Source organism: Manis pentadactyla, chromosome 8, assembly GCF_030020395.1.
Source record: "Manis pentadactyla isolate mManPen7 chromosome 8, mManPen7.hap1, whole genome shotgun sequence".
In the NCBI taxonomy this organism is placed as follows: domain Eukaryota; kingdom Metazoa; phylum Chordata; class Mammalia; order Pholidota; family Manidae; genus Manis; species Manis pentadactyla.
Window position 1 is genome coordinate 41865652 of NC_080026.1, and position 144179 is coordinate 42009830.

At 42.6% G+C, this 144179-nt stretch overlaps 1 protein-coding gene across 2 annotated transcripts; it reads right to left on the reverse strand.

Annotated features, from left to right (window-relative positions):
* Positions 1-2880: 2880 nt before the first annotated feature.
* On the reverse strand, positions 2881-120051 carry CCDC93 (coiled-coil domain containing 93). Of its 2 annotated transcripts, XM_057505678.1 has the most exons (25): positions 119849-120051; positions 115698-115811; positions 114193-114287; positions 108818-108929; positions 105575-105673; positions 105009-105065; positions 87195-87295; positions 86553-86570; positions 57404-57440; positions 54246-54338; positions 53921-53968; positions 52972-53058; positions 34546-34662; positions 29285-29347; positions 26399-26472; positions 25140-25221; positions 24174-24245; positions 22775-22828; positions 21745-21807; positions 18871-18979; positions 15711-15793; positions 13623-13660; positions 12107-12191; positions 7758-7871; positions 2881-3238 (listed from the first exon to the last, which is right to left on the reverse strand). In XM_057505678.1, exons 1-25 carry the CDS (start codon positions 119888-119890, stop codon positions 3185-3187), a joined length of 1911 nt encoding a protein of 636 aa, XP_057361661.1. In that variant the 5' UTR covers positions 119891-120051; the 3' UTR covers positions 2881-3184. The 2 variants fall into 2 exon arrangements, with proteins under 2 accessions (XP_057361661.1, XP_036742490.2); XM_036886595.2 differs by lacking the exon at positions 86553-86570.
* Between the last annotated feature and the right edge of the window lie 24128 nt (positions 120052-144179).

Genomic DNA, 144179 nt, shown 5'->3' on the forward strand with positions numbered 1-144179 from the left:
CTTCCAGGCAGGTCTGCTTCAGTCACTAGGACTGATGCACTCATTGTTGGGGTGGTGGGGCCATTGCTGGTATAGTCAAGGGCCATAGGATGGCACTTTGGGAGGGAGAAGGCGGCTGCCAGAGGCCTTGCCCATTCTGGCTCCTGGTCTCAGGAGGTGCCAAGAACTGCAGTGTCTGCCAGGGAGCGCTCCTTCAGCCTGGGAAAGCCTTCTGTGTGCACCAGCCCCTCAGCCTGCTGGCTCCACCACCAGACATAGTAGACGGGGCAGGACCTGGCTATCCACAGATCCGCAATGAGCCAGAAGCCAGTTAGAAACACAGCTTGAGACCCTAACCAGAGCCTGGGCCCAACAAACATGGGCTTTGCGCTTTCTGTTAAGGAAGGAAGTGGCCTTTGCCGTGTCCTTTGGCAGCTGTGTGCTAACCTGTGGCACCTCCTGCCAGCGCAGTCAGCTGACCCAGGGATGCATGAGACTGAAGCTATGCCAAGGACAACAGGAAGCATGTTCCCCATGTCTCCCCAGACGCCTCGCGATCATCTGGTCCATGCTGCTCACTGCACCTCTGATTTTGGTTTAGACCAAAGCAGCCCCATGTACTCCCTGAGATGGAGGGCAGGGAGGGCAGCCCCGACCCCGAGGCCAGCGATGGGTAGTCCACGCCCCAGGAAAGCTCCCAGATCTGACTGAGCAGGGACAACTGAACACCCCCGGAGGACCTCTTGCCTCCTGAAGCACACATTTCAAAAAGTAACTTAAGGATGTTTCTCCCATTCTTTGTTAACTCTGGAAAGCCTGTGGGCTTAGCAGAACACACGGCTTTACTGTGGGCACACAGAAGGACACAGTCCTGGGAGGAACCCCTCACCCCTGCCACCTGACCATCTCCCCAGTGGCTTCTGAAATGATGCCTGACTAAGGCCTGACTATAAAGCACAGTTATTACCCTAATTACTCACAAAGGCACCATCTGCTTTGTGGGATATCTGTGACAAACACGTACTTCTCAAGACTGGCTTCTGTGGTCTAATTCAGGAATGGAAACTAAGTTATTATCTGTATTAGGCCTTGTGGATTAAAGAAAGGCAAAGATATCTACTGATACCTCCTTATACCAAAACCAAACTAAATGAAACTCTTTAGAAATGTAGCCAAATAAATGGCCCCACGTTTAAAAAGAGTTACTGGTTGCCTTCGCCTAGTCAAGCCATACTTTCCCAGATACATAGGGAAGCAAGCTACTGTGACCTTAGAACATGATCCACTTTCCTCTCTAACACCTTTGGACAAATATACAAATAATCTAACTGCTCAACAAGCTGCTGGATAGGGAGTGGGTCTCTGAGATTCAATAAGGTAACACAGATGTTTCCCTGAGCTGAAATAATTTACAAACTGCTGTCTCCTTCCCTTGTCCTCAGAGTGCGACCAGCTCTCCGGCAACCACTTGCTTCAACTTCCTTGAGCCATTTCAAGATCCACAAATGACCATGGCCTAGAGGCCAGCCTAAGTGGAAATATACACAGCCCAAGAAAAGCACACTCAGCACATGGGAGGGCCATTTCAAATACTGCCACTCCCACTCCACCCCAGGAGCAGCTATCCTTACCAGGCAGAACTCACCACTGTGGCTCAAAATGCAGCGGCTATTAATCCAGCATGAGACTGTTCAAGCCTGTACACACCAGGCCTGCTTAATGCATGCATTAGGCAACTAAAAATGCATGTGATACTCCTTTGACTGCACTGAATGACCTATTTGCCTGACATGTCAAGCTTTTAAGTTTTATGGCCCAAACCTGCTGATTGGTATTTGTGCAAAGTGTATGCCGAGCAAAGCACGAACCTCACACTGGGGTTGGCTGAACATGACTGAGCTGCCAGATGGCTGAGGGCAAAGGTGGAGGGGCCCTGTGTTTGGCTTGGACTGCTCATTTTCAGAGGGTAAAGGTAACTCCTGTGCCTTCCCTCAAGGCCCTCCAGAGGCTGGCTGCAGCCGTTTTCCTGGACTGGTCTCAGAAGCCTCCTGCAGAGCCCGGTCCATCCAGTCCTCTCTGCACAAGCATGCCTTGTATTCTCCCTGCAACCTCTGGAGTTTTTCTTCACAGATGTATTATATCCCAATGGCCTTTGCACTTATCTCTATTATAATGTGATTCCCCCTTCAGATCTCGCCCAAATCCTGCTTCCTCCATGAAGTCTGCTGGGTCTCTGCACACCTCGCTGCTCGTCCTCCTCTTGTGCCCACTGGTTCCTGCTCATGGCCCTGGGATTCATCACACACTGCCCTGGACCACAGTGAATGGTGTGCGTCTCCTCTCCATCCTTGACCATGACCTGTCGAGAGTTTACAGCACATGGAATGTGCTCTTGATGAGGGGATGTACATGAGCAGCCCCATGCTGGCTGTCACTCAAATGGGAAGTAGGGCATAAGGTGTCATTCTTACTCAAGTGTCCTCAATATGAGCCCTGTTTTTAATTTTTGGTGGAATGAACTTGAGTAGTGTGTAAGGATTAAACCAACAGTAGACACTGAGTTATTGATCTAGTGGCTACACCGTGAAGCCTGTGCTGGCTGGCACCTGGAGGGGTGAGGGGCAAAAGGCACCATGACAAGCGAAGGGCCAAGTAACCAGCACTCATGTGGGTGGCTCATTCAGCTAAAATCCCTTCCATACTAAAAAAAAAAAATCCCAGGTGGCCATATCCTGGGGTTGAGTGGGTTAATATCTGCTCCCCAGGCCACTTTCTGGGTACGAGGTGCAGGGCCTGTGTTTAATACTGCTCTGTCTCCCTCAGTGCCGGCCCAGTGGATGTGCAATTAACATTTGCTGGACAAATGAATTCCTCTTTAATCAGAGTCCATACAAATATAGGTACACTCATATGTTTAATTCTACTGGAGAAATAAAAGTTGAATTGACACAGAGGATAAAAACCGTCCACTGTCCACATTTCTTCGTAGGATGGTGGGTGTTATCCAGGCCACCATGTCTGCACTGCCTGAGTCTGTCAACAACCTCCAACACAGAGATGAAATGGAAGTGCACAGGAGAAAGAAAATATCCAGGGTGTTGGGATCATTACTGCCTCTTTCTACTAGAGTGTCCAGAACCATTTCATGGTCTTGTATTGATTTATATGATTAAAAAAAAACCAATGACGTCCCATGATGGAATGTTCAGGAGGCTTCGGCTTTCACCTTGGACAGCAGCAACTCGTTCTTGCGGCCCTCCTGGAGGAGAGAGAGAGTGTGCAGACATGAGACTACAGCAGCGCCCTCCCCGTCCTTCCCCGAGTCCCACAGGGACACCTACTGGGGTCCTAGCATGCTGTGCCGACATGGTGACTTCCTGCTGACAGACTGACCTTCAGTGCCAAAGTAGCTACAATGACAGTTGGTGTCTGGAATGTCAGACTGAGAACAGGACCAGAGGATTAGGCACTGTCATCCCGAAAGACTTTATGAAGCATCTAAAATCCTCAAGGGCACAGAAGCAGAAAGCATACTTCTGTGCCAACCCTGGACCACTACAGTGAAGAAGCGGGGAAAGGCCTCGGAGATGGCAGCCTAAGGAGTGACAGCAGCAGCCCCAGTCCACATGGCAAGCAGAGCACCTAAAAGAGTTCTTACTCTGACAGCAGTGAAGGTTCAGAACATCTTTAGCTTTAAGGAAGAAAGAAACTCACAGAAGATGGGGTGAGAGACAAGCATCATGAGAGACAAACACCTCCCCCTGAAACACCAGTGATATGAAATCCGTTCCTGTGTGTGCCGAGGGACATCCCTGGGGGAAGGCCCGGTCCCAGCCCCCACACAGGAGCCCCATGTCCAGTGGTGCAAGGTCACCCCTGCGTCACTTGGTGCTCCCTCCCTCAGAAGTCTGACGGAGCTCTCACTGTGCATGCTCCTTCTCCCATTGCCCCTGGCCTGGGCAGCGCAGGATACCTCCACCCGCTAGCAGTCTCCACTCCTTTCCTGGGCCGGGGCCCAGGAACCCCGTCGATGCTGGGAGGTGAATGTGGTAGTGCGAAGGGCCTGGAAAGGTCAAACTTCTGGCAGTATGGTCAGGCCTCTGGGGAGATCCACTTAGTGTGGAAGAAAAACCTTCTGTCACTCTTGAACCCTCTGTTCAAGACCCCTGAAGTCCAGGTTTCCATCCCCCTGGAACAGCAGGGTGCCCCTCTCTTTAGAGGCCCTGTGCTCTTTCTGGCTGCAGTGGCCCTGGTTTTACTAAGACAAGTGCTGGTTTGCCCTGTAGGGTTTATACTTATCTGCCACTCGGAGCTAAGGAATAGCCAGGCTCTGGGCCAGGGGTAAGACTGAATTATTCTGTTAGAAGCAAAGTGCTCTGACACTTTTTAAGCATGTGTTTTTGGAGGAGTCAGTTAACTTTTCCTGGCGGTGGGAAGAGAAAGGTGAACTTGAGCAACATCCAGTGCGGGGGCGGGTAAAGAGAATGAGAACACACAGATAATCAAACTATTGTATTGTTATACTATTTTTTCTGCTTCTGTATATTTTTTAATTGTATAATGAGATAAAACAGTACAATGAATAAACAGCTTTGATTTTATCTATCTCACCCTATAACTGAGGCAAAAACAACTCAAAAGCATCAAAACACCCCTATGGTAACGAGTCCCCACTAGGGGTAATTCTGTATATCCAGCTGTACTGAGACGATGCTTGAATCTTTCAGTAATGATATCTTAGACTGTCACCTGTCACCTGGTGTGTGTGAGCACTGATTAAATTCCATGCAGGCTACTAGAAGCCTTTTGGGAGACACAGAATGATACTGTCTGTCTGTTCAAGGCAAATACAGGAAGGGTCCTTTGGCATTTCTTTCTAGAGGAAAAGGAAAAATGTCTCCTTGCCTGTTTCTTTCCTGCTAAAGACCATATGGGGACCGCTGTGAGAAAGACATAGCGCTTCTGATCACTTGAGATTATGTACCCAAGTCAGCTTCATAAAAAGTACGGTTTGCATTCAACAGTGCTATGCTAGAATTTAAATCTTGGTTCAGTGACCTTGAGAAAGGCTGTGGTTTAGAGATACAATTAATTAATGTAATACTGCTATTAAAGTGATTTCAGAGTATGTGTTATTTCTTGAAAGACTTATTATTAACAAACTTTCCCAGGGTGAGCAAGCCACTGGAATTTTACAGATAATCCAATGTCTCCAATCAAAAAGGTCTCAATACCAGAGAGGCTGGGAGTCAGGATGAGGGAATGAGGCGCCTGCATGGATCCCATGGGGCATGACTGCTCAATGTTGAGTGAACCACACCCATAAAGGGAACTATGAGGGGGCCAAAGAGCATGTTCTGGACAATGATGACGTGCTCTGCGTGAAGGATAATTACTGCCCAACACAGGTGCTAGGGACCTGGATGTGGTGAGAATTCAGAACTCAGGGGTAGGAGACCAAGCAGGTTGGGGAGAGGCAGGTAAAGGCAGAACAGAGGGCATGGAGGCACTCGGGGTGGTGGACGGTGAGGCAGCCAGGGATGACGCAGGGCTGAGGCAGTCATCCCTGTGGAAAGAACAATTTTAAAAAAAGAACACAGAAAAAAAGAGGGCAGAGAGAGGGTTCTGGGAGAAGACTTCCAGATGCCTCTGGGCTGAAAGCCTGCCTTTTCAAACTATTTTGCCACCACAAATGAGATCTTCCCTAGAACCGCAATATGTAAAATAGCAGAATTACTCTGGCTGAAGCAATGGGGTGAAGACAGGGCAGTGGCATGCAGTCCCCACGGCCACCTCAACTCCCGAAAGGTGCCAGGTTACCTTGGAGGAGCTTGTGGAAAAATGCTTAAGGTTTAGAAATGCTGACATGGTTGCCAATTTAAAATTTTTGCCGAGTAAAATGTTAAATAAAAGGAATACATACTATCAAATTCAACATCAAAAATAAAGTTGTTTTTAAAAAAGTGAGTCCTCTAAATGAAGTATATTTAGCTGTCAAAAACGCACTTTAACTCCCCCTCCCTCTTTCTCGACTTTGGACTGGACAAAACTCAGGCTCAGGGAAGCACCCACTGGGGTCTCAGCTGGCTCCGAAGGACCCATGCTCGCTTGGGCTCTGATGTGAGGAACTAGGCCTGAGGAGGCAGGAACACAGGAATCTTGGTGCTTAACAAATCCAAAGGGACTGCTACCTTTGGAAGTTATCCTAAGCTTTCAGCCCTGAGAGTCTGTAGTGCAAAATGAACCTTTCCATTTTGCTTCTATTTGCTTTGATTTGGACAAGCTTCCTTGTTCTTTTTTTCTGTAGTCAAAAGAGCAGTGCTGGCACATCCAAGCAACATTTGAAATGTAATTCTTCTCCCCTAGGCCTTTTCTCTTTGTAAATTACTTGGATTAAAGGGAAAAAAGAGCTCTGGTGGGGAGCAGGTCTCTACTTGTTCTCTTTCAGCTCACTACCCGCCCTTCCCAAACTTCAGCTCCAGCCCCTGCCGCCTATGAGGGGCTCGGACGCCTGAGCGCCTGGCCCAGTCACTACCCATGTGGCCCAGGCCTAGGCCTCCCGGGGCTGCTGGGCTGCTCCAGGGGTCAAGTCCTGCTCTGCCATGGCCAAGTCCTTTCACCTGAGGAAGCCCTTCCCTGACTTCACTATCTACATGCCCCTCATGGCAAAGACTGAAACTATTTCTTTTCTTTTATTACTTGTTTACTAGGGTTCTGTTCCCTAGCTTGTTATCTGTCTCACCACCACAGTGTAAGCTCCTTGACCCAGGGACCAGGCCTGTTTTCAGCCCCAGGGGCATGAGAGGAGCTGCAAGAACATCTAACTGGAAGATGAGAGATGGTAAAATGCCCATGGGCTGTGGTTCCCAAAAGTTAAATTACAAAAGGGGGAAGGAAATGTAGAGAAAGAAAAGATAGACAAGGAAGGGTGGGATGAAGGGAGGGAGAAGTCTTAAAAAATATAAAAGAACAACATTATTGGAATGGAAAGATTTTATTTTTTACTCCATAGATCAAACACCAGGATGCAGCCTACCTTTAGCTCCTCTGTATATTCAGCGATCTCTAAACTAAAACCACATAGACTTATTAGAAAAGGGGAAGGAATTTCTAAAAATGAAACTGCTGAGATCCTAGCAAGTGACAAAATGAAGTCTCCTTTTTGGAAACATCTCTTAAGGGTAAATACTATTCTTTCTGGAACAGTGGAGTATAACCCTGCCCAAATGCAAGGAGAAAAGACAGGAACAAACAAAATCCAGTTGAGTGTTGGGTGTTATAGGTGCCAACACAGTGGTGGGCCCTTTCATCCCTCACTGATCCAAGAGCCCACCACTGAGGAAGGAACCGGGAGGAATCAGGGGCACAGCTGGCGGGCGGGGAAGGCGAGGCTGAACCCCAGCCTGATGCGCTCAGAGGTTCACTCCCTCCCGTGTGGCTTCTCTAGTTCCTTCCCTATATTACATCTGTATCTTTAACAAATGCTGTTTCCAGGGAGAAAAGTCCCTGATGTGGGCTGATGGTACCATTTTACTTGTGAGTTTAAAGGAATTACAAAGCACCAGAAAAAGGAAAACAAAGATGTCTCTTAGAACATTTAGTTACAGCCTCAAGATGGGCCAATGCAATCTTGAACTACCCAGATGCCACACTGTCCTGTCAGATCCACTTCTACTGCAGACCAGTGGAAAATCAAACCGCTCTGGTTTTTAAAGAATCATCTTGATGTTGGTAAATCTCACGTCAGCCTTACCTGTCCAGCCCAGCCCTCGTCTTACCTCCTTGAACTCTTTCACAGTCTTGAAGTATAGCCTCTGTTTTTCCAATAATTCCAAGTACTGGTCGTTCAACTGGTCTCTTCGCATCTTGTTCTCTTGCTTCTTTTTTTCCATCTGTGAAACATTTTGGGAAGTGGTGATGAAAAAGCATATTCTGACCATGGGCTGCTGGCAACTAAGATATTCATGGATTTCCTTCCAGTGTTTTCCTTCTAGATGTCATTTTTGAGGTTGGTTTATTTAGTTGCATGATGTTGCACAGAGGCTCTATAATTTATTCAGCAATTCTATCACTGGGTACTATTTAGGTTTTTTTTTTTCTGACTACAAATTCATAATAAACATGGTGATGGTTCTCAAGCAGGAGTTATTTTTCTGGAGACAGGTTAGATTGGCACAGCTGTGAGGAGGGTGCTACTGGTATCTAGTGGTAGAAACCAGGGACGCTGCTAAACACCCTCCCATGCAGCCGCCCACCCTCCCGCCACACACACACAAGGAATTATCTGGCCCCATATGGACTGTGTTTGGGATAAAAAAACTCTTATTTAAATAATAGAGATATTATAAAATTACGTACCCTCTTTTCATTTAACATAAACTATCTACAATCATAACCTAAAAAACTATACAATATCCCTGATCATCATTGCTAACTTACCCATTTTTCTAGTGGTGGACAATTTAGGTTGTTTCCCAGTATTTTGACCTAACAAAGGCTAGACTTTGATTACAGAAACTTTCCTAAGGTGCCTAAAAGCTTACTCATTCAACAGATGTTGAGTGGGCACCTTGAGGGCACATAAGAGGGACGGTGGCACCTTCTAGAGGGACTGACTCTAACCATCCAACCCCCACACAGAGCTATACATCCAAATTCCCAGCAGTGAAGTGATCTGTATGTGAAGAAATGAACTGCATTAGGTGACAGAGGAGGGGGTGACGGCCTCTCCAGATTGGGTGGTCAGGGAGGGCCCTGTGAGGAGGTGACATTCAGGCAGAGGTGGCAGTGGATGCTCTTTATTTTGAGAAGATAACCCGGAGCATTGCCCAGCCAGGACATGAGGGCAGAAAGAGGTAAGGCGCCGAGTTGGTGGCTGGCCCAGGGTAGGTGGCTCAAGGTCATGCTGAATGAAAGCACGAGTTGTGTTTTGCCCTGGCTTCTCTGGTCCTTTGATGCCTGAATGTTAGTTTTCAGTTATGCTTTGGAAGGAGTTCTACAATTAAAGTGGAAGCTGAATGGGCTGTTCTTTATTCAGCAGCTGTCTCCCCTCTCTCCACACCATGGGCCTCTCATGATCATATAGAGTTCCTGCAACGTGGTGCCCCCAAGTCCTATACCAGCCTTGTTCAGTGAAGGATTGAGCCTACATAGGCACTTACTTGCCTGGTCCTGTCCTGATCACGTATCCAGGTCCTCTGGTGACTAATTCTGAGACTCAGTGCTTTCCTCTTTCCACACGTCTATACAAGGACCCCTGCTGCATACTTGTGCCTAGACCTCGAGTTTGGTGGCCTGCTTTGTGCCCAGGTCTTCCCCAGAGTGGGTGGCCCCCTCTGAGAACTCTGGCCAGAGTGCTCCTACACTCAGAGCGGTGGCTCAGTAGTCAACCGTGCTCCTTCCGGCTGACCTCCTCATGGTGCCCAGATGAATCTGTCATGGTTCCTGCCACAACTCCCACTGCTGTTACTTCTTGGACTCACTTACCAAAGTTGCCAGACACTTTTTCTGCTGGGCCCAGGCAGTGAGTGGGGAAAGCTCACAGCTAGGTGATGGAATACAGGCCTTTTCTGTTCTGCTTTGTACTCTAGCAGAAGGTTTGGCCATGACTGATTATGTTCTAGTGATGTAAAAAATATATTTTAATCAATTTAATTTGAATGTATCCAGGACCCACTATGGGCATTAGTATGGCAACCCTGACAGGGTCTGAGCTTGGGGCCAGAAAGGCCTGGGTTCAAGTCCAATCCTAGCTTTGCCATTCACTGTGTATCCTTGGACAGGTTCCTTGACATTTTTGAATGACAGCTCATTTAGCTATAAAATAAGGGTAATACTACCTAGATCACAGGTTTTGTTATGAGGAATACATGGTATTAAATGTTAAGTGAATGATGCATCATTTGGTTCAAAGTGGCTACTCAGGAAGACAGCACTTCATTCTAACAAACATCCTAGAACGTGTGTGGTAAGGGCCCCCACTCTCAGAATCAGGAGCTGACTCTTAGGTTTTAGGTTCATTTTCACACTGTTCTCAGCCTGCCCCAATGCAGGCACCATTCTTATTTCTTGCTGATCATCCCTTCACACTCTAGGTCAGGAACTCCAGGTTCTCTGGCTGAGCGCTTGCTCTGTATTCTGAAGACACAGAGACCTGACCTCCTCAGGATGAGGTCAAGTGTTTAGTAGGATGTGGATTCTTTCTACCCAAGAACACTTCCATGGACCATGACACCTCTTCTATTGCTTGCACTCACTGCTGGTCTATTCTGCATACACCCTACACCTGCCAGTTCTGGGGCATCTGTGCTTTTGGGGGATGCAGACACCATTGCCACAGCTACTCTGAGCAGGACCCATTGTAGCACCTACACAAGAAGGTTATAGGTTTTTTTTTTTTTTAATAAACACAATAAAAGACATCAATCCAAGTGAGTGCTGTCCTGAAAAGCAGACAGACTCATTCCACTCAGGGTGCCACTTAATAGCCAACACTATTTGAACCCTCTTTGAGAACTGCTTTTGGAGTCAACTAAATGAATTCACTTCTTCAGGGAATATTTTGAGTGCCCACCATGAGCCAGGTGATGCATAGCCACTGGCAATGCAGACATGAGAAAGAGAGCCTTCTCTGCCCAGGGTCCTGACCACCCACCTAGTGCCCCACCATCTAGCAGGGGAGACAGACACAGACGGAGCCTCCTTCACTAGCCACAGTAAGAGGCCAGCAGCATGAAGCCTTGGGGGGCATGGAGAGAATGCAGGGGTCAGGCCCACCTCCTTCCCCAGGACTGTACCCCTGGTGAACAGGAAGGGGAAACCAAAGAGAAAAACCCCCAATAAATTCCTGTGGTTCTTTACTATTAGCAAGGGCGCCCTCAGAGGAGGAGCACGGCAGGTGGGGGAAAGGCTTGCTACCTCGTTATAGGCTTGTGGTTAGCCAGATTCTCTGCCCTCCACTTCCTCACACCCTAGATCATCAAGAAGTGACTCCACGTGCTTTCTGCTGTGGGCAGGGGGATGTGCACAGGCAAGGGCTGCCCTAGCATTTGCTCCCATTTTTGTGTCGTGGTAGTTTTTATTTTTTCTCCTTTGACATAATGTTATTGAAGTCATAAAATGGGGAGAGTCATATTTTTCTACAGCAAAAGGCATTTGAAAGCTTCTGCCCTTAGTTCACCTCTTGTGAGGCGAGATGACAGGCAGTTTTAGTCTTTTTGCAATGTGTCTTTTGTGAGTGGGTTTTCATGACAGCAGGGCCTAAAGGGAATCTTTCCACGTCTTCACCTTCTGGCATCACTCACTGGACCACTTTGCCCCAAGACCGAGAGAGGAGATACCCTAAGTCCTCAGAAGGTTTTAATGCCAGAGGACCCTTCTGCTGTGAGACATCTTTCAAACAGGACTGGAGGAAAGAGTCATGTGTAAGTATTAACGAGGGTTCATCTGGTTCTGGTACTAGGACACTGGAGCTGGGTCTGGCTTCCAGGCAGCCATCGCGTCTACTTTACTGCTGACAAAGTGCCCACGTGCTGAGCCACAAAGTGAGGAAACCCTCATGCTTTCCCGGACTGGATGATTCTCTCTGGGATCCTCTACTCCTTTCTGGTTCTTCTCTTTCCTGACTTCTGGGGATGAATATCCTCTCACCTTAGCAGAATTCAGTTCAGCAATTTGCAGTTTTTACAGGGGGCTTCTGAAAACTAAAATGCTCTTGAGATGCTAAGGAATGAATTTTTAATGGCAGAATGTCAGGAACTAATGATCCAGGGAAGTGATTCTGGGTAGGAGAGGAAGCCTGCTGGTGAGTCAGTTTCCTCATCTGTGAAACAGGGGTCACGCTATTCACTTGAGGGCTTTTAGGAAGATTAGGACAGTGTTTGCACACAGAAGGAGTTCAATCCATTGGCGCTATTGCTAAGAGCTGCCTTTGAACCAGCAGCCCCTGGAGCTGGCCCTGCCCACCGCAAGGCCACAGGCACAGGGGACCCTCTGCAGAGACACTGAGTATGTGTCTGCAGGGCTGAGAGCACATTCCCAGAACAACCAAAAGAAGCCTGCTCTTTCCAAGGCCTTCTCCACCACCAGTATGAGACCTGGGCTGCGAACAGAAAAGAAGCCATCTGACCTTCATTCTACTTTGCTTAATTCCTTCTACGATCTGTTCCATCTGACGTAAAAATTGGTCCCGGGAAGCAGGGGAGGCCATGGCTCTGAAAGAAAGACCAGCAGAGGTATGACCAACACACAGGACTCTGAAGAAGAGGGAGGTGCCAAGGAGTCAGCCCCAAACCCAGATAATGCCTCAAGAGCCAATAAGGCCTTTACAACGCATGATGGAACCATGGGTGCCTGAAGCCAAGCAATTAAGGCTTTCCAACTCTGAGGAAGGCATGAAAATTAGCCTGGTCTTGTAACTAAATTTTTTCTCCCACTCTTTCTACAATTCTCTTAATAATATATATTTTCTTAGAATAAAATGTGACTAAAATTAACAAAAATATTTTTTGCTTTGAATGATGGAAGGCACTGATTAAGAAATGTATTCCATTTAGTTTTTAAAAATCTGAGGATTTGGAGGCACTACTCAATATTGGTAGACATATTTTGAGATTTTTCTCAAACCAGGACTGGGAAACCTGGTCTTCATTCAGAAACAGCAGCCAATCACGTGGATTTCCTGATGTCCTAAAACATTCCCCTTCACCTCCAGTTCTGCTGAGGGGATGACACAAGAAGGATCAGAGCACACAGATAAAAGGACTGAGAATTCTTCCAGCGGACAGACTGAACAGGAGCAGAAATTATCACATAAACACACAGAGTGCATCTTCTCTCAATTGTCAGGAAATGAGATGAAGTTACCATTTTTAGAAATGTCACAAGGCTCTAAGTCCCTAATTGAATCTGAATCTTATCAGGGAGCTGTGGGAATTTTGTTTTTAATTAGAAATTAAGTTTAAAATCTAGAGCTGGCAATCCATTAAGATCTTAATCATTGGTTCCCTGCCAGGGGATAGTAGAGACTGGTGCTGGAAGGAAAGGGAGCCCGGTGCATGGAAAGCAAGGCCTGGGGCTGCCCATGTGCTGGGTGGGCCAGTGGGCATGCTTGAGGGCTGGTACTATTTGGGTACCAATCGGCCTTGCCAGCCAATTTTGGAAGAAAAAAATTCACATATGAATAAAGTAGTTTAGAAGATGCACATCAACTTAAAAACAAAATCTACCACAAGATTTTAAAAATCTTCAAAAAAATCTTATGGATTGTTTCATTACCTAAATTGTAAAGTATCTCTGTGCACTCAAAAATAAGGATATTAATCTAATCTCAGCAAGACAAAAGTAATATACAAAAAAAGAGCTTATAGTTGTTAGGTATAGTCAAATTTTTTGAAAGTTAACTTTTTCCCTAAGATATTCCTTGGTGTTTTTAAATCACTCTAATATCATCATGTTTTTGCAAGAACTCAAGGACTGTGTAAACCAAGACACATACAACAAGGCACTTAGCAGTAGGGGCCCAGGTGTAGGAATCACACGCCTAGCACGGAGTCTTGCTCAGTCACACACTGCAATGCAAAGGAGCCAACACACAGCACAGGGCACACGGAGGCGCTGACAGGGAGGAGGGACACAGTACTCACTGTGAGAAGTTCTCGTGAATGGAGTTCAGCAGGCTAATCTGGGTAACAAAGAAAAAAGGATAAGCAAAAGGCTGTAAGATCCCTGGGCTCCCACACCACGGAGGGCTTGTCTTGTCTCTGGATGCTGCCTCTCAAAGAAGCACATCCTGTTCATGCAGACAAAAGGAACATGAAAAAAAAGAGCCACATGTTCTTAGCCCCATAGTTCTCCCCAGAGCATCTACCTTCTGACAACCCATGACCACAGGAATGTAGGAAGGGAGCTCCCTAAAGAGACCAAATCCCAGCTGAGAAGACACTAAGCTAAGCTTAGGGCTTTCTGGGCAAACTGCCACCACAGCCCTTTCTATTCTGGAGTTAACACTCAGGGCTGTCAGCTTAGCAGAGGGGCAGTAGGGGTAGAGAGCAAGAACACTGTACCCAACCTATTCCTTCCCACAGAATTTTCTGCCAGTGGGGCTAGCGGCTGGGCGGCTCTGAGCGCCTCCATGGGAATGCACAATCTGAGGGCCCCATTCCCAAGGCTGTTTACTGCCTTAGTCCACACAGTATGACCATCTCTCTGCCCCAATGATACTGTCCAGGGCAGGGATCTGAGTCCACAGCCCAGAAGTCTAGGTCCTCTTCCTGGCTATGTTACTAACTCAACTTGTGAGCTCAGGACTAACCATTCACTATACTTAGACCTCAGGTTCACAGTCACTAGCATGGAAATGATATTCTTGAAACTCTGCAGGGATGTTTGGAAGCTTAAGCATCACAGGCATAAATGGACTTGGAATAATACACATAATTTTTTCAAATGCAAAGTTCTGTGTTAATATGGCTTAGAATTCAAAAGCTCCCACCCTGCTCTATACTCTTAGTTTTTAAAAAGAATGCAACAAGTTTAAACACTGCTGGTGAAAGGTCATTGGGGTTCAAGGTTTTCTTGGAAGGGGCTGGCCTGTCCCTAAGTAGGGCTGGCAAGTCTTCCCTAGCCAGGTAAGACCTCAAGGCCAGGGGGTGCAGCAGAGCCATTCCCAGGTCTGATGTGAAGCCCACCAAATGCACTCATCTGTTCAAGCATTTATCAAATGCCTGCTATGTGCCCCCACTGTGTAAGACCCTGGATTCAGAAAGACAGAACTCCTCAAGGAGTACCCTCTAGGAGGAGAGATATTTATTTGGTCTCATTGATAATAGGCAAAAATGGTGACAATTACAGATGCCTCCATTTATGTTCAGGTAAAAGACACAACTGCAGTATTTTTCTTATTAAAGTGGTAATTAGTGCAGGGTGCAAGGTGATGATAAAATGAAAATGAATTCTGCTAACGTCGAGGTGAGGGGTAGGCAGGAATGTCTTGAGAACTACCCTGTGCAGGGAACTTCAGTTATTTTCTAATTCCATCTCCATCATAAGCTTATGAAGCAGGCATTATCCCCATTTTACAGGTGAAGAAAATAGGGCCAGACTAAAACTCAGAACTGTTTGTCTGACTCCAAAGCTCACGCTTTCTCTGCTACACTGTGTGGCTACCGTGAAGTCCAGTTTTGTTCTTTTACGAAAGCACGGTCACACCCCCTGTCCCTACAGCCCCGAATCATGAACAGATTTGCCCTGAGTGAGTCCAAGTGATTTGGAGAGAAACCCTTTTCATTTCTGCCTTGAATTTTACTGTTCTTTCAGTTCATGCCTGTGTCTGCCTCTGATGATTAAATAGCACATTTCCTGTGAACCAATATGGCCCACCACACCCAATGCATTTAGCTGGTTCCTTCCTTCCTTCCCTCCTTCAAAACTTAAAGTTGCACCAACTCCAGGACCCCTCCACAGGCACTTCTTGAGCTTGCACTGTGTTTCTTTTCCCGATGGCATTTCTCACATGGTCCTACACAACAGCTGTCGGCCAGTCCCGCTTCAGCCCTACAATGTGGCTCCTAAGGAACCTTGCACTTTCTGACCTGGTCACCCAGCACTGGGCTATAACAGGCACTCCACTTTTCCCACTTAAATGAAACCATCCCAGACATCAAGTTCATTTGAGCTTCCTCAGGTGAATACCTCAGCAGATTGAACTATTTTCTTTTTATAAAGGCTCTTACCTCTTTTTCCAAATACACCTTTTTATCATCCAGGGTATTATATAAAGTGAAGAACTGCTTGGTTTCTTTGTGTACTGCTGAAACTGTAAAAGCAAAGAAATCAGCACATGAATAAGAAAATGTGTCAAAATGGCCCTCAGCAGCCTCCACCCCAGAGGCACACCCGCGGGCCAGGGCCCTCTCAGGGCTGGTACCGGCTCAGTACCGGAGTCCCACAGGGCAGAGTCCCTGCACAGCTGCTGCAGGCAGGCGGCTCATGACCCGTGGTGACTGGCCCAGCCAACACAAGGGGCTCAAACCTCCCTGTCAGGGTGTGGGACAGGTGGGCTTCTCAGAAGTCCTTCAGGTGAGGTATCCTGGGTGGACGGTGGCAGGGACAATGAAGCTGCCATGCCACCTCTTCCTGTTCGTGTGGTTTCCTCCCTTCCCACACTCCTCTGGAGCAGGAGCTACAACCGTTTACTTTTCTAACCCCTATGCTTAGCACAGGCCTATGAGGCAGGCCCTTCACAGTATCTACTGGATGAATGACATGCCTATCCCAGGGCAGAATAATGCCTAATAAATGTGAATTCTCTTCCCATCCCTGTACATACAACTAAGGCCAGGATCACAACATCTTTCCCTATAAAATTACTCTGCATCTCTGTCTACCTCCTCTTCTTCACTCTTCCCTACAGAAGAGTGACTTATGAGCAAGGGCCAAATTCCAAACCATGAGTGGGCCTTGCTTACTGGAGAGCTTGGTCACTGGGATGAAGGGTTCCTATCCCAACACATCCCTTCTGCTTTGTGGCTAGATAGCTAGGCAGCTACCATGTGGCTCTGAACCTATGTGACTTCTTCCCTGCTCTGAATTCCTATAATATGCAACTACCCAGAGGGAGATAAAATCCCAGGACCAGGGTTCACAATCAGGCATTGAACCTAAGCCAAGTGCTCCAGTTTAGCTGCTGTGAAGATCCTGGGGCCTAACGGTTATCAGCCACTGGCTAAGACTACAGCAGTCCTGGTTGCCTGGCAGCCCTTCTTTCTGAACACAGGTTCCCTCTGGAGCATCACAAGTTGGGGAGGAGAGAGAAGCAGAGCCGGCCATGGCCATACCTGGTTTCCTTGGGAAATTGACATTAACATTTAAACCTGATTTTTTAAAGCACTCAGTCAACTTTTAACTTCATTACCCATTAATAGCTGTGTCTCCCTCCAGCTGTGCAGCTTAAAGATGGGTTGGGACTCGGAATATTGTACATATGTGGTAGCAGAAGTTAATAATCTGCTACAAGTATTTTGATGCCACGGTTAAAAATGTTCCCAACATTGAAATGTCTAGTTTGTATGAAAATCACCTCATGATCTACTCATTAGTATTGCTAAGAGCTTTAGAACAGCAGTACTCAATCGCAGCTAAGAAACAGAATCAACTAGGGAATTTTTAGTCTCATGACCAATTAAATGAGATTTTCAGGAGGTAGAACCTGGGTGATTACAATGTGTAGCCAAGGCTGAAAATCACTGCCATAAAAATAACCCATCAGCTTTTATCTTTATAGCCCAGGAATGTGTCTGTGACCCTTAGCCATGCAGCTCAAGGACTGGGTGGGGGTTACAGATATTTGCGGATGATAATAATTTAGAAAAATAATAAACATATATTGGTGCAACTGCTTGAAAATGTCTTTGTTGTAAAAATGTCCTACCAAAATGAAATTAATGTGTGAAATTACTATGAAATATATATATCAAGGCATTACTTATTATTTAAATGCTTTAAAGTGGGAAGGGGTAGAAACTCAAGACAGCAACTATTTTCTGCTGAGAAACTGCCATTGTTTGATATCTGCCCCTGACCATCTGAATCAAACACAAGCACTATAGGAAAGCTCAGGATGGCGGGGAGACATGTGAAAGGTAATATGAGTAAGGACAGTCCTTACCAGGAAGATACCTAGAGGCTAAGATCTCAAGGCAAAATATGAGGTGGGTTTTAGAAGCAGAGTGAGAGCTGGCCCAGTGGGAATTTCAGGGCAGTACATTGTGTGCTTGGGGACCAGCTCACAGGCCAAGATGCAGATGCTTTCACGAGGGGGTGAGGCACCAAGGGATGGCGGGGGAGGCTGGACAGTGAAGCTGGTCTAGACAATGCAGGACTCTGATCAGTGTATTTATATTCTGAAGATTCTGTAAGTTATGGAGAGCTATTAAATATTAAAGCTGTTAAAGCAAGAGTATAAAATGATCAAATTTATGTTTGAGAAAGATCTCTCAGGCAAGGGTGCAGAGAAGGGGTAGACTCTGGGCAGTGATGAGAAGGTGGCGATAGCAGCCGCCCAGGAGAAATGGACTGGATCATAACTCACAAACAGAACTGGCAGTACAGCAGGGGTCAAAGAAGGCCAAGGTGGGTTCAGCATTGCTAGACACTGATCCCAGTGACCAAGAGGCAAACTGGGATAGGGAGGCTGGATTCAGTTTTTACCTGTTGAGTTTGAGGTGTCCAGGGGATGTGTAAGAGTGGGGAGCCTACAAGTGGTGACAGTCCAGACCTATGTACAGGGGTATCTGAGGGGGGTCTTGAAGGATTCTGACTGATAGAGGCAAAGGGATCTGAGGCACAGGTAGCAGAAGGAGTCAAGCCTCAGATGTCAAAGTGTGTTCAGAGGCAGTGTGTTGGCTGGCCAGGCCAGAGTGTGGCTTACACTGCAGCAGAAAGGCCACTCAGACCAGGTGAATAAGGAGGCTCTTTTCAGTAGACCCTGGAGAGCTCCTGAAGATGTGTTAGCAGAGAGAACAGTGACACTCACATGTATGAGAGATTTGGAGAAGGGGCTGCAGATCAGCTATGGCAGTAATAGTGGGAACAGAAAGGCAGTAAAGGCTCTGAGGGCAACTCTGGGCCTGACAAGATGTGGTCTCTGATTCAGCCTAAGGGAGATCCAGTCCTGGAATATTGGGTGAATGTATTGCTGTCAAAGTCAAGGACCACATTAGCAAGAAAGTTTGTGGAGGAAGAACACTAACTGAGTGAGGATTGAAATAAAGATGCTGGGGTCCTGGTGTCCGTGTGAAGTTGGAAAGGGGACACTATCCTGGGACAGAGACCCTTGTCTCCTGTCCCTCCCAGGATCAGCCTCTAGAGCTTGTCTGTGGTTGGTGCACCTACTCTGGCGGTAGAGTTCAATAAATCTCTTCTGATACTGTATTAGCTCGGCTCGGCTGGGCACTTCATCAATCTTGCGATGTAAAATTGCTATTTCTCGATTTCGTCGAGCCTAAATGCAAACAGGGCGGGGGGAAACAACACTGTTTGGTAAAAGGCCTTACATGTTCTCTGGGGAGCCAAAATATTCCCCCCTACTCCCCACCTGAGCACAACCATATGCCCTGGAATGCAGGCACAAAATTCTGCTGTTGGCTTGCAGTCCCACATCAGATTCTGACTGACTCTTCTCTGATTTTACAGCACATGGAGAAGCTGTGGCTGTGAACTGGAACCACAGGAGGCATCCAGTTAATGGACTGGGAAGGAAGATTCTGAATGGGGAGGGCTTTTGTGGAGTGCCCGGCCAGCCCACCAGGCCCCACGAATGTCAGATGGGAACAGGCAATGGAAGGCATGCCTCCCAGGAACTGATGCCACCTTGCTGCCTCTGTATGGATTCCAAAATCCTTAGCCTGGTTGAAAAGCTCCTACAATTCACTCCTAAAATGCCCTTGCAGCATTTTCTCCCTACAGAGCTGGGTGTGGATTAGCCAAACTGCCCCAGTGTGGTGTGGCTCAGAGAGCGTGCAGGCTCTGGGCGACCAGCAGGATAGCGGCTGGGAGGAGCCACTCAGCTCCCACCTGCTCCCACTACACGCTTTGGTCCAGAGCTGAGAGGGCTCTGAGTGCTGCCTTTCTTCTGTGCTTCCCTGCTACCCCCACTTTGCCCACCTGCTTAACTCAGAACAGCAGATGTGGATCGCTAATTCCCAGGGGAGACACAAGACTTCAGGTGAGAAACCCACCCACCGTCAGCAACCAAACCCAAAATAGGGTCTCTGCAACTCTGGCTAGAGGGAAAGACGTATTTCTCCTTTTGGCTGAGGCTACTCTGCCCATGGGTGCTCAGGCTCTGACTCCTATACTTTTTTTTTTTTTTATGGAAAACTTAAAACAATCATTCACTCTTCTTACTGTATCTTTAATCTTTCCCTGGCTAGAAAAGGTTAATGCTGGCTCCTTCTCACCAGCATTTAACTGCTCTATTCCCCCACTCCTTAAAAAAGACCTTCCTTAAACCTAATCACCTCCCAGATACCAGCCTCTGTCTCCTCCTTTAACAGCCAAACTTCCTAAAAGCCTTGTACCCTCCGTGCCTCTAACTCTCCTTCCCATCATCCTTCAACCCACTGTGGTTGGTATCTCCCAACACCCACTGCACTGATCCTGCCAAGGTCACTGCAGACCTTCTCTGGGTCACAGCTTACAGACAACTCTCAGCTTCTAGCTTTTTAGCTTTTTGATTTCTAGCAACATCTACCATTCTCTCTACTGAACCCTCTGCTCAGCTTCCAGGAGACTTCAGGCTCCCATTCTCCCCATGCCTCAGCTGCCTGTTCAGGCTCACCCTCACTGGTGGGTTCCTCCTTTGCCTCTGCCGGTCCTTGTACAGGGCTTAGTCCCGGGGTCCATTCTCAACCTCCATCTTCACAACTTCAGTTAGCCCCTACCCACTGCTGATACCCCCTAATCTCCACCTAAACTATTCTGAGCATCAGACCTGACACCCAACCACTTCTTGGGCATTTCTACTTAGCTGGGTACCCCAATTTTTAAAAGCCCAGAACAGATATCATTAATAATCCTATTCTCAGTCCTACCCCCTTTAGTTCTGTTCTTTCTACTTCATACTTTTTGTTAATGAATAACACAGGTATCCATCCTACTGCCCAAGTCAAATATTTGAGCATCATCTTTAACTCTTCCTTTTCTCTCAGCCAACTGATGCTAAGTTCTATCAGACACAGCTTCTCAGTGTCTCCTGTGCCAGCTCATTTCCCCCTATCCCCACTGCCCCTGGCCTGGCTCTGGTCCTCAGCATACTTATGGTTTTACTGCAGGTGCCCTTTAGTCAGTCTGAAGCTGCCTGTGGTATGTACTTTGCATATAGGTTCCCTTGTACTCTGATGTATATGGACATATCTTGATTCTCAAACAGCCAGTCAGCAATGCAATGCTGAATATACAGTAAGCACACAGTCAAAAAGTTTCCAGGTATGCAGCTGTGCTGCCCTGATTTTATTTAATTCTGTCTCTTTAAAGATTAGTACAGTGTCCTTTTATCAAGTACAACTCTGAAATACCCAAATCTAACCAAACAGCTCAGCAGAGTAAGCAAGAACCAGAGATAAAAGAAGTAGAGTCCACGAGCCCCTGCAGCCCTTCAGCCATTCCCACCAGAGCCTGGCCTTCCCGCCGAGAAGAGGAAGAAGGCGCAAGGCAAAGTGCGACACCACATCACTCCCGCTCTGGGCTCCCCTGAGCCACAGCCTACACCAAAAGGGGCTTTACAGTGTGATTTTGACTCTGTAAATTTAGTTTTACAGCCAACTCTAAAACCTTCCTCCCCTGTATCCAATGGCCTTCTCACAAAACCCCAAGATCAGCAAATAAGACAGCAAACAGCCTAGTTTTGGAGGAAAAGGCAAGAACAACAATACTTGAATCCTGTCTCTGGCACATAGCAGCTGCTTGACTTAGGATGAGTACTAATTGATTTGAGCCAATTTGGTCATATAGAAAATGAGGCTAATACCTACTCTACCCCCGGGGTGAAGATCAAATCAAAGGAGATGATCATGAAAGGAATATTATTATCTGTGTCTTAAGTCACTGAGTTGCAGTCCAGATAGGAAACTGGCAAAGAGTAGTCTCAGTGCCAAGCCTCTAGTTCTAAGATAATGAGATGAATATTCTTAGGTACTAGTTTTGCTAAAGGATATTCATTCTTGCTTAGATGTATTTATGTATTTTTTTGTTTTTGCTTTTACTCACCTGTAATAAACGGATCTTGTAAAGTTTCTCTTTCTCCATATTATACCGTCTGTCTAGGTCTTCCTAAAAATTAGAAAAAGACACTTATCTGGGAATAGGGAATGTTTATTCTTTCATGAAGTTTTTTGAAGTGAAATATTTTTATCTTATATCTGCAATCCTGACACTCCAAATTGCTTTTCTCAAATGGTTCTTCAATGAAGTATGCCCCAAATCTACATGCCCTTTCTCCCTCCCACCAAAAAACAGTGAGGAGGAGGAGGAAATCGTCACTTAAAAATGCGTTCCTCTAGGCCTCTGCGTTCACAGGTGACAGGTCTGCTTTCTGCTCAGGCTGTGCTGTCTACCATGGCAGGGAAGAGGGGCCCTTAGAGGAGAAAAATGCTCAGGGGTCTCCTGCTTCGTTCTTCCTCCTCTTCTTTCCCCTAGAGGTTTGCTGCAGTGCTGCAGGGCTCGGCACACTGGGTTAACTTAAGACAGGGGTCAGCAAACTACAGCCCATGAGCTAAATCCTACAGCCCTTGGCCTAAATTTACCTTTTTGCCTGTTTTTATAAATAGTTTTCCTGGGACATCATCATATCCTTTGATTTACATATTAAGTAAGGCACCTACAGCAGAGTTGGCCCACAAAGCTGAAAATCTTTACTCTCTGGCCCTTTACCATTGGCCTTGGAATGTAGTACAACAGAGGGAGGAGTTGTTTCCCTCTGCGCTGCCCTGCGCTTCAGAGCCTATCGGATGTGACCAGCATGTGCAATCAATGCTGGCCTCTCCCCTTCTCAGCGGACATGCCTGAGTGAAGACAGGAGACTTGTTTGGGGAAAACCCACTGGAATGGTGGGCTTTAGTGCTGGCCCTGATTAGATCCTGCCCCCATCCGGGGGTCGTGTATAAAATGGGCAGTACCCCTGAAGGCCCGCAGATGAGGAGGTGGCCAAAGAAAAAATAAAAGTAGGCATGAGAAACAGCCACAGGAAAGTACAAAGCTGGATGCCAACCCTGAGGAGGACAGTAGGCCAGGCACTTACATTATGCATCATCACAGAAGTTAGGGCACCATGCGGCTTCCCACTGGAAAGGGTCTGAAATGAGGAAAAGTATTAACACCTTTTCTGAGTAAGGAGGATGGGACAGAAGCTAAGGGTCTAGATGCAGGAAGTGTGGGATAGGGGACAGTTCACCAAACATGTCTGAAAAGGGAACAGCCCATAATGAGCCCCAAATTTTAAACTGTTCTTAAAAGTCTGTCAGTTACATACTATTAGATAAACTGTTAACTGTCTGTGAATGTGAGTAGTAATGTCTCTAACAAGATGTGACTGCTAAGAAGAGAAATGTGAGCCTGGGAATCTGTGATTTGTGCACACTCGGAGGCTGACTAAGCTTGACAATTTGAGCCTCAAAGGTTCAAAGTTTGAGAAACAACTGGAAAGGCAGGCTATGTGCTGAGGGACACCACTGCACTGCAGAGCCCGCCTGTGCTACTCCCCTGTGCCCCTCATAGGTGGGAAGAAAGTTGCGGGGTCCATCACACCAAGGAAAGGGCAGCTCTAAGACCTGTACCCTTGCCAGGTATGGCAGTGCCCATACAGCCAAGGGCACAGTACTTGAGCAGCAGGCACATGGATTTGGGCTGGTTACCTGGGAACAGCCTCATCCCCTTCCTGAGCCTCAAGTTCCCTGTTTCTGTAAGGGAGAGGGTGCAGTCAATGTGTTCTGAGGCCACGTCCCGCTCTCACATCCTAAGCACAGGGGCTCTCAGGAAACAAGACTTGAATGAAATATGAGAAGGGAAAACAAGAACATTGTGATCCTTACAGTCTTATTTGGTGAGAGAAACAGACTCTTTTCAGTCCTTATGTTTTAAGTTAATGCTTAAAAGAAATCCACCCTAGCTCCTAGGAAGACCAAGTTCTTTGTCCTGACAGCCAGCTGGTTGGACGTGTCCCTTAAGTCCAGAATGCTCCTGCACTGGTGGGGCCCTAACAGTAAATTCCACTCTGCTCTCCTGTTTCTTTCTGGTTACTGCCTTTTAGGGATGTGCATGACCTCAGGCAGGAGTGGAAGGTAAAATGAGTAAAGTGGTATAAAATTTAGAGAATGTGGCAAACAGAACTCGGAAGGTTCCTGGAAACACCTCTTCACTAAATGGGGATTGAAATCTGGTCATTCCTGCCTGGGGCTGCTGCCATCCATACTGGCTGCTGCTTTTTACCCATCAGAGGAAAAGAAAGAGGGATGGAGATCTAAGCAAATTACTTGATGAAAACAGTTGAGAAACGTCAGTGCAGAGGACTAGGTTAAGGAGACTGGCCAGTTCTTTTTGGCATCAGACTCTGCTGGTTAATCCTCTAGAAATCCTTTCACCATGTAAACTGTAGGAGCACCTAACTCTAACGGGCTTGAGGACTCCTTCAGGGTCTTTACCTTTCCATCATCACATGGTGCTCTCTCGGCTTTCAGGGTTTCAATTTCCTGCTGCAGCCGTGCCATCTCCTCCTTTAAAAATGATAGGAATATTTACAACCCTTGGACAAGCCAGTACCTGGATGCAATTATTTAAATATTTGGTGCAGAGTCTTATTTTCACAGTTTGTTAATTCATGCTAGAACAAGGTTTTGCCTGGGAAAGTTTTTTTTTTTCAGGAGGATATAGGCAGCTGTACTTCAGTCAAAAAGTCACTTCTTTCTGAAGGGCAGGTGAGGCACACAGTAATCATGGGACATAAAACCAGTGAGTGGTTATAGTCTAGTTCCACTGGCCTTTTTGCTCCCTCTTCTTAACAGACCTTTCCACCCTTCCTGGGAGCCTCCTACCTGGAGCTCACCAAGCCCCTCCTCCACCTGCCATCCTCACCTAACCCTTAAGTAAGACCCAGGTTCCAGATGGCTCCTGTGTCGCAGCAGCCTTCCGCACCTGCCCTGAGCTCACATAGGCCTCATTCCTGCCCCCCACTGAGGTCACCTGTGCACACTCCATCCCCACTAGGCCATGAGTTCCTGGATGGCAGGGACTAGGGCTTACACACATGACACACAGACAGCCCAGGTTTTCAGGACAGCCCTGGCTTCATATGGAGGCATTCTTCTCACACTTTGTAAGACTCTTCTTTTAAACACATTTGTTACTTAGAAAACATCGTTAGACTGTGCTCTCAGTTTTGGGGTTCAGCACACACAGTTCTAAGTCACTTTTGGTATCCTCAGAGGGTACCTACTATACCATATAGAGAACATAGTGCTATGTTCTCTTACACAAATGACACATAACTTCCCCGTGAATTTATTTTTCTTGAATGTACCTGGGGAAGAGACCACAACAGGACAAGGGGAGGTAACAAGAGATTTACAGGAGTCCGGGATTAATGCCTACCCGTACCAAGCAACACTTACACGACAATGTGCTTTAAACTCCTGTTCCTGACTTTTAAGATTTTCATTCATGGCTACAAGTGCTCTCAAGTTCTGCAGGATACTGAAGAGAAAAGACCAAAAAATGACACAGAGCAAGCCATTACAATTTTACAAATCACAACTCAAACCAAGTCCCCAGCTAAAGGGGACTCCTTTTTTAATTTCCTGTCTCTCCCAAGAGTGTCTAATGGGTTCTCCACAAATGATAATGACCACCATTTAATTGACATTATTATTCATTTAAGATGCCCAAGTCCATCAGGCCATATCCAAACAAACATAACATAATCCAGAATTAAAATGTCAACTGCGAAACATCAATGAGTTTCAAGAGTACTGGATATAGTTAATGATACCAATTACTCAATAGTATTCAGAGCCTAGACAGTATTACAAATCATTTTTAATTTCCATTTTCAAAAGGAAACAAGTTGCTTAAGGTCATTAAAAGCATTAATTTGAAAATTAAAATGTCAAGTACCTGACAGTCTATTGCTCTATATCATGAAAGAAGGCTTTCTAATTATAAAGCCAAGTAATCTATGGGTACTTTTTTGCTAAAAATGTCCATCAAACCCAGAACCATCCAATCTGTGCCTGAAGCTCTTTATGATTTCATAGCATCATTCAAATGAGTGACATACAGGAGACTTTGCCACTGGGCTGGTTTGGTGTTAAAAAGATCAAATGTTAAGTGCTTCTTATATTTAATTTAAATTATCTTAAAAACAATTAATTTAAATGGAAAAGCAAAAACCAAAACCAAAACCAAACCCCACAGCTGTTTCTTGGCAAAAAAGATGGAACTTTTACTCAAAGATATGGGGCTAAAATGTGTGCTGTTAAAGTGCAGGAAATGATGGTTGACTCCAAGGGGAGAGAACTGGGCAGCTGGGGGATGGAGATGGGAGGCAGCCTTTACACCACGTGCCTTTTGGGACTGTGAATATATTACTTAGTTTTTAAAAACAGAAAAACCAAACAAAAACTGAAAACAGGCTGTTCTGCTCCCCAGAGAACTCAGGAGAAAGAGGAGACTAGCTCAGTGCAGCCCAAGCACACATGGCAGGTGCTGAGCTCTGAGAGAGTAACCTCGTGGTGGCTCACCATGTGACATGAGCTGACGGCGGGGCTGCGAGCAAGGACCCTGGGTCCTTAGTCCTGAACAAAGTAAGTCTTCAGGTACTGGCAGAGTTACTTTCTTCAAAGAGAAGAAAAAACATGCTGAAACTTCTTACCTTGGATCAGCTTTGGATTCTATCTGCTCCAGGGCTGCTTGATCTTTGTCCAGTTTTTCACCATAACTCCTTAACTGCAAGACAGAATGGAGGCATCATTGCTGAAGACATGCTGGTGCACAACTGTGAGTGCTGTCACTCTCCTGCCCCTGGCTCACACCTGTACCCCACTCCTGGGAGGCGGCCAGGCCAATAGACTCAGTTGCACATTGAGAAAACAGGAGCAAAAGAGGAATAGGATGATTTTGTTGCAACACTGGAGTGGGTACCTTGGTGACAAGAAAGGGGCTAGAGAGAGAAGAGAACTGAGAAGGACTTCTGTGTGGAGTGAGCAGACATAGGAAGGAATGATCTGTAGGGCTGGGATCTGAATTAGGAACAGCCTGCTGAGCTAAGCAGTGAAGCCTAGCTCCCTTCACCCAAGAGCTGGTGCTAGAGTCCTAGGGGCAGGGTAGGCTTCCGGATAGTTGGCAATATCCAAGCAGAAAGGGGGAGCGCCCTGACACCAAATAGTTATATATAGTTGTTCCTGGCTGATCCCATCAAACAGTAGGACCCACACCTCCAGAATAATCACATGGAGCAGGCTGCATAAAATGGATGCAGAATCCACACAGTTGGTAACAGGAAACTTCAGAATCAAAGATAAGCATACCACCAAGAATTATCAAACATTTGAAGAAAGATAAAACCATGAAAAAGATATATCAAGTCAACAAATGAATCTTGATCTGAAGAAATAGTTTATAGTTCAAGAAGAACTTAAGACATAATTAATACCCTCAAAGAGACAGGATAGGATACTGCATATATTAAAAGGAATCAACCTCACACACAGAAAATGAAAATTGTGATTGCTGAAATTATGAAGTGGATAGGCTAGAATTCCGGTGGCCCCACCAATGCAGGGTGTGCGGCCTCCCCACAGGTGTCATGTGCGACCATCTGTTTTCTACCTTCCATGCCCTACTTCACTCTTTCTAAATGTACTGGAAAGACAGAACTTGCCTGTTTTTTTATGCCACTGTGTTATGCTGGAAGGGCAGGTTTTGTTGAATAGTTTAAAAAGCTGGGCACACTGGTGTGGAGGGGTTCAGAGTGCTCATTTTGCCCAATAGTTGCCTTGAATACATAAGGAGACTGAGGCCCAAAGATGATATTCATTACTTATTCAGGGGCCTGGTCTTCAGTATTCCATCCACATCAGGCTTCTTCATAAGTGATTCAGCACTAGGTTTTATATAGCTTCCCACTTTCTGGATGGGAATTAGTTTGACTGCCCTATTAGACAGTAAGCTCTCTGAGAGGCTTTGGTGGCAGATTGCCAGCAGTTTAATTCGGGCACCCTTCTGCAAGGCTTCTCTGCCTTCGTTTCCCCAGCTGCAGAGCACAGTGGTAACAATGGGTCGCTAAGGTTGCTATAAAGATTCAGTGGACTAATACAAATGATGTGCCCAGAGCACACAAGCACATAGTAATCTGGGCTGCTATTATTATTTGAGGATAAGAAGGCCACCCTCTTATTATTAACTTAAATCACACCTTCAACCTTTCTAGCCCATGCAAGGGGATCAGCAAAAATTTGATTAAGTGTTTAGTACAAAAACAACTTTACAGCCATTTAGAATTTCTATCATAAGGAACATAAATATCTTAGGAAATTGATACCAAGATGTGTTGCCTTTAATATCTTCTAGACCATTACCTAAAGACTGATCCATGATTTGATGCCTCCATAGCATTAAAAGTAAGAGAGCATCAGGGATCCCACCCCAGGAGTTTGACATCTAATTCATAAAAGATGTGGTCACAGAATAGTGTTAGGAAAGCTATCTGAAATGCAACACAGGCATCTTTAGAAAAAATGAAAAATACCTGTCATTCTTGGGCCTTCCTTTTCAAATATTCTGACAATAACTGAAGAGATTAGCCCAAGTCAGCACTGAAAAGCTGTGTCAGGAGCAGGGCAAGGCAGTGAGCCCAAGCGCCACATATTGCTACAGAAATCAGAACTTCAAGTGGGCAAACTTCATGTGAAATTTAAAAGCACAGGGCATGTCTTGGTTTCAGAGCTGTCTTTGAAGATCAGTTGTGCTTCCACATGGTCCAGAAAGGACGGGTGGGGCCCCTGCAGTGAGACCCTTGTAGAGAGCAGCTGGAGCGCAAGTACCAAGTCACAATGAAGAGAGCTTTTCAGATGTGGATGTGGAAATGCAAGCGACAGAAATAGCTCAACTCCCCTAAAGACAGAGCTGGCATCCCAAGTGTTTGTTTTGCTCGCCTGGTTTCCTAGGCAATCAGAATGGGAAGAAAGCAACACTACCATGCTGATATGAGATGGTGCATTCACAACCTGGATTAGAAAATCAATCATAGGGTTCAAAATATACACAACTCCCTCCTCGTCCTGAGACCTGCTCCCCCATTCCACCCAGGAGATAAGCAGCAATTTTGAACAAATTATGCCACTCAGTACTTCTCTGATTTAAAAAAAAGAGGCCTTCTCACACTGAAGGGATTCATTGTTCTGGAGCTCTTCTACAGCCTTCTTGAGCTTCATTTAACGTGAGCAACTCTTCATGCTGTTCTGTGTGACCTGCCTCCTGCCTATATGGCCCACCTTCCTCAGGAAGCCTCTCCTGACCCTGCAGCTCACAGTGCCTCCCCCACTAAGATCACTGATGGTTTAGGACATGGCAGTGTGGAAAAACTCAGGCCATGGGTCACAACCACCATGTGACTGTCCTGTGTGCCCAGATGGCCCTGAGTCCTCAGAAGGGCATTGTGACTCCTCCCCACAGACTGAAGACACAAGGCATTCCATTAGTAGAGCAGGTAAAAGATGATTATTAACAAAGGCCCCTGGAAGAAGGAAATTCTGCTCACCTCTGTCAGTGTTTTCTTTGTTTCATCATATCTGGTTTGTAAGTTGGTGTGACTTGCCTGCAGCTGTAAAAAGATAAAAGACATCTGCTCTTATTTAATTCTTACAACAACACAGATGGGGTGATATCCCCATTTCATGGATGCTAAAAATGGAGCTCAGAAGGTTTTAAACTGAGTAATGTGGGAATTTTAGAAGGGTTGCAAATGAAAAATCAAGAAAAAAACACACATAATTAGCACCAACTACATGTTAGGTGATACATAAGGTGTTCTGCATAAATCCTATCACTGAATCCTCACTTTCAATAAAGACAACATTATTATTATTTTATAGATGAGGAAATAAGGACTCAGAGGGGCTAAATTACTTGACTAAAGTTCTGTAGCTGATAACATAAGGTCAGCATTCAAATTCCAGTCTGCCTTTTCTGTGTAGCTACAATCTGTTCTGTTAACCAACTTGGCTCATTCACGGAATACAAATTACATTTCAGCACTCAGGTATATAGCATAAATTATGACTGGTTGGCAAAAAAATGCCAGATAGAAGAAATAATTCAGGATCTCAATACTAAGAGAAAGAAAATGAATTACTTTACTGTTCAAAGTTCATAATTATAAACTTGCATCTAGAAAATGTCATTTCTCTTTACCTTACTAAAAAGGTTTATCCTTGTGCTATGAAATTTTAGAAATCTGAAAACATTCCATTGAAAGGTCAAAGGGTTGTACATTTTTATTTTTGAAAAGGGGAAGTGGCAGAAAACCACATCAGACTCTTTGGTCGTTACCTGCATACAATAAACAATGAGAATTTTTATCCTTTATTTCAAAGACTATTTCAAAATAACTGGCCCCATCCTTGAACCTGTAAGCACAATTTAAGAAGTATGTCACCTTCAGAAATCATGACTCCTAAATTGTTCTCCTAGTTTCCAGTCTCCATGACTGACAAATGGTTACATTTCCACAGGACTTATCAGGAAGCCAACTAAGCAGAGAGCAAAGGTAATAAAGGAGGGAGGGAGGTGGGTGCTGGATTCTCCCTTTTCAAAGAGAGCCGTGTATGTGATGAGAACTTCCATTAACCTGTTTGTACACTTGGTAGAGAAGAGCATCTCTGGAGAAAGTTTGTTTTTCTCCTGAAATCCTAGTCCAACTCTTGAAGCTCTTTCAGGGCTCTAGGAAGAGATCTGGCATTTCCCCACCTGTTTCATGCACCTTTTTGCCTACCTCTCATCCTGCACTCAACCCACCCACCCACCTTCTCTTTGATTAGTTAAGCTAATAAGAGCACTTTTCGTCTTCTTACCTGACCATGTTTTCTCAAACATGGAATGTTCCAGTAGCTGAGCTTAGTTTTCACCTTGCTGAAACTCTCCGTGATTCTCCTACCTCCATTTCCTTCTTCATCATTAAGCCCTAGACTTATCCCAAATTTCAGCCACAGGTTAACACTTCCTTCCTGGATTCCTTTCTTTCCTCAAGCCCAGCTCTCCCCCAGCGATCTATTAGCTGCATTCCAGTTCCACGCCTCCAGCATATTCCCCTGCTGGACCATGCGATGTTCCTGTTCCTTCTCTTGCTTTTACCCCTCCTCCCATTTCTCTGTTAGGAAAGACTCTCTCCAGGGTTCTTATCACTAAGGCCATGTGTACATCTTGGTTGCTTTTTCTCTGCATGGGAAACCTCCCTGTGGGAGAGGTTCTTGGATTTTAAGAATTTGGATTCTCTCATATGCCACTGGTAGAAGTGTAAATTGGTAAAAGAATTGGTGAATAGTTTGATAGTTCTTAGCAAAACTGGAAATACATATATTTTTGATCCATCAATTTCACTTCCTAAAATCTGTCTTTTTATACTTACACATTTGCACAAATATGACTGTACAAAGATGTTCATGGTAGCAGAAATTTGCAATTGAGGAAAAAAACCTGCAAAAAACTACATACCCATGAATAGGGGACTGTTAAATAAATTATGTACATACAAACTATGTTGTGTTATGCAGTCATTAGAAAGAATGAGGTAGACCTACATATTCAAATACTGTTAATAAGATGTGTGACCACAAGTAAAACCATGTAGCTTCTTTGTGTCTCCATACTTATTTGTAAAATGAGGATAATAATAGTACATCCTTCATAAGGATGTTGCATGAACAGAATGAGTTAATTTTGGAAAGGACTCTGCAAATTACTCAGTAAAAAAGGTCCATATAAGCTATCATTATTACTGACAAAGAGACACCTAAGATTGAGTAAGTGAAAAATGAACTCAGTTTTGCAACCAAACAACCCACTATGAATGGGTAGTGGACATGTATAAGTGTTTGCAAAGGCCTTGAAAACAGTGGTTTGCTCTGAGGAGAGGGACTGTGTCAGGGTCAAAAGGGACTTTCATTTTTATATTTACATAGTTCCATTCTATTTAGATAATTTACAGTGAAGCCTGTACTATACCTATAATTTTCTTAAAAAAGTGGTTGAAGCATTTAAAAACTGAGACAAAAAAATGTGTTTAGCACACATACACAGAGCACACACTCTCTCGTTAAGACTTGCTACTCTGAGTCCATGAAGATGGGAGTGTGAGGTGGATGCCTAAGGCCAGGACAGGTCTAGGGAGTCAGTCCAGGAGTGTGGAAGGAGATGGGACTGAAGTTCCAGACACCTGGATTCTCACCCAGTAGGCTGGTTTTGCTGCCCCTGTGACTTCTGGCAGATAGAATCAGAGACTACTAGAAAATGAAGGAATTTTGTATGCCAGTTAGAGTAGAGGTGAGCAACCTTTTATAGAAGAGAAGATTTAGGGACAGTAACAAAGTTTAGTGGCTGAAGAGCTAAAAAAAAAAAAAAATCTGAATTAAAATGGGTTTATTGAGTTATCAGAAAACAAATGAATATCTACAGCTCAAATAACTTTTTCAGAAGAACTGTTTATGAAAATACTGATGTTGGTTTTTAATCTTTACTAAACATTCATATCTAGGCTTGAGATGCTTTTTAATCTTTTATTCCTTAGATTTGCATAAAGCTTTGGTTCTAAAAGTGTATTACTGTTTATATTTTCATTTCATCCCGAAGCTCTCTCTCGGCACATTTTTGTCACCATCTGAGACCCCTAACTTGTATGTGGTATGACCCTGAGCAAATATCTCCCTCCCTACCTCATTTTCCTCATCCAGTCGGTCCGGCCACATGGCCAGGGATTACTGCACATGCTGGTCATCCTGAACAACAATAACTACAGCAATAATGATTGCTGTCCTTTACTGACAGCCTGCTATATATTAGGCTTGTAAAATAATAGGCCCTTGGTAAACACAGGTTCTGAACCAATGCAAAATAGACCCAAGAGTTAGAAAGAATTGCCCTTTCAGCTGGACTAAGAATGTTCCTGGATTGCCACTGGAAAAAGGTTTAACATTCCTTCTCCCTTAGTTTAGAGGGGAGATAAAAACAAACATCTACTTATGCTGAGATACTCTGACTCGTGGGGTCTGCAATATTCCTAAAACTACCCTCCCTCAGAGGATAAAGACATCATGATGAAGAAGCCTCATCCTTGATTCCTACTCATCTTGATTCTGTAATCAGTTCTTTTGGAACCAATCACTTTCAGGTTCTTATCACTGGCAAGGGTCAGGAGCAGAGATGATACTCTCTGAGCTAAGAATTAAAGTATCTAAACAAATTATCAAACAGAAACCAAATCACAGTCAATCTTTACATCCCTGTTCACTTATGATCCAGAGCATTTTGGTAAAACCAGCCTACTGTTTATTCAGCTATGGTGTAATAAATCCTAATAGAACAAATTCAAACAAATAAATGTTGAACAAGAGCATATGATATATTAATATCTTTTGAATATGTGGGACTTGAAATGATAAAAAATGTACAAGTTCAAAGTGCCAACTAGCACCTATTTATGGAAATAATCGTTCTTATATCAATTGTTATAGGAACTACTGGTGAACTGTTCTTTAGAAAGTGATATTCATTCCCATAATCTTCTGCTGCATGCATTTTTCTAATTCATGAAATCTCATTACCAATGCAAATGGAGCACATAACAACTTTTATTTTCTAATGACTATTCCTGAGTCAAACTCCACAGCTTCTTACATCTACTTTTTGGAGTGAATATATTAAAGCTTTTTCCAAAATATTTCCATCCATTACCAAGTATCACAGAATGCTGTCTCCTAAAGCTCTTTTAAAAATGATCTGGTTTCCTTCATTTCCCTGACCATCACTAGTCAAAGCCATCAATAGCTCCTGTCTGGACTAGTAGTTCCTGTCAGCCTCCTATTGGTTCTCCCTGAATCCTTTCTTACCTAAGTCCAATTAATTCATGCTACCATTTGCACACAGAACAGTCTTTGAAGCATGTGCATCCGATCATGCCACTCCCCTTATATAAACCCTCCAATGGCTTCCAATGTCCTACCATGACCTGGGAGGTCCTATCTGATTAGATGCTACCAACCAACTGCCTCATTCATGACTCTCTAGCCACATAAGAGAAACTGGCCAAGCACCTTCCTCTTCTAGGTCTTCATTCATGATGCTCCGTAAGTTCCCACTCAAGTCCCACACTCCCCATGCAGAATTCCTGCCCAGCAACGCTACTCATCTTTCTAGTTGCAGTCCTCCATGACCCCAGGCTAGGTCAGGGGTCACCATCAGTCACTCTCTCAACTCCCCAGACATCTTCAAGCACTTACACAGCTGTAATTACATGATGACGTGTGTGATCTATTTGTTTAGTGTGCATCTCCCCATTACTACCTAAAAGCAGGGATCACAATTTGCTCTTCATACATCCTCACAGCCTACTTTAACACCTAACACATGGCAATGTTCAGTAATTACTTAGGAATTAAATGCTGCTCTTGCCCTGTAATCATCTTACAGAACAGAGGTTAGACAAACATTTTCTGTAAAGGGCTAAACAGTAAATATTATAGGCTTTGTAGGACATATAGTCTCTGCTGCAATTACTCAACTCTGCCACAGGGGCTTGAAGGAAAACACAGAAAATATGTAGGCAATAAGTATGCATGTGCCAATAAAACTTTATTTACAAAAATAAGTGGTGGCTGGCTTGGCCTACAGGCCATAGTATGCCAATTCCTGTTTTAGAACTTCCTTTGACCAGTCTACCAGGAAGATCTTAAGTCTTTCCCCAATTTCTTCCTTCTTGAAGAATAGCTTCATGTTACTTGAATGAAATTATAAAAAGAAAACACCAACCTCTTCTAGATGTTTGGTCTTCTGTAGAATCTGCTTGTTTAAGGAAATGACTTTTCGATGATATAGTTGTGAGGCTCCTAATTTTTCTGGACTTTCTTCAGCTGATAGCTCAGACTGCTGTGGGAAACAGGGAGGGCAAACCCAAAGTATTTCATTAGTCCCTCAGTTCAGTATGACAGATCCATCCCTGCTCAGCCTAGAGAGCTCCACTGGGCAGTCATTCACAACCAAGCCAATGCAGCCACAGGGTCCTGCATGAAACACAGGTCTAGAGAACACTGTGACACAATGATCAAAATCCTTATCAACAGAACCTACATTCCTGGCAGAGGGAACAGAATATGCAGAAGCACAGGGATATATAACTGTGGTTATGTTGAGATCATACAGGTAATAGGGTACCATCAAAGGCTTTTAAAGAGAGGAGTAATATGGTCATATTAATATCTTCATAAGACCACTCTGAAGTTATCAAGAATGATGAAGTGATTTACTTTCACTGAAGTACTGTAAATATATGTTAAAAAGTTTAACATTCAGAAGCATTTACAATGAAAAGCAAAAGCCTCCCGACTTATTTCATCCCATCCATGGGCCCACTTTCTTCTAACCATTTCTTACTTCTCTTCTTCTGGTACTCACAGAGAATAGATTTGAAAGGGATGAAAGTTGTTGAGAGAGGCCAGTTGGAAATTCCTGAAACTGTGTGAGGAGGGGAAGAAGAAAAAGGGGTACAGGTTGCAGAGAATTTCAGGACTGGAAGTGAGAAAGGCAGAGATTTCTGGATGGGGTGATGCGGTGAATGTAGCATTACTGAGAATCCATGCAAAGAGGGAAGAAGCTTGGTGTGGATGCTGTGTATGGGCACTTGCCTCAAGACCCTAGTGAGAAACCCCAGAAAAAGGAAACAAAAAGGTCCACGCTGTTGTAATAGATGTCCTTAGAATACTTCTTAGATGATCATAAATAACTTCATTAAACAAATACCCATTTCGACCACATTGCATTTTTTACTGGAAGCTTCCCAGTTCTAAGTTAACCATTGACTTTAAGCCCAAGTACAGCAAAACTATTTGGGTATTTGATTTTCCCTGCATGTTATAACAGCAATCATGGGCTTGGAAGTCTAGATTTACCCACGGGGAAAAGAGATAGGAAAGTGAGGGGGAGGAGAAATTGGATGGTAAAGTCACCATTTACTTTGGTTAAGGATTTCCCTGAATAATTCAGTAGCATTATTAACAGATGGTGAGTTTTTTTGCTGCTTAACAACTCTCGAGGTGGGTAACAACCAGAGGGATACAGCTGCATAAAATGGTAAGGAACATCATTTTTTATGTGTGGGCTGGATGCCCATAAAGGAAATAGAAAAACTAAGCATTTGGTTATTGCAACATAACCAGCCTTGAAACTTGGGATTTTGGAAAATGTCAACTAACATACTTCCTGGATTTCTTGGAACTAGAGTCAATTTTTTTAAATGCAAATTAATTTTGGTCACATCGAAATATTCACAACCTATAGTCTAGGGAGGGTGGATTGTTTCTTAAAATTATTTGAGAGTATAAAAAAAGGGAGGAGAGGAAAGACCACCCCCTGTCAATTTCCAAATCAACTGTCAGAATTATAATTACCTAATTTTATACCCTCTACTTGGATGGCATCACCATGAACTGAGTTATTAATTTGGTCACTTTTGTCTGCCATATATTTAATAGCTTTTTTCTTATACTTAATTTCAGATTTGGGTTTTACCAACCAACTTAGATTCCTTCCTACTGATTTCCAAAGTGTCACTGGCATATTTGTAGAGCTTTTCACTTCACTAGCGAAATTACACATGCATTCTATCTCACAATTTATTGACATACGACATAGAATTAAATCCCCATTCACTGGAACTACCCTGCATAGTATGTCTCTAGTCTCAAGTCAGGATTATCTTGAGTTCCCTGACCTCCTCCAGCTGCCTTTCTGGCTTTGGACTAGACCCCCTGAAGGTTGGTAGGCTCCAAGGGATCGGTGCTCGCCTCCCAGACTTCCTCCAATCTGAGCGAGTGAATGCACAGTGGTTCAGTGCTGTTCTGCACCTCTAGCATGGTTTGGATGATGTCTCCAACTCTTCGCAGGTTTTCCTGTTGATTAACTGCTTTTATGGTCAAGGTCATGTGAGAATGAGAATTGCATTTCCCACCCAGATTCCACACCCTCTTATCAGAGTACCTAGCACACACACACTTTTAAGACCATGACCTTTGACATCACTTTCAAGAACTCTTCTTGGAGCAAAACCAGTAGCTACCTTGGAATCTGGAAAGAATATTTACAGGCTGGTTGACTTTCTTTCTTCCTCTTTCTCTCTTTCCCTCCTTATTCCTCTCCCTCTCTCTCTCTCTCTTACTATTTCTCTATCTAGATTGTTTTTAACTACATGGTCCCTCAAGACCCTTTCAGGGAGTCTTTGAGGTCACAATCTCTTTTATAATAATACTATGATGTCTTTTTTTCCCACACACATTCTCTCATGATTATACAGTGAACTTTTCCAGATGTTACATGACATGTATCATTGCTTTGATGTTAATATGTAATGCATTTATTATTGTTACTGGAAAATGAATTAATTCATAAGCTATTAGGGCCTTGGTAATTTTTAAGAGTTCTTAAAGGGTCCTGAAACTAAATATTTGCAGAACCACTACTTTAATCTAAGTGGTCTGCTAACTTGGGAATCATATATTGGTTTCAATCACTGATTGCAACAGCCTCATAGCCCTGAATTCCAACAATTAGCATGAGCCCACCCATCATGTATGTAACACTGAGAGGGGAAAGTTCATTCTGATTTCACTCTTTCACTGGACAGGTGATCCAGGGAACAGAATGAAAATATTTGCAATACAAAGAACTGAAGTTTCTATACAAACTTATTATTGTAACTCTGCTATAGTATATGATCTAAGCAAGCTTGGGCTTTCAAAATCCTTTCTCTTATTTTGAGGCAGCAGTTCTCTTTGTTCTGTGGAGTGCCTTAAATTTGTATATGCAAAGCATTAACGTACTCTAATATCAGGATATTAAGTGCTGTTTCCATACCTGACATTTCTCAAGCCCAATTAAAATGAATAATATGCACATGAATAGGCCCACAGTACACATAAATTTGTAAGTTCCTCCATCTGGCTTTGAGTTTAGGTATGGTGCTATGTGAATTGCTTTGTTTAATGGGAAGTTATTTCTGTATAGATATAATTGTTTGGCATACCAGAGATTACCTAAAAAAGAGATCCTAACCTAGTAATGGACAGCTGACTGCTTTATTTTCAAACCTACTTTTCATTAAGCCAGTTGAGTTTTTCATTTCTTTCAAATACCCTCCTTAAAGTCAGAATAGCTAGACCGATGAAGGCAGAAATAGGTCTCTAAAGCAGTGTGGCTCATCTGACATTCTGTGCACTGACAGTCACAGTGAGAAGAAAACAAAGAGGACCAAGTTGGATCCTGAAGAATGAGACACAGTTGAACAGAGAGAGAATGGAGAGGGGCTTTATAGGAAATCCTTGACAGAAAACACTTAAGTCCTTCAGGCATCTTACCTGATGTGCAGTACACACCTCTCAAAGAATGCCAACCACTTACAAATATTCCATTTGTGTTTACATTGGAGCCAGGGCTAAAGAGCCTAGAATCTAATTTTGTTCAACAATTTCAGGTCTCACATGCCTTCAAAACCACAGGGTGGATTAAGATGACTTCCAGCACAGATTCAGTTTTCCAATAATTGACAGATATTTGCAACTTCCATTCTTAGGGGAATCAGACTTAAATGCCATTCAGTAATATTAGTCTGGTTCAAAAAAGTAAATTCCTATGAGAAACAAAAAAATGATTACTTTAGCTAAAACTATATACTTTCATAATGAAAGAGACCCAAAAGGTTATCTACATATCAACCTCCTTCCTAATGCAGGAATCTCGCCCCATCAGTCCCTCTCCCACCAAAGTATGGCTCATTATACTGAACAGGACTTCAGTTTCTGGTAACTTGATGAATCCTCCCAAGTAAAACAAGTAAACAGATAACATAAATACTTACTAATTTTTTAAAAATGTTTGTTAGCTAATAAGAATGTAGGAATCCTGGAAGTCTAAAAAGTTAGTGAAAGTTGGAATCCAGGAAGGTATGTATACTCACTAAGGTTGGCTTTTTTCTTGAGAATATTTGTGAAAACCACGTGGTCTCATGCTCTGAATTTTACAACTTAATGATTGCTTTGCATAAACTTTGACACAGTTGCACAAGGAGAAAAATCTGCACTGAGATTTTGTAATGATGGATCTGCCCTCATGTTGTTCTGAAACCTAAATTCACATACAACCTGGATAGTCCAAAAAAACACACAAGCCAAGACTGTGCATGATGGGACTTGGATCTAGGTGTCTTCAGTCCCCCAGGAGCAAAAGCAGATCCTCTCTGGAAAAACAGAGCTTCAACTCTAGGCTGCAAAGAATTTCTACAGATAAATTTCCAATGAATATGAACTCACAGTCAAAAATCCAAAGCAAACACAATATCAAAGTATGAGCAAGGCCAATCGAAACAGACAGCAGAATCAGACTCTATCACCTGTATGGCCTTTCCTCCCTGAAGCAATAGTGATTAAAGGCAATCACTCTTTCACACAACAAATCAATTTACCTTATCTAGAAGCATCCACGTCCTTCCCCTCTCCTTTCTACAAGATGCCAGTACCTTTCACCTTGGCTGCTTGCTATCCTCCGGACAAACTCTAGCTCCTAAGTGACTTTTTCAAGTAGTCCTGATGGAGTCTGATGGGATCACTTTCCCTGATCTACACTCTAATCCCATTAATGAAATTGGATATACAAATGTTCTTTTCAATATTCTTGACTCCCACTAATGAAATACCATGAATTTCAAATACTCATATTCACGTAGCCTTGCTGGGTCTAAGCACAGTTCTGGGTCCCAACATACAGTATCTCTGCCTAGAAGGTACTTAACATTTAGCAGGTGTGAACAAAATCCAAAGCCTCCCACTTTATTCCCATGACCTACTGTCATGTTAGATGGCATCTTCACCAAACCCTGAATCAGCATGACTGTTTTTTTTCTGAAATTAAGTAAAATAGTTCACTTTAGCCTTCTTTAAAGAATGAATTCATTTGGTCTCATAACTTCAATGTAAAGTATTTTTGAATGTTGATTCTATTCTTCCATGTACTATCCACCTTTTTTCCCCCACAGCTTTAAATGAAGCTCCAATCCGACAAAGCAAATTCCTATGTCTTTACCCAAATTGATAAAGACCCTGCAAGGTATAGCCTACGCTGTGTAGTTCAAGACATTCCCACCAGGTTGGCAATTCAGTAGCCAATACCAAGTTCTTTGCTGTCATTATGTATTGCACTGGTCATTCAGAATTTTGGAAACCTTGGAGCAGTTTGGACATGCAAACATATTTAGCATTTTCTCTAGATTTATGGGGTTCCTTATTCTCTAAATTCTGACTACAGTTTTAAATCTCTCTCCCCATCTTCCTTTGTTTAGTTCTACTGACCTTTGCTCAAACCTTGTTCTGTGTAAGACACAGTGGTAGGCACTGGGGACCTGGAAAGACCCAGTGTATCTTACCCCTGGGCTTTCACAGTCTAGTCAGGTATAACTAACTCATTAATACAGGTGTCATATCCTCCACATTCTCCCAAGCTGAAATTGTGCCACAGAGGAACAGTTTTGAATGCTCTTCTTGTTCCTTCTCCCTCCCTTCCTTTCTTTCCTTCCTTCAAAAAAGGTTTACGAAAACTCCATTATGTTAAGCACTGGGGAAATACAATGATTCCAGCCCTTGTTTACAGCAAACATTCTAGTCCTGGGAGACAGGCAGGCACAGACAAATGAAACAGTGCACTGTCAGCAGGGCTCTGAAGGAGACAACAGGGAGTTGATCACACAAGGTCACAGAAGAGCCTATCCTAGGACTGGAAGTCACCCTCACGGCCACTGTATGAGTCTTTGCTGAGTCTTCCAGTCATCCATCAGCTTCTACTGAGTATTTATTAAGTGTTGGGCAGCAGAGATAGAGAGGTGGAAGATGAAATCTTAGCCTCCCAGAGGCTTAGAGTTAGGATATGACTTGTCTAACACCTGTGACCTTATGTGAATAAATGGAGTTGTGAAGGACAGATAATAAAAGTCCACCCCTGCCCTCATCCCTCCTGATCCTAACCTCAGTTTTTCTATCTGTGGCCACAGCAGAAGGTTCCCAAGAGGGCAACTCCTCTGTTAAACACACTTCTCCCCCCACTCCACACACCAATGCTGCTAGAAAATGTTTTGGCATGTGGCCAGATGATGGGGTTAGAAACACTCCTATCTAAGCTTATTAGAAACCTGGTTTCAGCTCAGGCCTGGTTCTCTAACAAAGTAGCTGGGTTGCTTAGCTGCTAAGCTACCTGTGACCTTCTGATCCAGGCAAGGTCCCTGAGGTGTGCTATCTATACTCAGTCCCCCACCCTCTTAAACTATTCTTTCCTATTTCACCTCAACTGGGTACAATTTTTAAGTCACCCATTCTGGCTAATTATTAACAGGAAAGAAAGTTCATTATCAACTACACCAACCACTTTGGGCAACACTGACACTTCAAATGGCAACACAAACCAACCGGCATCCACTAGAGATCACACAAGTTATATTATTCTGCAATTCATCCTCTTTTGGGTTGACTGAGTCCTAACTGGGAGCTCCTCACAGCAGCCTCCATGTCCTACTAGTACCTCTGTGCCTGCCCCTGACTGGACACTGCCTAGGACATGGGACGTGCTCAGTTGATATTTGCTGAAAGAGGAAATCATCCCATCTTGGACCAATTCTCTCATTTCTCTGGAAGAAAAGAAATCAAGCTGAAGACTTAAAATATTTTGAAAATTATACTACTTGAGTTTATAAATGTTTGAGAGGCTAATTAGAATAATAGTAACTGGAAATACAAGACCAGGGTAGAGAAATAACATTAGGTGGCTATCTCAAGAGGGAAGACAATATATTAACAATTCTTTTGAGTCAATCCATTCCAATTTAGTTAGATAGATTTCCTGAGGGTCTACTGTGAGCAAAGACTTACAGAGACACTAGCCATCACGTGTGCCCAACACCCTTTGTTAATAACAGCAATCCCTTCCTTTGGGGGATAATTATCTCCTCTCTCTTTCTCTCTCATTCCAGAGGGGGTGCCAAGCAGGAGGCTGGCCACTTCCTAAACAAAACAATTGGCCCACATTAGAACATGTGACGTGAACCATGCCAAACAGTCCTTCTTAGTTTTTTACACACAGATATTGGGATGGCCTGCAAGAATGACACAGCTGGGGTGTAGCTCCAGGCCAGAGGGGGTTCCCAGCTCTAGGCAAGTTCACTCTGGATTCAATGAGACCAAAAAATGACAACAGAACATTGAAGGTAAAAAGGGGCTTATACCAAGCTTTATTCTCACAGTGGTAGATTGAGTGCTAAAACCACATTTGCATCTGGCAGTCTGCAAGTCTGTGTGTGTCTCTGCCTCAGCTCCAGCATATGACCCGAGCACTGAGTGCAGCTCTTTTTATAGCAATACAGGTAATAATGGCTTATTGCCAACACATGTGCAAGCATGCACCTGCACAGCAGGCTAAATATTACATTGCATGTGCACAGTGGGTGGGATTGGATCAGGTGAGGATCCTGGCCATGGTAACTTTCATTTTTCCTACAGTCCATCCCTGGCAGGATTCTCACCTCACAATCTACATGCCCACAATCTTCTGTAATGGTCCCTGTGCGAGAAAGCTGAAACATTGTAACCAGATTCCATAACAGCAATAGAGGCTATAACAACATACAGATAACAAAATTATGATTATCTCCTCAAGCCTGAGGAGATCAGTTGCCACTAAGTGGTCATTCCAGCCATAGTCAAACCAGTTCTATTTAGATGAGTCCATGACTCACACTTTCCAAAGGAGGCCAGTAGCAAAACTGATAAGGAGTTTAGTGCATACTGAGCAAGCAGCAGTTTTTGCCCAGATGTGTACCAAATCTACAAAAACTTCAGAGGAGATTAACCTTAAGGGCAAAATTAACTTTAAGGACAGCAACATATACAAATCTTATCCATAACCTTAAGGGTGATAAGACACATTTTAATGACACCAACATAGGCAAATCTTGTTCATCAGGTAGGATGCATGCAAGAGAGTTGTACTTTGATAGAACTGTGGCAGGACAGGGGTCCCATCCGGGTCTGATATACCATACTTTTACCCCTCTCCCTGTGGGGGTTATTGAGGGGGTCTAAGTATATTGCTACTGGAGGTATATGCACTGATCATTAAAACAAAACTACCCAAAAAGATGCTTTTACCTTCAGACCATTTAGGGTACACGACCATGATTCACTAGGGCCACTCTGCCATTACTCCAGGAATATATAAGAAGCCACCCTCCAGGCCTTGCCTCCAAGGTGCTGGGTGGGCCAACCATTGCTGATCCATGTCAAAATGTCCAAGGCCACATCCACTGAACAGAGTCTCCGGGATTTACTGTAGTTGGTGCTGGCAGCAAGATATTATTCTGGTGGTCAAACCCTGGCTTCAATAATTCCTCCTTAGTTTGTATTTGCAACTGTACAGGGGAGGCAGCAATGTGTGTCAGCATGTCCACAGGGCTCAATAACCCCTTCTCGGGCTTCTCATTCAAACACTATAGCACTGTCCATAAGCAGACTGACCATCCTCATAGACTATTAGTGTCTGACTTCAGGCCAGATTTTAACACACCATTGTTCTTCTCTATCATGCCTGCCCTGGTAGGATTATAAGGTACATGAAACTTCCATTTGATTTCTAATTGTTGTACCCATTCTTGTAGTGTATGGCCAGTAAAGTGGGTGCCTTGATCACTCTCAATTACCTGCTGTCAGCCACAGGCCACAGAGATGCTCTAGGCCTCTTTTAGTTGTTTGCTGGTCTGCACAATTTACAGGAAAAGCAACCAGGAGTCCAGTAGCAGTGTCCACACAAGTCAGAATATTTGTACCCTTCTGATATGGGCAGAGGCCCAATATAGTCTATTTGCCACCTGACGAGGAGTATTGGCCCCTTAGCAATTGTCCCAGGTTGCTGTGGCACTTAGCATAAGTCCTTTTCAGAGAACACAATGCACTCCTGCCAGGCTCTGCTGATTTTTTCAAAGATTAAAGGCAGGCCTCACTGATGGGCTACAGCCCATATTGTCTTTCGCCCTGCATGCAACAAATGCTGATGTAACCATTGGGCCACATCAGAGGCAGGCTTTCCTTCTAGCCAATGTACCTGGGCCAATTTATCCACTTTATCATTTGCCAACAGCAAATGGCCTTTCATATGGTATACTGTAACCGCTTTAGTCTGACCAGAGGCCCACAAGTTTTGCCACATCTTGCCCCCAAAGGGGTTGGTGACCAGCTATCCAGTTAGCATGGTACCATGTCAGCAGCCACATGGTCAAGCCTCAATAAACAGCCCAGCTGTCGGTGCAAACAACTAGTAAGGAGGGCTCCCGTGTGATTACGAACCATAATGTCCGCAACTCTGCCCAGTGACTGCTCTTCCCCTCACCATCTTCCATCCATATTATCTCAATCTTAGGACAAAAGGAGATAGCCCTCCATTTCAGGGACTGTCCGTGGCTGGATCTATCTGTGTACCATGCATCTTCAGATATAGGGGCTCTTCCCTCCCAGTAAGGGTTCTCTGCTACTAATGGCTATATGGCAAATTCTTCATGCCTTTCACTAGCTTATGCCTTTCACATGGTATATGTCACTGGCCCCAGTAAGCATTGGAGTTCTCCACTCAAGGGGCCTGTAGACAGGGGGCTATGCTGCTGTAGATATGTGCCCCATTTGGCCAATGTAGGTGTCTGTGCCATGCCACTCCATGGCTTTTGGGTCCAGTCTTTACCCACCCTATGATGGGATAGATGGTTCTTATTTTTATCAGGGCTATTCCAGTGATAGGCTCTGTAGTCAGCAAGACATGGTACATGGAAGCCAATTGTTTTTCTATTAAGGTGTACTGGCCCTCTGCTCCTTTCCAGTGTTGTGACCAGAACCCAACAGATGGGTGAGTTCATTCAAGTCACTACCAGAGGCCCCAGAAACAAACATCTTCAGTCACATGGACATCCAGCTCACAGGATCTTGATGGGTCTATCACCTTCAAGGTCGGAATGGCCTTGACTGCCCATTTTGCAGTGGCAAAGGCAAACGTACATCTCATCCCAGTCCCACTGACACCCCTTTGTACCAAACAGTATAAAGGCTTCAGAATTTGCGCCAAGGACAGGATAAACACTCTCCAATAGCCTAAAAGACCCAAAAACTCTTGCAGTAGTGTTAGTAGTAAGAAAATCAGAAGTAAGCATAACATCAAAGTATTAGATGCCCCATTCCCAGTGGGATTCCAGCTTATTTTACTCTGAGAGCCTTACCCCCATATCCATCTATAACAGTGGGGGTCCTGGGAAACTGCTCAGGGATGCCATAAATCAGTGAGCATTCTGCTCTTATGTCTACCAAAGCCAGGACATGTTATACATTCACTGGGGACCAATGAATTGATATTTCAACATGTGATCTCTGGCTCCCCACTGGTCACTCAGGGTGCATATCTCAACCTTCCTGTCAGTCAAACCTTATTGCCCAGTTATCTTCCTGTGAGGGTCCAGGTGGGGTTGGTTCACTCTCTAGCAGAAGTCTTGCAGTCACACAGGCTGAACTTGTGGCTTTAACTCTGGCTTCCATTTCTTGGTCTTTGTCTTAGCCAACAGCTGAAACTGCTGCTCTGGCTTCAGTTGTTGCCACAGCTCCACAAAGATTTTATTTGACTTCCCATTCAATTTCTCTCTGACTGCTCCTGCCTTTATCAAATCAGCCCACATCTGGGTCTTTGTGACCTTCCTTCACAGGGCCCTTTTAAACTCTTCCTCTGAATAGTGAACTGCATTCTCTTCTGGGCCTGTACTGCTTCAGCCTTTTGCAAATCTGCCATATTATTGGTAAGCACTATGGGTTGTCCTAAGTGATGGGCCAGAATGGCCACTATGGATCGAAAGAGGGATGGGGCAGCCATTTGTAGCATCATATTCCTCATCCCCACAGTGAACAACTCCTCATCTGGGCCATAATTTACTGGTCATAAATGGCATTTTTCATGCTTAACCCCCTTAACATCTGTTGGAGTTCGGCATACATCTGCCATCCAGCGGGGGAAGCTGGTAAATCACCCTGATTGGGCCATATAGTACAAAGTGCAGCCATAAGCCATTCGAGGAGGAAGTGGTTGCCTGGGGTCTGGTATCCACTTTGTAATCAATGCCACAAGGCAGGATGAGTTGTTAGAAAGCCGGCTTTCCTATTTCTAACCCTGACAGAATAATCCCATCCACCCCTACATCCCAAAGGCACAAGAGCCAGGCTGATATGGACCCTGAGGGTGTTTGCCAAAAACAGGAGCCCATATCCACCAGCTCTGCCTGTGTATAGGGGCAGAGCATGGAGTACTCCACGACCTGTGGAGGGGGCTGCACCTCTCCTGGGAAACCCAAAGTTGCTTCATCTTTATTTTCTTGACTACACCTAGGCAGGCTTTCAATAGAGAAGGGGTTGACGCCTCTGGCACCACTGCAACCCTTTCCTACCACCTCCGAAGCTGACTGCAGCTCTCTTGCCGGTCCACCGAGCGCTTCCTCTGCTACATCCTTTACCTTCTCCACGGTGCCTCACAGCAACGGTATCTCAGTCTTCAACAGTTCTCTTACCTTCTCCTCAGTACCTCACAGTTGCTGTTCCCAAGCTGCCTCTTCTTGTGCTTCCTGTAGGAGCACATCCTCCTCCTTCATGGCCTTTATCTTTTCACCAGTGCTTTGCAGTGATGCCTTCTCATTCTCTAACAAATATTTTTCCTCCTCCACAGCACCTCACAGATTGCATTCTTGTGCTGCCTCTTCTTGTGCTTCTTGCAAGAGTTCATCCTTCTCCTTTATGGCCTTTTTTAATACTGAAAGAAATTCCCAACCCACAGTTCCAGCCATCTTATGGGCACTCTGTTTCTCTAACGATCTCCCGATCTCCTGGAGGGCCTCTATCACTGCCTCAGGTGTCACCTCCCCCTCCCCACAGTCCCAGGGAGGGGCTCAGTCGTTTAGGAAGCCACCTCGGTCCACATGCCCACTAACGGACACCTAAATTCCTCCTCGTCCATGAAGGATTCCTGCCATAAGTATTTACCCAGCCATAAGGGCAGCCTGCTGAAGCACACCTCCCATGAGGGCAGCTTGTTTGGTTTTTTTCTTCAGTCTTCTGTGAATCCAATACCCAGCTCTAATTACCTGAGATCCCCAGGTGCTCCTGGAAGATACAATTTTAAGGCAGAGGACAGACTTCCAATTAACTGCCAGGGAATGGCTCTCAGAATCAAAAGGTCAGAAGCAATGATGCCAGAATTGTGAGACAGGAAAATTTCTAAAACCTATTAAGAAAACAAATTTCTTCTACAAGTAAGTTCCTTTATGACCCAGGATAGGTCAAGATGTTGACAATCTCTGGCTAGGTTACTCTAAAGAGGTGTATGAGAATATCTTGATGTGGTATTTTTCAGTGATGGGAAAGCCACTCACACATCCCAAACAGAAATTTTGACAGCTCTCAGCAGATCAGGTGTGGTGGGGTTAAGTGCCTCATTTTACTTATTTCGTTAATTATCATGACTTGTCCTCTTCTCTCCACTTAGCTCAAGGTAAGCAGTTGGATGGTTTGAGTCTAATGAGGTCCCATCACTGCTAAGCCCAGAAGGCAGATACTAAGGATGGTAAAGGAGAGCTTTCCCACTTCCCCTAAGGAAGCTCCACCTCATTAAGCAGCTAGGTTTCAAAGTCAGACAGTCCTGTATGCAAACCTGGAACTTATTAGCTGTAAGTACTGGACAAGGTACTTAATACTTGTGGTCTTTAGTATGTTCATCTGCAGAATGGATATAATATCACATGTGCATTTATTCAGCATCAACATTGCCAGGCCCATGGTGGGTTCCTAGGTTACAGAGACAAGTGAAACGTATACACTCACACATACACACAGATAGTTTCAATTGCATAGGAATAATGATGGAGGAGGTAAAGGATTACAAGCAAGGAGGCAGCATGGTTTTAGAATTAAATGAGATAATGTTATACAAAGTACCCAGCACAGAGAAGGCACTCAGGGAAGAGTCTTCTGATTCCCCAAGACAGATCTGCACCTCTAGATCTACAAAATATTCTAAGATTCTGTCACAAGTAGATGTCTCCCAAGGAATGATTAGCCAGCAGACACATATTAAAATTGACAGATAGTATATGGTTGGTTAGGATGTGGCATTAGGGGTATTCTAGAGACCTTGTGCCTTCCCTGGCCCAGCCATCCCTGGCTCAGCTCCCTTCCTTTTTTCTGGCTCAGGTTAGTGGGGATAGTAAAGTAGAGGTGTTTTGGACCATCAGGCATTTTAGTTTTCTGCAAATCACAGTAATCGACTCTCCTCCCCTGTGAAAACGAACACTGAGATGCAGTAAGCATACTGGACATCAATGCCACAAGTACAGCGGTGCCTCATCTTGCACATTCGGGGAAGGCTGTTATCTCTGGAAACAAAGGGAGATGGTCCTCCGTGGCCCAGAGCCTACTGACACTCACAAATTATGAATCTGGAAGCCTCTTCACACTCCTCTTCCCTGCTATTTTACAGGAACCATATTAAATTGAGTTACTTATCTCAGAGACTTGCTTTGAAACACATGGATTATTTATCATTTTATACTGTTATAAGAACCTGTGAACTTTACAAATGAAGAGAGAAGTCTGCACATGTTTTTTACCTCATTTTTATAACCCAGTGCCTGTTGACTTTCCAAACACTTGGACCAGGCAGGCTGTTTGATTCACTCCTTGGTCATAAAATCATTTTCATACTTCCATCCTCCTAAAACTGCTGTGTCCCTTTTCTTCATTAAACAGAAATCCATCCTGATCTCAGCCGAACTTGGATTTCTTTCAAGTACCACTGATGGCTTCTCTCCTGGGCATTCTCTAATTCCATCTCTACTTCTAAGGGTTTCATTACTGAGACCCTGAAGGTAGGGGCATGGATTTTAGATAAATTGCCAGTGACTGATTTCAGCCCAATTTATGGCAGTAGGATTAAAGAGAAAAACAAACACATGTGTGGACTACCCTAAGAGAGTCTCAAGACCTCAGCCTCTGGGAGACAGGCCTTTGTGTAATCTCCTCTGCATGAAAGGAATGCGGGTGGAGGGGACTGTGAGCTGCTTCTAACCAACAGAATACAGTAAAGGGGATGAGATGTACATGACATACATCATTATGTTACATAAAACTGTAATGTCTATCTTGTGAGGAGGCACTTCCCCTTTGATGAGGTTGCTTTAATGAAATAAGTGGCAATGCTGGGGAGGCCCACAAGGCAAGGAACCAAGAGGAGCTTTCAGGTGACAGCCTAGCAAGGACTGTTGACCCCAGGCAACTGACTTCCAAGCTGCTGCCAATAATCACAAACTTGGAAACCTTTCCCAGTTGAGCTTCAGATGAAACAGCAACTCTGGGCAGCATCTCCACTGTAGTCTTGTGAGAATCTGAAACAAAGAATGCTGCTAAGCTGTGCCCAACTGCAGACCTGAAGACACTGTGAGATAATAAATGTATGTTGTTTTACATCACTACATTTGTGGTGCTGCTATATAGCAATAGATAACTAAGTACACAAACAGAGAGAAAAGTAGCCCCTTAATTCTGAGAGCTAAGCTGGTACTCTCAGCAAGGCCTTGAAATTGCTGGGTGCTGGTCTGCACTCATACTTGGCTTTGGTGTTAAATGTAAAACAATTCCAAAGAACACCAAAATAAGACTAGCTCATACAGACTGAGGCAAAAATATGACCAATCCTGAACATTGATCAAACCACAAAAATGATCAAACACCCCCTATACTGGCTAATACGAGTATACAGCTTTGACCTTGATTCATTCCCCCTGTCTCACAGATAAGATTTATTTAGATACCCATGCACTGGATTGCCCCTCCTTAAAGCATCTGACACAGAGCAAAGCCCAGCTTTCTTGAATCTTCCCCCAAATCATATAAAACAAGCCTGAATTCCATAATAAATCTTTTCTAGTGCCTCCTTACTGAGATGTTGGATGGTTCCCCTTCAGGGTGTGGTCTCCCCCAGTACAGCCAGCAATAAACCCAAGTTGCTCAGCTACAGGCGTGCTCCTAGTGGTGTCTGGCTCAAGGGCATTGAGTAACAGTAAGCAAATCAAATAAACAAAAAAAAAATCAAACATGACTTTATGGAACTTGCATAAAAGTAGAATAGTCCATACACAGTTTAGATTTAAAACAAAAATACAATAAACTATCTCCAAATGAGTATAAAGGAATTATTTCATAAATGGAATTAGGATAAATAGCCAAAAGTAGGAAAACGAGGATACACCCACATTTTAGACAAATAAAAATGAACTCTACATAAATGAAAGAATTAAACATAATTAATAAAGAGATCCATGGGAAAACAATGACTCTGTCATTTGGAAAGAATGACAAAGGAAAAGACTGCCCAATTCGGGTAGAAATTCCTTGTGTATAATAAAAAGCAATACAAAAATAAAAGAACAGCCTGAGAAATACCTGCATCACAGTGACAAAATATTTAAATCTACAATAGAAACTTCATTTACATTTCTAAGAAAAGCATCATATATCTGAAAGATAATGAGTAAAGGCTATTACAGATAATTCACAAGCAGAAAATAGGAAGAGCAAACAAAAACATGGAACCACTTCCAACACTCTCAGTGCTCCAAAGAGGTGCCATTTTATAGCAAGGACGTAGTAATTAGACAATGAATAATCAAAGCTGGAAGTGTTGAGCCATGCTAGGAAGCCCTTTCATCACGGATAGAATTTTCTATTATTACAACTTTTTTGAAAAGCAACACAGAGGAATCATGACTCAATCACCAACTCCTGGGAAACCTTTCAGAAGAAAATATCTGTTCAGATTTCATAATAGTGTTACCTACAATGGCAAACAGAAACAACTTGAAAGTCTACTAGTAGGGAAATGTTTAATGAATTTGCTGTATTAACACATAGATTTATCTAGTATTTAAGTAATTGTGAAGGCTAGAAACACGAAAAATGTTTAGGATTTAAAGTGGAAACAAAAAATACAGACTATAAAAATGCAAATTAACCTTTAGATGAATAACAATAATGTGCCAGGTGCTGTTTTAGGCATTTTGGTCACACTTCATTTAATCTTCATGACATCCTGCCAGTAAAGTAGTATTATTTCCATTTTTATAGATGGAGATACTAGAGCAAAGACCTAAATTGGCCAAGACCACACAAATGGAAAGTAGAGGAGACAGATGTGAACCACAATATGACTCTAAATGCTATGGTTTTAATTATCATGTTCTACGTTAGACATACATGATTATTACAACTAGGTGCAACCATGGATATCTAAGACAAACACTGGAAGATAAGATGCAAATGTGAAATAACTGTGATATGGGAATAGGATTAAAGACAACGTAATTAAAAAAATCATCTTTAATGCTATATGATCTACTCAATGCAAACAATGCAGACAATTAAGCAATGAACTCCTGACCTCCAATTCTCCATGAAAAGCTTAATTATACATGTCCTTGGAAAGAGACATGTCCAAAACTACTTCTAATTTCACTCTTTTTTGGCAGAATGGATTGTAGGTGTAGTCCAGGATAAATACTGAAATGCAGCCATCGTTGTTGGGTACAGATTGCTGTACAAGGGTATGGAAGAGAGCTGAGGAGGTGAGAGACCCAAAGAAATAGGGAAATGCAGAGTTGACTGGGGAACTACGAAAGCTCTGAGACTACCAGGCAGGAGAGGGCTGGGGAGAAAAGAGGTGTGCTACCAACCAAGGGGGGGTCTTACCTCCCTGTTTGCCCTCTTAAAATAATTTGAGCTTCTATCTGCTCGCAGTGGGCAAATAGGAAAATAAAATTCAGAGAACCTATAGAAAGACCAGTGGGTGCCCCATCCAGTTGTCTTTTTTAAGAAAATTTTCAGCAATGCTATGTTTCAACAGAAGGGCAGGTACAGACTCAGACTCTTGCCACCCACATGTGTGTGCTGACAGCAAACCAAAATACTTGCTTCTCAGTGTAGTGAATTAACCACTCTTTCCACAACTACATTTTCTTTTGAGTTTATTTGTACTTTTAGGTTAACCTAATCCTTTTCTGGTCAAACCTCAATGACACTTTGACCACTATCTCCCTCCCTAGGTAATAAATTGAAACAGAGGGTACTCTGGATTCTATGAAAGTCAGATTAGAAGATCCACGTTAAGAACACTGACTTGAGGAGGAGAGTGACAAGAGATCCCCATCTGCAGACATTCTAAGCCGTTTACTCACTTACTCACTGTCTCTCTTAGAAGGCTCTTACGGGGTGGGAGATGGCCACCTGCTGTGTGTACAGCAGATTATAACTCCCAGATTACAGGTGACATCCCTTCCCCAACTATATCAACTGTGCAATCACTTCAGAAGAATATTGCACAGAGGGTCAGAGCACAGCTCATTTGTTGTCAAGTCTTCTAAGACAGATAAAGCAAAGCTGGATGCTTTAAGAGACATCAATCAGTGTTTTAGTGGGGTAGACTAAGTATGGCTGGGGAAGGAAGGATGTGAAACAATGCCCTGTAAATCTGATTTTCCGGATACTACATCTCAGCCAGACCAGAATCAGTTATGTGCAAAATGATTAATCACTGTCTCCCTGAAATATTCAAGGTTCTGCTGACTGTTCTTAGGATGGAAAATATCTAATGCTGAAATATGACTTTCAGACATTTGTTCATTCTATATCCTTTTAATAAAGTGGAACAAAATATTTTTCCTTGGGCTTGGCTGAGTTATGGGGTTTATCTCCTAAGTGGCAAAGCTTCATGCCTCAGTCCAATCACCACGCTGAGCCCAAGTTATAAGAAGCCTGGCAGAGAAGGAAAAATGCCTGTGCTATAACCCAGGCATTGATTTATCAGATGCGATAATTGCTCTGAGAGACAGGTTTTCTCTTTATATTTGTAGAAAAATAGGCACTGCAGAAGAAAATTAATGTAGCTAATGGGCAAATGCTGATGGCTTTGTGTGGTGTACGTGTTGACGAACGTAGCTGATGTATTACAACCTGACTCCATCGCTGCTGGGGAGGGTGTAGGGAAACAGAACAAACCCTCGGACATCATCTGAGGCAAAGACTCAGCCGGTACCTTCTCCGCATACTCAGACACAATCTGCTTGATCTCAGCTGAGCAGAGTCCCACAATCTGGCCCACGGAGCTTGCGGTGAGACGGGTCTGCAATCACAGGAGGGTGTGTTTTAAGGCCATGGCTTGTCTTTCACAGAACTGGAAAACCTGAATGCTCTATGTGTTACAGCAAAACTGATAATATTCCCAAGAGGAAAAATAATTTGGCTTTTGTTCATATATTCATCAAAAAGGAGGGGAGTAAACAGGCCTCAGGAAGAATGTTAAGCCACCTCCCTACCTCCTGAGTCACTTAGCTGTCCACACTAGATTCTCCTTGGACCCTGGGCCCCTCTGGAAAATTGCTCTTCACCCCATTTGCCCCATCTCAATTCTCTCTTCCTGAGGGACACAAAATAGAGCCTGCAGGGAACTTGGATGGCTTAGGACTGAGAGAAAAAAAATAGTACAAATGGCAGAGGAAACAGAATCTCAGAACTCCTAACATCTCTCTCTACTGCCACAGGCCTTTCCTGCCCTAAAAAGGGTGATCCTTGCAAGTCCTTGGTTGAACAGGACAGGGCTTGAGCTCTGGGAAGACCAACTGTAACAGAATTCTATTTCCTAGGTAGATGGCGTAGGAAGGCAACACAAGGACCCCTTTGGCATGGGGCATAACTTATGTTTACGGAGAGGCAGGGCTGCACCATTGCTCTGCTGCAGAAGCCCGCATGAAGCTGTCCCAGCAGGGACATCCTGCTTTCACCAGGGTCCTACAAGTCTCCCTTCCAGAGGTTCCCACGGACAGCAACACTACATTTATAAAAGCTTCCTAAAAGGATTCCAAGGAACAGGACACACCAAGTGATGAAAAGCCAGAGCTCTGAAGGTGGGTCTTCTGGGAGGGGCCCTGCAGAGCAGAGCAGGGGAATTCCACACACGCCCTCTCCCGAGACCAGCCCCACCTCACCTCATTTGCCATGGCTGTCATCTTGGTCATCAGGGACTGAATACGCTGCTAAAAGAGGAACAGGAGAAGGCCATAAGCAGAGCTGATGACAAGAGACATCCACAGTATGTTTAATCAGGTCTCTGTGGTGGAATCCAAGGGTCGTTTACTTGATCTCATTTAGGGTGAGCTTCATGAGAAGTGATAAATGGAAGCTGGAAAGGGTATGAAAGGCCAGCAGCTGACTGTGGGGGGCAGCTGGCCATTGTGGAAAGCTAGGGATGGAAATGAAATTTCTCACCGAACGATTCAAACAGAAACCCCAGGGGCCAGATGGGCCACATACCTCTTCAGCAGCCTGAAGCTCATCTTCCTCATGGGTATCTGCTTTTTCTGCAGCTGAGAGCCCTGTGGGAAGTGCTGTTGTCTCTTCCTCAGTCTGGAAGGGAAGATGCAAAAATAGCTGAGCTTGGAGACTCAGCAGAGAAAGGACCACATCACAAAGAGGCATGAGTCTGTGAAAGAAAACAGACAAATCTGGAAAGTTGAGCCAGTCCCTGAGAAAGAATGGAAGATCCAGAGACCTAAGCTTCCATTCCAACTATAGACTGAGCAGGCTGAGCTTCAGGCCATGGTCAATGCCTGTCTCCATTTCTGAACTGTTCGCTAAAGTCATTAGGTCATACATATTTACCAGCCTTATCCTTACACTTTGATGGGGTATTCCTCCTACTTTAATGTCTCCAAGAGCAAATCACTGCTTGAAGGAATGTTTTTCAGCTGCCAGTTGAGACCCAGTGATGGGACATGAAAGTAGTTTAGCAGGTATGAATAGCATATAAATAAAAAATAATAGAGCAGAACATATCAGAGTGTTTTAGAGGGCTCTGCATGTTGTAAAGGGTTAAGTACTGCTTTGTGAAACTTTTGCTTTTGGGTGTGCATACTGAATCATGATGAAAAACAGAATTCTTATTGCCAAGAGTGGTCAAGAAAGTTTGAAAACCTCTGGTCTGAAGTATAAAATCTGAACTGCTTTGCTTGGTTATGAAGTTCCAGCCTCGGGCTCTAAAAGTATCAGACCATGCTCAAGACACCTGGATTAACTGCTGTTCCTTAAACATGAGCTGCAAGTCTAGAGTTCTTGGTTTTAATTCCATCTCTGTCATCCACCACTGGGTGAACTCAGGCTTACCTTCTCTGGACTTTGGGATCTTGCAGGGTTGAAAAAGAGGACTGGTCTCAGAAACCCTTCTCAGACCATCCCAATTCTAGGATGCTTTTCTATAACAAGCTTACTACAGACTCAAGGGAATACTGGAAACTCCTAACTGCTGGTATATAGCCATTCCCTGCTTTCCAAAAGTTTGTGCTATGCCACTTTGCTTTTACAAAAGCCCTACATTAGTACCAGTTTCTGCTAACCAGAAGAAATCTGAAGAGGATTTTGTTTTTATGAAAAGGTGGAAAACAAAAATGGCATTCAGTGTTTGTTCTGCAGTATACAGAGATGGCACACGCTGAGCAGTGACAGTGGCCCCACCCAGCTCTTTCCCCGGGACCACACTCAGCCTCTCAGCATCAAGCTGCCATAGCTTTCAATTGTCTGTGAGCACCCATGCTTCACCTTGATTTATCTTGTGCATTTGTCAGCCACATGTGTCCTAAGGTATCAGAAAACCCTGTTAAGACATATTATTGCTCAAAATTTTTTCCATATAAATTAATGGTAATTGCTTCTTCAGTTCAAGCCATTCCAGCTTATGAAAGGTTTTAAACACAGGAATGCTCTAGTTTCTGTAGCAGGAGAAACCTGTAATTATAGGGAACATGACAAACCCAAAGTGAAGAGTATTTTATATGCATCTCATGAGTTTTCCAATCACAATCAAACTGCCTTACTTCAGAAAACAGTCATATACATAGAAATTCTTTTCACTGCATATTAAATAAAATGTACACATCAAATTATTATTATATACCAGATGACATGTGATATATTCAAATCCAGAAAACACCTTGCTTTGGAGAAATGACTATTTGGCTGAGTGAAAACCCAAATGTAGTAAAAACAATAAGAAGACCAAAAAAGAAGATATCATATGTGTGTGTGACTGACTGTTAATGAACTATTACTACTAATGATAATCAGAGTTAACACTTATAAGATGTTTCCTATGTGCTGGATCATTCTATGTCCTTGACATTTTAATCTTCACAAAAGTGCCAGAAGGCAGTAAATCACTGCCTCTGATGTACAGAGGCTGTGAACAAAGTACACTGTCCAGAGTCACACAGTGAAGAAGAGGAGCTAGGATTTCAAACCAGCCAGTCTGGCTTTAGAACATATGCTCCTAGTCATTGTCGATGTCTTTGATGACTGAGACAATTACCACAGGAAGCAGAGGGAGGCTGGGAGTCGGGGAAGGCTTCCTGGAAGGCAGCCTCAAGGATGGGAATCTGGGCAGAGGGAAGGGCAGCAGAAAAGCAAGAGAAGCCGTGTCTCACTCAGCAAAATCTGGGGGTCATTGGGGAATGAGGAGAAAGGTTACAAATAGATCTCAAGCTGCTGAACTCTACTTTTTAAGTCATCGGGGAATGAGGAGAAAGGTTACGAATAGATCTCAAGCTGCTGAACTCTACTTTTTAAGAGGTCACTGACCACTTTAGTTAGTACTTTATCATTTAAAAGGCAGAGGTTAAGAGCACAGACTTTGATGTCACACAGACCTGGGTTCAGATTCTTAATATGGCACTTTAGGAGCTATGTGGTCTTGGACAAATCACTGAGCCTCTCTGAGCCTCAGCTTTGTGACCTGGAAAACAGTCATAAGTATCTTCCTCATAGAGTTTTTTTAGAGAAGAAAAAACAAAACAAAACAAAAAACATGCAGAGCCCTGAACAAGGGCTTGGAATTTGGCCTTTTAGATTTATATGCTTCCCTGCTACTGACAATTAAGGATCACTAATAAATGCATATATTAAAAGAAATCTTTGAGACTCCTTTGTGAAGTCAGAAAACCCCATCTTGACTTACCTATTTTTCCACATTGATCTGTCTCAGTACAGGACAGGCCTGTATAATTTATGGCTGTGTTCCATTTCACTACCAGCATCCCGTTCACTCCTGTCTAGGGTCTCTCTCATCAGTGAGGAGTGCTCAGGGCCCTGGGATTGGACTTCATCTCCACACTCTGTGCTAGCAGACCATACAGTTGGCCCTGAGGCCATGACCTTCAAGCACCCTTCCTTTCCAGCCTTGTGATGAGGATGCTGCTTCAGCTTCCCACCTGTAGAGGCAGCAGGCTGGAGATACCAGGAAGGAGATGTGGTGGCCAAGGCAGCTGGCACACCCCTGCTTACTGGGCTGTCCAAGGACCAGAGCCTGGAGGGCAGCAGCACTGCCTCCCACCCTGCTGGGCAGCCTGTCAGTCAGACAGAGGCAAAGGGGAGGAGAACCTCCATCTTCCCGATACTCTCTCCCATTGCTATGCTTTTCTTACCTTCTCTGTTTTGCTCTGGCGGCTAAATCCGTATCTCCTGCAGGCCACAAAAAAAGGGAGCTCAATTACTATTCAAAATTCACATAAATTTGGTCAAATGCATTTTGGTTGGATTTTTACATGAAAAGTACCAAAAAGAACTGAGTCTATTTGGCAGCTGGAGAAAATGATTTAAGTGCCTAAACTACAAACATACTCCACTATTTTTGAATAAAGAGCCAGTCATTCTGTGTGACCTGTGAATATATCAACAGGAACTCCCAGAGAGTGCAGAGAGCAACACTCAAGTGCCATCATTACTCTTTGAATCAGGAACTGCATTTCAGATCCACAGGTTAAGCTAAAAACCTTAAAAAATATCTGTATGAACAATCATGAATGTGTTTACTCAGGCTAAACATGTTTTTTAATGCCTCCTTTCATAACCTCAAGTCCAGCCCATTTTTCTTTCTCAAACATGACCCAGGTAGGATGCCAATAATGTACGTTCACTTCACACAAGCTTACATTCAAAGAAACTCACAAATGCACTTTAGTTTAAATTAGTTTATTTTCAGGTTCTAATTAATATCTGTGCTTTTTTTTTAAAGCCAGTACAACAATGAGAAAACCATTCAAAATTAAAACAGAGTACATAATGCAAAACACCCAAACCCACTTACCTTCATATAGTTTATAAAGAAATAGTTACAGGCAACCATTTAAGAAAAACACATGAAGAACTTGTGCTCTACCTTCACTCATGCAATGCCAGGTGCACTGGCTTCTTACCTGCTCTTGAACCTCCAGCCTCACTCCATCCCTACTCTGCCTCCCCATTCCTTGTCCAACTTCCCATTAAATGTCAGGTCTCTTTCCTCAGAAGCAATAGGACTCTCAGCACTCTCACCAAGGTCACTCTTCGCTGGCTCTGCCTGGCCCGGTCAACCTCACCACCAGCAGCTCACCTTACATACTTCTGCTGCCTGGACAGAAAGCTGTGTGCACGCTGTACTGTTGTCTACTCTCCTACCTTCCCAATCCCTCCTCAACCCTCAGCTCCACAGCCATCTCCTCTCAGAAGCATCCCCCATGCCCAGAGCTCTGCCCTGGCTGGTCCACCCCTGGCACACAGGGCGGTACACAGTCCTGCCCCTTCCCAGATGGCAGTCATGGCCAATTGCCTGTTTGTATGTCTGCATCCTTCTCTTGGGGGCACTGATGCTCCATTTACATTTTGTATTTCCAATGTACATTGAACTAATAAACTAAACATAAGTGAAGGACAACCCAGGAACCAAGAAGCCAAAGTATCACCTGACCTTGCAACAGGCTGTCATATAACTGCAGCAACCAAAGATTCAGTGCTGGGCACAATGTGCCCGTGCATTAGGCATAAATCTACAGGCCCAAAGTGCGGAAGACAGGAGTCAAATTTTAAGTATCCATACACGTTCTGTCAAGGAACTTATAGCAAATTCTGTAAAGTATTTTAATCACTATCAATTGCATTTCCCTATACTGCAGAGGCTGAAAAACAAAAAAACCTTTCTATCCTCCCCTGAACCTAGGGTTCTGAATGCTATTTAGGTTCCACCAATCAGATGCATCTACTGGAGTTTTGAATGTGCACCAGTTAGATGAGAAGAAAGGACATAAAGGATTCACAGTGCTAGTGTGGATCACAGGAGAAGTAACCTGGTTCTGGGGCCAGCAGCTGCCACAATGACTTCCTCATCTGTTCCGATGTGGTGTGGTTTCTTCGTGAGTAGCTGTCGCACCAGCTTCCCACCCCCATGGGCCACTAGCTACCTGCCTGATGGTGGAGGCAGAACAACATCCTTGGAGACCCAGTTCTACAGCGATGCTTGGAAAATGACCCTGCTCAGCCTAGATTCCATCTCTTAGGCCTTCCTGTGGATCCCTGTCCTCAGCCTCTTCTGCTGAAACTGGTGAGAGGGTTTTGTATTCTCAGTGAGGGGACCTTGATCAATAGCAGGTCTCACCAAAGTTTCCCACATCTAGAAGTGTCTTTGCACATTTGTTTTCCAGGCCTTCAGTCTATGGGGACCCTTAGGGCAGAAGACATACCTTCAGGCAGAAAATCCTTACCTAAGGCCCTGTAACTTTACAGATTTTCCAAATGAAGGAGTAAACAACTGAGTGTTCAATTCCCAGGTCTCATCTACTCCTTCTTAAAGACAGGCTCTAGGAAGACTTTTCTAACCACCTAAGAAAAAAACTAGGTTAGGCCCCCCACAACTGTGCACTTCTGTATTTATACCCTCATGCCTTCATTCTACAATGTACAATTATGTGCTATATGTTATCCTTTGTCTGCTGAGCTCTTAGAGGGGAGGGAATTTGCATCATTCATTTTTTTTAAGGTATTGAAAACTGACATATGATTCATATAACAAAGTTCACCATTTTATTTTATTTTATTTTTTTATTTTAGTATCATTAATCTACAATTACATGAAGGACATTAAGTTTACTAGGCTCCCCCCTTCACCAAGTCCCCCCCACATCCCCGTTCACAGTCACTGTCCATCAACATAGTAAGATGCTGTAAAATCACTACTTGTCACCAAGTTCACAGTCACTGTCCTTCAACATAGTAAGATGCTGTAGAATCACTACTTGTCTTCTCTGTGTTGTACAGCCCTTCCCGTGCCCCCCCAACACTATACATGCAAATCGTAATGTCCCCTATCTTTTCTTCCCGCCCTTATCCTTCCCTTCCCACCCGACCTCCGCAGTCCCTTTCCCTTTGGTAACTATTAGTCCATTCTTGGGTTCTGTGCTTCTTATACTCCACAGATGAGTGAGATCATTTGGTACTTGTCTTTCTCCGTCTGGCTTATTTCACTGAGCATAATACCCTCTAGCTCCATCCATGTTGTTGCAAACAGTAGGATTTGTTTTCTTCTTATGACTGAATAATATTCCATTGTGTATATGTACCACATCTTCATCCATTCATCTACTGATGGACACTTAGGTTGCTTCCATTTCTTGGCTATTGTAAATCGTGCAGCGATAAACATAGGGGTCCATATGTCTTTTTCAAACTGGGCTGCTGCATTCTCAGAGTAAATTCCTAGGAGTGGAATTCCTGGGTCAAATGGTATTCTATTTTGAGCTATTTGAGGAACCTCCATACTGCTTTCCACAATGGCTGAACTAATTTGCATTCCCACCAGCAGTGTAGGAGGGTTCCCCCTTCTCCACAACCTCGCCAACATTTGTTGTTGTTTGTCTTTTGGATGTTAGCCATCCTTACTGGTGTGAGATGATATCTCATTGTGGTTTTAATTTGCATTTCTCTGATGACAAGCGATGTGGAGCATCTTTTCATGTGTCTGTTGGCCATTTGAATTTCTTCGTTAGAGAACTGTCTATTCAGCTCCTCTGCCCATTTTTTAATTGGATTATTTGCTTTTTGTTTGTTGAGGTGTGTGAGCCTTTTATATATTTTGGATGTCAACCCTTTATCGGATCTGTCATTTTCTAATATATTCTCCCATACTGTAGGATACCTTTTTGTTCTATTGATGGTGTCCTTTGCTGTACAGAAGCTTTTCAGCTTGATATAGTCCCATTTGTTCATTTATGCATTTGTTTCCCTTGCCCAGGGAGATATGTTCAAGAAGAAGTTGCTCATGTTTATGTCCCAGAGATTTTTGCCTATGTTTTTTTCTAAGAGTTTTATGGTTTCATGACTTACATTCAAGTCTTTGATCCATTTCAAATTTACTTTTGTGTATGGGGTTAGATAGTGATCCAGTTTCATTCTCTTACATGTAGCTGTCCAGTTTTGCCAGCACCATCTGTTGAAGAGACTGTCATTTCCCCATTGTATGTCCATGGCCCCTTTATCGAATATTAGTTGACCATATATGTTTGGGTTAATGTTTGGAGTCTCTATTCTGTTCCATTGGTCTGTGGCTCTGTTCTTGTGCCAGTACCAAATTGTCTTGATTACTGTGGCTTTGTAGAGCTTGAAGTTGGGAGTGAGATCACCCCCACTTTATTCTTCCTTCTCAGGATTGCTTTAGCTATTCGGGGTTTTTGGTGTTTCCATATGAATTTTTGAACTATTTGTTCCAGTTCATTGAAGAAAGCTGTTGGTAATTTGATAGGGATTGCATCGAATCTGTATATTGCTTTGGGCAGGATGGCCATTTTGACGATATTAATTCTTCCTAGCCAAGAGCATGGGATGAGTTTTCATTTGTTAGTGACTTCTTAAATTTCTCTTAAAAGTGTCTTATAGTTTTCAGGGTATAGGTCTTTCACTTCCTTGGTTAGGTTTATTCCTAGGTATTTTATTCTTTTTGATGCTATTGTGAATGGAATTGTCTTCCTGACTTCTCTTTTTCTATTAGATTATTCTAAGTGTATAGGAAAGCCACAGATTTCTGTGTGTTAATTTTGTATCCTGCAACTTTGCTGAATTCCGATATTAGCTCTAGTAGTTTCGGAGTGGAGTCTTTAGGGTTTTTTATGTACAATATCATGTCATCTGCAAATAGTGACAGTTTAACTTCTTCTTTACCAATCTGGATTCCTTGTATTTCTTTGTTTTGTCTAATTGCCATGGCTAGGACCTCCAGTACCATGTTGAATAACAGTGGGGATAGTGGTCATCCCTGTCTTGTTCCCGATCTCAGAGGAAAAGCTTTCAGCTTTTCACTGTTCAGTATGATGCTGGCTGTGGATTTATCATATATGGCCTTTATTATGTTGTGGTACTTGCCCTCTATACCCATTTTGCTGAGAGTTTTTATCATGAATGGATGTTGAATTTTGTCAAATGATTTTTCAGCATCTATGGAGATGATCATGTGGTTTTTGTCCTTCTTTTTGTTGATGTGGTGGATGATGTTGATGGATTTTCGAATGTTGTACCATCCTTGCATCCTTGCATCCCACTTGGTCATGGTGTATGATCCTTTTGATGTATTTTTGAATTTGGTTTGCTAATATTTTGTTGAGTATTTTTGCATCTACGTTCATCAGGGATATTGGTCTGTAGTTTTCTTTTTTGGTGGGATGTTTGCCTGGTTTTGGTATTAGGGTGATGTTGGCTTCATAGAATGAGTTTGGGAGTATTCCCTCCTCTTCTGTTTTTTGGAAAACTTTAAGGAGAATGGGTATTATGTCTTCTCTGTATGTCTGATAAAATTCCGAGGTAAATCCATCTGGCCCAGGGGTTTTGTTCTTTGGTAGTTTTTTGATTACCACTTCAATTTCTTTGCTGGTAATTGGTCTGTTTAGATTTTCTGTTTCTTTCTACGTCAGTCTTGGAAAGTTGTATTTTTCTAGGAAGTTGTCCATTTCTCCTAGGTTTCCCAGCTTGTTAGCATATAGGTTTTCATAGTACTCTCTAATAATTCTTTGTATTTCTGTGGGGTCCATCGTGATTTTTCCTTTCTCATTTCTGATTCTGTTGATTTGTGTTGACTCTCTTTTCCTCTTAGTAAGTCTGGCTAGAGGCTTATCTGTTTTGTTTATTTTCTCGAAGAACCAGCTCTTGGTTTCATTGATTTTTTCTATTGTTTTATTCTTCTCAATTTTATTTATTTCTTCTCTGATCTTTATTATGTCCCTCCTTCTGCTGACCTTAGGCCTCATTTGTTCTTCTTTTTCCAATTTCAATAATTGTGACATTAGACCATTCATTTGGGATTGTTCTTCCTTCTTTAAATATGCCTGGATTGCTATATACTTTCCTCTGAAGACTGCTTTTGCTGTATCCCACACTAGTTGGGGCTTTGTGTTGTTGTTGTTGTTTGTTTCCATATATTGCTGGATCTCCATTTTGATTTGGTCATTGATCCATTGATTATTTAGGAGCGTGTTGTTAAGCCTCCATGTGTTTGTGAGCCTTTTTGCTTTCTTTGTACAGTTTATTTCTAGTTTTATGCCTTTGTGGTCTGAAAAGTTGGTTGGTAGGATTTCAATCTTTTGGAATTTTCTGAGGCTCTTTTTGTGGCCTAGTATGTGGTCTATTCTGGAGAATGTTCCATGTGCACTTGAGAAGAATGTGTATCCTGTTGCTTTTGGATGCAGAGTTCTGTAGATGTCTATTAGGTCCATCTGTTCTAGTGTGTTGTTCAGTGCTTCTGTCCTTACTTATTTTCTGTCTGGTGGATCTGTCCTTTGGAGTGAGTGGTGTGTTGAAATCTTCCAGAATGAATGCATTGCATTCTATTTCCTCCTTTAGTTCTGTTAGTATTTGTTTCACATATGTTGGTGCTCCTGTATTGGGTGCATATATATTTATAATGGTTATATCCTCTTCTTGGACTGAGCCCTTTATCATTATGTAATGTCCTTCTTTATCTTTTGTTACTTTCTTTATTTTGAAGTCTGTTTTGTCTGATACTAGTATTGCAACACCTGCTTTTTTCTCTCTGTTGTTTGCATGAAATATCTTTTTTCCATCCCTTGACTTTAAGTCTGGGCATGTCTTTGGGTTTGAGGTGAGTCTCTTGTAAGCAGCATATGGATGGATCTTGCTTTTTTATCCATTCTATTACTCTGTGTGTTTTGATTGGTGCATTCAGGCCATTTACATTTAGGGTGATTACTGAAAGGTATGAACTTATTGCCATTGCAGGCTTTAAGTTTGTGGTTACCAAAGGTTCAGGGTTAGCTTCTTTACTATCTTACTGTCTAACTTAACTCACTTATTGAGCTATTATAAACACGGTCTGATTCTTTATTTCTCTCCCTTCTTATTTCTCCTCCTCCATTCTTCATATGTTGGGTGTTTTTTTCTGTGCTCTTTTTAGGAGTGCTCCCATCTAGAGCAGTCCCTCTAAGATGCCCTGTAGAGGTGGTTTGTGGGAGGCAAATTCCCTCAACTTTTGCTTGTCTGGGAATTGTTTAATCCCTCCTTCATATTTAAATGATAATCGTGTTGGATACAGTAGTCTTGGTTCGAGGCCCTTCTGTTTAATTGCATTAAGTATATCATGCCATTCTCTTCTGGCCTGTAGGGTTTCTGTTGAGAAGTCTGATGATAGCCTTATGGGTTTTTCTTTGTAGGTGACCTTTTTTTTCTCTCTGGCTGCCTTTAATACTTTGTCCTTGTCTTTGATCTTTGCCATTTTAATTATTTTGTGTCTTCGTGTTGCCCTCCTTGGATCCCTTGTCATGGGAGTTCTGTGTACCTCTGTGGTCTGAGAGGCCATTTCCTCCCCTAGTTTGGGGAAGTTTTCAGCAATTATTTCTTCAAAGACACTTTCTATCCCTTTTTCTCTCTCTTCTTCTTCTCATACCCCTATAATGCGGATATTGTTCCATTTCGATTAGTCACTCAGCTCTCTTAGAATTCTTTCATTCCTGGAGATCCTTTTATCTCTCTCTGTATCAGCTTCTCTGCATTCCTGTTCTCTGTTTTCTAGTCCATTAATGGTCTCTTGCATCTCGTCCATTCTGTTTTGAAGTCCTTCCAGAGCTTGTTTTATTTCTGTATTCTCCTTCCTTAGTTGTTGCATATTTCTCTGCAAGTCCATCAGCATGGTTATGACTTTTGTTTTGAATTCTTTTTCAGGAAGACTGGTTAAATCTATCTCCCAGGTTCCTTCGCAGGGGAAGATGTAGCAGATGCCAAACCTGTCTGGGTTAGTCTTGTCTGGATCAAATTTTTTTGCCTTTTCATGTTCATACATATGTGCAGTGGAGTGCTATTGACACATCTATCAGCTTTCCACTTGGCTCCTGGCCTTTCTTTACTTGGACAACTGTGACCCCTAGTGGCTTGTGTTGGGCAATTGTATGTAGACTGGGTCTTTGTATCTTGCCCGGCTGGTATGGAGGAAGCTCCTTTGCTGAGAGCGTGGCCAGCCTCAGGCTGCTATTCTGCTACGGCAGGGCCCTGGAGGGGTAATGGACGGGAGGCTGTTTGGCTGTTTACCTCTGTGAGGGGTCTCAGAGCTGTTGCCCAGGGGGTTAGTGCGCCCGGAGTGCCCTGGAATTTCCAGCTGTTGGACTGTGACTGGGATGTTTCCGTCCAGCTGTGGCGTCCCTGTTGCTTTAAGACTTTCAAAAAGCACTCGCTTTTCTTTGTCACAGGGGCATCGGCTTCGGGACCCACTCAGAGGTCTTGCTGCCCTGTTTCCCTAGTTTCCAGCACCCCACGCATGCACTGTGTCTGCACTGTGGTGCGGGTGGCTGGGGCTGGGTGTTTAGCAGTCCTGGGCTTCCTCTCCCTCCCCGCTCTGAGTCCTCTCCTCCCGTCAGGAGCTGGGGTGAGGGGTGCTCGGGTCCCGCTGGGCCGAGGCTTGTATCTTACCCCTTTCACCAGGCGCTGGGCTCTCACAGGTGTGGATGTAGTCTGGCTGTTGTCCTGTGTCTTCTGGTCTCTCTTTTAGCATTAGTTGTATTTGTTGTATTTTCAAAAATATATATTTTGGGGAGGAGATTCCCACTGTCCTACTCACGCCACCATCTTGGCTCCGCCCCTCCAAACCTCACCATTTTAAAGTATATACTTCAGAGGTTTTTAATATATTCACTATTCTATTCATCACCACTATCTAATTCCAGAATAGTTCCATCACCCCCAACATAAACTCCATACCTATTAGCAGCTAGTCCCAAATTCCCATCTCCATCCCTCAGCTAGTAATAATCTACCTTCTTTCTCTACAGACTTGACTATTCTGGATATTTCATACAAATAGATCATATAATATGTGATCTTTTGTGACTGGCTTCTTCACTTAGCATGTTTTTGAGGTTCATCCATATTGTAGCACAAATCAGCATTTAATTCTTTTTGTGACTAAATAATACCCTACTGTATGGAAAAAAATTAACATATTATTTATCCATTCCTCAGCAGATGGACATTTGTGTTGTCACCACTTTTTAGTGATTGGGGATAGTACTGATACGAATATTCATGTTCAACTTCATTCACTTTTGTATCTGTAGCACCTAATACAGTGCCTGGCACATAGTAGTACTCAAAAAATGTTTGCTGAATTAATAAAGAGTCCAGCTGATTTTTCTAAAGGCCTCCTTCTCCATGTGACATGGTAGCAATGTTTCCATTGTGAAGGAGAGCTGTCCTCAGCTGCCTATTAATGCCTGCCTCATTGTGTTCACTGGTCGCCGCATCTCTGAGGGACTCTTCCATGTTGTTTGAGCTTTATGGAGATGTGGGTAAAATTGCAATATTTCCAGAATCTCCTGCCTGGCTTTAGTGCACTTCCATATCAATAGGTGTTTCCAAAGGGTGGAGAGAAGTAATCTATCTACATATCAATAGGTAATTACAAGGGCCAGTGAGGTCATATCTGGACCAGAGAGGTTGGGTGTGGTCTCTTCTTCTGCAGCTGGGTCAAGAGAGGCATGGGAAAACTACTTGTAAGAAATAAACAGGTTTCTCCCACTTTATTTTTCCCTTTGACTGATTTTGGTTTCAAAGGTATTTTGCCCTGGGATTTTCCCCTCAGACTTACATCTGGCGGTAGTTGGCAGGGCCTCTGAATCCGAAATCTGTCTACATGGGTGCAACCGTTGGGCAGGCTGCCTCTAGAGATGGTGGAGGGATGCCCAGAAACCCCCCTGTGGATGGTGGGGAGGCCCCAGTGGCTGCAACAGTAGAAGGTGCAGTTTCACCTGGGAGCCCCCTATCTGTGGGGCTTGGGGCTTCCAATTGGGGAGCCTCTATTGGGGAACTGGTCTAGGGTAAAGTACCTCCTAGAGGGGTGGGGCATTCCCCAGAATTGGGGGAGGATGGAGACGCTGGAAGCTGCAGAATTAGCCCTCTGTGAGATAGAAGACTGCTTAGAGGCCCTGAGTGGCCAAGTAGCAACTGGCATTATAGGATTTCTTTTCCTCAAGATAGTGGAAAATGTTATTGAGGAGAGAGAGAGAGAGGGTTATTGAGGTGAGAGAGACACTTTGGCAGGAGAGACACACTTCAACATCACTTGGAGAAGCTGGGCAATGACCTACAGGATGCCCTTAAGGAAGAGAGACAGTTATTGAGAAGACAGGTCACACTCCTGGAAATATGTTAGCAGCAAGGGAGGAGGCAGCCAGAGAATCTGCATTGCAGGAGGCCATGGGGGAGGGGGAGGAAAAGGCAGTGACTTCAGCCCCGGAGATGGTAGAGGAGATACTGGGAATGGATGAAGGGGTGTGGGCAAGGGTTGATCTGTTGCCAAGGCCACTGCCCGAGGCACCAGCCTCTCCTGTATTAAAGGCCCACCTGGTTGTAATTAAGAAAGTAAAAATGCAACAACCGCGGACTCCTCAGGGGGAGGAGCCGCCCCCTCTCCAGGTTGTGGAAACTCCATGCTCCACCCCTAAACCCAGGATGAGCTGGTGAACATGAGTGTTCAGTATCGGCAAAAAATGTTGGTGCCTCTGCCAATGCGGCTTCTGCATCTCTGGTATATGGGGGTGGAAAACATTGTTATGTTGGATTCTGAAGTGAGTAGACTGGCTTTCCTGATGATTCACCCTTCCCTCTGGCAGCAGTTGCAAAGTTCCCATTACACCTCAGGGAATTAGGTGCTTCTGGATTGGCTGACAACAGCCATCAGTGCGGTTTGGCCTAATCAGGGTGATTTACCATTCTTACCCACTAGCTGGAAAACACATGCAGAGCTCCAGCAGGTGTTGTGTGAGCTGGGCATGAAAAATATCATCTACAATATGGACCCTCAGGGTCCCAATGAGGAGTTGTTCACTTTAGGAATGAGAAATTTGGTGCTGCATACAGCTCCCCCATCTCTCTTTGGGTCCCTAGTGACTATTCCTGCCCCCCACATAAGGCAACCCATAAGTGAGGCAGATCTGGGGGAGGTTGAAACAATAAGAGCCCAGAAGGAAGTATGGGCTATGACTGAAAGAAAAGGTGCAAAGGGCCCTATGAAGGTCTCGAGGACCCAGATGTGGGTTGATTTGACAAAGGTCGGGGCAGTGAAAGAAAAACTTGATGGGCAGCTCAATATGATCTTGTTAGAACTGTGGCACCAATTAAAGCCAGAGCAGCAGTTCCAGCTGCTGAGGTCCAGGACATGGAAGCTGGAGGCACAGCCCTATATCTGGCCTGCAAGACTTCCTTGGAGACAGTACTCAGGCTCCGCCTGGGCCCTCACTCCCACAGGATGATGACTGGAGATCATGGTTCAACTGAGGGGAGGGTCAAGTCCCCCACCAAGGGGGATGTGGTGGGGACCAGAGGCCACATGTACAATTAGCAATTCATTAGTCCCCTGTGAATGTATAATGTGTCCTGGCACTGGAGGACACAGGAGTTGAGTGTTCTCTGGTTTATGGCAACCCTGAACATTTTCCCAGGACCCCTGCTGTGATAGATGGCTATGGGATAAGGCAATTAGAGTGAAGAAAGCCCAAATCCCATTGGAGATAGGGTGTTTACCCCCAAAGGAGTATACTGTGTACATTTCTTCCATCCCTGAATATATTTTTGGGGTAGATATCCTGCAGGGCCAGTGGCTACAGACCACTGCAGGTGACTTCAGACAGAGGGTATGTGTGGTAAAGGTAGTTCTGAGGGGACATGCTAAGCACCCACCTGCAGCTGTCTGTACCTCGGCAGGTGACAAACAATATGCAGTATAAACTGCCTGGGGGCCACAAGGCAACTGAAGAAACTACAGGAGTTGGAGAAGGTGGGCATCATAAAGCCCACTCATAGTCCTTTTAAATCCCCAGTATGGCTAGTGAAAAAGCAAGATGGCTCCTGGCATTTGACCATAAACTACAGGGAACTGAATAAAGTCACACCCCCTTTGCATGCTGCTGTTCCCTCTATAGCAACCCTTATGGAGACAGTCACAAATTAGGGACATATCATTATGTTGTGAACCTTGCTAATGCTTTCTTCCCTATTGACATACAACAGGAAAGTCAGAAACAGTTTGCCTTCACATGGGAAACCCAGCAGTGGACATTCACTCTCCTTCCACAGGGATACCCCTCCACAGTCCCACCATTTGTCATGGACTTGTAGCCCAGGAGTTGGTCACATGGAAGGAACTGCAAATGGTGCAGCTTTATCACTACATTGATGATATTACGCTCATGTCTGATACTCTTGCAGATTTAGAAAGGGCAGTTCCTAGACTGCTGCCACATCTACAGGAGAAAGGATGGGCTGTGAACAGCACAAGGTTCAGGAACCTGGTTTTTCTGTAAAGTTCTTGGGGGTTGTCTCGTTGGGTAAAACTAAAGTTATTCCTGAAGCAGCCACAGACAAGGTCCATGGCTTTCCCTACCCCTGCCACTGTGGCAGTATTACAAGAGTTTTTAGGTCTTTTGGGCTATGAGTGTTTATCAAGCATTTGGCACAAATTCTGAAGTCCTTATATGGTAGGAAAGGACATCAGGTGGGATTGGGATGAAATGTGCAGCTTTAATGCTGCTAAGCGAGCATTAAAGGCCATATAGGCCTTGAGTGTAATGGACTCATCAAGGCCCTGTGAGCTAGATGTTCATGTAACCGAAGATGGTTATAGATGGGGTCTTTGGCAGAGGCTTGAATAGAAATACCAACCTATTGGATTCTGGTCACAACTATGGGAAGGAGCAGAGGTCTGGTACAACTTGACAGAAAAGCAACTGGCTGCTGTGTACCATGCCTTTCTGGCTACAAAGCCCATCATTGGAACAGCTCCAACCAAGGTAAAACCACCAATCCCATTGTGGGGTGGGTGCGAGACAGGACCTAAAGGCCACAGTGGTGTGCTACAGATGCTGACACTGGCCAAATGGGGTGCATATTCACAGCAGCGTAGTGCCCTCTGTACTAGCCCCTTAAGTGGAAAATTCCATTGCTTACTGGGGCCAGTGATGTATACCAGTGGAAAGCAGGAAGACCTTGCTTTTGTGCCATTGGTAGCAGAGAGTCCTTATCAGGAGGGAAAAGCCCCTATACCTAAGGATGCTTGGTATACAGATGGCTCCAGTCATGGGCAAACCCCAAAGTAGAGGGCTGTGGCTTTCCATCCTAAGACTGAGACAATAAGGACAGAGGATATAGAGGGAAGAAGAGCAGTCAATGGGCTGAGTTGTGGGCAGTATGGCTCATGATCTCTCAGGAACTCTTCCCTATAGTTGTCTGCACTGACAGCTGGGATGTCTATCTGGGCCTGACCCTTTGGCTACTGACATGGTACCACGCCAACTGGATAGTTGGTCACTGGCCCCTTTGGGGACAAGAATTTTGCAAGACCTATGGGCCTTGTGTGAGACTAAGACTGTTACTGTATATCATGTGACTGGCCATTTGCCTTTGGCATCCCAGGAAATGAAGAAGCAGATACACTTGCCCAGGTGCATTGGCTAGAAGGAAAGCCTGCCTCTCATGTAGTTCAATGGTTACAACGTTTGTTGCATGCAGTGCAAAAGACAATGTGGGCTGTAGCCCATCAGTGGGGCTTGCCATTGACCTCTGAAGAAGTCAGTGGAGCTTGGAAGGGGTGCTTGTGTGCTCTAAGAGGGACTTACATAACAGCAACATGGGACAGTAGTAAAGGGGCCGAAAGACTATATTGGGTGGCAGATAGATTATATTGGGCCTCTGCCCATATCAGAAGGATATAGATGCCATAACTTGTGTGGACACAGCTATATTGGCCTGTTGGTTGCCTTTCCTGCATGTCATGCAGATCAGCAAATCACCAAGAGGGGCCTAGAGCATCTCTGCAGTCTATGGCTGGCCAAAGGTGACTGAGAGCAATCAAGGAACCCACTTTACTGGACATGTGTTACAAGAAAGGGTGCAGCAGTTAGGAATAAAGTGGAAGTATCACACACCATATAACCCTACTGGGACAGGCATGTTAGAGAGGTACAATGGTTTGTTGAAATCTGGCCTGAAGTCGGACACCAATAGTCGACAGAGATGGTCAGTTTGTTTATGGACAGTGCTACAGCATTTGAATGAGAAGCCCTGAGAAGGAGCCTTGAGCCCTGTGGATATGCTAACACACATTGCTGCCTCTCCTATATAACTGTATGTGCAAACCAAAGAGGAGTTATTGAAGCCAGGATATGGGCCAGCAGAGCAACGTTCTGCTGCCAGCCCCAACTGCATTAAACCCTGGAGACACTGTTGAGTGGACATGGACGAGATCTCGTTCCTGCCACTGTCCTACCACAGGACAACTCTCTTGCATGCATCCTACCTGATGGACAAGATTTGCCTATGTTGGTGTTGTGCGTAAAGTTGCAATATTTCCAGAATATTTTGCCTGGCTTTAGTGCATTTGCATATTCTCAGGTATGGAGAGAAGTTCTTCTCCATATCAATGGATAATTACCTGGGTGATAGAGGGCTTATCTGTACCTGAGAGGTGAGGGGGAGGGCCAGTTTTGCTTCTGCTGGAGCAAGAAAGAGAGAAGGCCCCAGACTGCAGTTTGTAAGCAATGAACAGGTTTTAAACTTAATTTCTCCCTTTGACTGATTTCGGTTTTTAGAGGTATTTTGCCCCAGGATTTCCTCTTCCCAGACTTACAGTGTCATTAAAACATGTATCTTCTTGCCTTTAAGGTTATTTTCTTCTATGGCCCCTGTGGCCTGGACCGGCCCCCTTGCTGCAGCTGCCATGTGATGATTGCTCTGAACTCCCTACTTATTCTGCTACTGCCTGCCTATGGAATGGGCAAGCCATGGACTTAATCTGCATAGGACTTTGAACCTAGTTGAATCCTCCGGCTTGAGGATTATCATGATTTTATTGCTATTGCTATTGCATGCTATTAATCTGGTTACAATGCTCCAGTTTTCTCACCCAGGAGCCATTGTGGAAGATGGGGAATGAGTAGATTCTAAGGTGAAGTTTCTGGAGGGGTGGGCTGTGAGTAAAATTGCAGTATTTCCAGAATCTCTCTCCTGGCTTTAGTGCATCTCCGTATCAATAGGTATTTCCAAGGGGTGGAGAGAAGTAGTGTATCTCCATATCAATAGGGTGAGGAAGGGCATATCTGGACTGGAGAGGTTGGGTGGGTTCTCTTCTTCTGCAGCCTGGTAGAGAGAGACTGGGAAGACTAATTGTAAGAAATAAATAGATTTCTCCCTTTGACTTATTTTGGTTTCAAAGGTATTTTGCCCCAGGATTCTCCCCATCCCTCCTGGAGTTACAGGGGAGAACATGATGTCCCTTTATCATCCCTCACAAAGGGCAGGGCAGACACTTCACTTTATTTATACCACAAAAGCATTTACTTCTTACTTTTCTTTCCTAGTTATGCTGCTCTATCCTACAACCTCCCTTTCCTCTTGCTCTGTCTGCCCTACCCTTTCCTGAGAAGTGCCCAGCTGATAATGCAGTGCCATATGCTTCGATCTACTCCCACCTTTTCCTTCATTACCTCTGACTCACCAACCCTGCGGATGTCCTATACTGTCAGCACCAACAGAATTTCCACCCTCTTACCACCTTGTTTACTTCCTCATACCCCAGACCTTGTACTTGGTCTTTGACATCAAGAATGTACATCTTCTAGAACAGCATAGTCCAACAAACATGAAAATGAAAGCCACATACGTAACTTTAAATTAGTAGATTCACATACTCAAGTTATTCTGCACATACTTAAACATTTTCCAAAAACTAAGGCAAATATGAGTTTTAACATTTAAATTTAAGTTAATTAAAATCAAGATTCTGTTACTGAGCCACTCCAAGTGCTCAGTAGCCACATGTGGCTAATGGCTACCATACTGGACATTATGATTCTAGAAAACAACTAACCTTTAAGTACAACTGCCTCAGGACAAATTAAGACAGGTAGTAAACTATCCGTAATCTGGAATAAAATAGGGGCATAACAAAGCCCTAAATACCAAGGACAGTGAACTTTGTTTTTTCCCTCAACAACCTTTTATGAGTATGTCATAGACCCTTCCATCATAGCAGACACAAACAGGTTGAGATACATGTCATATTTCATTTACTAAGTACAAAATGACTTCAAGGCAATTAAAAATTAAGCCTTAAATAGTGTCAAATGGGCTAATTCCAACATTCTAGTGGTTGTGCTTCAAAATTCCACTTGCAAGTCAAATATGCTGAACATAAAATGCATTTCTCCATGGTGGCAGTTTTATAGTGTGGTTAGGTGTTCAGGTAAGCTTCTAAAATTTGATTGGACCCATAATAAAACTGAAATATTACAGAGTTGCAATTTTATTTAAATCTAAAGCAAAAAAAAAGAGTCTTTCCTTTTTTCCAACCCCATAACATCTAAACAAATACATCCAAACATGTTTTTTACACACACAGGGTCCTTAAGGCCTTCAGCATGCCTGATCAGGCTCCAAGGCCAGCCTTATTTGAGCAACTGAAAGTCAAAAAGGTGGAAGAAGCTGGAACGTTGACTCAGAGCCAGATGTACTGTGGACCTACGCTGAGGGACCTTTAATCCCAAAGAGAAAACACTGTTTTCAGACCTTCTTACTCTAGGAGTCAAAATACTTTCCCTCTTATCAAGAGGTGAGATAAAGAGGAAAATAAAAGCACTGACAACAAATGGGGGATGAGGATTCCTAGGTGGGGATGAGCAGCAACAGGGTGCCACAATGGTGTGCAGAGGGCAGGATGGAGCAGAGTGAATCCCAGAGCTGCAGAGGGCCAGCCTTGTTGACTGGGTAAGGAAGGCAAGAGTGGTAAGATTCCTCACAAAGGGGCTGGAGGGAGGGATGGTGCTAGGGTAATGAATATATAGGGACAAGAAGGACTGAAAGGGAGGCTCAGGAGAGGGACCTCATTTGAACCTAAAGGCCATATTTAAGGGCATTTGGGAACTGAAAGCTGCTGCTGCTAATGATCATGAGCATGGTAATGATGGTGATGACAGCACCTAATAGCTGTTGTCTACTGTTTTCTATGGACAAACTGTTCAAAATTCTTTACATGAATCTTGTTATGTAATTCTCATTTACTGGGAAAGCTTTCCATGCAGTGAGGCTACTGGTAGAACCCTGAGGAAAGAGTGATGCCAGCAAGGAGGGGAGGGGCCTTTCCAAGGAGGGGGAATAAAACACACTTCTGGGCTTTAAGTTTAATCCAATTTGCTCTGTTAGTTCTAATGTCTACTCTCTTCTTGTTCAGTCTCAGACCGAGTAACAAAGACTGGACCTGTCTTTCTAAAACCAAGAGCCAGACTCTCACTGGTAGCTCAAATAATATCTGTAGATGATAATGACATGCTTTTGGAGTCAACAACCCTGAGTTCAAGTCCCAGGATGAGGGTCTTAATGATTCTTAAAAACTAATAGTTGACTTTGGGCAAGTTACTTTTTGCTTTTCTTAATGCTGTCTTTATCATTCTCAAAGGGAGAATGAGCTAAACAAACTGTTAGAATGTCTTAAGTATTCATCCCCCACTTCTCACAGTCTCACCAGGAAAGCTAAAAACAAAGCAAAACAATTTCATCAGGAGGAAAAGATGGTGGAATGAGTAGGGTGACAGAAGTGTCCTCCCAAGACCATATATATTTTGAAAATACAGCAAATACAACTATTCCTAAAAGAGTGAACAGAAGATACAGTACACCAGCCAGGCTATATCTGTGAGAATTCAACATCTCACAGAAAAGGGTAAGATACAAAGCCGTGACTGGGCGGAACCCGAGCACTCCCCTGACCCCAGCACACCGGTGGGAGGAAGAGAATCAGAGTGAGGAGGGAGTGGAAGCACAGGACTGCTAAATAACCAGCCCTTAGTAACCTGCCCTGGGAGCACAAACACACATTGCATGGTGCTCTGGATATTAAGGGAGCAGAAAAACAAAATCTGAGACTAACACTGCAAACAAGTTCCCACAGTCAGCAGCCCTGGGACAAAAGAAAAGAAAGCAGGCACTTTAAAAGTTTTAAAGGGACAAGGGTTTAACAGGTGGACAAAATCTTCCTGGCACACTCAGCCCAGCAGGCTGGGAACTTTAAGGAACTTCAGGTGCCCTAATGCCTTGGTTGGCAACACAGCCAGGAGGACCCTCATGGTGATAAGCAGCCTGCTGTTCCTTCTTCCCTTCTGGCACCTGCAAACAAACTCGCTGATCCGCCATTGCAGCAGAACAGCCGGGGAGCAGCCCCGCCTACAGCAACCACACAGCTTAACAGACAGGCTTCTCCCTGCACATGGCTAACCAGCCCAGACCCAGAGGCTGTTCTGTGCGTGCGGTTGACCGGCACAGACAGTGGAGATGGGTAGAGTCTGGAAGACACAAATATGCTCTGTTCTCATGGAAGAACATGCGTGGCTCGCCTGCAACCAGTGCCAGTGCCCTAGGCCATCCTGAGGGATGCCCCACCCATGGCAGCTTAGGGGATTAACCCAGAGGCTGCTTCCTGTGTGCAGATGACTGGCACAGACAGAGGAGATCGGCGCAGAGACTGGGAGGCATGAAGGGGCCTTGTACTTGCAGCAGACACGTGCAGTACTAGCCTGCAACCCCTGACAGCACCCCAGGCCATCCTGATGGCTGCCCACCCACAGCAGCCTAGGGGATTAACCCAGAGGCTGCTCCCTGTGTGTGGTTAACTGGCATGGAAAGTGGAGACAGGCAAGGCAACTGGAAAGCAGAAAGGGGCTTTGTTCTCCCAGTTGACACACACACCCTTGCCAGTCACCACTGCCATCACCATGAAAAGACAGAAGAACCTTGTTCACTGAAAAAATCCCACAAACACCAGACAGAAGGCTTGGTGAGACTGAAATCACCAATCTTCCTGAAAAAGAATTCAAAATAAGAGTCATAAGCATGCTGATGGAGCTAGAGAGAAACATTCAAGAGCTAAGGGATGAATTTAGGAGGGAGATAACAGAAATGAAACAATCAATGGAAGGTTTCAAGAGCAGCCTGGATGAGGTAGAAGAGACTGTTAACAAAACAGAAATCAGAGAACAGTAATACAAAGAAGCTGAGGCAGAGAAATATAAAAGCATTTCTAGGAATGAAAGAATATTAAGAGAACTGTGTAACCAATCCAAATGGAAAAATATTTCCATTATATAGGTACCAGAAGAAGAAGAGAAATAAAAATGCATAGAAAGTGACTTTGAAGAAACAATTGCTGAAAACTTCCCCAAGCTGGGGAAGGAAATAGTCTCTCAGGCCATGGAAGTCCACAGATCTCCCAACACAAGGGGACCCAAGGAGGAAAACACCAAGACACATAACAATTAAAATGGCAAACATCAAAGACAAGGACAGAGCATTAAAAGTAGACAGAGAGAGAAAAAAGATCACCTACAAAGGAAAACCCATCAGGCTATCATCAGACTTCTCAGCAGAAACCTTGTAGGACAGAAGGGAGGGGCACAATATATTTAATGCAATGAAACAGAAGGGGCTTGAACCAAGAATACTGTATCCAACAAAATGATCATGTAAATTTGAAGGAGGGATTAAACAATTTCCAGATAAGAAAAAGTTACAGGAATTTACTGCCCACAAATCTCTTCAATGTATTTTAAAGGGACTGCTCTAGATGGAATTATGCCTAAGGCTAGATAGCTGTCACCAGAGAAAATAAAACCACAGCAAAGAAAGTAGACCAACCAAATACTAACTAAATGAAAAATAAAATCAGCTATCCATAAAATCAGTCAAAGGAAACATAAAGAGTACAGAATAAAACACCTAACATATAAAGAGTGGAGGAGGAAAAAAAAGAAGGGAGAGTAATAAATCAGTGTTTGTAACAGTATAATAAGTGAGTTAATTTAGATGGTTAGATAGTAAAGAAGCTGCCCATGAACCTTTAATAACCACGAAGCCAAAGCCTGCAATGGCAATAAGTATATATCTATTGATAATCACCCCAAATGTAAAGGGACTGAATGCACCAATCAAAAGACATAGAGTCACTGAATGGATAAAAAATCAAGACCCATCTATATGCTGCCTACAGAAGATTCACTTCAAACCCAAAGACATACACAGACTAAAAGTGAAGGGATGGAAACAGATATTTCATGCAAACAACAGGGAGAAAAAGCAGGTGTTGCAGTACTTGTATCAGACAAAATGGACTCTGAAACAAAGAAAGTAACAAAAGACAAAGAAGGGCATTACATAATGATAAAGGGGTCACTCCAACAAGAGGATATAACCATTACAAATATCTATACACCCAACACAAAGGAACACTACATATGTGAAACAAATACTAACAGAATAAAAGGAGGGAATAGAATGCAATGCATTCATTTTAGGAGACTTCAATACACCACTCATTCCAAAGGACAGATCAACCAGGCAGAAAATAAGTAAAGACACAGAGGCACTGAACAACACATTAGAACTGATGGACCTAACAGACATCTATAGAACATTCCACCCAAAAGCAGCAGGATACACATTCTTCTCAAGTGTATATGGAACATTTTACAGAATAGACCACATACTAGGCCACAAAAAGAGCCTCAGTAAATTCAAAAAGACGGAAATTGTACCAAACAACTTTTGTGATCACAAAGGTATAAAACTAGAAATAAACTGTACAAAGAAAACAAAAAGGCCCACAAATACATGAAGGCTTAACAACATGATCCTAAATAATCAATGGTTCAATGTCAAAATTAAAACAGAGATCAAGCAATATATGGAGACAAATGAAAACAACAGCAAAATGCCCCAACTTCTTTGGGATGCAGTGAAGGCAGTTCTAAGAGGAAAGTACATACCAATCCAGGCCTATTTAAACACAGAAGGACAATCCCAAAAGAACAGTCTAAGGTCACAATTACTGAAACTGGAAACAGAAGAACAAACGGGGCCCAAAGTCACCAGGAGGGACATAATAAAGATCAGAGATGAAATAAATAAAATTGAGAAGAACAAAACAATAAAAAAAATTAATGAAACCAGGAAATGGTTCTCTGAGAAAATAAACAAAATAGATAAACCCCTAGCCAGACTTATTAAGAAAAAAAGAATCTACACACATAAACAGAATCAGAAATAGGAAAAGAAAAATCAGGATGGACACCACAGAAATACAAAAAATTATTAGAGAATACTATGGAAAACTATATGCTAACAAACTGGATAACCTAGAAGAAATGGACAACTTTCTAGAAAAATACAACCATCCAAGACTGACCCAGGAAGAAACAGAAAATCCAAACAGACCAATTACCAGCAATGAAATTGAATAAATAATTTAAAAACTACCCAAGAATAAAATTCCTTGGCCAGATGGATTCACCACTGAATTTTATCAGACATTAAGAGAAGACATAATACTCATTCTCCTTAAAGTTTTCCAAAAAATAGGAGAGAATACTTCCAAAGTTATTCTATGAAGCCAGCATCACTTTAATACCAAAACCAGGCAAAGACACCACAAAAAAAGAAAACTTCAGACCAATATCTCTGATGAACATAGATGCAAAAATACTCAACAAAATATTAACAAACTGACTTCAAAAATACATCAAGAGGATCATACACCATGATCAAGTGAGATTCATCCCAGGGATGCAAGGATGGTACAATATTTTGAAAATCCATTAACTTCATCCACCACATCAACAAAAAGGACCAAAACCACACAATCATCACCATAGATGCTGAAAAAGCATTTGACAAAATTCAACATCCATTCATGATAAAAACTCTCAATAAAATGGGTATAGAAGGCAAGTACCTCAACATAATAAAAGCCATATATGACAAACCTACAGCCAACATCATACTTAACAACAAGAAGCTGAAAGCTGTCCCTCTAAGATTGGGATCAAGACAAGGATGCCCAGTCTCCCTGCTTTTATTCAATGTAGTACTGGAGGTCCTAGCCATGGCAATCAGACAACACAAAGAAATAAAAGGCACCCGGATTGGGAAGGAAGAAGTCAAACTGTCCCTGTTTGCAGATGACATGATACTGTACATAAAAAAACCCTAAAGAATCCACTCCAAAACTACCAGAACTGCTATCTGAATTCAGTAAAATTGCAGGATACAAAACTAATACACAGAAATCTGTTGCATTCCTGTATACTACTGATGAACTAGCAGAAAGAGAAATCAGGAAACACTTCATTCACAATTGCATCAAGAACAACAAAATACCTAGAAATAAACCTAACCAAGGAAGTGGAAGACCTGTGCCCTGAAAACTACAGGACACTCTTGAGAGAAATTAAAGAGGACCTGAATAAATGGAAACTCATCCCATGGTCTTGGGGAGGAAGAATTAATATTGTCAAAATGGTCATCCTGCCTAAAGCAAACTACAGATTCAATGCAATCCCCATCAAAATACCAACAGCATTCTTCAATGAACTGGAACAAATAGTCCCAAAATTCATATGGAACCAACAAAAGACCCCAAATAGCCAAAACAAGCCTGAGAAGGAAGAATAAAGCAGGGAGGATCTCACTTCACAACTTCAAGCTCTACTACAAAGCCACAGTAATCAAGACAATTTGGTACTGGCACAAGAACAGACCCATAGACCAGTTGAAGAGACTAGAGAGACCAGACCCAAGCATATATGGTCAATTAATACATAATAAAGGAGCCATGGATACACAATGAGGAAATGACAACCTCTTCAACAGCTGGTGTTGGCAAAACTGGCCAGCTACATGTAAGGGAATGAAACTGGATTACTGTCTAACTCCATAAACAAAAGTAAACTTAAAAAGGATCAAAGATCTGAATGTAAGTCATGAAACTATAAAACTCTGAGAAGAAAACATAGGCATAACTCTCTTGAATTTAAACATGAACAACTTCTTCAGGAACATATATCCATGGGCAAGGGAAACAAAAGCAAAAATGAACAAGTGGGACTATATTAAAATGAAAATCTTCTGTGAAGCACAGGACACCATCAGTAGAACAAAAGGGCATCCTACAGTATGGGAGAATATATTCATAAATGACATATCCGATAAGGGGTTGACATCCAAAATATACAAGAGCTCACACACCTCAACAAACAAAAAGCAAATAATCCAATTAAAAAATGGGCAGAGGAGCTGAATAGACAGTTCTCTAAAGAAGAAATCCAGATGGCCAAAAGGCCCATGAAAAGATGCTCCACATCGCTAGTCATCAGAGAAACGCAAATTAAACCACAATGAGATATCACCTCACACCAGTAAGGATCGCCATCATCGAAAACACAAACAACAACAAATGTTGGCGAGGTTATGGAGAAAGGGGAACCCTCCTACGCTGCTGGTGGGAATGTAAACTAGTTCAGCCATTGTGGAAAGCAGTATGGAGGTTCCTCAGAATGCTCAAAATAGAAATACCATTTGACCCAGGAATTCCACTTCTAGGAATTTACCCTAAGAATGCAGCACTCCAGTTTGAAAAAGACAGATGCACCCCTATGTTTATCGCTGCACTGTTTACAATAGCCAAGATATGGAAGCAACCTAAATGTCCATCAGTAGATAAATGGATAAAGAAGATGTGGAACATATACACAATGGAATATTACGCAGCCATAAGAAAAAAACAGACCCTAACATTCGCAACAACATGGATGGAGCTAGAGGGTATTATGCTCAGTGAAATAAGCCAGGCAGAGAAGGACAAGTACCAAATGATTTCACTCATGTGGAGTATAAGAACAAAGGAAAACTTAAGGAACAAAACAGCAGCAGAATCACAGAACCCAAGAATGAACTAATAGTTACCAAAGGGAAAGGGACTGGGGACGATGGGTGGGAAGGGAGGGATAAGGGTGGGGAAAAAGAGGGCATTATGATTAGCATGTATAGTGTGTGGGGGGCACGGGGAGGGCTGTGCAACACAGAGAAGACAAGTAGTGATTTTACAGCATCTTACTATGCAGATGGACAGTGACTGTGAAGGGGTATGTGGGGGGGGACTTGGTGAAGGGAGGAACCTAGTAAACATAATGTTCTTTCTGTAATTGTAGATTAATGATACCAAAAGAAAAAAAGAAAAAAATGACTTATAAAAAAAAATGGGCAGAGGATCTCAACAGACACTTCTGCAAAGAAGAAATTCAGATGGCAAAGAGCAAATGAAAAGATGCTCCACATTCCTAATCATCAGAGAAATGCAAATTAAAACCACAATGAGATATCACCTCACACCAGTAAGGATGCCACTATCCAAAATACAAACAACAACAAATGTTGGCGAGGATGTGGAGAAAAGGGAACCCTCCTACACTGCTGGTGTAAGTTAGTTCAACCATTGTGGAAAGCAGTATGGAAGTTCCTCAAATAGCTCAAAATAGAATACCATTTGACCCAGGAATTCCACTCCTAGGAATTTACTCTGAGAATGCAGCAGCCCAGTTTGAAAAAGACATATGGACCCCTATGTTTATCGCTGCACTATTTACAATAGCCAAGAAATGGAAGCAACCTAAGTGTCCATCAGTAGATGAATGGATGAAGATGTGGTACATATACACAATGGAATATTATTCAGTCATAAGAAGAAAACAAATCCTACTGTTTGCAACAACATGGATGGAGCCAGAGGGTATTATGCTCAGTGAAATAAGCCAGGTGGAGAAAGACAAGTATCAAATTACTTCACTAATCTCTGGAGTGTAAGAACAAAGAAAAAACTGAAGGAACAAGACAGCAGCAGACTCACAGAACCCAAGAATGGACTGTTACCAAAGGGAAAGGGACTGGGGAGGATGGGAGGGAAGAGAGGGATAAGGGGAATAAGGGGTATTACAATTAGCACACATAATGTCGGGGTGGGGGGCACAGAGGGAAGGCAGTATAGCACAGAGAAGACAAGTAGTGACTCTATAGCACCTTACTATGCTGATGGATAGTGACTGTAATTGGGTATGTGGTAGGGACTTGATAATGGGGGGAATCTAGTTACCACAATGTTGTTCATGTAATTGTACATTAATGATACCAAAATTAAAAAAAAATTTTTTTAATAAAGCAAAACCCCTCTCCCTAAAAATAGAAACAAAAATATCCTTCATCAAGTACCTACTGGTAGCTTACACATCAGCAGAAGTCATATGACCCTCTCAATAGGAACTAAGATTGGTATTGTTCTTTCTTACACTCCAGATTTCCCAGCCTCTGCACTTCAATTGCAAAAGCCACTCCTGAGAAGGTCCTGGATGTCCTGAATTAACCCAGCCATTGCCTAGTGATGACTACCATATACCACATATGCAGAAGACCCAATTTAAAACAGAGTTTCAAAACAAAATACACTAAATAAAATTTAGAAGAATAAAACAATAGAAAAAATCAATGAAACCAAGAGCTGGTTCTTTGAGAAAATAAACAAAATAGATAAGCGTCTAGCTAGACTTATTAAGAGGAAAAGAGAATCAACACATATCAACAGAATCAGAAACGAGAAAGGAAACATCACGACGGACCCCACAGGAATACAAAGAATTATTAGAGAGTACTATGAAAATCTATATGCTAATAAGCTGGAAAACCTAGAAGAAATGGACAACGCCCTAGAAAAATACAACCTTCCAAGACTGACGCAGAAAGACACAGAAAATCTAAACAAACCAATTACCAGCAAAGAAATTGAAGCGGTAATCAAAAAACTACCCAAGAACAAAACTCCTGGGCCAGAGGGATTTACCTTGGAATTTTATCAGACATACAAAGATATAATACCCATTCTCCTTAAAGTTTTACAAAAAACAGAAGAGGAGGGAATACTCCCAAACTCATTCTAAGAAGCCAACATCACCCTAATACCAAAACCAGGCAAACACCCCACCAAAAAAGAAAACTACAGACCAATATCCCTGATGAATGTAGATGCAAAAATACTCAACAAAATATTAGCAAACCAAATTCAAAAATACATCAAAAGGATCATACACCATGACCAAATGGGATTCATCCCAGGGATGCAAGGATGGTACAACATTCGAAAATCCATCAACATCATCCACCACATCAACAAAAAGGACAAAAACCACATGATCATCTCCATAGATGCTGAAAAATCATTTGACAAAATTCAACATCCATTCATGATAAAAACTCTCAGCAAAATGGGTATAGAGGGCAAGTACCACAACATAATAAAGGCCATATATGATAAATCCACAGCCAACATCATACTGAACAGTGAAAAGCTGAAAGCTTTTCCTCTGAGATCGGGAACAAGACAGGGATGCCCACTATCCCCACTGTTATTCAACATGGTACTGGAGGTCCTAGCCATGGCAATTAGACAAAACAAAGAAATACAAGGAATCCAGATTGGTAAAGAAGAAGTTAAACTGTCACTATTTGCAGATGACATGATATTGTACATAAAAAACCCTAAAGACTCCACTCCAAAACTACTACAACTGATATAGGAATACAGCAAAGTTGCAGGATACAAAATTAACACACAGAAATCTGTGGCTCTCCTATACACTAACAATGAACTAATAGAAAGAGAAATCAGGAAAACAATTCCATTCACAATTGTATCAAAAAAAATAAAATACTTTGGAATAAACCTAACCAAGGAAGTGAAAGACCTATACCCTGAAAACTATAAGACACTCTTAAGAGAAATTAAAGAGGTCACTAACAAATGGATACTCATTCCATGCTCTTGGCTAGGAAGACTTAATATCGTCAAAATGGCCATCCTGCCCAAAGCAATATACAGATTTGATACAATCCCTATCAAATTACCAACAGCATTCTTCAAAGAACTAGAACAAATAGTTCAAAAATTCATATGGAAACACCAAAGACCCCAAATAGCCAAAGCGATCCTGAGAAGGAAGAATAAAGTGGGGGGGATCTCACTCCCCAACTTCAAACTCTACTACAAAGCCACAGTAATCAAGACAGTTTGGTACTAGCACAAGAACAGAGCCACAGACCAGTGGAACAGAATAGAGACTCCAGACATTAAGCCAAATATATATGGTCAATTAATATATGATAAAGGAGCCATGGACATACAATGGGGAAATGACAGTCTCTTCAACAGATGGTGCTGGCAAAACTAGACAGCTACATGTAAAAGAATGAAACTGGATCACTGTCTAACCCCATACACAAAAGTAAATTTTAAATGGATCAAAGACCTGAATGTAAGTCATGAAACCATAAAACTCTTAGAAAAAAACATAGGCAAAAATCTCTGGGACATAAACATGAGCGACTTCTTCATGAACATATCTCCCTGGGCAAGGGAAACAAAAGCAAAAATGAACAAGTGGGACTATATCAAGCTGAAAAGCTTCTGTACAGCAAAGGACACCATCATAGAACAAAAAGGTACCCTACAGTATGGGAGAATATATTCATAAATGACAGATCCAATAAAGGGTTGACATCCAAAATATATAAAGAGCTCATGCACCTCAACAAACAAAAAGCAAATAATCCAATTAAAAAATGGTCAGAGGAGCTGAACAAACAGTTCTCCAAAGAAGAAATTCAGATGGCCAACAGACATGAAAAGATGCTCCACATCGCTAGTCATCAGAGAAATGCAAATTAAAACCACAAAGAGATATCCAAAAGACCATCCAAAAGACAAACAACAACAAATGGTGGCGAGGTTGTAGAGAAAGGGGAACCTTTCTACACTGCTGGTGGGAATGTAAATTAGCTCAACCATTGTGGAAAGCAGCATGGAGGTTCCTCAAAAAGCTCAAAATAGAAATACCATTTGACCCAGGAATTCCACTTCTAGGAATTTACCTTAAGAATGCAACAGCCCATTTGAAAAAGACAGATGCACCCCTATGTTTATCGCAGCACTATTTAGAATAGCCAAGAAATGGAAGCAACCTAAGTGTCCATCAGTAGATAAATGGATAAAGAATATGTGGTGCATATACATAATGGAATATTATTCAGCCATAAGAAGAAAACAAATCCTACCATTTGCAACACCATGGATGGAGCTAGAGGGTATTATGCTCAGTGAAATTAGCCAGGCACAGAAAGACAAGTACCAAATGATTTCACTCATATGTGGAGTATAAGAACAAGAAAAACTGAAGGAACAAAACAGCAGCAGAATCACAGAACCCAAGAATGGACTAATAGTTACCAAAGGGAAAGGGACTGGGGAGGATGGGTGGGAAGGGAGGGATAAGGGTGGGGAAAAGAAAGGGGGCCTTATAATTAGCATGTATAATGTGGGGGGGACATAGGGATGTGCAATACAGAGAAGACAAGTAGTGACTCTACAGCATCTTACTATGCTGATGGACAGTGACTGTAATGGGGTTTGTAGGACGGGACTTGGTGAAGGGGGGAGTCTAGTAAACATAATGTTCTTCATGTAATTGTAGATTAATGATAACAAAATGAATTAAAAAATGCATGCAGAAAAGTGCAAAAAAAATTACTGAAATATCATCAGCATGGTCATGGTGAGATAGCTTCACTGAATGTCTGATTCCTTTTTACCACCAGGAATGTTTAAGTATCCATGATAATAGAAAAAATGGAGATATGAACAGTACAAACTAAGAGAAACCACACCATTCTTAACCACACTAAATACACTTTGGCTCAGGAACATGTGATACTCACAGAGGTCTCCCAGCTCTGGCTCGCCCTGATCAGTACAGGCTGACTCACCCATGTGCACCTGGGCCTGGCTAGAAAGAAACCATCACAGGGCCTACGACATGCAACCCACCCAGCTGCACAAGGGTCCCACACTTGTTGCTGCCTTGAAATTCCTGAACTTACCATAATTAATCATTCTTAGCAAGGGGCTCTGCATTTTCATTTTATACTGGGACCCCCAAATTATGTCGCTGGTCTGGAGGTGCCTCACTCAGAAAAGAAGTTCAATCTAAGCACCAACTGGTGAGTTGTGAGGCAGCCATCACACCCGGCTTTGGGCCAGAACTGACAACTTCCTTTATATGAAACAGAGGAGTTTTCATTCCTAGGAAGGAGGGACCTGAGCCCAAACTACATACACCCTCAAAAACAAAAACAACATGGCAACTGCAATTCCATTAGAAAGATGGAATATTTAAGTGAATTAAGCCTAATTTCCTTTTCCTTCTCTCCAGTGACCTAGAAGGAGAAGCCATTAGGTGCTCACTCAGGAGATGCTAGTGGCAATGCTGTTAGTTCCAGCCACCCCAGGAGGGTTGGCACTGGGGCAGAGCAGCACACAGCAACCATTCCCAGCTTAAAGAGAGGAAACATGGGAAACATACTCACATCAAGGAATCAGTTACCCTAAGTGAAAAAGCAGGACATAAATGAAGGTTAATATCCAGGTCAAGCAAACAATTCAATGAGGAGAAGCACTTCCAAGTGCACGTGTTTTTACAAAAAAACTGAAGATACAAAATTTTTCTTTTTTTTAAATTAGATATGCTTTTAAGAAGTGACAAAATTCTCCATTTCCCTGATCAGGAAGAATTTCACAGGAAACCAAAACTATTATTCTAAATTTATTTAAAGCAAGTAAACTTAAATTAGTAAACTTAACAACTACTTTTAATTCATTAGTTTACTTGAAGTTTTTAACAAATGGCAGAGTCCTGAAAGGCACACCACCCATCTTCGCAAATCCCTAACACCTTCCCAAGGAGGGCAGAGCCAGAGTGCAGTTACACACACACTGCAGAGAGGACATTCAAGGTCAGACCTCTACCACCACCAGGGAAGCTACGCACTGGAACCTGGGTAATTCAATACCACAGAAAACATACTGAAGCTGGGAATCTTCGGGCCAAAACCAGTAAACTCCATCAGGTAAAAACCAACCTGGTTAATCCCAATGAAGCAGTTCGAATTAGCTTTTCTTTTTTAATGGTTTTATAAAATGGACACTTTGGACTGGGCCCCAGTCTTTACCTGCCATATTCCAAAAGTGTAGCATGGACTCTAGATTCTTCATCGGGCAGCTCCTCTGCTCCCTGCTGGCGTTTGTATTTCCGACGAGGCTTGTAAACATCCTAAGAAGTAGGGGAGACAGATGCTTACTGAGGGTGAGAAGGCGCTTCTCCTGAACTGGCTGCTGGATAGGTCAGCTGTCAGGTAAGAGAGTCCTCCGCATGCTGGTGAGTCTAAGCTCTCCTGGAGAAGGGCAGTGGGCACCAGGCGGCTGCCTTCTCAGGGTCTGCTCCTTTGGCTTTTATACAGGTAACAAATATTTCTGCTGCTTGTCAACTTGGTTTTAACTAGGTTGGGGTTTGGATGTTTTGTGGGGAGGGTCCTATGACATTTTAACATTTTATGTAGTCAAACTTATCATTTCATATCCCTATACTGGGGACTGTGAAAAAAAGGTTCTTGTATGTTACTTGCATAGTTTATATTTAGCCTTTTAATCTATTCAGAGGGGGCTATAATGAAGGGTAGGGATCTAGCTTTTTCCTTTCGGAGTGGAAAATTAAGAATCCCAACATCATCAATTTAGTAATCCATCCTTTCCCTGATGTGAAATGGTATATGTACATATATATCTGTGTATATATATATACGTGTATATATGTATATATATATATATGTAAAATGTACCAGCATTACCCTCTTCAATTACTCATGCTTTATGGGTCCTTGTCCTGTCACCACTGTTTTTTGTTAAATTTCTTGGCCATTCTTATATATTTTCTTTTCCAAATAAATTCTTTTATCAGTTTCTCAAGTTCATTATGAAAAAATGTTGAGTTTTGATTAGAATCATACCAAATTTACAGATTACTTTGGGAAGAAGTGACATCTTTGTAGTACTGAATATTCCCTTGAGAAGCACGGTTTATCATTCTACTCAAATTGTTTTTTATTCCTTATAAATTTCCAGAAAAAATTAAAATTTTCTAGTTACTATATATTCAGACCTTTCTTCCACCCAGGTCCACAAACTAGTTCAACAACCAAAGAATCCTTTAAAAAACTTCCTTAAATGGCAATGAAGATATCAGTTCTTGACTTTAATACCAGAAAAGGAGATACAAACTCTTCAGTGATGCGAATCTTTTTCACAAGTGTTTTGAGGTTTACCCTCAAAAAAATTTATGAAAACATAACATGCACTATAAACTTCCATCTGACTTTTTAAATTATTAGAGTGTGATTTAGTTATAAATGTAGAGAGCAAATGTATAGGACACATTTTGAAACAATATATATAAATCCCTTAAACAAAGTAAATGACATATAGTAGGTGCTCAACTAATATAGGTCTTCACCCCCCAATGACCTGGTTTGTCATTCTATGCAAATTAATGTTTTTGTTGAATATTTTAGAAAAATCTGCTCAGGCTCTGGGTGCAAGTAGACAGCTGCTTATGCAAGGTATTCTAGCTTTTTTGTCCCCAGATCTTTTTTTGCTACTATGAGAGTTCACCATATCTAATCTCAACCATGACAAGCACTACTACCATATTTCTCCAGACAGAGGCATTTTTATTCTAATTAGAACTGTTCCCCACCTTGATACTTCTGGTTAACTTTATTTACTTTTTTTCTTGCCCTTTTACCCCCTTTACCTGTTTTACTTTTTATTGTGAAAAGTTTCAAACATAAAGAAAAGCATTGCTTTTCTAATACATACTATATAATCTCAACAGTTTTATCGAAAAGGAATGGAACAGGGCCTGGAATGATACTGGAGGGTTATTATTACAATTTGCTGCTGGGTGTCTATATGAATGGGAGGCTATAAATAACATAAAACAGATCTATGGGGAAATGAGAAATATAATGAATCCATATGATGTCAGTTACTGCATAAGATTTAATTTCCACTGAGCTCTACTATTATAGCAGCACTATATAGTTGAGCTTAACTGCTATCTTCCTTAGTTACCATTGATAGAGTCAGTGATTCAAGACAGGAAATTGGATTCTTCTAAAAAAAGGACTGACTCCAAAACAATAGCATACCTAAACCAACAACTCCAAGAACCTTTTTATCCTGCCTAACGATGACAATATTGGCCTTTGTGTAATTACTCCTTATACTTTGAAGTGTCTTGTATACATTTCACCATTTGCATTTTATAACTACACCATGAGGTAGAGAGGCAAGGCAGATGCTATTACCCCCACTTTACTGCTGAAGAAGCAGATTAAATAATACATCCGGGATCTCTAGGATAGTCTTATGCGTGGCCTTAGGTACTCCTGGCTGCTAGTCCCAAGGTTTTTCCACTACACTAACTTGCTTCTGGAGGGCATTATAGCTACCCACCATTCATCGCAACTGAGCCCTCTCCCTCTCAAGAGACTCACTATATACCTGAAACTGCCACATGGATCATTATGATGGTTTGCTGAATTGATGTTATGTCAGAGGTTTCTAGGACCTAAATGTCAGAGGTTTCTAGGCCAACTATAAAGTGGTATTGCTAAGTCACCCGGTAAAGCAAAAGGAGTCAGGAACACTGATGTCTCATCCCATCTCTGCCACCAACTAGCTGTACAACCTTGGGGAAGGCAGTTCTCCTCAATGGGCCTATTCCTTATCTTCAAAATGAGGATTAGACTAATAGATCTTAACAGTTTCCTGTTTGTAGTGTTTTTAATCCTGCAAACATACTGACTTGGTTTCATGACTCAATCAATAATTTAATGTCTGGGGTTAATTTAAAAAAAAAGAAAGAAACACCTCATACTTTATATAAAATTGTACTTTTAAAAGGTATGCAAACTCAACTTATTTTATTAGTAGTGAAGGCAATAATAATGGCTATCATTTACTGAAAGCTAGGTCTGTGCCAGGCATGCACTGTTCTATATTTATTGCCAAGCTGATCTTCACACCTGTCATAGTTATCCTTGTTTTCTGTGTATAGATGATGAAGCTCAGGCACAGAGAGTTTAGGGAACTCACCCACAGTTACAAAGGCAGTAAGTTACAGGATGCCTCCAGAACTGGGACTCTTAAGCAGTCAGCAAGATATTTTATACCTCAACTCTGATCACCCTTCATGGGTTCTGATCATTTGTTTCAGCAGATGCTAAAGGACACATGAGCAGGGTTAAAAAATTAAGATGACCCTTTTGTAAAGCAGAGCTCTTGCACTGTGCAGGTCACAGATCTCTACATCATGGTCTAGCTGCAAGTCAGGCTCCTGTTGGAGAAATTCCTCTGAGTCACACCAAATGGCAGGGAAGGGAGTCACAGCACCATGGCAGTGTCTGCAGCGGAGCCCTGATCACTGTCCCCATGACAATGACAGGTGCTCCTTTATGAAATAACAAGTAGGCAGCAAAATAGCCACTACCAACTTGGCATTCTATGGTCAAATGCTCCTGTGGGCAGACAGCACTCCACTCAGCAGGAGGCAGCATTCCCCTTGGTTACCTGCACCGACCTTCACAGCTCATTCTTCACAGCTCAACAGCCCAAACCTGACCTACCAGACATACCTCAGAGCAGAACCCTGACTGCCACCAAAAGGGCCCACAGATGCTTCCACCATCAAGAGCCATGTTGTGAAAGATCCCCTAAGAGAAAGTTACTATAATTAAGACAAATAAGTTTGTTTCATTATCATATAAATAAAATCACAGCAACTGCCAAAATAAAGTCCCTGGGTACTAAGAGATGGAAATAAGAGATGGATGGAGAGGACCATATCTCCAGGAAGGAAGTTAGCTGGGAGGTAGAGTTTTCTCCAGAGGCACCTGTGAACTTTGTTCCTTCCCCACTCTTTCACCTGCGCTCTGCTCTGCAGGCATGCCTTCTGCTCTCTGAGATCCAGCACAAGTCCCACCTTAGGTCTCCTGGAGTCTGCATCAAACAATATAATTTGGTGGGTAAGAATAAGGCTGCTGTATTAAATAAATGAGCCAAAGACAGTTTCTGCATGTTGGCTCCTAGGTTTATCTCTTCACAGCAGGCTGACACCCACTGGCTTAGGAGTCTACCAGTGCCAAACTACAATTTTCACATATCCAGTTGTTTTAAATATAGCCCAAATAAGCTGATCTTTAGCCATTTACATCTGTCTACCTTGCACAGTCTACCTACCACTGCACCCAGTGTTTGCAGACTTTGATAAAATAAGCCCTGGGGCTATAAAGCCTCACGCTGCTGCCTTCAGAGATCTGTGACCCAGAGATCCCTGCTGAGCTGCTGAGCAATAGCACCTAGACACCTGAGCACCTCCTATGATCCTTCCAGGGGTCCCTTGCTTTCCTCCCTTTCTGGGGGCAGCTGAGCCTCTGGCTGGTCCATACTGTGAGGAACTCCCAGACCCCACATGCAACTGGCCAAAGCATCAACCAAACGAGGCTGTGAGCACTACTGCACCTCATGGTCACATCTTCCTTGATGTGCCCCAGATCCCTGAGTCCCTTGCAGCTGGAATGTCACTGCTTTTGTCTCCTCCTAGAACACAGCCTGGCACACACTGAGTGCTCCGTGATTATTACTGAATGATACGTGGAGCAAGACAATAGGGTTGTAGTTCTGACCCATAACTTACTACCTATTTGATGTATGGGCAAGTTACTTTAGCCTCTCTGGTTTTCCATATGTAAAATAGGTATACATAGAGTGTTGTGAGGCTAAATTACTTAAGAGCATCTGACATACAGTAAGGACTAAGATACACATTTTAAACATATGTATGTATATATATTAACAAATATACTAGTATATTATATTTTGCCATGTTTGCATTTTATGTGATGGATGAAAAGACCTTCCTCAAAGCCTTCCCTATGGAAGACACACCAGAGTAGTAATTTTAAATGACATGGTCTGTTAAGGTGATCCAGTAAGTTCAGCAAAGTATTTTCTTTCAAACAGACCAGAAGCTCTATGAAGTCATTTTTTTTCCTGTCCCCTCTATTCTCACACAAAATTCTAAACATTACTAAAAAATGCTCAATAAATAGTAAATGAACATTTGGGGGGAACTTTGTGTAGAACTTCACAGGTACTCTTTACTCAAGGTTAAGAGGGAGGAACAGATCTCCCTGTACAGCACAGACACTGCAGAGTATGGAGGCTGACAAGGAGGGAGTAAGCTATACAACAGCACCCAAAGTGAGACAAATAAGCGACTGCCATGATGAGACAGTGGAAGATGGTGAGGGGAGGCCTGCAGGGTGGCAAGTTTCATTTTCTCATGTCTTTTGAAAATACACTTCCCATCAAGCGCACCTCCTAGGAAGCAGCGAGCTATTCTGTAGAAAAGAGGTATGGAGGTGTCAAGAAAGTAACACAGAAATGCTGGGAATAATCCCTAAGAGGAAGGAAAGTGAGGCTAAGACAGAGAGAGAACCCAAGTGATGAGCTCAGAAATTCAAGTTCACAATAGCTTTTCTGCCTGGCAATCTGGCAAGAGGCACTAACAGCCTCAGACATACCCTTCCATCCAATTCCACTCATGGAATGTATGCTAAGTAAATAATTAAGGATAAAAGAGAATTAGCTAGGAGGATGTCCTAAATAATGGCCAAAAGAAACAAGAAAAGATACAAACTAAGCTAGTTAAGTTGCTATCAAGCAACGATCTACAGCCACTAAAAATGCCATGGAGGGATACAGGCGTAACTTGGAGATACTGCAGGTTCTAGTCCACATTATTATAATAAAGCAAATTAAATGAATTTTTTGGCTTCCCAGTGCATAAAAAAGTTATGTTTATACTATACTGTAGTCTATTAAGTGTGCAATAGCATTATGTCTAAAAATTCAATATTAGTTTAAAAATATTTCATTCTAAAAAATGTGACCATCTGAACTTCCAGTGAGTCATAAATATTTTTAAGCTGGGGGATGGTCTTGCCTTGATGTTGACAGCTGATCAGGGTGGTGTTTGCTGAAGGTTGGGGTGGCCATGGCAATTCCTTAAAATAAGACAACAGTGAAGTTTACCTCATCAATGGACTCTTCATTTCACAAATTATTCCTCTGTAGGATGTAATGCTGTGTGATAGCACTTAACCCATAGCAAAAATCCTTTCAAAATTGGAGTCAATCCTCTGAAACCCTGCTGCTGCTTTATCAACTAAGTTTACGTAATATTCTAAATTCTTTGTCATTTCTACAATCTTCACCAGAGGTAGAGTCCATCTCAATAAACTACTTTCTTTGCTCATTCATAAGAAGCAACTCTTCATCTGTTCAAGTTTGATCATGAGATTGCGGCAACTCAATCACATCTTCAGGCTCCACTTCTAATTCCAGTTCTCTTGCTGTTCATACCACATATGCAGTGACTTCCTCCACTGAAGTCTTGAACCCTCAAAGCATCCGTTAAGGCTAGAATCAACTTCTTCCCATCTTCTGTTAATGTTGATACTCTTCCAATGAATCAAGAATCTTAGTGGCATCTAGAATGATGAATCCTTTCAAGCGTTTCAATTTTCTTGGCCTCGATCCATCAGATGAATCACTATCTATAGCAGCTATAGCCTTATGAAAAGATTTCAATAAGAATTGAAAGTCAAAATTATTCTTTGATCTATGGACTGCAGACTGGATGTTGTCAGCAGGCATGGAATCAACAGTAATTGAGCCATCAGAGCTCTTGGGTGACCAGGTACACTGTGAGTGAGCAGTAATATTTTGAAAAGAAAATTTTTTTCTGAGCAGTAGGTTTCAACAGTGGACTTAAAATATTCAGTAAACCATGCTGTAAACATATGTGCTGTCATCCAGGATTTGTTGTTTCATTTACAGAGCACAGGCAGAGTAGACTTAGCATAATTCCGAAGGGCCCTAGGATTTTCAGAATGGTCAATGAGCATTGGCTTCAACTTACAAAGCACCAGCTGCATTAACCCCTAAAAAGAGAGTCAGCCTGTCCTCTAAAGCTTTGAAACCGGACACTAACTATTCCTCTCTAGTTACGAAAGTCCTGGATGGCACTGTCTTCCAATATTGTTACATCTACAGTGGAAGTCTGCTGTTCAGTGTAGCCACCTTTATCAGTGAGCTTAACGGATCTGGATAACCTGGCTGCAGCTTCCACATCACTTGCTGTGGCTTCACCTTGCACTTGTCTTGTTATGAAGATGGCTTCTTTCCTGAAGATTTATGAACAAATGTCTGCTAGCTTCCAGTTTTTCTTCTCTTCATCACCTCTCTTAGCCTTCACAAAAGTGAGGAAAGGCAGGGCCATGCTCTGGATTAGGCTTTGGCTTACGGGAATGCTGTGACTGGTCCGATCTTCCAACCAGACCTCTAATGCCCTTTCTGCATAAGCAGTTAGTCTGCTTCACTCATCATCTGTGTGTTCACTGGGGTAGCTCTTTTCTTTCAAGAATGTGTTCTTTACATTCACAACCTGGCTAATTGCATGGTGCAAGAGGCCTAGCTTTTGGCCTATCTCAGCTTTTCACATACCCTCCTTACTAAGCTTAATCACTTCTAGCTTTTGATTTAAAGTGAGTGATGTGTGACACTTTCCTTCACTTGAATACTTACAGGCCACTGTAGGGTTAATTGGCCTGACTTCAACACTGCAGTGTCTTAGGGCATAAGGAAGGCCCAATCAGAGGGAGAGAGATTGGTGAGGGGGAGGGGAGAGCAGTGGTTGGTGGAGCAGCCAGAACATATAACTCTTATCAGTTATGTTCACTGTCTAGTATATGGGCACAGTTTGTGGTGCCCCAAAACAATTACAATAGTAACATTGAAGATCACTGATCACAGAGCATAACAAATAAAATAATAATGAAAAGTCTGAAATATTCTAAGAATTACCAAAATATGATAAAGAAACAAATTGAGGACCTGGGCAGAAGATGGCGGCGTGAGTAGAGCAGCGGAAATCTCCTCCCAAAACAACATATATCTATGAAAATATAACAAAGACAACCCTTCCTAGAATAAAGACCAGAGGACACAGGACAATATCCAGACCACATCTGCACCTGAGAGAACCCAGCGCCTCGCCAAGGGGGTAAGATACAAGCCCCGGCCCCGCGGGAGCCGAGCGCCCCTCCCCCCAGCTCCCGGCGGGAGAAGAGCAGGCAGAGCGGGAGGGAGACAGAGCCCAGGACTGCCGAACACCCAGCCCCAGCCATCCGGGCCAGAGTGCAGGGCGCTCGATACTAGGAAAACAGGGCAGCAAGAACAGTGAGCAGGCACTGGAGGCTGGGCGACAGAGGGCATAAGAAAAGCGCGCGACCATTTTTTTTTGCTTTTTTGCTGTTTTGTTTTGGCGAGCGCTTTTTGGAAGTCTTAAAGGGATAGGGACCCCAATACTAGGGAAACAGGGCAGAAAGACCGGTGAGCAGAGGCCTGAGGCTGGCACCGCAGAATAAAGAAAAACGACCGACCACCTTTTTCATTAATTAAAAACTTTTTTTTTTTTTTAATTAAAAAAATTTTTTTTTCTTTTTTTTTTTGGTGGGCGTTGTTTTGTTTTGGCGGGTGCTTTTTGGAAGTCTTAAAGGGGCAGGGCGGGTCACTTAATCCAGAGGTAGGGAATCCGGGATGTCTGGGCACCCTAACCCCTGGGCTGCAGGGAGCAGGGAGGCCCCTTACGGAGATAAATAGCCTCCCAGCCGCTCCTGCTCCAACGCGACTCCACCATTTTGGAGTAGCTGCCCGAGCCAGGCCACGCCCACAGCAACAGCGGAGATTAACTCCATAGCAGCCGGGCAGGAAGCAGAAACCCTGTCTGCGCGCAGCTGCGCAGCACAAGCCACTAGAGGCCGCTGTTCTCCCAGGAGAGGAGGGCCACAAACCAACAAGAAAGTAAGTCCTTCCAGCCGTCACTGGTCCCAGTTCTGCAGACTATTCCTATCACCATGAAAAGGCAAAGCTACAGGCAGACAAAGATCACAGAGACAACACCAGAGAAGGAGACAGACCTAACCAGTCTCTCTGAAAAAGAATTCAAAATAAGAATCATAAACATGCTGACAGAGATGCAGAGAAATACGCAAGAGAAATGGGATGAAGTCCGGAAGGAGATCACAGATGCCAGAAAGGAGATCGCAGAAATGAAGCAAACTCTGGAAGGGTTTATAAGCAGAATGGATAGAATGCAAGAGGCCATTGATGGAATTGATATCAGAGAACAGGAACGCATAGAAGCTGACATAGAGAGAGACAAAAGGATCTCCAGGAATGAAACAATATTAAGAGAACTGTGTGACCAATCCAAAAGGAACAATATCCGTATTATAGGGGTCCCAGAAGAAGAAGAGAGAGGAAAAGAGATGGAAAGTATCTTAGAAGAAATAATTGCTGAAAACTTCCCCACACTGGGGGAGGAAGTAATCGAACAGACCACGGAAATACACAGAACCCCCAACAGAAAGGATCCAAGAAGGGCAACACCAAGACACATAATAATTAAAATGGCAAAGATCAAGGACAAGGAAAGAGTGTTAAAAGCAGCTAGAGAGAAAAAGGTCACCTATAAAGGGAAACCCATCAGGCTAACGTCAGATTTCTCAACAGAAACCCTACAGGCCAGAAGAGAATGGCATGATATATTTAATACAATGAAACAGAAGGGCCTTGAACCAAGGATACTGTATCCAGCACGACTATCATTCAAATATGACGGTGGGATTAAACAATTCCCAGACAAACAAAAGCTGAGGGAATTTGCTTTCCACAAACCACCTCTACAGAACATCTTACAGGGACTGCTCTAGATCGGAGCACTCCTAGAAAGAGCACAGCACAAAACACCCAACATATGAAGAATCAAGGAGGAGGAACAAGAAGGGAGAGAAGAAAAGAATCTCCAGATAGTGTACATAAGAGCTCAATAAGCGAGCTAAGTTAGGCAGTAAGATACTAAAGAGGCTAACCTTGAACCTTTGGTAACCACGAATTTAAAGCCTGCAATGGCAATAAGTACATATCTTTCAATAGTAACGCTAAATGTTAATGGGTTGAATGCACCAATCAAAAGACACAGAGTAACAGAATGGATAAAAAAGCAAGACCCATCTATATGCTGCTTACAAGAAACTAACCTCAAACCCAAAGACATGTACAGACTAAAAGTCAAGGGATGGAAAAACATATTTCAAGCAAACAACAGTGAGAAGAAAGCAGGGGTTGCAGTACTAATATCAGAGAAAATAGACTTCAAAACAAAGAAAGTAACAAGAGATAAAGAAGGACACTACATAATGATAAAGGGCTCAGTCAAACAAGAGGATATAACCATTCTAAATATATATGCACCCAACACAGGAGCACCAGCATATGTGAAACAAATACTAACAGAACTAAAGGGGGATATAGACTGCAATACATTCATTCTAGGAGACTTCAACACACCACTCACCCCAAAGGATAGATCCACTGGGCAGAAAATAAGTAAGGACACGGAAGCACTGAACAACACAGTAGAGCAGATGGACCTAATAGACATCTATAGAACTCTACATCCAAAAGCAGCGGGATATACATTCTTCTCAAGTGCACATGGAACATCCTCCAGAATAGACCACATACTAGGCCACAAAAAGAGCCTCAGAAAATTCCAAAAGATTGAAATCCTACCAACCAACTTTTCAGACCACAAAGGCATAAAACTAGAACTGTACAAAGAAAGCAAAGAGGCTCACAAACACATGGAGGCTTAACAACACGCTCCTAAATAATCAATGGATCAATGACCAAATCAAAATGGAGATCCAGCAATATATGGAAACAAATGACAACAACAACACTAAGCCCCAACTTCTGTGGGACACAGCAAAAGCAGTCTTAAGAGGAAAGTATATAGCAATCCAAGCATATTTAAAAAAGGAAGAGCAATCCCAAATGAATGGTCTAATGTCACAATTATCAAAATTGGAAAAAGAAGAACAGATGAGGCCTAAGGTCAGCAGAAGGAGGGACATAATAAAGATCAGAGAAGAAATAAATAAAATTGAGAAGAATAAAACAATAGCAAAAATCAATGAAACCAAGAGCTGGTTCTTCGAGAAAATAAACAAAATAGATAAGCCTCTAGCCAGACTTATTAAGAAGAAAAGAGAGTCAACACAAATCAACAGTATCAGAAACGAGAAAGGAAAAATCACGACGGACCCCACGGAAATGCAAAGAATTATTGGAGAATACTATGAAAACCTATATGCTAACAAGCTGGGAAACCTAGGAGAAATGGACAACTTCCTAGAAAAATATAACCTTCCAAGATTGACCCAGGAAGAAACAGAAAATCTAAACAGACCAATTACCAGCAACGAAATTGAAGAGGTAATCAAAAAACTACCAAAGAACAAAACCCCCGGGCCAGATGGATTTACCTCGGAATTTTATCAGACATACAGGGAAGACATAATACCCATTCTCTTTAAAGTTTTCCAAAAAATAGAGGAGGAGGGGATACTCCCAAACTCATTCTATGAAGCTAACATCACCCTAATACCAAAACCAGGCAAAGACCCCACCAAAAAAGAAAACTACAGACCAATATCCCTGATGAACGTAGATGCAAAAATACTCAACAAAATATTAGCAAACCGAATTCAAAAATACATCAAAAGGATCATACACCATGACCAAGTGGGATTCATTCCAGGGATGCAAGGATGGTACAACATTCGAAAGTCCATCAACATCATCCACCACATCAACAAAAAGAAAGACAAAAACCACATGATCATCTCCATAGATGCTGAAAAAGCATTCGACAAAGTTCAACATCCATTCATGTTAAAAACTCTCAGCAAAATGGGAATAGAGGGCAAGTACCTCAACATAATAAAGGCCATCTATGATAAACCCACAGCCAACATTATATTGAACAGCGAGAAGCTGAAAGCATTTCCGCTGAGATCGGGAACTAGACAGGGATGCCCACTCTCTCCACTGTTATTTAACATAGTACTGGAGGTCCTAGCTACGGCAATCAGACAAAATAAAGAAATACAAGGAATCCAGATTGGTAAAGAAGAAGTTAAACTGTCACTATTTGCAGATGACATGATACTGTACATAAAAAACCCTAAAGACTCCACCCCAAAACTACTAGAACTGATATCGGAATACAGCAAAGTTGCAGGATACAAAATCAACACACAGAAATCTGTGGCTTTCCTATATACTAACAATGAACCAACAGAAAGAGAAATCAGGAAAACAACTCCATTCACAATTGCATCAAAAAAAATAAAATACCTAGGAATAAACCTAACCAAAGAAGTGAAAGACTTATACTCTGAAAACTACAAGTCACTCTTAAGAGAAATTAAAGGGGACACTAACAGATGGAAACTCATCCCATGCTCGTGGCTAGGAAGAATTAATATCGTCAAAATGGCCATCCTGCCCAAAGCAATATACAGATTTGATGCAATCCCTATGAAACTACCAGCAACATTCTTCAATGAACTGGAACAAATAATTCAAAAATTCATATGGAAACACCAAAGACCCCGAATAGCCAAAGCAATCCTGAGAAAGAAGAATAAAGTAGGGGGGATCTCACTCCCCAACTTCAAGCTCTACTATAAAGCCACAGTAATCAAGACAATTTGGTACTGGCACAAGAGCAGAGCCACAGACCAATGGAACAGACTAGAGAATCCAGACATTAACCCAGACATATATGGTCAATTAATATTTGATAAAGGAGCCATGGACATACAATGGCGAAATGACAGTCTCTTCAACAGGTGGTGCTGGCAAAACTGGACAGCTACATGTAGGAGAATGAAACTGGACCATTGTCTAACCCCATATACAAAAGTAAACTCAAAATGGATCAAAGACCTGAATGTAAGCCATGAAACCATTAAACTCTTGGAAGAAAACATAGGCACAAACCTCTTAGACATAAACATGAGTGACCTCTTCTTGAACATAACTCCCCGGGCAAGGAAAACAACAGCAAAAATGAGTAAGTGGGACTATATTAAGCTGAAAAGCTTCTGTACAGCAAAAGACACCATCAATAGAACAAGAAGGATCCCTACAGTATGGGAGAATATATTTGAAAATGACACATCCGATAAAGGCTTGACGTCCAGAATATATAAGGAGCTCTCACGCCTCAACAAACAAAAAACAAATAACCCAATTAAAAAATGGGCAGAGGAACTGAACAGACAGTTCTCCAAAAAAGAAATACAGATGGCCAACAGACACATGAAAAGATGCTCCACATCGCTAATTATCAGAGAAATGCAAATTAAAACTACAATGAGGTATCACCTCACACCAGTAAGGATGGCTGCCATCCAAAAGACAAACAACAACAAATGTTGGCGAGGCTGTGGAGAAAGGGGAACCCTCCTACACTGCTGGTGGGAATGTAAGTTAGTTCAACCATTGTGGAAAGCAGTATGGAGGTACATCAAAATGCTCAAAACAGACTTACCATTTGACCCAGGAATTCCACTCCTAGGAATTTACCCTAAGAACGCAGCAATCAAGTTTGAGAAAGACAGATGCACCCCTATGTTTATTGCAGCACTATTTACAATAGCCAAGAATTGGAAGCAACCTAAATGTCCATCAATAGATGAATGGATAAAGAAGATGTGGTACATATACACAATGGAATACTACTCAGCCATAAGAAAAGGGCAAATCCAATCATTTGCAGCAACATGGATGGAGCTGGAGGGTATTATGCTCAGTGAAACAAGCCAAGCGGAGAAAGAGAAATACCAAATGATTTCACTTATCTGTGGAATATAAGAACAAAGGAAAAACTGAAGGAACAAAACAGCAGCAGAATCACAGAACTCAAGAATGGACTAACAGGTACCAAAGGGAAAGGGACTGGGGAGGATGGGTGGGTAGGGAGGGATAAGGGGGGGAGAAGTAGGGGGGTATTAAGATTAACATGCATGGGGGGGTAGGAGAAAAGGGAGGGCTGTACAACACAGAGAAGGCAAGTAGTGATTCTACAACATTTTGCTATGCTGATGGACAGTGACTGTAAAGGGGTTTATAGGGGAGACCTGGTATAGGGGAGAGCCTAGTAAACATAATATTCGTCATGTAAGTGTAGAATAGTGATACCAAAAACAAAGCAAAAATAAAAAAAAAAAAAGGGCAGTTCCTGTGTGGTAACCTCCAACGAGTTCTACACAAGGGTATAAAGGGCATATAAAAGTGTAGGCAAAGGGTCTGTTTGTGTCTATACAGAGGATCAAAGCCTAATTGGGCTACCCCGAAAATGAACTAAGATACGATATGAAAAAGAACTTCCAACATCTGCACTCTCTGGAAGACTCATGCCAGAAGATGATCATCAAAAAACCCCAACAAAGATCCACGCACTGCTACAGCTGTAGATGCACTCATCCCACCAGTTCCTGGACTTGCCATGGGAATGAGGAAGGAGATATCTAAGCTGGCCTGTGCATACAGTAAAACAACAAATTTGACTGGATCTATACTGTTGGAACTCAACCAAGAATTTGGAGAAGTGCAAATTGTAGCGCTCCAAAGTCTTACAACTACAAACTATTTACTGTTAAAAGAACATATGGCATGTGAACAGTCCCCAGGAATGGGTTGTTTTAATTTGTCTGATTTCTCTCAGACTGTTCAAGTTCAGTTGGACAATATCCACCATATCATAGATAAGTTTTCACAAATGCCTAAGGTGCCTAACTGGTTTTCTTGGTTTCACTGGAGATGGCTGGTAATTACAGATATGCTTTGGTTATGTAACTATACTCCTATTATGTTAATGTGTGTGTGCAATTTAAGTAGTAGCTTAAAACCTATACATGCTGAAGTTACTCTACAAGAAGATATATCAAAGAAATAATCAATCTTCCCATGTTTTCTTCCGCCTGCTACTTCTATAGCTTTTCTTCTTCCTTCCTAATTACAACCCTTAAATAGAATTCGTGCCTCATATCAAATTTACCGAGTATCATAATTCTTCCAAGTGGTAAAGATACCTCAAGACAAATGCTGGGCATAGAAGCCACAGGGCATAAATATGCAAAGAAGTAAAAAGCTAACCTTTTCAAACAATAAGGCTTCCCTCTCACTTACCAACTTCACATTTCCCTGTATGGCCCCGGAAGATGACTGGTTAGCCAGAGACGGGTAAGATTCCTCAAGGGAGGAACAACCTAAGACAGGCACAGTCGCAGGGGGGCCATCAGGTGAGAAATTGGGGATCAACAGAGGTGAGGCTTAGAACCTCACCCCCCCTGTTCTGAGAGAAATCTTCTGCATACGTGGATGTTTTATTGCCCTGGTCTAGCTTGGATTAACACATAGTCTACAGGCACACACCTGATCATCTACATTTGCTCTCTTACAACACTAAACTCTGTTTTCTACCTTTATCTTGTATCTACCTACCACTTCAGCATTTTATTAAAAATAATAATAATAAAGAGAGAAATGTGGTATCCACATATAAATCAAGTATAAAAACCAAATGAGTATTCATATTTGAACTGTTTAGAGTTCATAATGCATGAGCAAAACCGAAAGTTTCTGTGATGACTGCCCTTGTACTGTTCACTATGTAACTTATTCATTATGTAAGAATTTGTTCTCCATGTAAGAACTTGTTTGTTATGCCTCAGAAGATTGGAGACTGACGAAAATTAGGCTTGGGGTGGATTAATGATTCTGCATTGAGCATTGACTCCCCTATACAGAATTTTATTGTCGTTAACAACCATTTGATCAATAAATATGAGAGATGCCCTCACAAAAAAAAAAAAAAAAAAAATGACAGACTTCCAATGGTAAAATAAATAAGTAACCGGGATGTAATGTATAGCATAAGGAATATAGTCAAGATATTGTAACAGCTTGGTAGGGTGATAGCTGGAACCTAGAATTATGTATATAAATGTTCTACCACTGTGTTGTACACTTGAAACTAATGTAATGTAATACTGTGCGTCAACTACCCTTCAATAAAAAATAATTATTTAAATTAAAAAAAAAAAAAAGAAACAAATTGAGCAAACACTGGAAAAATGGTGCAGACAAACTGGTTTGCTACAGGTTGTCACAAATTCTCAATTTGTAAAAAAAAAAAACAGTTATCTGTGAAGTACAATAAAATGAGGTATGCCTATATTTATTGGCATGGAAAGATATTCTCAATTATACTGTTGAGCAAAATGAGCAAACAACAAAACAGAATAGACAGCAAATGAAAACAAAAAATAATGTGTCTCTAGAGGCCTGAAATGTGTCATGGGTATAGAGATGCCAGGCCCAGTTTCATTGACAGGATAATCACAGCTATGCTGGCCTTTTATTCTCATGATACTCCCCAAAACTGTAATGTTTCTCACTCTCTACCCAGGGCTCAGATGAGATTTCCACTGGGTGTAATCTCAATGAGATTGCTCAGATATTCAATTAACCATTTAAAAATTTTACTTTCATTTATTGCTTTGAATAGGTAATATACAGACTTGGTATAAAATCTAGACAGTACAGGGTTTACAGGGAAAATTTCCCTTCCTTTCCTGCCCCTTGCTTCCCAGTTTTCTCTCTCAGAGATTATACTGTCACCTGGCCCTTGTATCTTCCAGAAATGAAGCACCATTTAAAACAAGGTAAAACAACAGCATATCCAATGAACTGGTTATTACTTGTCATGACAAATTCTGTTAGGTAGAGTCTTTAACAGTATACAAAAGACTGTACCGGTAAGTGAAAAAAAATCCCACATATTATATTTAAAGTATGATTCCAATTAAGTATAAAAATGCATATTAAAAACATGGAAGATATATGCTCAAGTATCAATAGTGGTTGCTTCTGTATTGTGAGAATAAAGCTGCTTTTTTTCCTTCTTTATCAACCTTTTTAAAAAAGACTTTAAGGATAACCTAAACTGAACACCTATCTTATAACTAGGAAAAAACTATGCTACTGCCATGTCATGTACTTTATTTAATACTGCCACACAATCTGAAAACAGTACCTGGCTTCAGAGTGTATTTATCTTAAAGGTTTTCTACTCCTCCCATTTCCAAAATGGATTTGTGGAAAATTACAAATTACAACTATACAATGACAAGGCTTTTTTTGTTCTACATGAGCACTTCATGTCTTTCATCATCAATATCACTTTTGTTTTTCAGTATAATCACCTTGGAAGACCACACACTTATTCTTAAAGTAAAAAGAAAAGCAAAATAACCCTACACATTATCTTTGAAAGAGGGAATTCACACCTAGGCATTGTGACTTCACCCTCATGCACCCAGGTAAAAAGTCTGGAACGGGGAGGACCTGACACTGACAAGGTCCTGCTGGGCTCTGGCCCAGAGTGTTTGGAAAAGGCCTGCAGTGGCAACACGGGTGCAGAGCCCCTGGTTAAGATATTCTGTGTGAGGTGACAAAGGCCATCCCAGGGTTTCCCACACAAAGGTCGGGGGCTACTCTGCCACTCCAAAGCCCTCATGGGGGTGGTAACTTCAACCTACCATCTCCGGTCATCATTTGCCCTCTGGTGCTCTTCAGAATTTATACCTGCCACTAGTACAAATGAGGAAGGCTTTGGGTTCGGAAAATTTCTCCCTTAAAAGCAGAACTAAGAAAAACAGAGGGCAGTGGCTATGGCAACTTCTATACCAGTAAATGCTGGAATCCAGAAACTGGGCATTGAGGCAGGCAGGGCTTCCCTCACACACCACCTGAAGTCTGCTCCTGGGCAACCCTGCAGATGGGAACCAGGAGCGGGTGTTTTGTGATACCCTCAAAGAGCTATCTGGAGGCTATGCACCTACGTTCTTCTCCTACAGAAGAACACAGGCAGGGGCACTTACTGAAAGGTCGACAACTGTCTTAATGGCTTTTTCTTTTCTCTTTATGAAGTCTTCATCCTGTAAGACAAAACACAGGGATTAAACAAATCCTGTGTGAAGACTGAAACTCAGCTGGATGATCTCTGGGAGCAGTCATGAGGATTAAAGAGTTGAAGGCATGTGATGTGCTAGGACTGGAAGGTAGTGAGAGTTATCAGATATTAGTATTATTGTGATTATTATTAAACTGTTACTATACAAATGTTCTATGCAGGTAGTCTTTCAAAAATCTCTTATAGGACTGTACAAAAAATACTCATGCTCTTGTAACCTAATAAAAGTTCTGGATCGAGTACCAAAATTAAGAGAAAAGGACAAAATTTAGGGCTTTACATTCAGTGCCCATTTAAGGAGGTAGTTCTAATGAACCAGGGGACCCGGTTTCAAAGCTGAGCAGGCAGCAGCAGACAAGCCACACCAGTGGGTGGGAGTGCAGGGGAGCCTGAGCTTACTTGGCTCCTTCCCAGGGAGTCTAAGCACGCACTCATGTTCTCAGCTGGACAGGGAAAGAGAAGTAGAATACTGACCTCAGGGAGACTGTAGGTTTTCTGGAACTGGGATATAGAGTAAGAGCGGATATAGTCACCCATCTCTTCTTTTGTTTCTATAGCTCGCTTCACCAACCACTAGGAAAGAAAGTTAGGAAATTTGAGTTGATAGGGATGAAATACCACTGCAATAAAGGTCAACTCAGAGATGGCACAACTCATGAACCCAAATCCCTATAGTTGAACTGAGCAGGTGATGAGAACCTATCACAGACTGTCCTACAGGCAAAGCATCTGGCTGGACATCTGAGATGCTAAGATCCAGGGGGACCTGGAGCCAAGTAGCTGTGCAGGAGTTTTTAGAGCCTCACTTCAGAGCCTCAGGCCTCAGTTTCCCTCTCTGTATACAGGGGACGTGAGAGTATCAGTTCCTTTCATCTCGCAGAGCTACTGCGGAAGCAAATGAAATCGCAAGGACCAGAGCGCTCTGTAATGTCCGAAGCACAACCAACTCCACGACCACCTGATTTTAGTGGCAAATCTTAACATGACTCTCTTTTCTGTGTTGCTCATGCCACACATCAGAGAAATGAAAGAGAACTAGAGAACGTTTACTATACCCCTTGTTTGATAGATAAAAAAATGCCCCACATATTCCCATTTGAAAACAGCATGTACTGGGTACATAGTCCTAGGGTTCAGGTTAGATTGGCACTCCAACATCTGCTCTCTTATTCATATGACATTATAAGGTAATTGGTCTGGCAAAGTTTTACAGAACCTAATGCTTGGAGAGACCAAATAATCTGCCCACTGATCCATGGCTAGCAAGCTACACAGCTATGAGTCACAACTCCAAGGCTCTTCCACAACAGGACACTGGACATATGGGTTTTATTAAGTGTTTCCCAGCTCTAATGGGCTGATATGCAGAAATAGCCGCTCTTCATTTCTCCCAACTTAAAAACTCCAGGTAACTAAAACATACACATACACATACCTGCAGTCCACAACCTGCAAGAGAGCCAGGTGATCTAAGGGTAAGAATGTAAAGTACAAGAGGAGCTCTGTCCTCCTCCCAGCTCTGCTGTCAGCTCCTTCAGCACTGAAGACCCTATGGAGGTTCTCTCAGAACTGCCTTGCCCTCCCGAGAGAGCTACCACTTCTCAAAAGCAGTTTTTGGATAGTAGCAGTGTTTCCTCAAGAGCACAGCCACACCTGGCAAGGCTTAGCTACCCAGGAGACTAGACACATGGCACACAGCACAGAGCTCCCTCCCACAGGGATGGCGAGACCACGTGCCATGGAGCCAGGCCAGCCAAAGTAAAGGGTGTGTGGAGGAAGTAGCTACCCAGGATGAGGTGGCTGCAAATAGCAACATGAAGAATTTCCTTTTGTTTACTATCTTCCATTAATTTCCATCACTCCACTCCACCTCACCTTCAAACAATGACCTCATGCAACGACTATAATTCTGAAGCAGGGCAGAAGATCACACTGGCTTCCAAACTACTCTAGCCCCTCGCCCCGACCCTCTCCCCAGCACAACAGCCCAGGAAAACTAGGGAAGCTAACTCTGTCCAACCCAATTTTGCACTGCTTTCCTTTAAATGGGAAGATTCAGCTTCTGGCCCTTCACACTTGTTTCCTTTTCAGATCTGCCTTCTAATGGATCTGTAAGATCTAACAGATCTCCTAACAAGATCTACATAGGCTTGCAGAGGTCCCTAGCATTAGAGAAAATACCCACCATCACAGGGTTCAAATGCCCAGCAGGGGAGAGAAAGATGTGACCTGGAACTACCACTGGCTGGAAGTGAAATCTGTTTTTCTCTTGGCTGGCATTCAGTGTTACTACAGCTTTGTTAAATGGTGTGGGCATGGGTGATGCCCTCCTGAATTACAGTTCAGTGATTCCCAATTGATGGTCCATCACTTCTTTTGCTGGTCCCCAGCAATGCAGGAAAAATCTACAGGCATGTGGTGAGTTTTTTCGGTAATAATTCATAATATTAAATGCAGTCAATTTGAGGAACTGTCCTTTATTCTGAGATTGGGTTAAACAGCCTTTCTTTAAGGAAATGATAGAAAAAGCAAAAAGTTGCTACTTTTAAATAACCTTGCCTGGCAAAATACAGGTGGCAACCATAAGTCATTTTCCATCTTTGCTTTAAAATTTTACACATCCAATAAAATTGAGAAATCTGGTAACCACCAAAAGCAAAGGGTAGCAGCCAAGGCTCTCTGCCCTTAAGCAGTCAACTACCCTCTTTGAGTCTCACTTTCCCCAGATGTAAGACTGGGATTACAAAAGATATCATCAACTCTATTAGGATCAAGTGCAAAGTATGTTTACACAAAAAGGCAACAAAGGTGAGTCCCTTTGCTCCTCCTCTTTTTGAGATGCCTGGAGGGAGGCTGAGACACAAGAACTGCATGGAATATAGAGAGCTATATATAGCACAAACCACTTAATCAGAGAGCCTTAGGGTAAAGCCACATTGGAGATAAATCCATTAGACATCCATTTATCAAATAAAGACTGAATGCCTACAAAGTGCCTGACATTCTGCAAGGTGCAGGAGACACTATAATAAGTAAGACAGCCAGCATGCCCACCCTACAAAGCTTACAGTCTGATCGGAGGAACAAATAACCAGACACTTGAAATGTCAAAGTACAAAGACCTTTGTACGTGGTTACAAACTGTGGTGAGGATGATTCCTGTGTAGGAAGGGAATAGGCCACATGAGTGGACACAGCAGAGGAACCTGTTCTAGATTAGGGGTCATGGGAAGCTTCCTCGAGGAACTGAGCTCTGAAGGATGAATATGAACTAAGTAGGTAAGGAAAGAAGGGAAGAACTTTCTAGCCTGAGGTAAAGACCCTGTGACAGAAGGAAGCTAGTATGTATGAGGAAATCTAAAAGAAAGTCCAAGAGGTCAGAACAGAAAGAACATAGAAAAGCATGGAATAAAATGAGGCTGGAGAGATCGGAAGGGACCAGAGTGAGGGGACTCTGGAGTTCCAACTTTACCAAAAGGGCAATGAAAAGCAGTTCATGGGAACACTCAAAGATCCCAAAAGGCGACAGTGTGAAACCAGGGTAGATGGAGTACCGGCAGGCAACCTTTTGAGGACAAGAAGTGTCGTCATGTTCTGCTGCCACCAAACCCACACTACACCCAGTAGATCCAGGCTCTGGGCCAGCCAGCCCAGGAGGAGGGCCCATTTCAGGAGTCCTGATGCTCAGAAGGCAAGAAACCACACAAAGACTCTCACCTGAATGACAGGAAATATGTGAATAAAATCCATTCCCTGGATCTGGTGGGGCTCCAGCTGGTGTGGACATTTCATCCTTGGCAGGACTGAGACAATTTTTTCTGATAGAGCTCTGTTCATAAAAGACAACAGGCAAAGAGTAAGAACTCACTGAGTGGCCCTTAAGATATCTCTCAAATCCAGGCAGCTTCCCAGAAGAATTTGAGGCTTCTCAATGCCAGACCATGACCAGGTTTCTCCTGGCTGACTGCAAAATGAGAAAAATAAGTACAATTTGGAGATACGTGTTCATGCATGTAAGAACCGCCTTCATCCTTTATTTTAAGATTGTATTCTTCCTCTTTATTATAAAATATTTTGTTTATGAAATTATTGTGATGTTTGAGGTAGTAGCTATTATTTTTTAACATCCTTACATGGTAAATTAAAGTTACCAGTGCCATATTCTTTTACATTTCATTCTACTGACCTACTTTTTCCAAAAGTCTGGGAACCACTATGTTACACATTTAAAGAAAAATATTCTAAGTATCACTCAGGCAAGAAGTAATTACTAGACCCTGTGCCAGGTGCACAGAATGTTAAGACAAAACATGGGCCACGTGCTTAGAAAAAAATTTGGAGTTTTCTATTCTGGGACAAAGTATTTTTAAGATAAAAAATATCCTTTAGTTTGTCTCATACTCTAAAATTAATCCTAGATTTGGGGAAACCATGTGTTGTCACTCTTTTTTCCAGAGAGGGACAACTTCTCACTTCTCATGAGGGCCACTGATCTCTCTCCAACACCCTGCTTCAATCCGCCTCTATGAAAGAGCTGGGAGCAGGAGGGAAGAACCAGGCCCCCAGAGACCCAGAGCGTCCTTTCACCCCAGCCTGGAGGAAATCATCCTCCTCCTGCTCAGCCTGGGTGGGACATTTTCATGGCAGGAGAATTTCATGGCACATAAAGAGATTTGTGTGCAAGGCCATTTACCCCAAATTTAAGCTACCTCCTCTAATCAGCTGATACTTGATCTCCATCTGCCTGGTTCCCATTTCTTCTATCTTAAATGAATCAGAGTCAAGGAAAGAGAAGAAGGGTTATTTAGTGAGTGTGCTAATCCCCAGGCCATGGTACACAGACTTGGAACCTTGAGAAACGGTCACAGGGCATGGCCTTATGGGGCCATTTGGATAAATGAGAGTTTCTGGCTGCAGTCTACATGGACAGTTTAGGTTATATCCCCATCTAAGATCCTTTAAAAAAAAAGTCCTTCCAGTTACAGTAGCTCTTTGGCCTTGTTTACAAGTGGAAGACTATTTTCTAATACATGAAGGCCTTGGCAAGCAAGGTCACCAGGTCTTACTAGATGCTTCAAATTCAGCAAGCTTTGGGTCTAAGAGAAGTATTCCTTGTCCAAAGAAATATTTTACACCTTTGTCTTTCTGCTACTTCATAATTCTTCCCAGGAGACGGACATCCTTAAGACCAACATACCCAGGCCTGGGTGAGAGCAATTATTGTCTTACTATATTCCCCCTAAATAGGTTTCATTCCTCCATCTTGGCAGGAACTAAGTAATCTAAGGACAAAAGCCCAACAGCTTCCCAGGGAATGGTCCCTGGAGAACACACGACACAACAATGTTTACATCTGTATTGTAGCTTTACAAGGTGTGACCAAAGTTAAAACTGCTGATGGAAACACCTACATCCCTAGCTCCAATATCATGTCCAATATGTTAAGAGAAAAAGATACAGAGAGGTGGAAGACTGTAAAACTCCACCTCCCAGGAAGGAAGCGTACAGGAGAACATTTTCACCCACAACAGAAGCAGGGCTGTGACTTATCCAAAAGGTCTGAGATGTGGGAGGAAGCTGTCATGTGCCTCCCCTGCAGTCCCTCCTTTCTGAGCAACCTGTCTTCAGGACACATGGGTCTCTTTTGCCATGAGAAGGGGAAAGCCTATCCTTGCCCAGCTCTCCTCAGAGCTTGAATGGGACAGTTTGGTAGGGAAGAATTAACAGACCCATTTGGCAACATACCTAAGGCTCTCTCTCTGATAAGCTTTATTTTTTATTTTGATCTCCATCAGACTTCTATGCCTTGTTTCTTAACTTCTTTGAAACCTGTGAGGGGAAGAGATGGGTGCTTAATTGGCCCTGTTCCCCAAACTCCAAGCTTAGCAAATAAAGATGATTACTTACCCCTGGCTTTAGGTCCTTGCTGAGGGCAGGTCTTAACTATTTATACACTCAGGCCCTTTCCTCTGGTTCATTTTGGTTCAGCAGGAGGAAAGCTCCCTCTAGTGGTTACAGATCTATGGGTCTGCACAGAGTTACTGATTCCTAGAGCCACTCAGTAAGCTTAAAAACAAGAGGCTGGGACCCCCAATTATCATCCTACTCAATCCTCTACCTTCATAAAAGGTTTTCCCCACCACTCCTCATAGACAGACTACTCTCCTAGTTCATACAGGCCCTGAGGAAGGATGCTATGGGTCACCTCAGGCTCTACAATCCCCTTAAAACCATCTCCCAGAACTACTACAAGTCTTGGCAAATGTATGGAAGCAGCTGAAGGCATGCACACTGCCAGAGTGTGTGCACGTGGGGGAAACGCAAACAGGCTCAGCGTAGGTGGCAAAATTCAGGAAGACTTCTTGCAGAAACCTCCTAATTCCCATTCAACTTCTCCCTGCAGCTCTGGGTGGAGCCAATCTTTCTGAAAAGCAGGGACAATGACAACCGCAGAAGTCACCAGGCAGGTTTCCTAGCCTAAGACTTTAATATGCCCACTTGTCATTATAGGAGATCAGTTTGGTTCCTTTAAGAGTATTCAGGGCACTGTTTCCTCCTCCACTGCAGTTGGAAAAAGAGTAAATTAAACTAGAGTCTAAATTCCAGCTCCATCACCTACTCTGGGGCTTTTGGCAGGTCACCTGGTCCCTCTGGTCCAGTATGCCCATCATAAAACAAGGGATAATCCCTATCCTGACTATCCACAGAGTGTTGGGAAGGTTAAATAATAAAATGTATATACAAGTCTTCTGCACACAGGTGCCCAATAAATCCAGGTTGCTGAAATCAACTGAGTAATAAGCCTAAATATCTCCTTTATGGACCTCTGAGCATAGGATCCTGCAGTAATGGAGCTTTAGGACAAGCTGGGAATGGAGGGTAGAAGCCAATGGAACCCTCAAGGAAGAAGGATCAAGAAGACGCACAAGGCCCCCACTGGGAACATAAAGAACATGTATAGATGACAGGCCATTGACAGGCGAGTGAGCTCCTCAGACAGCTGCCTGGCGACCCATACTATCAGCTGACACCTACATAATAAACCAAACAAACAAACCAAGAATAAAAATCTACCTTTGAATTTAGCCTGACCAGCAGAGATCAGAGCCTAGACTCCACCACACTGCCTCCTGGTGAAGAAGGCACTACAGGTCACTATATGTGAAACCACAGTCCCAGGACGGCAGGTGTTAGACACGTAGAGACCTGTTACCCATGGCTGGGCACTGCTGAGCACAGCATCACAGAGAACAGGATGTCCTCTTTAATGAGGAGAGATGTCCTTCAGTCTTAGTATTAAGAATTTTGGTGATTCTGTGAGACTGTTATTCTACTGTATGGAAACTGTGAATGGGTAGTTTATCACGTTTTTCTCTTTGTTGGCAGCCAGAAACTTTAGAGCCAAATCTGTGGCCCACCCTTAGGAAAAAAAAAGGCACTTTCATGGACCACCAAAGTGCAGTAGCCTAATCCCCAACTCCATTTTTCTCCTTTTCCTTTGCCTTCACCATTCTATTTCTGCTCCATATGAGTAATTGTAAACTACTTTTAATCCATTTGGAAGCATTTTTTTCTTGGGGGAGGAGAAGGCTTTGGAAAAATTAACAAATAAGTCACAGACACAGAGCACAGATCTCTTCTTAATAGAGAACTGAGGCTTGCCCAAGGTCACACAGCTGCCCACTGGCAGAGCTGGGCAAAACTGCAGATCCTAAATGGTCTAATGAAATGACTAAGTCCCTGGTGAGCTGTGAAGGCTGGGCAGGATATACTCAAATGAAATCTCTAGCAAGGAGTCCATGCCACCTTCTCTTTGAGGCATGCAAGGGAGGCTCTGCCTTTCACAGAGGGAACAGGGAAGGAAAGATTCTCCTTTTCTTCTCTATTCAAATTCCAAATGAGCTGCCTTTGGGAAGAGGTACACAAAGTTTGATTAAGAAAAAGTGTTAGAGCTGTTCAACATTACTAATCATTAAGGAAATGCAAATCAAAACCACAATGAGATATCACTAACACAACTGCACCTGTTAGCATGGCTATTATCAAAAAAGACAAGGGATAACAAATACAGCCAAGATGTGGAAAAAAGGGAACTCTTGTACACTGTTGGTGGAAATGTAAACTGGTGCAGCTATTATGGAACAGTATGAAAGTTCCACAAAAAATTAAAAATAGAATTATCATATGATACAACAATTACACTTCTGGGGATTTATCAGAAGGAAGCAAAATCACTACTTTGAAGAGATAACTGCACCCCTATATTCATTGCATTACCATTCACAATAGCCAAGATATGGAATCAACTAAGTATCCACTGATGGATAAGTGGATAAAGAAAATGTGTACACACACATACACAAACACAAACATGTGCCACACACGTGCCCAACAATGGAATATTAGTCAACCATAAGAAAAGGACATCCTGCCATTTGTGACAGTATTGATGGACCATGAGAACATTTGGCTAAGTGAAATAAGTCAGACTAAGACAAACACTGTAGGATAAAACTTTTATGTGGGATCTAAAATAATTGAACTCATAGAAACAGAAAACAGATTGGTGGTTGTTAAGGATAGAGGAATTGGATGAAGTTGGTCAAAGGAAAAAACTGCCAGTGACAAAATAAATAAGTTCTGGGGGTGAAATATACAGTATTGTGACTATAGTTAACAATGCTGTATTATTCATTTGAAAGTTGCTAAGAGAGTAAATCTTTAAAGTTCTTACTATAAGAAAAAACACTTCTGAGGTGATGGATGTTAACATACTGTGGTCATCATTTCACAATATATAGGTGTATCAAATCATTATGCTGTACACCCTATAGTGATACAATGTTATATGAAAATTAAGTACCAATAAAACAGGTAAAAGTTAAAATAAAAAAAAGAGAGACATTGGAAATCACGTCAGTGTTATATGAATCATATGCTAGCTGCATGGCCTCAGCTTCTGTCAGCCTCAGTCCACTACAGTGAAAATTAAAAACATGTAAAGTATTCAGCACAATTTCTGGCACACAGCAGAACTCAAATTACCTCTTCTCCGCCTATAGGCTCTTCCATGGAAAACCCTGATAACTTACATTTTTTGGCCTATTGTAGAGTTTTCCTGAAAGAGCAAATCCACGTCTATGTCAAAGTTGCAAGTAGTAATGCACCAAGTCATTCCTCCCACTACCTGCAAGACAAAGACAATTATTTATCTTTCTAGTATGAGGAGAGTGGAAAAAGATAGAAAAAATGTAAGTCATTTTTACAGACTCAGTGAACTTAAAAAATTATGTATCTTTAGAGAGTTACATGTGTTCTTCTGACTCTTATAAACTACAATTCACCTAAAATAGCACGACTGAATAAAACTTTCTGCAATGATAGAACTGTTCTATATCTGCACTGTCCAATACAGTAGCTACTGGCCACGTGTGGTTTGTGCTTGAAATATGGCAAGTGTGGCTGAGAAACTGACTTTTATTACTAAATGAACATATCATTTATAGGTACTCTTTATACTGGAGAGGACACACATCAATTCTCAGTCAAGAGAAGTCTTAATCCAGTTTCAGGAAAGTGAGAGATTCCAGAGGAATTAAGAGTTTTATAGGCCAGACATGTGAGCAGCAAGGCTGGCATTTTGTGGCTCATTACTTAGTTTCCATACATTTTTTTTTTTCATCTACCTAAGAGAGATAGGAATTTCTGCTGTGCTTTTCTCACAGGATTTCTCTGAGATGCAAATAAGACTAAGGCTAAAATTTGATTTTGAAAGAAAATCCCTTTCAGACAGTTTGATATTAGAGAAGACAGGGAAACCCATTTTTGGCTGTGTTTTGGACTCATGTGAGATGCCTAAGAAAATACAAATTCCAGGCCGCAGCCCACACCCAACTAATCAGAACGTCGATGGCTAAAGCCTAGACCTCTGTATTATAAAATAAACCACAATGACTCTGTTATGTGCACCCAGGACTATGGCCCACTAGAGCATTCAACACTTTCTTTCACCAGGAAGCTTTCCTGGCCTGCTCTGTATGATCTGGATGCTTCATGTCCATGCACAGTTCACTGTAGCACTTACTACATCATGCCATTTATTCTATGTGTTGCTTTGTCTCTCTTCATTCTTATTCTACAAAGGTCAGGCTCTTTGAGTACAGGGCCTTGGTCTCATCTCTGGGCCCTGAACACCTATTACTATGTCTTGTGCATAATAATTGTTAAAGGTTCTGCTGAAGGAAGAGACTTCATTCCATAGTGACTTCTCTCTCCTCCAAACTCAGCATTTGGCAATTGCCTGTGAGCACACAGACCTGGGAGAGTTCCTTATTAACTCAGATTATATTTTATCTCCCATAAGCTTTACCTCCCCACCCAAACTGTAAGTTCCTTAAAAGGAAGAAATATTTCTTTTGCTTTTTTGCATTTCCCAAAGCTTCATACACAGAAAAGGAATTTAAGGTGTAACTACAAATACATTACTATTTTCTTTTAATAGGAAATTTAAATACATTCACAATGAATTAGGGAGAATTCCTCTGCCATAGTTAATCACCTCATCCTGCCAAAAAATAGTGTAATGATTTCCTCTTACCTTGTCAAAAGGTGACAAGCCTTTAATTCTTGCCCTGAAATATCCAGCTGCAACCAAGAGCTCCAGAATTTCAGCCAACTTGACGTTTTGTTCTTCATCTTCTCTTGTTTCCACCTGAGGCAAAAGGTAAATGTTAGGCTGGTAAAACCAACCTTGAATAAAGAAACACCAGTTGTATCCCGTAAAGTCACAATCTCATTGCCAAGGAGCAGGTGACATTAGCCAAATCACTGTGTTCACGCAGGAGCATGGGGACACAGTGCTGCCAGAGTCACAAAGAACAGGCCCCCAGGCCTCAACAAGCTGTTAACCATCAGAGGTGGGAGGAAAAGACACACACAGGTAGCACAGACCATTCATCAGGTGCTAAAGAGTGTTTATCAAGGCAAGGAAGATTATAGCACATTATCTAACACATGGTTTCCTTAACAAGTTTCTGGACTAGATTATAATCAATTTATAGACAGGAACAGGTGGCTTGTTTGTTTTTTAAAATTTTACTCATCTTGGTCCCAGACATGGCTGCCAAGGGGGGCAAGAACTAAGTAGCAAATTCAAATACATATCCCTCTCTGCATTCCTCTTTTGTTCTCTAAGGAAAACGTAAGGAAGGTTTTCAACCTGGATATATTAAAGGGTTATTATTGCCACTTAATAATATTGGCTTAAAAATAATAAACTCACCTAATATCTTTAAATAGGGATTTGATTTAAAAATTTTCATTTATAGCCTACTTTCATTTCCAGGTGTTTACCTACAACTTAAATCTGTATAAAATATTCTAGTGCTTTTGTCTTCATTTACTTTTATGAACTGTACCTTTCCTCTTTTCTATTACTACAGAATATTAAAAAACTACTCTGTATAAATCACCACCAAGGCACAGCTGGTTCCAACTGTAAGCACCTCTGACTACTCCCTCACCTAGCCTTGTCTGTTAGATCTTCCTTTACTATGCATCTCACATTTGTCCTCTCCTTTTATTTACACTTCATGCCAGGATGACTGCAATTGTGTCTTAATCTTTCTTCTGGCAATTTGTCTCCTAAATCATAGCATTCACCTCATCCCTCTTTAGTTCATCTGCCAACGCCCATCATAATTCACTGTCTAGAAGATCAACTTCAAATGTCTTGGTTTGGTATTCATATCTTCACCTTCCTCCAAAACAATCCAGACATAGTTAAGGCCAACCTCAAGCATTGCTCATTCCCATTTCTTCACTGTTCATCCCCATCCTCTTCTCCTGATATCCTCTAACCACCCAGGAACTGTCTTCAAATTTAGAGCCTGTTTGATGCAACACTGACAAACACAGCCTGAAATGGTCATTCCTCTATATTTCTCTTCTATTTATAGTCCATGTCATTCATAAAGTATAGACCTCTTCTGAGTGACATGTCTGGTGTTAATGTACATACCTGTCTTTCCAAATGGGCTATTAACTAGTTCAGGAGAGAACCCATATACTATTCACTCATATTTACTCCTCTGTTCTGGACAGCAGTAGGCTCAAAGGACACAATTAAATATGGAATGACACACTCAATCATTACATAAAGTGCATGAACTAAGCTAGTCATGGATTAACAAAATCGATTGTTTTCATAGTCATGACACAGATAATGGAAATTCAAGTTTACTCTGAAGCAAATCACCAGGAGAGGGAGTGTACACATTAACACATAATTGAACATGGAATTATTGAAGTGACTGACAATCTCTTGCAGTGGCAACAGTAGAGGTGACAGCCTTCAACTATTGCTCATTTCACTTCTCTCTCAAATGACTCTGGTCCAGCCTACCAAAGACTCTGAAGGTTAGCATTTACTAGTTCTTAGTGGACATAGAAAAATAAAGTGGTATTAATTATTCACACCTTCTCTTTCTTCACAAAAGATCTGGAATGGTTGAGAAGCATCTACAAGTGGAGAGACTCAAAGGAAAGAGAAGACAGAGCAGCATGGTTCACAAAGGTACAGCAGAAAAGAAAAATGGGATGATGCAAGTATTTTAAAAACTGGGATGTAGAACAGGAAACCTTCATTTGTTCACTCGTCACTTATCAAGAAAACACTTCCAAGAATAGGGCAATACATCATGGGAGGATCACTCCTGCCTCAATTTGCACCTAAAGTGCACTCGCTGGCCACCCCATGGCAGATGCATGGCCCATGCTTCTTGTCCACTCAGTCAGAATAATGAAGTGGACTCTAATCTATGAAATAACTTTTTAGCACAAAACATTGGCTGTAGACCCCAAATTCACTTGAAGATTAACATGGACACAAAATGCAAAAGGACCACTGGTTAATATACAAGGGATGAAAGAAATGTTCTCTTCTCAGGGTATAAAAAGTCTCCAGGCTGGGTAATACATCCAATTGTTAAAAAACTAAAATCCTGATAAATAGCTGTGAGCTTTTAAACCAGCACACTAAATTTTCAGTTGCCCTGCCCTATAGTTCACACAAGCTGGAAGGCAATACCAGGTCTAGCTATCTTTGTAGCTTTCACATACATAGAGTAAAGGGTTTAAAAAATTGAATTTAAGCAATTAACTGAATTAGTGACAGTTTAATGACTATGCATATTCATACGCACTGGTTTTGGAACTAAATGAAAGTAACTTGATTATATTCACACTGTCTGCCTCCTAATTGCCAAGAATCATCTTAGGATTTGGGGAAAGTGACAAGTCAGATCTATCTTCCTAGCGGTCAGAGAAGGCTTAAGCAGGAATACACAAGAGCAGGTTGCTTTTCATTTTAGAAAGATCCCCATTGATATTCTGTGGAAACCGAACTGGGGGGATTTAAGGTAGAAAGAATATGGGAGGCCAGTGATGAATCTACAGCAAAGGCCCAGCAAAAACTTTATGAGCACCTATAATAAAGAAGGGGCAAAAAATATCAAATCAAGTATCATTAGAGAACACAGCCTTCACAAAACCTTCTCCCATCCCAAAGCAGCATTCATGTAAGGTTCTACATAATACAAGGATTATCACAGTATTACACTTCTTAGGTTTTCTTGAAATAACAAAACGGACTTGCATTCTAACACGCTGACAAAAAAGTTTGTCCTTCCATCACTCTATCCCCAGCTTTTATGCACAGAACAGTGATCCCCTCAGTTAGTGGATACTTGTGGGAGGAAAGAATTGAGACTTGGGGGTGGGGAGCATAGCAAAATAAGATTGGCCATAGGCAGCTTAGTGTGAAGGGACCACTCACCATGTCAAGGAATCAGTTCCCCTGCCAAATGTCTACTTCAGAGCCTTAGGAGAGGTATAAAGATGCAGTGTGGATACCATTTTTTGAAGAATCCAGTAAACTAGACAAGTTTGTGAGTAAATCAACTGGAGAAGATAGATGCAAACCACCTAGCTGAGTGATATTTACAGCCAAAAGGAAATGCACTTTCCCTTATTCCCAACCAATTTGGGAATCGGGAAACCACTGCTTATCCTGTCCCTCAGGACCCAATGAGTACTTAACAACAAACACCTCTGAAAGGAAAGGCACCCGCTATCTTCTCGAGAAGAAGCTGCAACGTTTCCGCCCGCGCTCGGTCCCAGCCACACAGCACCACTGGACAGCGCGTCCCCACCCCGGACACAACCTGCGCGTGCAAGGCTCCCCAACTTCCTCCACCGCCTCGGTCAGCGTGGGTACAAATGTTGGGCGGCATTCCCTCCAGAAACCGGCGCAGGTGGCACTGGCCGCGCGGACCCCGAGGGGCCCCGCGAGGCCGCGGCAGGCGCTACAAGGTTACCGCCCTTTGCACAGCCTGAGCCGGGCAGTCCCAGCGCGAGTCTCGTGACTCCTGGGCACAGCAGCCCCGGCCCTACAGGCGAACCCTGGCCCCGGGGAACTGGAGAGGCGGGACCCCGGGGCCGCCGCGCCGGGGCCCGCGTCGGAGCAGGTACAGGGCTGGTAAGGCCACCTCTGTCCCAGGAGCCCCCGAGCTGCTGAAGTTAGGGGAACCCCCGCGGCCCCAGCTAGCAGGGCCGGTGCTCCGCGCGTTGGACACACCTGAGAAATCGGGCGGGACTCCCCAGACGCCGCCCAGGACCCTCTGCCCGCCGACCCGCGGGATCGGCTCTCTTTCAGGAACCCGGACGTGTCAGGGACAAAGGGGTCCTTACCTCCGGGAGACTCTGGCCCTCCGGACCCTTGGGCAACCCCATGATCTTGTCGGACTGACGTGCGATGGCAGCGAAACCCACGGAGCGTCCGGAGGAAGCTGTCCCCAACCGCGAAGCTGCTACCGGGGTGGAGGCAAAGCAGAAAGTTCCACCTCGGCTGCCGCCGCCGCCGCCGCCGCCGCCGCCGCCGCCTACAGCCCGGAACGCTGCGGCCTGACCAAGCATGCGCAATGGGGCGGGAGCGCGACGCCAGTGCGCCTGCGCGAAGGACCCCCACTGGCGCCCTCTGGAGTAGTAGAGGTCCGGGTGCAGCTGTCCCTCGGGGTGCGCCTGCGGAGGTCATGCCGGAGCAGCGCCCCGGAGTTGTGCGTTCTCGGAGGTGCTTAATAGAAGGGAATTTTCCTTCATATCGGGGAAATTTTGCAATCTGGATCCCCTCTCTGCTTTTCAAGGGCATCAGATGTCCCAAGTGGGTTCTGTTTTCTCCGTGAGCCGGACTTTGAAAGCTCCTGTGCTCTGGATTCGAAGTCTGAACCTGAATAAGTTGGGGATTCCAGACGCCGGCCCAGTTCTAGCAGAATCCGGTGTACCCTGATAACCGCGCCCTTGGGCAAATTTCTTCATAGACAGACCAGGGATCAGAGCCCGGGAGAAAAGAGTCTCCACTCCCGCTGTCTCCCCAGCGTTCGAGCCCGTGCATCTTGTTCCCCAGGAAACTTCATTTAGATAATGTCCCCCACCCCCACCCCGGCATTGCCCGTTTTTAGTTCTTCCTTGGGGAAAGGTCATCTCAGAGAAAGCGACTCTGCTGTTGACGTCATCTGAGCTGCCACATCACCTACATGATGCACCCCTTCGTCTGTCCCTGAGAACGAAAGCTACATAGAGAGTTTTCTCCCGGGCTACCTCCCACCTACCTCCGTCGCTCCGTAATGGCTTAATCAGCTAGTTTTTTATTTTGTTTTGTTTTTAACGATGAAGAAAGGTGGCAGGTAACAACTTTTGCTATGGAAGCGATCTTTCCCTGGGGAGGGTGGGGAAGGGGCAGTGTGAGGCTGTGAGCAATATGAGAGTAAGGAAGTTTTGTGTTTGTTTCCTCTCTGCATCCCTAGCATCTTAAAAACAAGGTACTCAGTAAATGTCCTTGAAGAAATTCTCTGCGCCTTTTGTACTCCTGGAGTTTATCCTGACAGAACAGAGATGTCTCTGGAACCAGAGTAGGCAAGTGTTTGGAAGTACCCTAAGAGTGGCCATTTCCTTCTTAAATGTGTTTTAAAAATACGGCTAACAAAACTGCCATCCCTCCCCCACAGTCTCCAATAATTTGATAAATTTGAATATGCAAATTAAGGTGTCGGGATGGTAACTCTGTCGCCTGAGTTGTGTGACAACTCGCTTTCACCCACTGTGAAGCCAGCAAAACAATTTCTAAGGCGCCCACTCTCATAATCTCCCAAATGTGTTATTTTTGTAATTTTAAAATTGTCCTTCCCTGAGATGGTATAGGATGAGGGGAAATGGAGGGTTACAGTTAGTGTCCACCTTTGGGTGGCTAGGGACAGGTAGCAAACTCTCACATAGCAGGCAAACCTAAATAACTGTATATAAAAGCAGCCCAGGGAATAGGGCCTGGAGAATAATAGGACTCAGGTGGACCACACACAAGCCCCCTTTGCACTGTTTTAAGTAAACATGAGCAGCTAACTTTCCTAGTGAGAAACTGTCCTGTTTGTGTAGGATGACGGTAGCAGAGTTGGGTTGACAACAATATTTTTTTTTTTAAGTCCAGCAAAACAGCCGTGGTCCAGTCAGGAAAGCTCAGCCCATGTTTGAGAGAAGAGCCCCTGCATAGCCTTAGAGACCTTGAACAGACAATGTCAGAGAAGGAGGTTTGTGAGGACTCTTTTGGATAAATGCATCTCCCCTTGCTCAGGAAGTCCCATATACACATTTGGTCTCCCCAGTGGTATATCTGGGGACTAGAGATCATAATGTCTCTCCTCTGCACATTCAGTACAGAGCTGCATGATGGTCTTCTAAGTTCAAGATTATTGGGAACCTTGCAAATACTTTCCTTTCCTGTGTATAAGAGTGCCATAGTGAAGAGCCTCTTGTTAGGATCAACTTTATCCTAGGTAAGTGTTCTATAAAGCCTCAATCATTCTGTCTTCATGTTTCACTCTTCCACCCTGGGCTTTTGCTGTGACCCTGAAGTCTTGAAGCAGGAAGGAACCTTAGAAGGCATCTAGTGCAACTGAAAATGTTTAGAAAGTTAAAATGACACAGTTTAGGTCACACAGCATGCTAGTAGCAAGCAGAGCTGGCACCAGGGCTCCAAGTTCTGATTAACAGTGTCCCTTATTCAGCCATCATCCATCCATTCCCAATGAATTTTACTGAGTTCCTTCTAGCCAAACTTGGATGCATACTGGGATCACCTAAAGAGTTCTAAAAGCTATCAATGCCTGGGGTCCACCTAGCCTGGAGAGTCTTATTTAACTGGTCTGGGGACAGATATGACTACTGGGTTTTTTTTCCTTGAAATATACTGTTTTGTATGCAACACAGTAGTGAACAGTGACTTCATAATTATTATGTTTCTCTATAGATGACAGTGGCCTACAAAATTTAAGATAAATAAACAGTCTTTAAGTTAAACGGGTTCTTCCTGAAATTCTTAGCTGTACACTGATCTATTCTCAAGCAGTGAAATTTTATAACACACCATCCTATAGTTAGCACATTTCTATAGTAAAAAATGTGAACACAGGTGCTACAAGCAAACCTAAACCCCCTCTGTTTCTATACACAACCCAACACATGCACACACAGGGGGTGAGTTCTTCTAGTGCATTTTCCCAAACAAATGGTAGTTTTTATTTCAAAGAATTCCAACCATCTCCATAATTTTCACAACCATACTCTGTTAGCTACCTTAGGAAGGATTTGACAAGTATTCAGCTACATGGCAATGAATAAACATGCTTGAGAATGTGTGTTACATTTTATATTTCCTGTAGACAGTGATATTTAACATTTTCTTGGTAAAGTGATTTAAAGGCTAAACATTTATTTTTTGGGAGGAGGGCAGGTGGATTTTTAAAATTTCACAGGGATTTCTACTGAGCAGCCAATCTGAGAACCACTCATCTCTGTGCCACACAATAGTTCCTGGCCCTGGAGGTACTTCAGTCAGCAAACCAGAATAGATAATTACTGACAGAAATTAAACATGTCAATTAATAATGTAATACTGGCTACAAATAAGTTCTCTTCAGGAAAAAAACCCAGTGTAATGTGATGGGGAATAGCTGGAGTCAGAGACACTTTTAGATGAAGGGGTCAGGGCAGGACTCTCAGTGCCATTTCAGGGGAGACCTACATCTCAAGAAGGTGTCATGAGTAAAATATTGCAGGCAGGAGTACCTGGGGTGTTCTGGACAATGTCCCTTCATCCGTCCAGAACCATGCTCACCTTGCATGCTGCTATACAAGGCTGGCCTGTAAAGGCTTCATCAGCAGGCCTGGAGTGCAGGCCTCTAGGGTGTGAGGATCTGGAGTGTGGGGCCTGGAGAGTAGGGTGTCCATGGTAATTTGCCAAAATATATCAAATAATTTTTTAAATAAAAAAGAGGGCGGCGTGAGTAGAGCAGTGGAAATCTCCTCCCAAAGTCACATATATTTTTGAAAATAAAACAAATACAACTCTTGCTATAAGAGAGACCAGAAGACACAGGACAACAGCCAGACTACATTCACACCTGCGAGAACCCAGCGCCTCACGAAGGGGGTAAGATACAAGCTGTGGCCCAGTGAGACCCGAGCACCCCTCACCCCAGCTCCAGGCAGGAGGAGAGGAGTCAGAGAGGGGAGGGAGAGGGAGCCCAGGACTGCTAAATAGCCAGCCCTAGCCATCCGCACCAGAGCGCAGACACAGTGCATGCGTGGGGTGCTGGAAACTAGTGAAACAGGACAGTAAGACCTGTGAGCGGGTCCCTGCAGCCAGCACCCCTGGGACAAAGAAAAGCGAGTGCTTTTTGAAAGTTTTAAAGGGACAGGGACCCCACAGCTGGACGGAAGCATCCTGGGACACTTAGCGCAGCATCTGGGAATCCCGGGGAACTCTGGGCACTCTAACCCCCTGGGCAGCAGTGCAGCTCAGAGGCCCCTCACGGAGATAAACAGCCTCCTGGCCATTTCCCCTCCTACGCGGCTCCGCCATATCGGAGCAACAGCCCAAGGCAGGGCACACCCTCAGCAACCGTGGAACTAAACTCCAAAGTGGCAGGGCAAGAATCAGAAGCCCCATCTGTGCACAGCTGCCCAGCACAAGCCACTAGAGGTCACTGTTCTCCCAGGAGAAGAAGGCCACAAACCAACAAGAAGGGACGTTCTCCCAGCCATCACTTGCACCAGCACTGCAAACTCTCTCTATCACCATGAAAAGGCAGAAGAATTTGATACAGACCAAAATCACAACCCTTGAGTAGGAGATAGGCCTAACCAGTCTTCCTGAAAAAGAATTCAAAATAAAGGTGATAACCATGCTGACGGAGCTGCAGAGAAATATACAAGAGCTAAGGGATGAAGTCCGGAGGGAGATTACAGAAATGAAACAATATCTGGAAGGATTTATAAGCAGAATGGATAAGATCCAAGAGGCCATTGACGGAATAGAAACCAGAGAACAGGAATGCATAGAAGCTGACGCAGAGAGAGATAAAAGGATCTCCAGGAATGAAACAATATTAAGAGAACTGTGTGACCAATCCAAAAGGAACAATATCCACATTATAGGGGTACCAGAAGAAGAAGAAGAGAGAAAAAGGGATAGAAGGTGTCTTTGAAGAAAGAATTGTTGAGAACTTCCCCAAACTGGAGGAGGAAATAGTTGCTCAGACTACGGAAGCGCACAGAACTCCCAACAGAAGGGACCCAAAGAGGACAGTACCAAGACACATAATAATTAAAATGGCAAAGATCAAGGACAAGGACAGAGTATTAAAGGCAGCCAGAGAGAGAAAAAAGGTCACCTACAAAGGAAAACCCATCAGGCTATCATCAGACTTCTCAACAGAAACCTTACAGGCCAGAAGAGAATGGCATGATATATTTAATGCAATGAAACAGAAGGGCCTTGAACCAAGGATACTGTATCCAGCATGATTATCATTTAAATATGAAGGAGGAATTAAACAATTCCCAGACAAGCAAAAGTTGAGGTAATTTGCCTCCCACAAACCACCTCTACAGGGTATCTTAGAGGGACTGCTCTAGATGGGAGCACTCCTAAAAAGAGCACAGAACAAAACAACCAACATATGAAGAATGGAGGATGAGGAATAAGAAGGGAGAGAAATAATCATCAGACTGTGATTATAGTAGCTCAATAAGCGAGTTAAGATAGACAGTAAGGTAGTAAAGAAGCTTACCTTGAACCTTTGGTAACCACGAATCTAAAGCCTGCAATGGCAATAAGTACATATCCTTCAATAATCACCCTAAATGTAAATGGACTGAATGCACCAATCAAAAGACACAGAGTAATAGAATGGATAAAAAAGCAAGACCCATCTATGTGCTGCTTACAAGAGACTCAACTCAAACCCAAAGGCATGCACAGATTAAAAGTCAAGGGATGGAAAAAGATATTTCATGCAAACCACAGGGTGAAAAAATCAGGTGTTACAATACTAGTATCAGACAAGATAGACTTCAAAACAAAGAAAGTAACAGATAAAGAAGGACACCACATAATGATAAAGGGCTCAGTCCAACAAGAGAATATAATCATTATAAACATATATGCACCCAATACAGGAGCACCAATATATGTGAAACAAATACTAACAGAATTAAAGGAGGAAATAGAATGCAATGCATTCATTTTGGAAGACTTTAACACACCACTCACTCTAAAGGACAGATCCACCAGACAGAAAATAAGTAAGGACACAGAGGCACTGAACAACACACTAGAACAGATGGACCTAATAGATAACTATAGAACTCTACATCCAAAAGCAACAGGATACACATTCTTCTCAAGTGCACATGGAACGTTCTCCAAAAGAGACCACATATTAGGCCACAAAAAGAGCCTCAGTAAATTCCAAAAGATTGAAACCCTACCAACCAACTTTTCAAACCACAAAGGTATAGAACTAGAAATAAATTGTACAAAGAAAGCAAAAAGGCTCACAAACACATGGAGGCTTAACAACATGCTCCTAAATAATCAGTGGATCAATGACAAAATTAAAATGGAGACCCAGCAATATATGGAAACAAATGACAACAACAACACAAAGACCCAACTTCTGTGGGACGCAGCAAAAGCAGTCTTAAGAGGAAAGTATATAGCAATCCAGGCATATTTGAAGAAGGAAGAACAATCCCAAATGAATAGTCTAATGTCACAATTATTGAAATTGGAAAAATAAGAACAAATGAGGCCTAAGGTCAGCAGACGGAGGGACATAAAAAAGATCAGAGAAGAAATAAATAAAATTGAGAAGAATAAAACAATAGAAAAAAATCAATGAAACCAAGAGCTGGTTCTTCAAGGAAATAAACAAAATAGATAAGCCCCTAGCCAGACTTATTAAGAGAAAAGGAGAATCAACACACATCAACAGAATCCGAAATGAGAAAGGAAAAATCACGATGGACCCCAGAGAAATACAAAGAATTATTAGAGAATACTATGAAAACCTATATGCTAACAAGCTGGAAAACCTAGAAGAAGTGGACAATTTCCTAGAAAAATAAAACTTTCCAAGACTGACCCAGAAAGAAACAGAAAATCTAAAGAGACCAATTACCAGCAAAGAAATTGAAGTGGTAATCAAAAAACTACCCAAGAACAAAACCCCTGGGAGAGATGGATTTACCTCAGAATTTTATCAGACATACAGAGAAGACATAATACCCATTCTCCTTAAAGTTTTCCAAAAAATTGACAGGGAGGGAACTCCCAAACTCATTCTATGAAGCCAACATCACCCTAATACCAAAACCAGGCAAACATCCCACCAAAAAAGAAAACTACAGACCAATATCCCTGATGAACGTAGATGCAAAAATACTCAACAAAATATTAGCAAACCGAATTCAAAAATACATCAAAAGGATCATACACCATGACCAAGTGGGATTCATCCCAGGGATGCAAGGATGGTACAACATTCAAAAATCCATCAACATCATCCACCACATCAACAAAAAGAAGGACAAAAACCACATGATCATCTCCATAGATGCTGAAAAATCATTCGACAAAATTCAACATCCATTCATGATAAAAACTCTCGGCAAAATGGGTATAGAGGGCAAGTACCACAACATAATAAAGGCCATATATGATAAATCCACAGCCAACATCATACTGAACAGTGAAAAGCTGAAAGCTTTTCCTCTGAGATCGGGAACAAGACAGGGATGCCCACTACCCCCACTGTTATTCAACATGGTACTGGAGGTCCTAGCCACGGCAATTAGACAAAACAAAGAAATACAAGGAATCCAGATTGGTAAAGAAGAAGTTAAACTGTCACTATTTGCAGATGACATGATATTGTACATAAAAAACCCTAAAGACTCCACTCCGAAACTACTAGAGCTAATATCGGAATTCAGCAAAGTTGCAGGATACAAAATTAACACACAGAAATCTGTGGATTTCCTATACACTTAGAATAATCTAATAGAGAAGTCAGGAAGACAATTCCATTCACAATAGCATCAAAAAGAATAAAATACCTAGGAATAAACTTAACCAAGGAAGTGAAAGACCTGTACCCTGAAAACTACAAGACACTCTTCAGAGAAATTAAAGAAGACACTAACAAATGGAAACTCATCCCATGCTCCTGGCTAGGAAGAATTAATATCATCAAAATGGCCATCCTGCCCAAAGCAATATACAGATTCGATGCAATTCCTATCAAATTACCAACAGCATTCTTCAATGAACTGGAACAAATAGTTCAAAAATTCATATGGAACCAACAAAGACCCCGAATAGCCAAAGCAATCCTGACAAGGAAGAATAAACTGGGGGGGAGGGGATCTTGCTCCCCAACTTCAAGCTCTACTACAAAGCCACATTAATCAAGACAATTTGGTACTGGCACAAGAACAGAGCCACATACCAGTGGAATAGAATAGAGACTCCAAACATTAACCCAAACATATATGGCCAACTAATATATGATAAAGGAGCCATGGACATACAATGGGGAAATGACAGTCTCTTCAACAGATGGTGCTGGCAAAACTGGACAGCTACATGTAAGAGAATGAAACTGGATCACTGTCTAACCGCATACACATAAGTAAATTCAAAATAGATTAAATACCTGAATGTAAGTCATGAAACCATAAAACTCTTAGAAAAAAACATAGGCAAAGATCTCTTGGACATAAGCACGAGCAACTTCTTCATGAACTTATCTCCCTGGGCAAGGGAAACAAAAGCAAAAATGAACAAGTGGGACTATATTAAGCTGAAAAGCTTCTGTACAGCAAAGGACACCATCAATAAAACAAAAAGGTACCCTACAGTATGGGAAAATATATTCATAAATGACAGATCCGATAAAGTGTTGACATCCAAAATATATAAAGAGCTCACACACCTCAACAAACAAAAAGTGAACAATCCAATTAAAAATGGTCAGAGGAGCTGAACAGACAGTTCTCCAAAGAAGAAATTTAGTTGGCCAACAGACACATGAAAAGATGCTCCACATCACTTGTCATCAAAGAAATGCAAATTAAAACCACAATAAGATATCACCTCACACCAGTAAGGATCCCCACCATCCAAAAGACAACAATAAATGTTGGCGAGGTTGCGGAGAAAGGGGAACCCTCCTTCACTGCTGGTGGGAATGTAAATTAGTTCAACTATTGTGGAATGCAGTATGGAGGTTCCTCAAAAAGCTCAAAAAGAAAGACCGTTTGACCCAGGAATTCCACTTCTAGGAATTTACCCTAAGAATGCAGCAGCCCAGTTTGAAAAAGACAGATGCACCCCTATGTTTATCATAGCATTATTTACAATAGCCAAGAAATGGAAGCAACCTAAGTGTCCATCAATAGATGAATGGATAAAGAAGATGTGGTACATATACACAATGTAATATTATTCAGCCGTAAGAAGAAAACAAATCCTACCATTTGCAACAACATGGATAGAACTAGATGGTATTATGCGCAGTGAAATAAGCCAGGCAGAGAAAGACAAGTACCAAATGATTTCACTCATATGTGGAGTATAAGAACAAACAAAAACTGAAGGAACAAAACAGCAGGAAAATCACAGAACCCAAGAATGGACTAATGGTTACCAAAGGGAAAGGGACTGGGCAGCAGGGGTGGGAATTGAGGGATAAGGGCAGGGAAAAAGAATGGGTCTTACAATTAGCATGTATAATGTGGGGGGGCATAGGGAGGATTTGCAACACAGAGAAGACAAGTAGTGAGTCTACAGCATCTTACTACACTGATGGACAGTGACTGTAATGGGGTTTGTGGGGAGGGACTTGGTGAAGGGGGAGTCTAGTAACCATAATATTCTTCATGTAATTGTAGATTAATGATAATAAAATGAATTTTAAAAAACATGTTTTAATCTCCATAGCTTGTCAGCTTCTCATGGAAGGGCAGGGCTGTGTGTGCTCTGTGTGACTGCCCAGAGCCTACCGCTAGCAAGTGTATCATGGAGGGCTGGTGGGGGCTGGGTGGGGTGGAGGGAGCTGGCTGGATGGCAGGTGATGTGTGGGCATAGGTGTAATGTGTTAATATTTGCATGATGTGTGAATCAGAGTAGCCACCAGATGGCAGATGGGACAGTCTGATTACTCTTCAGAGACAGGAGTTCATGTGATAGCTACAAGTTGTATTTTCTCTTAAGTAAGCATATGTAGGTGGAGTATGCTCAGTATTTAAGTGGAAACGTGAGACTATCCTTTCATCTGCTGATTTCTTGTTTTGAATATCAGTAGGTCAACCTAGTCTTTCCTGGAAAAGGAGCTCTTTGTGCAAAAAAAGTACCATTGCATTGATTTGTGGTGAAAAGGGACTGAACATATGTCTATCTTTTTTTGCCCCTGAAATCTATGTAAAATGAGGGAAAATTCATGATTCTAAATGGCAAAGATAATGGAAAAGGAAACAAAAACCCTATTTAACCAGTTTATCATATGGGTTATACTTGATAGGGTGCAAGCAGGAAACAACCTTTCTTCCCATCCATCTTCTTTAAAGCTGCTTTGCTAGGTTTCCTCTCTCAACACCTGGATGATATCTTGTACATATTCTAAGGCTTTTATGGGCCCTCTTGTAGATTAGAATAGTCTCCTTTCAGATATTACGAAGTCCAGTCTAATCTAACCTCTAACCTTTCATCCAATTCACACCTTTCTTCCTTCCTAGCTTTGATCGGACTGGATTCTACAAAATGGGAGTACGAGTTTGTGTTTCATTCTTTTACCCCATTTTATTCTTTCTCACCCCATTTCTTACCCCATTCACCAACTGATGCTTCTGCCCCATCCCCACTAGAAGAGAAGAGGAAAATTGTATTTGGGCTATTGTACCTGGTATTGATGCCTCTGTGTGCCCCAAAGTGCCCCAAAGCTGGCTTTTTTCTGATAGGTGCTTTTGCAGGACTTTTTGCCTACTGCCTCGTGGGCTATCTGACCTTGCACTGTTCTCCCCACACTTCACTGGGTGAAGCACTATGCAGCTGGATCTCATTTTGTTTCCTGAATTCTCCTTCCCCATACTCCTGATGCAAGATCCATTCTGCTGGGGCAGAATCCTTGGGTTGGGGTCCTCTCAAGCCCACTAATTCGAGAAGTTCAGACCATTCCCACTCTGGGCCCTTTTTTGGGCCAAGCATCTCCAGGCAGCCTCAGCTGACTAGAAGGCACTAATCTTTCTGCCCCCACCCCTTCGACCCCCTAAATCCAGAGAACATGCATTTAGTTCCTCTAAGAACACTCCCCACACTGTCCAGGTTATAGCAGAGAGCAGGCCCCTAAGCTTTTGCAACTCAGCAGAAGCTGGCTGGGGACTAAGATGTTAGTCTTCATCCATGCCAGATAATCCCAGGGTCTTGAGTGTGTGTCATGAAGCCTCCCCTTGCTTGACCCAAGGGGTAGAGAGAAGCATTCACTTTAAGTATTCACACTCCTACATGTAAAGCTCCAAAAAAAAAAGCCTATTTGCTCTGAAGGTTCTCTAGCTGTGTTTATATATGTATGCATGTATGTATTTCTTCATACACTCATTCACTCATTTATCTTCATATATGGCCTAGAGATCGAAGGTGGGCTAAGGGCACAAGATTTGTCTTACTGTATTATAGTGAAACCATACTGTTATCAAATGGTCTAGCATCTCCCTTTGGAATATGGGGTTACATTATAGTGTGGGCTTTGAGACTCAGCCAAAATTCCAAATATATTTTTAAATATTTCACTTAACAGTTTTGTATATTATAATTATATAATTACAGTTAATTATTGATTATAATTATAATAATTAGAATATAAAAAAGGAGCTCTTGGAAATAAAAAAATTGATAGCTAAAATTAAAAATGCAATAGAAGTGTTGGAATTTACAGCCAAGGAAATGTCTAGAAGGTCAGACATCCTAACAGAATATGATAGGGGAGGGGATTTTCAAAGATCCAATGAGTTTCTAGACTGAGGAGCTCCTCCAAATTCTTTGCATAACAAAGGGAAAACTCATCCACATCAAAGCACATTATAATGATAATTCAAAACAGCAGTCATAAAGAGAAGATGCTAAGATTTTACAGAGAGAAAACATAACAAAGAAATGAGAATCATAATGGCATGATTTCTCAACAATAACCATGGAAGCTAGGACACAATGTAGCAATGCATTCAAAATCCTAAAGAAAAGCTGTTTTTAACCTAGAATTCTATACTCTAGTAATATTTTAATCAACCAGGAGGATAGAATAAAAATATATTTAAACATGCAAAAGGTACTTGCTAGCTAGCTATGCAATGTCCATTCATCCTTGTTCCCTTTTCAAAAGAAACTGTTGGGCATAAAGATGTGTTAGTTAAATCCTACATTCCTCAGTCTTCCATGCAGAGTCAACATATTGTAAGATAAATTCTAGCCAAAATAAGCAGGCGAAGAAAGGCAACAAAGGACCAGGTAGTTCATTTGAATGCAAATTCCTGGGTGATGTTCCACGGTCTGGCTATCACAGGCCGGGGAAGTCACACTCAGCAGGGCAGCCAGCAAGTTATTAAAGAAGGTAGGGGGAGGCAGAGCTTAGATTTACAGCAGTGCGAGTATTGGCTAGCCTAAGGCACATTTTTCAGGTTGGGGGGGGCAGCAGCCAGGGACTTTGGCACGTCATCAATGTCTGACGTGCTCACCCCTCCCCCTAGTGCCTCCAACCTTACATTCCAGCCTTTTGGTCAAAATGGGTGATGACTTGATCTGGCTACTTCTGGCTGACAAGGGGCATCAGGGGTGGGGGGTTGTAGCATGTAGTTACATTGCTCTGACTGCAAATATCTTGCCTTGCTTTCTCTAGAGATTTTCACCTTATTCTGTCTAAGCTTATGGTCTCTGTCTCATTTTCCCTTCTATAGATAGAGACTCTAGCTGCTGCTAGGGAAAAGGGGTAATGACCGCTCCAGCTGCTTCATGCTGAGAGGGGGCGCAGTAAAGTGTGCAGCTAGGTTTCTATCACTGGTCAGTTGAGGGGGCCTCGGAAGGTTGGCGCTTCTATTCTGGAAGGACAAACTTGATGAGATTAAGAATGCATGGCTGAATATGAGAACTAGAAATATGAAGAGTCTAATTGAGAATCATAGCCAGGGATTATGGGGAAATTGAAATTCTGGATTGAGTTTACATCTTAATGACTAGTATTAGGATTTAGTATAGATAAAACTGCATTATTGAAATAGTACTTTTCTCTAAAATCACCCTTATTTTTATTAGAAGTAGCCAGATTAAGAAAATAATTAACAGTTGGCTTGATTATTTGCATAAGTGCAGCAAGAAGAGCAATTGATTACATAGGCTCTTTTAAATATGCTTTGCTGGAACTTTTTATAAGGAATTTCAGATCGAACTTTTAAACGCCTCTTGAGGCCAGACAGCAAAGCCAGACTTGCCATCGGGCTTTGCCTGCAGTACCTGTAGATTTGGGTGAATTCCTCTCTTCTTGAGGTTCTCAAGACATTCCTGAGGTTCCTGCACCTTCCAGGAAGTGACCTTCCTTACTCACCTGGTAAGGCTGCTGGGAACTCTGTAAGCAAGGTACCAGGCCAATTCTTCCAAGGAGCTTTGTTGGCTTTATAAAGTCAACCTTAGTTCCTTAAAGCTGTTCACATCTGAGTTTATGCATGTGTTTCTCAGGTATGACATTCCAGTCAAAGCCTTGGTAGTATAACCTGTATTTTTAACTGGTCCTCTTACAAGGAAAGTAGGTTCTTACTGAACTTATGCAAATAAACATACTTCCATGAAATATAAAAATAGTCACTGAGGGTTTTTAAATTCTGGAGGGATCAGGTAGAGAGAAAGATAAAGTTTCAATTCCGCTTATAAAGGCAGTCATTTAGTAAACTGTTGTCAGCTTAAGAGAAAAAGCTTAAAACACTTTATCAGCAATATTTGAAACAAAAAACCACAAAATCATCTTCTTTAGTTTACTTAATCTTATGTAACTAATACTTGTTCTGCTGAAATCTAGTTCTTTACTAGCTTAGGAGTAATAAAACAGTGGCTATAAATGACAAAAGACTTAAATGACAATGGTTAAAGATCTGATGAGAGCTTACTGTTAGACAGTTGACATAAGGAAATTTGGATATTTCTGTAACACAAAACATTCAATAACAAAGTTTAGCATCATTCCCTTTGACAGTGTTTTCTAGGTAATTAAGCAGGTAATTATATATCAGATAAATAAGCTAGATCAGCTAGATACTTTTTCCAATGAGAAAAACTTCTTCTGACATGTTCCAGGGGCTTTCTGGAAAATATCAGAGTTAGAGATAAAAGTACTTTTTTGAATTTGATTTTGGGAAGCTGTTAAAAGTTTTAAGGCACTTGCTTAAACAGGATTATAGGTTGCTATGAAGCAATACTTATCTATTTAACCAGAATGACAACAAAATACTTCAAAGGCAAATAAAGAAGGTTACACAGTTGTTAGCAAACTTTAGCTTTTAGTCCTTTTAATATTAAGATCTCTTTTCTTAAATACTCTGACAACTCATTGAGACTTTAAGCAAGAGAAACTGCTTTGATAAAACAATTAAAGAACTTTTTGCAATCTTTCAATATTAAGAGCAGATTAACAGTTAAGAAAACTTTGTCTTTTTAACTGAGAACAAAATTCTAATTTTGCTGTGTACTTGATACCGAGATTCATTTGCTTTAATTTTATATAGCATGACCATATTAAATTCTTCTACAAACTTTCTACAACTTTCTTTTTATATTTAGAGTTCTCTCTCTAAATAAACAGCTGTACTTTAGAACAAAGTTACTTTCTTTATCAAGACACATTCTTTAGTATGCAGAAATGTTTTCCTTATTACTTTAAGTAGTTTTAATTAGAACTTAAAACTATTAGGTACCTTAATTTTTAGTGAACACTGAAAGGCAGACTATTGTAAACTGTTACACTAGCTTGTTTGGATTGACAAATTTATGAACATTTTATAATTTCTGTTAACTATGAGCTTTACAATGCAATCTCTCACTAAGCACAAAGTATATCTTTCTAACTTAGCAAAATTTTAAGGTTTTAGGTTACCACAAAGATTTCTAGGCTGTAGATAGGTATACACACTGTAAAACACAATTAAAAATGTGTTCACTTGTCACACTTATTTAGCTCACCCATTCGTAACAACTATGCTAGATTACTTACAAGACCTTTACTGAATATTAGACAAAGCTAAGCCTTTAAGCATTTTATTCTTAAAATATTTAGCAGATAACATCAACTTAAATGACCTTAGGTAAACTTAGGCAGCTGATAACCACAATGACATGCCCACCTCAGCCAAACCTAAATTAGCATTAATGCTTAACATTTTTTATCAGATTTTCTGGATGTTTTAGAATGCTCAATTTTCACAAGCTCTTGTTTTTAAATCAATTTTTATTAATACCATCTGGAGGTAGGAAAATATTTTTCATTTACACACCTAGACACACAAACATACAAACTAAGACACAATGACTACAGTCAGCAACACCTCCCACACAAAAACATATACACAGACAGACAAACCGATATAAAGACTTGAGTCACTGATATCCAATTGCCTTCCCTCTCTTCAGCTTCCTGTCTGTGGCTTCTGGAACCAGAGGGCGGGAGGAGTGTGTTCTGGTGGGGGAAGAGGGCGGTGAAGGTGGAAGGAGAGGGGGAGGGGGTGGTGCAGCCACCGGAAGAAGAGAGCAGGACGACAGCATGGTTGAGAATGTAGGACTTTGAGATGGCGGCGACATGTGCGAAGACAAAGGACTTAAAGGTGGTGGTAGAGAGAGGGGGAGAGGATTGCGAGCTGAGGGAGGCAGGCAACTGAGGTCTTCTGGCGGATCTGAAAAGGAAGAATGACTGGGCAGAGTAAGACGCTGACAATCCTTAACTGGAGATCAGCCCAGGAGAACCTGGGTCATTGAACACTTAACATAAAGGTCTGGGCAGGAGCACAAAGTCCAAAAAGCCTGCACATATGGGATTTCACTCTACTCTCTGCTCCAGTGGCAATAATTAATCAAGTCGGTGAGGAGGCTAAAATTGAAAGTTCCCTCAAGGGGCCAGCAAGATTGATTGTCCAAGGGATACTGAGGCCCAGCCTCAGAGCAAAGAAAGACTAGCTTCTGTTTGTGAACTTCCCGGGACAAATATAGAGTAGCCAAATTAGAAATGAGACACTGTGACGGGGTCTGAGCCTCTGCTTTTGAGGGCTGGTTCCCCATGTCTGCGCCACTTCCCAACTAATCCTGCTGAGAGGAGTGCCCAGCATCTCAAGCGCACCAAGTCAGGGGAGACGGCCTGGGAACCTGGGTGAGGGATGTCTCCCACACCACAGGGCTAGGGGCGGGTATGCTGGATGCCCGCAGCGGATGGGCTGGATGCCCAGACCTGGATGTATATACGATTTCAGACGGACCAGGTGAAACGGAGTTAGGAAGGGAAATAGACCGGGGGAAACTGAGGGACTCACCGGAAAATAGTTCACGCAGCAGAGAGCAGGCTGAGGTCCCGGGTCAGGGAAGGATGGGGCAGGGCCACCGGTGGCCAGTAGGGGCCCTGCGCTCATGCTCCTTCCCGGGATTTTGGCACCAAATGTAAGATAAATTCTAGCCGAAATAAGCAGGTGAAGAGAGGCAACAAAGGGCCGGTAGTTCATTTGAATGCAAATTCCCAGGTGATGTTCCACGGTCTGGCTATCACAGGCCGGGGAAGTCACACTCAGCAGGGCAGCCAGCGAGTTATTAAAGAAGGTAGGGGGAGGCAGAGCTTAGATTTACAGCAATGTGAGGATTGGCTAGCCTAAGGCACATTTTTCAGGTTGGGAGGGGGCAGCAGCCGGGGACTTTGGCACGTCATCAGTGTCTGACGTGCTCACCCCTCCCCCTAGTGCCTCCAACCTTACACATATGACCCACTTCTGAGAAATAGAATGTAAGTGGATGCATTGTAGGAAACATCTTCAAAGTGGCTAAGACACAGAATACACATTATTTGCCCTTTTCCATTCTTATCTTCCTGCCTGAAAAACTAACTTGAAGCTGGAGTTGGAGAATTTTTTTCCCATTCCTTTACAAGGTTTTGTTGATCTGTATTCATAATTCTGAATTCCATGACTTCCCAACTTCTAGTCCTGTTAACTAACCTTGAAACCGTCTCCTGCCCAAAGACAATAAATTCTCCCTTAACCAAATTTGCTGATTTAATGTGTCTTATTGGAGTCTGTATTCCCAGTGCCCAGTGGAGTAGGTTACAATTACAGGTTTCAAATAAATGAACCAAAGAATGAAGAAACATCCTCCTTCTCTATCACCATCCAAGATACTCTTCAAGACTTTAGCACTTAATTTATGCTTTATTTTGCTTAAAACTTCCACGACTTTAACACCCACAAGATCCCTCCAACCTCTGACTTTAATGTGCCTTGACTTCTAAAGGGCTAAACTACATGATTCCTAAGTTCTGTTCCTTCTTGCATCCGTATTTTCCTCTCCCACAATTCTTTATTGCCTCTCACCAGAACAATTACAATAATTTCCAGTATTCCTTCATCCCATGACACTGCCACCAGATTTATTACCTGAACAGCACAGACTCCTGATTCAAAAACAAACTTATTAAAAATTGTCTGTGGACTTTGTTTCCCTCATACAACCTAGTTCTAATACGTCTTCCTCTCCTAACCTCCCACTGCCACTCCAAATTTCTCACCTGTTCTCAAACCCACCTGCAATTTGTCTAGTTCTTTGCAGTTGTTTATACTATTCTCTTTCCCTGGAATTGCACTTGCATTCCTTCCAGCCCACAGCCCTTCATCTCAGCCAACTGAAAATATACCCATTGTTCTAGAAGAAGGTCCAATGCCATTTTCACTCGTGAAGTTCCTCAGCAAATCAAGCAAAATTCATCCCTGGAGCTTTGATGACTTCAAACTTTGCTATTATGTCTGTTACAGCATTTATGAGGCCAGTTAACAGTATACATACATACATGGTTACCTGCCCAGGTCCACTTAGAGAGATTACTCCATTTCTGCAATACTCACAGGCTTAGTACACAGTGCCTGGCATGGAACACATACAATAACATTGTTAGATGAACTGAATTGATATTCAAGTGCTAACGCTGACTGTGATTTAAGCCCAGGCACTGGTGGAAGTAGGCAAGGGCAATGCATATCTCCTCCCTTGGGGACACTGCCTTGTAATTATTTTAAAAGTTTTCTGTTTTATCAAAGAGCCTTAGAAACTGCTCTTTTTCAAAGCTCTACCAAACTATTATTTTCCTAATTAATTATTGCAGAGGGATAACTAGTGCATAAATCAATTCTCAACTTAGTTTGATCGTGATCACTAATGAAATAGATTGGAAGTCTGGAGACCCAAAGAGAATGTTTTCAGATGAATAATATATTTTATTTGTCAGCAGCCCTAAGGCTCAATTTATGGTGAAATTAACTGAAAGTGGATTGCAAATAATTGTCAGCTCCTTGTCAGTCTGCATTTCCAAGGCCCTGAATAGATAGAATAACAAAAGGTAATTTCCTTTTTCTTCGTAATTGCTTCTGGATTAATACTGGAGCCTTTGAAAGGGAATGTGAGGCTGTGCATTTTGAAAATTGCAATGAAAATGCAAAGCTTGGGTTGAATACCAAAAATTCTCCATATGTCAAGATGTAGAGAATTCACCTTTCTAGAGTTCTTTGCAGTCTGTTCCACTAAAATTGTCTACAACAGATAACATGATTTTGGACTTGAGATGTGAAAAATACTGTTTTGTATGTCAACAGTGATAATTAGGATGGGGATCCAAGTCAAATTAGCTTGAAGGTAATTTCTGAAATGGGATGAAAAGAAACAAAGCTTCTTTCAATTTCCCTAAGGAGTTAGTGGAAGTTTTTCTAGGTATTTAAAGTTACTGGGAAAAGTATAGTCTACAGCCAATGAAGATGAATGAATTCCCAAAGAACAAATGAGAAGATAAGCAGATAACTGAGAGGGCAGAAATAAAACTTGGTGGAAGACAAAAACGAAATAACAGCTTCAGCTTTCTGTCACCTATTTACATTTATTGTAAAAATGAATTAAGATAGAGGAGGTTATTGCTTGTTGAAATGCTGTGAGTCACTACGGTAAAAAGTCCCTAAGCACTGTGCCATCAGACTTCAGATTACCATTTACCAGTGTGCATCACTGACACCTTGCCTTGCTAATATTGGTTCACCCCACCATAGAACTCCATGGTTCAAATAAGTTTGAAAATGTTGCACATGTATCCCCCTCTTGGAGAATCATAATGGATAGTAATACAGGAAATTCCTTTAGAAGTCCTGCAATAGAAAAGCTGTATAATGTTGACCAAATATTTCACAAGCATATAGCATGGGTGTTCCCATGGAAGCCCATCTGAGCAGTGGTGCACAAGAGGACTGTGCTATGCAGAAGGGTCTTGGTCTGTACATTTAGATGTAGTCCATTCCCAGGAGTTAATGCTAGGAGCAGTGGACATTCCTGCTCCTAGGAGCAGAGGAGATTCCTGGAAGATGGAGGAGCTTCTTGGGTCTGGAGGAGCTCCGTGGGGGACGGAAGGGCTTTCTGGGTGATGGGGGAGCTTCCTGGGGAATGGAGGATCTCCCTGGGTCTGGAGGAGCTCCTTGGGTCTGGAGATGCTCCCAGGGGGATGGAGGAGTTCTCTGGGTCTGGAGGAGCTCATTGGGGGATGGAGGAGGTTCCTGGGGGTGGAGGAGCTCCCTGGGGATAGAGGAGCTCCCTGGGTCTGCAGGAGCTCCCTGGGGTTTGGAGGAGCTTCCTGGGGGGATGGAGGCACTTCCTGGGGGATGGAAGAGCTCCCGGAGGATGGAGGAGCTCTCTGAGGTATGGAGGAGCTCCCTGGGAGGATGGAGTTGCTCCCTAGGGCATGGAGGAGCTCCCTGGGTCACAGAGGAGCTCCCTGGGGGTTGGAGAAGCTCCCTGGGTCTGGAGGAGCTCCCTGGGGGTGAAGAAGCTCCGTGGGGATAGAGGAGCTCACTTGGTGATGGGGGAGCTCCCTGGGGGATGGAGGAGCTCTCTTGGTCAGGAGGAGCTACCTGAGGGATGGAGGAGCTCCCTGAGTCTGGAAGTGCTCTGGTGGGGGGGCATGGAGGAGCTCCTTGGGTGTAGAGGAACAGCCTTACACCACCACCAGGGTGAGCCAGTGGGTCAGTAACAATGTGCAGGGCCGCTGTGGCATGGTGTCCTATGCCAAAATTCAGAACACAATGGAGGTTGCTTCTCTTTTTCTCTTTCCAAACCTCACACAGAGTACTGTTGTCATTTCAGCCCAGAACCACACAGAGATGGGGTCTGCTAAATGTAGTTCCCACTTCACTAAAGTGCCAATGTACAAACCACCATTGTTAGTGCTCTGCACTTTTTCTGTGGAGAAGTTCTTTCAGTGTCTTGCTTGAGGCATACACTATTGACTATTGGTGTCCTGGTAACAGGCAGGAGACCAGAGGAGGCTCTAGCCAGGAGCCCTGAGCCATTCTCTAATCCCTCAGTTTACAGCACAGAAATGACTCCACTCTGCTAGAGGTTCCAGGGTGGGGATTCTGGTCCTTTCAGAGTCACTGGGGAATAATTCTCTGGTTTATTGTGGGAGTCAGGGGTTAATGACTCAACTGTGAATGATGGAAGAGATTAGAGACATAGCCAATTCCTTTAACAGGGGCTTCAGACAATCTCCCTGTTGGCATCCTGGAGCCTTAGTCCTGCTGCCTAAGGCACCTGTATCTTCAGCCCTGAGGTCTTCACTCCCCACCATTATCCCAAGTGGGCTCTGAGCTGTCTCTCTCCCTTCCTTTTCCTCCCAGATATTAGCCCTCCATTTGTTTTCCCACTCCCCAAAATTTGTTGACATTTTTCATTTGCAGTTGCCAATTTTCTCCCAATTTCATTTAAGGAGAGAGCAAAGGAAGGGAGCCAATCTTGTTTTCATTGTCCTTGTATGTTGAAATTTTTTTCTTTTCTTCCTATTAAGGTTGTATCTGAGGAAGTACTGATCAGTATATGTACTTAATCTACCATTTAAACACTGGATTTCTCCATTCTCTCTTTAATATTCAGGCCCTCTGTCCTTGTTTCCCACCACCACCTAAGGGCCTCAGTTAGGTCAGTAGACTCTTTTCGGTCCTCATCTTGCTTAAATTTTCTGTATTACCGAGCATTACCCACACCTGTTTCCAACTCCTGTTGGGTGAATATTATTTCCTGTGCTGGGTGTCCTGAAAACTTCCTGGTTGCTCCCTCAGTCTTCCTCCCTGGCTCCCTTCCTTTGCTCTCTCCTCAAATGAAATTCCTTAGAGCTGTGTTTTGGATCTCTTTACACTACACTCACCACGGCTTCAATTGCCATACTTGTATGAACTATTCTCAGATCTCTGCCTTCACTTGTGTTAGGTCAGGACTCCTTGTTGCAAAAGCAGGATCCTGATTCAAATTTGCTGAACAACAAAAGAGGAATTTATTAACTCAGTTCTCTAACTGAGGATTCAACGAAGATGCTCAAAAGCTGCACTCGGATTTGTTTCTTGTCATTCCTCAGCTCTAGTTTCCTCCACGTTGTCCTCATGCCTACACAGTCCTTCTCTACATGGTGACAAGCTGGCTACTAGATGCTCCATGATTTCATGGTTCTCATTCACAAGGTCCCAGAGGAAGAGGGTGTCTCTTTTCCCAGAGCTGTAGTGAGGTTCTTGAGGAGTGTGTGGCTTCTCCAGGTCTGCCTGTGTCCCCTTCTCTGGGTGTAGCTGGAGGGGATTGGGGTCCATATCACCTGAACCACAGGGACTGAATGGGATAGCTATGGCATAGCCTTATGGAAAGGAGAAGTGGGTCACCAAAGGAAGTGTGGGCTGGGGAAGGGGTAGAGAGGAGGAGATACTGCATTCATTTAACAACTTGGCTGAGGAGGTCTGGATTCAGGACACCAAGGCTATCATACTGGCTCTTCAGGCTTCTTGTCCCTTGTCTATAAAATGAGGAGGCTGCACTTTTAAGGCCCTCCAGGTACATAATCTTTATTTTAATTCTAGGAATTATGGACATTTAAATAGAGCCTTTTGAAGGTGCATCTGGGCACAGTCTGAGGCAGTAGACCATGGCACTTAAGAGCATGCATTCTGGATTCAGATGGCTTGAGTTCTGTGTATGCCCATCATCTCAGGGACACTTGGTTGGTATGTGACCTTGCAGGCCCCATGTGCAGAAAGCCTCACACTTGGTGTAATGCTCTTCTGTCACCATCTTGAAATTCTTGATAGTTTTATCTTTGAATTTACGTTTTGTTAAGTGAAGTCTAACAAGACACTGGGGCATGCACGTGAGTAGAGAGGATAAGCACTGGGATGGGTGTCTGCTCTCCTCACCAGCTCATTCCCTTGCAGAGTTCACAATACCCCCTGAGCACAGAGTTCTGCTGGAGACACCATATATGGGGGTGCAGTGAGACTCAAAATGCACACAGGGAAAGTGGGTTTTGTTTACAATTGACTTTCCCTTTGAACCAGGACTTGTTTTGAACACAAAGAAGGCAGTGGCATTCTAAGAAACTCCCATGACACAGAACCCTATTACATCTTCTCTTACATTATATCTCTGAACTAGCTGATCATTTATGCTGCAAATGATGATACAGAAGGAAAAAGAATTATAATTCCTTTTCGTTTCAGTCTTTCCTTACTAGTCATTAAGCCACAGTAGAGAGTGTTGGTAGAATGTATACATATGAAGTGAAGTAAAAACAGTTGAGTTAATTTTGTACAGCATTTCCCACTGTTCTGGTAAAAGCAAAATGCATATGCATGTATTTGTATAAGCTACAGAGTAATGAATTGTGAGATTTTGTTATTTCAAATATGAATTAAGTGGTGTTATATATACATTTAAAACTGGTAATTGCACAATATAAAAATGAATGTTAAAATTCATGCTAATAACTTAAAATTAATATTTTTGGCTTAAGATAACATTGAATAACAAATTATAAAATAACAGATGAGGGAAAGATTGGGGAAGAAAGGGAAAAAGTTTGTATTTTAATACCTTTAACATTGTTCTCCTATTTTTGGAACAAAATACCCCACATTTTCATTTTACATTGGATTCTGCAAATTATGTAGCTATATCAGCAAATTACTTCTTGGTGCTGTGGTTTCCTTATTTGTAAAATGAGCACAAGAACAGTGTCTCCTATTGGATTGCCTTAAGAATAAACAGTATGTGACACTCAGCCACAAATGTGAGCTTTTATTATATAAATGAGTTAGTAGAGAGTAAATATGGAGGTCATTTGGTGACCACTTTTAATTTCCCTCATTTATGATTTTATGTAAAACAAAGTAGTTAGGTAATTCCCTCTCATCACTTTACCTATGTTGGCAATAGTTTGACTATTTCACTGGACTTTGTTAATGGGCTTACTTAATTTACCACTTAGAAGATATCACTGAAATTAGCAGAATACTTCATGTAATCAGTGCAGGACAAGTAAGTCAAGAAAAATACTTCAGGAAGAGAAGATTGTGGATCAAACTTTTTCAATTCCAAGTAAAAGCTGAGAAGTAAGGGTTATTAAGCAAGCTATTATGTAAAGAAATAGAAAGGGACATTTTCTTCTTCCGAACAACAGATGGCGATGTCGCTAAGCAAATGGAGGAGGTTATTCCTTGCTAGGCAAATTCTGCGATCCAATGAGAGGAAGCAAAGCTATAAACAACATATGGAAAACAATGAGTATTTTAATTAGGTGTTAATAACTGAATATTGAATCCTTGTCTTCTACCTAACTCACAACAGTGTTATGACAGCTAATTAATAAGTGATTGTAAAGGAAATGATTAATTTTTTACAGTAATAATTAGAATCGCTTACATGCTTGTAATCATAAAATGGTTTTCACAAGTAGATGGATGCAAAGCAAGTCATTGTTCTGCTGTTGCAGGAATATTGCAGCACCTCTTTGGGGATAATTTCTGTTATCATTCCACACTGTCTGGATTTATTAAACAGGTGCCATTAATTTGTTCCATCAAGTTTCATTCCAGCCTTGGAAAATAAAATCATGTATGCATATATATATATTTTTAAGGGAGCCCCTGTCATACTTGCTTGAAATTATTATGTACATGAGGGTAAATTTGAAAGCTTCCTCGTGTGGGGGAAATCTTTGGAAAGATATCAACCATAGAACAAACCAAACCAAAATCCTGGACCAGAGGAATAAAGCCTCCCCGGAGAGTCTCTGTTCCCAGTGTCTGATTCTCATATATAAAAACAGAACTAAAAAGCAAGTATATAAGCTCTAACTTCTCTTCTTCCTCCTACTCATTCCATATTTCAAATCTCTTTGAACTGCCTCATGTCTTCAGGATATAATGAAATCCCTTGCTCTGGAAGGAAGCCACGAAAGACGGATTTCAAGACCTTTTCCTTTCCTATGCTGGTCGCAGAGCTAATGCAGTTTACTTATTAGAGGAGTCACCATGGATACTGGTACACTCAAGCCAAGTC

Bases quoted from the DNA above. Each gene is read 5' to 3' on its own strand.
- CCDC93 (XM_057505678.1), bottom strand. From the start codon at position 119,890: ATGGGGTTGCCCAAGGGTCCGGAGGGCCAGAGTCTCCCGGAG. The intron at 105,674-108,817 runs GTGAGAGTCTTT...TTTCTTTCCTAG, and splicing joins ACATATTTCCTGTCATTCAG to TGGTTGGTGAAGCGAGCTAT. The intron at 53,969-54,245 runs GTATGTGGCCCA...TTCCTCTTTTAG, and splicing joins AGCTTCAGGCTGCTGAAGAG to CAGCGTATTCAGTCCCTGAT.